At 40.0% G+C, this 118079-nt stretch overlaps 1 protein-coding gene and 1 long non-coding RNA gene across 5 annotated transcripts; both read right to left on the bottom strand.

The window, feature by feature from the left end:
- Positions 1-3792: 3792 nt before the first annotated feature.
- On the bottom strand, positions 3793-94348 carry CFTR (CF transmembrane conductance regulator). Of its 4 annotated transcripts, none has more exons than XM_061373052.1 (27): positions 94212-94348; positions 81044-81154; positions 79549-79660; positions 72654-72869; positions 71642-71731; positions 70108-70271; positions 69513-69638; positions 65628-65874; positions 64019-64111; positions 63325-63504; positions 60847-61038; positions 48736-48830; positions 45961-46047; positions 44351-45083; positions 43648-43776; positions 40706-40743; positions 39336-39589; positions 38181-38260; positions 33298-33448; positions 32025-32252; positions 29713-29813; positions 22096-22338; positions 18855-19010; positions 9788-9877; positions 6590-6762; positions 6132-6237; positions 3793-4802 (listed from the first exon to the last, which is right to left on the bottom strand). In XM_061373052.1, the coding sequence occupies exons 3-27, from the start codon at positions 79576-79578 to the stop codon at positions 4596-4598; spliced, it is 4209 nt and encodes a 1402-aa protein (XP_061229036.1). In that variant the 5' UTR covers positions 79579-79660; positions 81044-81154; positions 94212-94348; the 3' UTR covers positions 3793-4595. The 4 variants fall into 4 exon arrangements, with proteins under 4 accessions (XP_061229036.1, XP_061229037.1, XP_061229034.1 ...); XM_061373053.1 differs by lacking the exon at positions 94212-94348 and adding an exon at positions 93964-94088; XM_061373050.1 differs by lacking the exon at positions 94212-94348 and adding an exon at positions 93800-93955.
- A 4083-nt stretch (positions 94349-98431) lies between these two features.
- On the bottom strand, positions 98432-104857 carry LOC133222920 (uncharacterized). The gene is made up of 2 exons (XR_009728413.1): positions 104258-104857; positions 98432-98624 (listed from the first exon to the last, which is right to left on the bottom strand). It is a non-coding gene; the product is annotated as an uncharacterized LOC133222920 (long non-coding RNA).
- Positions 104858-118079: the final 13222 nt, after the last annotated feature.

Raw genomic sequence — 118079 nt, forward strand, 5'->3', positions numbered from 1 at the left:
TAGAAATTCAGTTTTACAATGTTTAAAAGGTTTGTGGAGAAGAAACAAAGAAAACCCATCCGTACATTAAACTTTGGTCCCATGAGAAACAACCTGTTGAGAAAGAAGAGAAAATAACAGGCAAGAAAGTTCGACGTCACTTGAAAACCTCCATCTACGTATACAGGGGTTGTGTTTTGAGACTGAAGTATGTCCTGGTGAATAAAATTAGTAGTAATATTGTTTATCGTTAGAATAGGAAATTGGTTTTGGAGAGCACAAGGGTTTGTAAAGGAAATGTGTTACTGTATTGCAATGCACATTGTTTAATTTGCAGGATTTTTAAGCAGCAGTTTATTGTCCATTAATGAACAATTGTTCAGTTATAAAGTGTTGGAGGTTTTTCCCCCAAACATTAAATCATAGCCAAGTGATGGTAGATCTAAAATACCGAATCTGTATCAGAAAGAGGAGACAAAAATTGCCACAATACTTTTTTAGATGAAGTAAATAAAATGCAGAACAAATTACATAGTTCTGACCTACAACAGCTATGCCAATTCAGAATGAAGGTGACATAACGTTTATAAGGCACCTTTTCAAGGAGCTGCCACATTTCAGAGAAATAACTCAAACCAGCTGCTTGGACAGGGCAGAATTCCAGAAGCGTGGAGACCATCAGGTGTTCGGCAGCTCCAATGCTGTGTAAGAGGCTGAGGCTTGTGGAAATGGAGGACACAGATCTTAGGAAAGATCTGGCAAACAGATATTAAATGAGTAAAATACTGAAATGGGTAAGATTACAGTCAAGCAACTGTGAAAGCAAAATTGGTTTTTAGAAGAGCGGACTTGTTTGCCCCCAGTGAGATCTGGAGCAGTTCCCACTAGTGCTTATAATCGAGCTGCTTTGTGCAGTTACCTTATATGTGAAGGCAACCAAGTATTTACGAAGACAACCAAGTGTGCACAGCTCAGGTGTGGCTCTTGGCCTTGCTGCCCAAAGAGCTTCTTAGTGCTGCTGCATTTGCCATTTGCACCCTTGTCCCGTCTCTGTACTGTAGGGGAGCTACAGATCCTCTGCAGAGTAATTTCACTCTACAGGTTTTTTCGGTTTCTTCCTAGCAGGCTGAAAATTAAATCATCATATGTAGTACTAGAGTCATCATGCTCTTCTCTTCAGCCATACATTGTACACACACACACCTTCTAATAATAGAAGTATGGGTTTTTTAATAACAAAGTCCTTTGGGAGAAGGAATTTTTTTTACATACAGGTTTTTTTTTCAATCAAATGTATTTGAAGTGAAGCTCATGAAAATATCTCTTGAGTAATGCTCATCCTGTGTTCATGAAGGTCTCTGTTTGTTCCTTCTACTGTGCCTGGGTTATAGCCTCATTTTCTTTTCGTTTTTCCCTTTTGTCCCTTCGTGCTCCATTTTCCACCATGAACAGCATGCGCAACATCCCAGTTAACTTCAGGCTAACAGCCCTGGGAGCTGTTATCCCACCAACAGCAAGTACAAGAACACTTGTTCTAAAAGGTAACATGCTCCTCTTGACCCTGGTTGGGAAGCAGATGCTCTCCTCCTCCTCGTTATGGAGGCTGGTACGAACTTGCCCCTGTTCCAGCCTGAATGCTGAAGTAGCTGAAGTGGCATTTCTGGCCTAAAAGAAACAGCATGTTCCTCTTCTGCCTTTTCCCACTTAGAGGGCAGAGAGAGGAATTCCTGCAGCCCTTGCCTTAGCCCTTTGGGACAGGCAGCAGGGTGTTGGCAGGAGGATGCTGACAGCAGGAGCCGCTGTGATGCACGCTGTGCTGCAGGGCACGGACCATGATCTCACTGACTTATTTTTGCCTTCAAAGCACTCCTTTGAGTGTTCGCATCGGCAGCTTCCACACATCCTGCCTATTGCGTGTTCCTGCTGTATTTACCTCTTCCCCCCTTGAAATGTCTCCTGGTCTGCTTGGTCCAAGTGGCCACCTCCTTGCTCTCTCTAACAAAGACCCCCCAAATTAAGGCTACTGACTATGCAAGCTTTGAAGTGCACACTGAGCCTCATGCCACCGTGGTTCTCTTCTGCTGATCTTTATGTATCACTTTGTTTATTTGGATAATAAACTCTCCCCTGTGGTATGTCTGCAGCTCTGAGTAATATCCTGAAAAAGGAGGGATCCTTGGCATTCCTCCTGGGGCTTGACCATGCCGCAGCTGCCTGGCCTCCCCGCCAGGCGTGGCCATGTGCGCTGTAAAGACCTGTACAAACGGAGAGCTGGCTTTGTGAGGAAAGCCATACACAGCATAAGATGAACTGTTGGGTGTAGGGAGAATGGAGGTGGGGTTCAAAAGTGATGCTACTTCAGTATACAGTTTGTTTTCAGTTGTTATAAAGGCCAAAGCATGCAGAGCTCAGTGGCAGAGAAACAGTGACATGGCAAAACTGAGACCCAAAGGTATGCAGAGCACCCTGTGAGCAAGAGGCATCACTTCACGGAAAATATAACAGCAAGATGTTCATGCAGACAGAAAGGAGAGAGCCAGGTAAGTGCTAGAAGATAGCAAGAACAGCACTATAGTACAAAGGACTGGAGGGGGGGGAAATAAGACAGAAAGAAAAATTGTATTTGCAGAGGAAATATGCAGAAACTATGTAATGTGGGACAGAACTAGAGGAAAATCCCGGTGGGACAGGGTGAGCATCTGCTCCAGAGTGAACTCTGGAGTGCCTGCAGGCTCAGCCCATGCCCTTGCAGCTCTTGCGCAGAGCCCAGCTGTAACGCTTGGTGCCCAGCCTCGTGGGACACTGTCACAGGCTGGGGCAGCGCTGCTGTTCCCACTTGATACCTAGAAACGTTTATTTATTTAAAAGCTTTCCATGAATTGCTCTTTGCAGGTTTAGGGCCCAAACACTGTGAGAGATAAAAAGCTCATCTGCGAGTGCTTCACCGTTGTAAAGCATTTGAGTTGGCGGTGCTGCTGACCAGCAGTGGTAGCGGTAGCGGTGCCTTAAAACGGCTCTTTCTGGAGCCCTTCCTTTGCGAAACCACCACCACGAGAATGCGGGAGGCCGAGGAACGCGGCTGCTCCTGCCTGCAGCGGCACGGTGCTCCGGCGGGAGGACATGGGCCGGCACAGCACGGCACTGCCAGCAGCAGCACGGCCGGCAGCGGCGGTCCGAGCGCCGCAGCACCACCTAGTGCCGCCTGCACCGCCCCGGCCCTGCCGCCGACCCCGCACAGGGTCAGGCGCGGCCGTGAGATCTTCCGTGGCAGTTTTGTAATCAACAGAATGTATTCGTTACACATCATGCACCCGCTTGGCTAGGCTGCAGTGGCTGAAGTGGAAGCAGCGAAATAGGTCTGCGAGTTCTGCACCATGAGGGGGGTGTAACATGTCATGTCAGACAGGCAGTTTATTTTTATTTTTATTTTTTTATTTAAAGAAAAAAATATAATCTATCTAAAATGTCTGTTTCACTAGAACAGTGCACAAACACAGCATCGGACAGTACTTCACCCTACTCCTGGGCTGTCCTCGTTTTTTAACAGCTCTATCATGATGTGACATCAAAGTAGTAGCAAAAACACCCCAACAATCCAAATATAAAACCTTTTGTACAAATATATTTTTCTTTATAGTACATAATCACTCTTAAAATACATCATTTCCTTAGTAAATGCTTGCAACAATATTGAAATAAATAAAATATCCTAGAGAAAGTTCAGTTTCATCATAAAACTGCAAACCAGAACAGTATAAAAATTAATTTCATTATTAAAGTCTACTTCTGAGAGGTTTCCCCTGTTTTGTTATGTTTAGGCCAGAGTAAAAAGCATGTCAAGGTGCCACACATAAGCAGACTGTCACGGTTCCTCTGCCAGGAGCCCTATCAGTCACTGGCTGCTTGTGTCAGCCTGCACTCACCCCACTGCGCAGGGCCAGGCTGGCAGTCTCCTAGGTTCTAAGAGAAAACATCAATTCTCCCTTACCCATGGAAGCGTGACAGATGTTGGCTGACTTGCAAGACAGTGTCTTCTCTTCCCTCATTCTCACCTATGCCCATGGAGCAGTGCACTCTTACGAAAGGGCATTTGGCCTCTTGGGCTAAGTTGGAATTGCAGTTGCTGCATGGAAAACAAAGAGGAGGAAGTTTTCTGTGCGCCTCATTGATATTGTCCTGTAATTTGTTTGAAGGAAATTAATCCAAAGAAGCTTTTCACATTCTGATTTTTCTGTTTTCCACTCAGGTTTGATTATTTTTCTCACATTCTGCCTGCTGTTACCCCAGCAAGAATATTTCTAAAAGTTGACTGAAATGATTATGTCAGGCTAGGTAGGTTAATTCTGCTTGCCATCTCTTTTGTACCGAATTAGAGCAGCTCTTCAAAGGAAGTCTGGTTTTACCATTACAAGTGGCAAAACTTCAAAGACTGTACTAACTCGCACACAATTAACTATGGAAGGGAAGCAATTCCCAAATGCACATTTAGTCACTGCAGTGAACACCTCCTGCAAGGTTTGATTTGTGCCCAGCTCTGCAGGTTCAGAAGCACTGGTCCTGTCCTCGTGGGGCACTGCTGGCGATTTGCTCCACTAAGAGGGTGCCCACACTGCACCTCACAGCCTTGTCTCCTGCACTTCTTCCTCCGTCTCCTCCTGCAAGGCAGTGATTTGGGGTCGAGGTTTGCGCTTGCTGGAGTTTCTGTGGTGTACTGGGAGTAGCTTCAGGCGGTCAGCGTGGCTGATGGCTTGCCTGAAGGAGCTCTTTTCGTTCAGCAGCTTCTGAATGGATTCATACTGACGTAACTTATTGTCCTCTATTACCTAGAGAAACATATCACTCTTAGATGGGCAATGGTGGTGCTCTGAGAATTCAGCTAACACGACTAACACAGCAGGGAAGAGACATGAATGCGTAACAGAAAACTTACTCTAACAGGAAAAGCCCGGTTTACAATGGCTATTTCTAATTTCTAGTTTGCAATTTCGAACTGCAACCATAAAAACAGACATTAAAATTTTAACACAGATAAGCTGCCTGTTGCTCAGGTTACAAGGTGCCACTGGGCTGGCTGGTTTCTCCTTGCAACTTGCTTTTTACATCTGAGATCATTTCTTGAAGCCTCTAGGTACTGTGGCATTTCCCCAGCACAGCTAAAGTTCCCTGTTAAGAAAGTGTTAACTGCAGAAAATAAAGTTGTATCACAAGCAGGGGAAGGCTGCCAGCACGGTGCCAGGCCTTCTTTGCTTTCCTCTTGCCAAACAAGGAAGTGCTGCTCACCTCCTTGAAGGAGACAACAGGTTTACCCTGTAAGGCTGTGCCAGCCTCGTCAGGCAGGAGACAGGTTAATATGAGGCTCCTGCGCTGGCACTGTGGTGGCACCGTGCCTCAGGTGAGGGCCCAGGTCTGACTGGAAAGAGCTGTTAGCAGCTCCGTTGCTCAAATGTTGTTTGGAGGGTGGCACCCCTGCTCCTGGCAGAGGCTGCCTGCTGCCTGCCTGTGCGGCCGACACAGCCCGGGCTCTGGGCTGGAGGCAATAAAATGAAGGTCCCCTCTTATGGAAGGGTCAAGAAAATACAGAGGAAGGAACCTCAATTTTAAGAACAATTACATAACTTGCCTTTTATTTCCTTTACTAATGATTTTTATATAACAAAGGAAATACCCCAGGACTTCAGTACTTTGTCACCTTGATTAAACAAGAAACGAATATTCAAGTGGCTTGATGAAAGAAATCAGTAATTCTGATCACTAGATGTTTTCTTAGGAAACCCTTCTTCCCCATGCAGCCTCCTACTGCAAGTGCAGCCGTCTCTGCATTTGCAATGGTAAAGCTCTGTGAGATGCTGGTATTTTTCAGGAGTTCCTGAGCCAATTGACAACATAAGGCACCTGGATCAGCAGCTGAATAGCCTACCCAGCTTTCCTCCTCGCTGAAAGAAGGAATCCAGCTCTTCCATAAAGCTCATCTGAACACAGGTGCCACAGCTCAGGTGAAAGAGCAAACAGGAGCATGCTGCTCTTCTGGTGACTAGGTTGCTCTGAATGACCCCCACCAACCCAGCCAATTTCATCATTTCTGCTTGGTGCGTGGCTGCACATTCGTCAGATGTAATTAAACGAGAGCATGTGAGACTATGAGAAACACTCACCAAGAATCGCTGGCACTCCAGCATCGCCTCCAGCCTGTGTTCAGAGAGTATCACCGTGCAGTTGGCAAATGCATGCTTCAGGGTCTTCCGGATCACTTGGGAAGTTCTGAAAGGCAAACAAGTGCTGGCGTTCAGGCTGCAGTGAACATGCTGGTGCTGCCAGTAACTTTACTGATGATATTTAAGTCTGGCTGCGTGCTGGAAGGCTCAGGTGCATGGACACCAACACCCTGCATCATCATCTCAGCTTGCTGCATTTGTGCTGTGAAAGTACATATCAGCCATAAAGCTAAGGCTGTAACTAGGCTTTCCTGACCCCCCAGCAGAACTGCTAATGGATTACTGAAATCAGGCTTAGTAACAGCCCAGACAAGTTACAGAGGGGCTTTTTTAGATGATGCTCCCTCACTAATTTTCCTATTTCCTATTAGAAGATAGAACAAATGAATGAAACATACACAGGGTCCAGGTGAGCACTTGGTTCATCGAGCAGCAAGATCTTAGCTTTGCTGAGAACGGACCGGGCAAGGCACACCAGCTGCCTGTGGCCGTGACTGAGGACGCAGCCGCCATCCACAAGAACGAAATCAAGCTGGCCTGGAAATTGCTCAATTACAGACTTCAGCCCAACCTGATGGCAAGAAAAAGGACAGGAAAAATCAGTGAGATACAGCTAATGCTGACTGAGGGTATGGCAACCAGAGCCTTTATTTCCTTGCCTTTCATTTCTGACAGCGAAAACATAAATTGATGAAAAGGAGAATCTGTTCTATAGGAGTCTGTTCTATAAAGACTACAAGCTAAGTAGCTGAATGATGTTAAAAGCACTGAAATATTTGAATCCTATGACATGCTAGGATTGATGTTTGGAAGCTGAATTAATGCTTTATTTTTTGTCACATACAATGAGTTTTGGCATTTTGACCAAAACATTGAGTTAGCAAGCTAGAGAAAGCAATATATTTGTAACTTCTTATTCAGTGGTGATGTACATCATTGCAAATACTGAGGAAAGTGATTTTTGAAAGGAAACCAACCCTCTTTGGCTATTAGGAGGGTAAAAAGAAATGATCAAAATTCATATGCGACATTATAGCAACAGAGAAGGCAACCCAGGTCGCTGTGGCCATTGTCTCTATAGCTCTGAGAGCATTTCCATTTGTTTCTTTTTCTGCCCTAAAGGTCTTGTGAGCTTTGTTCATACTAACGGCCCTCTGCACTGGTGATACAATGCTTAGAGGAGTGCCCATGCCAAATGAAGCTGCTTCCCTTGTGTCAGAAACTGGAATCCAGCCCAGGAGATGCTTTCTGACTGTTTCTTCCAGTACTCCCTTTTTGCTCTCACGGGGAGAAGTGTTTTGTACACCTTAAAGCAAAGCTTTGCATCTTCCACAGGTCCAGCCTGATGGTGCTCATTGCCTTAACCAGCAGTGTTTACAGAAAAATGTACGTAAAATAAAAGAACTAGGAAACACGTGAAATACATGGCTCCAAAAAACGTTAATGAAGAGCCCTCACTGGATTTTTTAAATGTTACCAATCTGCAATTTGTTTGCACTGGGGGGGGGAAGAGAGGGTGAAGGAGAGGAAATATTACTGGAATTCCTCCTTTGTGTTTCTGTTTTACATGGAACCATGCTAAACTGTGGTGTGTGGGTACGCACGTTGTGTTTCGGTAGTGTTCATGCTTTTATTTGTAAGTAAATTAAGGCCAGAGCTTTGTTTCTTGCTCCTCCTGTGAACTCACATTGTGTCCTTTAATAAAATTTGGTATCTAAGGGCTGGAAAGACTGCACAAGGTTTCTCCGGGTACCTGTAGGTCCAAGCAGCTGAGTGCAAGAGTAAAACTCAGCCCCAGAAGCTGACCCAAGTCTGACAGACTCAGATGCTGAAGTATGGGGGCAATAAAAAGTGAAACACCTGATGTGTTCAGCCAAAGCCTTGCTCTCTGCAGCTGGTTGCGAGGAGCATAAAAAGCTGGTGGTGATCTCATGATGATCTTCTAACCACTCAGCAGCAATTGTGGGTCAGGGCTATGCTGACAGTTAACTTTCTTGCTGCACCATGGTCCCAGTTAACTGCCTCACTGTCACTAACAAGCAAGATCTCAAGACCATGAACTTTGAAAACAATCAGATCACTCCTACTAAAAAGTATTACAGCTTTTTTTGTTCTCTGTTTGCTTTGCACTCTTGCCTGTGCAGTGAAAACCTCTATCACATTGGATTTGCCAAACTCCTTAATGATAAACACTTCAAAATACCTTTTCTCTTTCATGCTGTTGTAAATGAGGTTTGGCTCTTTTAAAATCCCAGGCTCAATTCACATGCACAGTCAACACAGTCCTTAAAAGCAGAAGGAGAGCTCGTCTTTCTCAAGAAAAGGGGTACTAATCCACACTCCATTTTTCCCCCAGCTTCAGAGAAGTGGAGCAGCACAGCACCTAGCACCCAACTGCCTCTTCTAGGACCAGCTGAAAAGCTTCTGTCACATCATTTAACCAAAAACATCATGATGTTTTTATTCAGCAGTAAATTACTCATCAGAAGTGTCTACTTTCCTATTTTCCGAACATGGGAGAGAAATAAACCCCAGACAGCAAGCAGAGATAGGGTTAAGCTGGATGGGAAAGGAGGAAGATTTCAGATTAAGTCCCACAGTTGTATGCATTTTCTGACCCTTGAAACTTAAAATCAACAATGAAAATGGCACCAGATCATTTCTGAGTCTGTATTAATTAGGACATCTGTACCTTGGGAAAAGGCATGTGCTCTAGGCTACAGCCCTTTCCCTTCCCTGCCTCTCATCTGCCTTTTCTCTGGGCCTTATGTTACCTGTGCCACCTACCAAGCACTACCAGAGCCAATAGGTGGCATCTGACAACCATAATGCATGGGCTTCAGCTCACTGTGGAACAGAATTGTAAACATTAGGCCCCTAAACCTTGGGAATTTTAAACCAAAAGATCTCAACATAAAATTGGAAGAAAACCTTTAGGTTCATAAAATCTAATATCCCGTGATTCTTGCTTTCCACGACAGAGCAGCTGCCCATGACAAAGCAGTGTGTAAACGTGATTGTGGTGTCAGGAAGTGCTCTTTCTCAGCTGACTTTATGCTGGCCTGAGAATTGCAATAACTGGAAAATATCTTGAGGAAAGATTTTTCTAAGCTGAGTATAAATATTTCCTATTGCAATAACACCAGTCTTATTTCTAGGGCAGGCCACAGACATGTTTCACTTTTTTCCTGGCCTCCAAAATGTTTACTATTCATCTTTACACATTTTGATAGAAAAATGCCTTGCATTTGGCAAAGCATTAAAATTAGAAAAGGCTAGAGGACTTTCTGCTGTACCAGCTTTTTCTTTCAGGGTCACCCAGCAGAGCCAAACATAAAACATCCCCTATGCTAAATCACTGCAGGAGCTACCCAGACTGTGCTGTGTGGAAGTTCATCTTGATGTTTTTTTCCTTAATCTCTGACAAAGGCACCTGTTTATTAGGAAATAAGGAAACCTGGTTTATAGCAGACACCTTTCCTCAGCACTTTATTTCCTAAGACTGTATAAATGCAACATATGACGATCACTTGACCTACACTGCAGTCTGCCGTAACTACTTCACCAGTGATACAAGTAACTTTGAACAGTTTTACCTCCTCTGCAACCTTCCATATTTCTTCATCACTCCACTGCCCATAAGGATCCAAATTCATCCGAAAAGTTCCAGAAAATATGAACACTTTCTGCAAGAAAAAAGGATATACAAACACAGGTAGGCAGATACCCTGAACATTGTGTAAACCATTGTAAATTGTAAAGCATACAGTTGAAAGGATAACCTTCTGCAATCACCAGACAGAGCTTCTTGCTGATTACTAAGATTTTTCAAAATTGTTCCAAAAAAAGTTACTTTAAAAATCCTTATGTTCATTTTTTTGGCAGTTGGCTTAATCAAGACTTAGCCAAATTTGTTTGAAAAATGTCAAAAAACAAATTCCAGCAGTTTTCAGAATCAGTTTTCCTATATTTCTGTTTTGAAATAAGCCTTTTAAAAACTATTTTTTATTTTTTAATTATGTGGAACATAATTAAATTATATTAAAAAAAATATCCCTAAACCAAACTGCATGTTTTCACAATTGTGTTTTGAGAGAGAAAATCTGTTAGGTATTTGTCAGCATTCAGGGACACTGTCCTAAATTGGTTTTCATCAATTAATTTCTCTTTTTTGCTAATTGATTATAGCCAAATATGTATCAGCATAATTCTGTTAACAGACATTTCATCATGTTCCAGTCCTAGATCAAAAGAACTTTTTTGTTTCCTCACTTCCTCACTGTCACATCATTGATAAATGACTCAGCAAGACCTGATTCATGACTGTAGCAGCCACAACCTGCTCTCATACGTGGCTCTCCTAATCAGTGCTGCAGACCCTGCTCTCTTCATGCTCTGTCCCGTGCCTTCCTTCCATTACACAAAATAAGAGGATGCACATTTCCTGGCACTGAGATGCATCCTTCTCACACTGAAGTTTACTACTCAGTTCTGCTTTTAGGCACTCAGATTTGAGCGAACATCCCTCAGAAACACCTTTTGTAGCTCAAAAAGCCGTGACTCAGACAAAACTAAATATTTGTTTAATCTCTTTTTACATGGGGTGGGTGTGTCAGGTTCTGGTGGAAATGAGGTTCTTCAAGGGACACTGGGGTTGCACAACGTTTCTTATGAGATACAACCGAACTGTTGTGTTCCATGCTGCAAGATACACCTGCTGTTTGTAGCAGGGAGAACTTTCTTTCAAAGAATGTAAGTGCCTTGTTGAGAAATACAACCACTTGCTTGCTCTTTCCTTGTACATAGAGAACAAATACCAAAAGCAAAGATTTGAGACAATTACTTTCTTCTTTTTTGTCTTCCTGAAGAAAATATGCATTTAAAGAAAATGTGCTGAAATGCCAGCAACTCACAGCCACAGAATTTCTTCTAGTCTTGGTAGTCAAACACTACAGAAAGCAGTAAAGGAGTAGCTGTACCAGAAAAATATCCTTAGCAACTGCTTGTCCAGAATTTGGTCAGTCTATCACAATTTTCATCTGACCTAACCTGGGAACACTGTGTTCTTTCATCAGATTTCAAAGTGATTTATACACACATTTACATTAATCCTTTAAATAGATTAATGAAAAGTCTAAACGTGGCAGTGGCAAATAAATTACATTAATTAATTTGCTTAATAAAGACACGTAGGCCATTGCCAATAACTTATCATCTGTTGTAAGAGAGAAGGAAGTATCTGATTCAGGAGACCAGAATCAAGAGACCAGAAGAAAAGCAGCTGCACCGTGGTGCCCTGCGGTCAGTGGAGTGGATTTGAGTGCGATGGTACCTTCGCTGCCCTGCCAGCAACACCCCAGTGGAGCTGCAGCAGAGGCAGCAGCGCACATAGCTAAAAATCATTGAAGTAGTACTTTTGGCAGAGACCAATGGGCAAGAGTAGACCCTTTCCTTTGTGATCGTTATTGTCAGTAACAATGAACGCTCCGGTGAAGTACAGCGAAGTCCTTTTCCCATGCCCTACACTGGTTAGGTGGCGTGAACAGGACAACATATTTGCAGCAGGATTATATTCTTCCAAGTAGTGGGTGTGGTGGAATAATAATGCTGCGGAAACAGCGTCAGACGTGGGTTTCTTCACACTTGGAGCACCATACATCTAACTAATGGAATAGGTATTTTCATTTCTCAGTGGTAAAGAATAGTTAACCAAACAAACCAGTTTTAAAGAAGATAGGGCTGAATAACATTCCTGCTGAAGTGCAGCAGGCAGAGAAATAAAGGAAACTACTTTCTTCAGAAACTGCTGTTATTCCTAATAACCATGCTTTCAAGAAGCAGGTCACTAAAAGCAAGCTATTCCCAAATGTACCTTTTTTTTTTCCCCCACAAGGTAAATATCTCATTGTCCTGAATTCTGGTACTTCTCTCTCCATTTCAAAACCACCTTCTTCCGAGCTCATTAGAAACCATACAGGGTTCACTTGAGTAAATATTGTGTGAGTCACATGGCCAGTTTAGAGTCCACTTAAAGATAATCAGGGGAAAAAAAAAAACCCTGACAAAATTCTTAAAAAGCTTGAACTCTAAAGTGAAAAAAGAAGCCAAACCCAAAAGTGAATGCCATGGACTTCTGTGTTGTTTATAAATATGGCAGAAGTAGAAATAAGGAAAGCACTGGAAGGGGAACCGCATAGCTGGGGAGACTGGCAGCAAATCTGGAACCATTTTTCCTTCTCGGTCACTTGTTCAGATTCACCCAGGATGTTAATGGGTGTGATCATGCAGCAAATGGTTTCTCAGACATGACATCCACCCACAAGCAAAACACTCGGGAATATAGATACGGTAATGTTTATGTTGTGGCCACCCCAAATATTGTAAAACAACCCCTTTGAAGTGCATTAGTCCCCTCAGCAGCTAGAGCTTCTTCATACTGGTTATGGTGTGGGATACACTGAGCTTGTGGCGACAGCCTTCCTAAGTGATTTGTTAGGTGAAGAACCAAGACCCTAGAGTCCCTAAGCAAGCCCATATAGAAGAGTAAAGGATCAGTTGACAAGAAGCTGCCAATGAGAGGGATTATCCTGGTTGTGAGTAGCTGCTGTTGCAATGGAAAGACAACCCATGTGCAGGTCCTCTGCAAGACCTATGGACCCTTGTCCCTATACACTCAAGGGCTGGAGAACAAATGTGACATCAGCTAGAACCAGACACCAGCTCCACACACAGAGAAGTTAGAGTAACAACAGTATGACCTCCATGTAGCCTCCTCTGCTTCATAATATTATGGCAAGAACATCAACATGAAAGACAATCAAATTGCTATGTGAATGCTTTAGTATTAAGAGCAAAGTTAAAGTGTTTGTTTTCATAAGTGTTCCTCTGGGGACTTCACATTGGCATTAAAAAGTTTCCAGACAAGAATAAGAACATGGGAGCAGTGAAGTCCTTCTGCAGATTTTTTGGGACCAGCTCTGTAAGCTTCTCCCCTGAAGATGCTAAAACCTCTGCCTCCCATAGAGCTTACTGGTGAACCCAAGTGCAGTGCTGCTGGCAACACTGCAACTGCAATGCAGAAAACAACCTATCTATGTACTGCTCTAAATGAGCATGTGGGGTTGTTAATGGATGTCCCCAGCTGCTCTGTGCATGGGTCTGGTGCAGCAGATGCTCCCTGGTATCTGGGCTCCCCTGCCCTGCAGGAGACCAGCCTCTGTGGGACTCCCTCTGGGGAGCAGCACTGCCCCATGCAGGAGTGCTCTGGCATGCTGCAGAACAGCCACCCCCCATGCAGCCTACGAAGTGAACAGCCCTGAAGGGTATGAGAAGTGATGAAACAGTGCCGGAGACAGACAGGCAGAGAGATAGGCAGCTACAATGAAGAAAATGAGATAACTACTGAAAAATTGGAACTATGAAGATAAAAGTTGTGAAATTCCACTTTTTAAGTAAAATAAAGGAGCAAAACTGATTTGATTATTCTTATTTGATAGCTGGCAGTCCCACAAATTGTAGCAACCTCATTCTCCATGCTAAGCTTGATGATAATTCTATATGGAGTATTTACTCATAAAAACAGCATGAGATCCCCTAGGATGCAGTGGAATAACACTCAAGAAAACTTCAGAAGTAATTTCTTTCCTCTAAGCTAGCAGCATTGATTTTAATGGAAAATTTGCTGCAGGTCTCCTCCATTTGAAGCCAAATTTCTGAAGGTATTTTCTCTATTTGACTCAGTTAAATACTTCAGGATGCAATCTTCATAAGGCCCAGTACACTAAAGAGCTTCAGTGTTGAAATCAGATGCAGCTGGATGTCCTCACCCTGGAAATGTGGTGGGGAAACTCTTGCAGAAGAAACATCAGAAAGGTCTGCCCAGAAAGAAGGGGTGATGGGCTGCAATTCTACTTCAAACAGCCTGTTATCACTGCAGTAATTCCTTTGCATGAGAATGACAAATATCCTGTAGGAGCTCCTCTAGGAGTCCTGTAGGACTGTGGTCCAGCTGTGCTTCAACAGTGCAGACGTGTGAGGAGCAACAGGAAGGACCTTCCTTGTGGGGTGCTCCAGGAAACATGTTTTATATGATTCACCCCTTCATGCCACTGTAATGCTGGATTTCAGATACTGAAAGACAGGGGGTTTGTCTTTGCTCTGGCTCAGCTGATCCCTGACCACACTGCAGGCTGATGCTGTGTGTGCTATGCAGGCATCATAGAATCATAGAATCATAGAATAGTTAGGGTTGGAAATGACCTTAAGATCATCAAGTTCCAACCCCCTGCCATGGGCAGGGACACCTCGCTCTAAATCATATCACCCAAGGCCTCGTCCAACCTGGCCTTGAACACCACCAGGGATGAAGCATTCACAACTTCCTTGGGCAACCCATTCCAGTGCCTCACCACCCTAACAGGAAAGAATTTCCTCCTTATATCCAATCTAAACTTCCCCTGTTTAAGTTTTAACCCATTACCCCTTGTCCTATCACTACAGTCCCTAATGAAGAGTCCCTCCCCAGCATCCCTAAATGCCCCCTTCAGATACTGGAAGGCTGCTATGAGGTCTCCACGCAGCCTTCCCTTCTCCAGGCTGAACAGCCCCAACTTTCTCAGCCTATCTTCATATGGGGGGTGCTCCAGTCCCCTGATCATTCTCGTGGCCCTCCTCTGGATTTGTTCCAACAGTTCCATGTCCTTTTTATGTTGAGGACACCAGAACTGCACACAATACTCCAAGTGAGGTCTCACGAGAGCAGAGTAGAGGGTCAGGATCACCTCCTTCGACCTGCTGGTCACACTCCTTTTGATGCAGCCCAGGACACGGTTGGCTTTCTGGGCTGCAAGCGCACACTGAAACCAGCTCATGTTCATTTTCTCATCGACCAGCACCCCCAAGTCCTTTTCCGCGGGGCTGCTCTGAATCTCCTCTCTGCCCAACCTGTCGCTGTGCCTGGGATTGCTCCGACCCAGGTGTAGGACCTTGCACTTGTCACGGTTAAACTTCATGAGGTTGGCATCAGTCCATGTCAGCAATGAAGATGTTAAACAAGACCGGTCCCAACACCGATCCCTGAGGGACAGCACTCGTTACTGGTCCCCAGCCAGACATTGAGCCATTGACCACAACTCTTTGTGTGCAGCCATCCAGCCAGTTCTTTATCCACCCAGTGGTCCATCCATCAAATTGATGTCTCTCCAATTTAGAGACAAGAATGTCGTGTGGGACAGTGTCAAACGCTTTGCACAAATCTGGATAGATGACATCAACTGCTCTACCCTGTCCATCAGTTCTGTAGCCCCATCATAAAAGGCCACCAAACTGGTCAGCAGTGAGGTCCTGGCAGAAGAAAAGAACTTCTTTTCTTCTAAACTGGGAGATTTAGGGATAAAGAAAGAGAAGGAGAGGTTTGGAAAGTTTTCACGAGGAAGCATGCCTCAAGTAGAGCTCTTTTCTCCTTTTGTTAGCAAAGCCGCTCCTGGAGACAGCGAATATCCAGGTGTTGATGTAGGCCAGATTCCGAGGAAAGGAGAGGTAACTATTTTTTCTCCTCCATTCTGAAGCCGTAGGTTAAGGTCAAAGAACAAAAGGCTCCCTTTGTTCTGCTGGGGAAAGCAGGGTGGCATATGCAATTTCTCTTCCCTGCTGGGAGAGTACTGGTGAAAACTTCATTTCATTCTGAATGTGGGAACTTTTGAGGTATAACGTCCATTTTCTTGGCAAGGCTTTGAGACAGGAGCTGTGAGCTGAAGCATGCAAACAGGCTGGCAACTCTCATGACCTTCCAGAGAATGAAGGGCCAGGATTTTTTTGGTGTTGATGCATTATCAGGGACTTCCAAACTGAACTAAATGTGTAATTTTAACAATGAACTAACAATGCGCCTCATTATCAGAAGGGCAAGTTACACTGCTCATGCAATAAATGTCTCTCATATTTTGCTGATGGCTGCAGAATGATGTTTTCTATACTATTAGTGACTCTATAGTGAGTACTCAGCTATGAGAATTATTAATCATATTTTTTCACTGGGACAAGAAGGCTACTTGTTACTAAGCATTCAGTTTTCTCCTCATTCCATGTGTTCCCAAGGACAACTGGACATGGAAAGCAGAAACACTGCTGGGCAACCACAGCTCAAAGGAAGAAATGGCTGAGAGCAGAAGGATGACCATGGGAAAGATAGGGAAGCCCCTTCCAACACAGGAAGTTATACTTGGCTGTATAGGAAAATTTCACAATGGAGACATAGTTTATACTGTGAAAGCATCCTTCATCTTATACATCCATCCTTTGGAGGTGATGTGGTTTAATCCCAGCCAGCAACCCAGAGCCGTGCAGCTCACTCCCCACTCACTCCTGCTCCAGCTCCTGGAGGAATGGGGAGGAGAATCAAAATAATGTAACTCCCGCAGGTTGAGATAAGAACAGACCACTAACTAAAATATAACACAAAACCGCTACTGCTGCCATAATAATGATAATGACAAGGGAAATAACAAGGGAAGAGAATACAACTGCTCACCAACTGCCGACCGATACCCACACAGACCCGAGCAGTGATCTAGCCCTTCTGGGTAACTGCCCCCAGTTTATATTGTGGGCATGACATGCTGTGGCTAGTTTGGATCAGGTGTCCTGTCTCTGCTTCCTCCCAGCTTCCCCTCGTCCCTGGCAGAGCATAAGATTCAGACAGTCCTTGATCAGAGTAAACATTACTGAGCAACAACTAAAAACATCAGTGTTATCAGCGCTGTTCCCAGGCTAAAGTCAAAATCACAGCACTGCACCAGCAACTAAGAAGTAGAAAAATGACTGCTACTGCTGAATCCAGGACAGGAGGACAGCTGTATAACATACTTGTCCTCCAAACTCATTAAATGTAGCTGCACTTGCAGTTCACTGCACAGCTGCCTCAACCTGAAGGGGTGACTTTTTTTCCTACTTGCAAACAACAATCATGCTGCAGAACTGAACCAGCAACAATAAAGAAAAAGAAATTTAAAGGATATATAGATGTGAAAATGTTGAAGAGAAGACAGAAAGAGTGATGGCATGTCAGCTATCAAAGGGCAGCTTGCCAAGCAAGCCTCAGCAAAGCAGGCAGCATATGACCAACCAGGCTGTCAGTAGAGTCCAGACAAGAAACCAATCCAACCAGTGTACTTACCGCTGCTCCCTTGGTTCTGTTTTTTTGAGTCTGTAACTTGGCAGTGAAGAAAGGGTCTGTTCTGGAAAGGTCAAAGTACTAAGAATTTGCTGCCTTTAAGGAAATTTCAGAGCATCTTTGTAGAAATGCAGAGAGAGGAAAGAGCTGCGTCTTCTTTGCATGCCCTACACTAAATAAATGTCATTCAGGCTGCTGTGGGAAAACAGTTTTGAAAGGGAGGCTATCACAACTCAAAGCTGATCATGAAGTAGAAAGAATAATTTTTGAGTTCCTCTTGTACTTGCAAACATTGTGTTTCCAGCACGAGCAATTCAACGTCTTTTAACAGGTACCAAAGCCAAAGCAGTGCCATAAGGAACACCTCAGTTAGAGTTAAATCCCACCTCCATGACACTGAAATAGATCAGAAGTGACTTTACTACAATTAGGCTGGTTTGTTGCATTATGGTAGAAAGCAGATTTTCGCCTACATACCCAAGGAAGGGTGAAAGTGATGACACACCTCTGCTCTGCTATGATGGCTGTAGAAAAGAAAACCACTGTTTTGAAAATGCAAACCTGACAGCATATTTTTTAGTTCAATCAGCTGGCTGCCCAAGAGTCTTTCCAACTATTTTAAAGCAACTCAAGCTGTCAGTGCACACAGCTTTGCACCACATTGCAGCTTACCAGCTTGCTCAGACGGTAACTGCCTTTTAATACAATAGACAGGGAAGTCCTAGGTTTAGTTCTTTGCTCCTCCTTAGACTATTTCTCTTGTTCCAGTTATTTGAAAAAACTAGGGTGCCTAAACCCATGTGAGGAGCTGTTTTCTCTTTCATCTCTGAAATGTCATTACTTTGCCAGCAGTGCTGCAAGCATAAATAACATGAAATGCTCCTTTATGCATGCATTATGACATGGTCATGAGAGGTGACAGCTAAAAAAAGTGATGCGTCCACGCTGTGAATCAGCTAGTGGTCTAGTAGAATATAAAAAAAGCAATAATTATGGTTCTAACCTGTCATGGAAAACAAGCAATGTATAGAATTTACACATTAACCACAATATGGGATGTAGTGCTTTAGGAAACAGTAGCTGAGAACACCACTGACTATATTTTCTATTTCAGGTGGCACTATCTTATTTTGAATCAACATGCAAACTGTTTCAGAGGTGCAGAGAAAAGCATTATGAACAGAGAAAAGGTTATGAACACTTCTGTTTGAGTGTGCTGTATCTTCTGATTTCTAGAATTCTTGTGTGAGTGGCACAGAAACCCTCAGAAAGTAGTTTGTTGTGAATGATTGCATCTATCCATCCGTCCGTCCGTCCATCCATCCATCCATCCATCCATCCATCCATCCCTCCACCCACCCATCCATCTCCCCTTTTAACAAAATTTTTGTGTCTTGTTTCTGTTCCTTAGCACAAAACAATTAACTTCCAGCTTGAAGCATACGTAGAACCAAAGAAAATAAAGACACACAAATATACAGTAATCTCATTACCTGAGGAATCACTCCAAATGCCTTTCTCCATTGCTGCACGCTGACCGTGTTCCAGGAGACTCCATCAATCTGGATATCCCCTTCTGTATTCAGCAGTCTTAAAAATGCAAAAAGTAAAGTGCTTTTTCCTGAACCAGTTCTTCCTAACAGGCCCACCTGCAATGCAAACCATAAAAGTATTCAGCACTGCTCACATTAACCACAGACAAAGGCAGAAACACTCAGAGATCTCAGCAGTGGAGAAAAATTTAAATGATTCTCAATGGGATAGTAAATGTCACTCATTTGAGGATGATAAAAGCCTATGGCAAGAGCTGAACAAAACACTAGGTCAGACTCTTCTTTATTTTATTATAATTAACTAAGATGAAGAAATCTGTTAGCTGAAGAAATTTGCTTCTATATTAGCTTGTACTGATTAGTCCAGCTGTTTGTGCCCTTCCCTTTCTTTTGCTATGAAGTCCTCTTAAACAAAACCCCATCCAGCAGACAAAAACCAAGTAGGAAGAGCACCTGAATCACACTACTAAGCTACTCCATTTCCATAAAATTGAAATCAGAGGGCCTAATTCTGATCAGACCATGACTGTAGTGGGGTAGCTTTGGTCTGAAGCAGTGGTCACAGCACACACCATGCTGTTGCCCTGCCCCAAGTAGCAGTGCAAGTCCTCAACCTGCCCAGCTAGTGCTGCCTTTCCCTACCTCTTAGGGTGTAAAGAAAAATCATACACAGGGTTTTTCTAAAATGTTCTGTTTCCCTTATGGCATTCCACTGACCAATTGCTGGAATGAGCAGTATCTGCAGAATCCACAAGCAAATGCCAAGATACTGCCTTTTCCACCAGCTGGATTTTACACAGCATGAGCTGCTTTTGTAGGGTGACAATATATATGGTGATGGTGAAAAAAGGGATTCTTCCTGCTGCGTGGCATCCTTTCTGTAAGAGTGCCTCAGGCCTCTGAGCTGGCAACCAGTCACCAGTGGGGTTCCTCAGGGTTCAATTCTAGGGCCAGTTCTGTTGAATACATTCATTGATGATGCAGGAGTTGAATGCACCAGCAGCAAATTTGCTCATGACACCAAACTGGGAGGTGCTGTTGACTCTCTTGAGGGCCAAGAGGCTTTGCAGATGGATCGAGATGGATTAGATCATTGGACAATGATTAATGGGATGAAATTTAACAAGCTGAAATGCCAGATTCTGCACCTGGCATGGAGTAATGCTGGGCACAGGTGCAGACTGGAGTGACTGGGAAGCAGCCCTGCAGAAAGGGATCTGGGGGTGCTGCTTGGCAGCAGGCTCAATAGCAGTCAGCAGCAGTGTGCCCTGGCAGCCAAAAGGCAAACTGCTTCCTGGGGTCCATCAAACACAGCATGACCAGCATGACCAGCCAGTTGAAAATTGTGATTATCCTCCTACATTTAGCATTGGCACAGCCTCACCTTGAACTGTGTACAGTTCTGGGCCCCACAATTTAAGAAAGATGTGAAGGTCTTTGAATGTGTCCAGAGGACGGCAGTGAAGCTGGTGAAAGGGCTGGAAGGAATGTCTTACGAGGAGAGGCTGAGGACTTTGGTTTGGAGAAAAGGAATCCAAAGGGCAACCTCATTGCTCTATACAGATTCCTGAGGAGGGGAAGTGGAGAGGAAAGTGCTGAGCTCTTCTTCCTGGCATCCAGTAACAGGACATGTGGGAAGGGTTGAACACTGCACCAGGGGAGGTTTAGACATTAGGAAACATTTCTTTATCAAGAGGGTAGCCCTGCCCTGTCTTGTCCTACCCTATCCTGTCCTATCAATCACATACTAATCTATTCTAGTTCATTCCATTCTATTCTATTCTACTTTATTTCATTCTTGTGCTGTGCTATTCTACCCCCTCAGCAGAGAAGGGCTCTCCCCTTCCCTGCTTATTTTACTTGTATTATCTCTGCTTCCCTATGGGGCAGAGACAAATCCTCTCCAGTTTAAGAAGCATGCTCCAGTTCTGGAAATACTTCCTCTGAGGCCGGGATTCATCACCAAAATTGTACTGAGGTCCTAAATCGTAGCCATTGAAAAAAAGATCTTTGTTTTAATTGCTTTGCCCACTCTCTGTACAGTACAAAAGCATCTTTCATTTTCCATTCTCCAAGGGATTTTCCAGGAAGTAAATCCTCTAGACTGCAGTGGCACCTGCACCTCCACGCTCCAGGAATCACAGGTGCTTCTCTTCCAAAGGCAGGCCAGTTTCGGGATAGCGTTACAGAGCTCAAACTCCCTGTTTCAAAATTTCGGTGCCCTCCAACTTTGTAGATGAAACATTCAGTTCATGTAAACCAAGGCAGATCTACCAAACCTAGCAGAGACTGGTGCTACCCAAACTAGGAGCAGAGCTTCATTCTGGTGAGCCAGGTTGCTATCACTGAACCTTTTTTTCTCATCTATGTGGAAGAGTTACAATCTGCTCTTCCTCTGTGTGGCTGCTACTCAGGAAATCACGTGAGCCTGTCTTCCCACCCCACCGAGGATGATCCTTCAGCATGAACTTAAAGCAGAGTATTAAACCTCTGCCTAACTGCTGTACTGAAACTAATGCTTTCTTGAATGCAACCCCAAACATACAGGAAGATTAATAGAGTTCTGTCAATTCTCTGAAGAATAGAGCTGTTTATGGTTTGCTATATAATAATTTGGGGTGGTGCAGAGCCCTCATTGAACAGGCGAGGCGGCACCTCCACCCTCTGGCCGCTGGAGCCAGCAGTGCATTACCCTTGGCACAGGAGCCAGTATTCTTTCATGTCCTGCTCCACCAGGGTCAGGCTGCCCCCGGCATCCACTCTCACCAGCAAGCTGCACTCTCCCAGGAGGAGGCGGAAGAGTTTAAGCACAGGAATACAGTTCGGGGAACTGCTGCATACGCATTTTATCGGTATATGCTGCTCCTCATGGCCAGCAACCATCCCCACTGTGCTCCACCGAGGTGTAAATAGCCTCAAGATTTCTAGGATAACTGAGGCAGATTTTCCTTGCCCTTTTTTGTTTGCAGCCAGTAATCCTACAGACAAGCTCTTTTTAAGAGGAGACACAAGACATTTCTGTTCTTCAAGTGCTTTAGACGGTTACTTTGTTTTGTGACAATTTAATTGACAAAACCTGACTGAACTGAACCTACTCTTTAGTCAATGAATAGGTTTATAATGACATTTCTACAGTTAAGCTTAATAGAAGTCAGATCAAACACACAAAGAAGTGTCTCACCCTCTGCCCTGAACTTATTGTAAAAGAAATGTTTTCTAACACAGCAGCTCCTCCTTCGCCGTATTTGGCCGTAAGGTCCTTCACAGTCATTTGTCCCCCAGATGGCCAGTTCTTCCCTTCCTTCGCATGCCTGTTTTCAATTACAAGGGCATCTGAAAGCTGGTGATTCTTCTGTGGCTTCATGTTTTTCATCTCTTCTGTTGGCATGTCAATGAATTTAAATATTCGTCCAACAGACCGCATCTATGAATCAAAACAGAGTATTCTAATTTTAATTAATACTTAGGTGTCAAAACAGTTATCCCTAATGTTATCCCTAATGCCTAGCCAGAACAGTAAGTCTTTCTTCTGTGTAAGTTATGCTATGACATAATTTTAAGAGGCAGGATACTTCCTGTATACAGCTCAAGATTCTCTTGCTTTTTTACTACTGACAGTAGTCCAACATGTGATTCCATTTGCTTCCTTTATAAATGGACACAGTAGGTCTTTCCAGCCCTAAAAATGTATTTTCAAAATTGCTGATGACCTGTATTTATAAAAACAAAGTATGATCATGAAAGCAATCTTGGAGCCTTCAACTCCTTCTATCTGAAAGAGTTGCCCAACCAAAAAGCTAAAGTTCCTTGAATAATGATTGATGTCCAAAGATCAGCAGATTATGTGGGAATGGAAAGATGTAAAGCCGTAGCATCAAACAAACATTAATGTCTGAGTTTCTATGAGAAATTATATATAGCTTTTAGCAAATAATTAGTAGTAAGTTCCATGACAACTAATTTTATATCTGTTATTATATGTATTTAGTAGAATAATCAAATCCTGTAGTTCATGAACTTCAGACAGAAGCCGTAGTAGCAGTCTTGCTGAATTTTCACAGGAGCATGGAACTTGAAGGGTTCCCCTTGACTGTCTTTTTAATGGGTCAAGGGTCATTTAATAAGTAGTTCATTTGCCTCCTTCACTAGAACTTCACTGCTCAGGTAGTCAGAAAACGTATTTTTGAGTCTATGGACCAGTTTATTCTTGTAAGTTTATTAATTTCAAATTGTAAATAGTTCGTTTTCCTAGCTGCTTTCCTCAATTTATAGAAAGCCACCTTAGATCAGTCACCTCTTGTTCTCCAGGACTAGAGAAAAGTCCAGGTTCAAGCTTCTTTCTTAACATATGTTCTCCTTCTCCGAACATCTCAGTTCAAATTACTCTTTCTTGTCTGACCAGAATGTACACAGCATTTTGGATGACACTTCACAAAGACATTGTACAAAGGCATTGATACTTTCCTATGTATATTAGGAATATCTTGATTAACACACCCTAAAATCATCTTCTTTTCTTCACAGCTACATCTTTGAGCCACCCTCTGACTGAGCAGTGGTCAGCCAAGCTTTCCTCCATCTTAGCCATTTCTAAGAAGATCCTGACTTACCTTAGAGGTTATTCTTAGTAGTCCCTAAATTCAAGTCTTTGAACTTCAGTTACTGAAATCTATTTTGTATCTGCCATTTGAGGTCACTTAATACTTTTCAATTCCCAGCATCCTTCATGCTAACATTGCCTTTTAGCTTTTGTGCCTTTGTCAGATTTCTTCAACACATTTTTTTCTTTGAGACCGTTAAAAAAAGATTAAAATGAGTTCAGTCACAAATCTAATCTTTGTTGAGTAGCCTCCCTACAGCTTAATGCCATTTCCTTTCTGTCCAACTCATTAACTAGTTTACAGTTCTTGTAATAATCCTGATCTCCTTCATGTATATAATTTCTGAAACAGAGCCATAACCAGTGCTTTCCTGAAGACAAATGAGATCTACTACATTACTTTTGTCTGGAAAATTTATCATCCAATACAGTTATCAGGTTAGTCTGATGCAACCTTAATGTCAGCAAATCTCAGTGAATTCACTCTGTAAACATTGCATCTTTTATTACAGTTTTGAAAATTGTTTCTAAAGACTCCTGTCATCAGACTAACAAACTGACGGGGGCACCAATGACTTTCTTTTCCCTTTCTTAATCAAAAGTGACAGCTGTTATTCTATCACATGCCACAACCACTGCCACCTTGGTGGGTTAATTTGATGTGGCCGTTATCAGGTCTCCAGCTTCTCAACCAGTTCTTCTTCAAATGTCAAGTCTCTCCTTTCTATCTGCTTCTTGATCTCTAGCAACAGTTTGTTTGGGTTAACTAGTCCATTCTGTAGAGGCTGTAATTTCTAATATGCTTTTATAGAATTTTTTTCATGCTCATAGTCCTAAGGTCCCCCAAAATTTCTGTTGTTTTTCTTCTGTATTCAGGAAACAAATTTCAGCTTCTTACTTGAAGAAAATGTGATTTGACTTTACATTCAGGTTCCTAAGTGCTAGTCCAACTAACTTAACTAGATTCCTCGTTTTATCAAAATTTGTCCTTGTAAACAACAAGAGTAAATTATAAGATAGTCTCCATGCTTATTGGTCAGACATTGCTTAGAAAACTAAATTAATAAATAGATAGATACTTGCTTAGCTACTGCATCCAGGAATATATGGGTCTTATTATTAGCATGTATTCTTTAATCTGTATTCCCAGTAGTATCTCTCTTTAGTGGCATTATGGAAAAGCCTTCGTATATCTTTGATCTTGTTTATTTGCTTATATATTCCTTCTGCAAAGTGATTCCACTTGATATATTACCATTCCCTCCCATTCTTTTATATAGATTGAAATATTGTTAGGTGGATTTTCCACGTGGAAGCAAATTTATATACAATGCAAGGAAATACTAGGATCATAGCTTACATTAAAATCTTGAAACACTATTGTGACAGAAAGTATGAAAAACCTGCTAACACCTGAGCATATCGATTACAATTTCCATCTCAACCACTGTGCAAGATAGAAAGGCATGTTCATCATCATGCTGGTATATGAATGTCATCTCATTTGGTGATACATACTGGAAGATCTTGGACAAGACTGACAATTTTACTTCCTGTTTGTCTCTAGTAAGTATAATACATGCATGGATGAGCACCATGCATTTGTTTAGTCAGTGTTTGATGGTACATTTGTTTTAGAAATCTTATCTATACAGAAAAATTCAGAAATGAAGGTCTTTCTTGGCTTCGTAAAGACCTGTGAACATTTGTACAAGCAGGGATTCCCTACATTTGCCCAAGAGATCCTACCATTACACAGTAGCTAAAATCTATCAGTTTATCAGCAGCTATGAAACCAGCTGCACAAAGAGCCTTCTCTTACAGCAGAAAATCTCACCTCCGTGCCCCAGCTCTCCTGACTAATTTATCAGTCACATCACATATGCAAATATTTTATACACCTTAATACTTTAAATAATTCAAAAGGATGCTTTCCTGGTTCTGTAATTTGAATTATGATTTAGATCTGGACAGAATACAGCATAGATGTCACTCACATTTTACAAAAATATCCATTCTTCCTTTCAGAGACAGAAATCTTCTGTCATTCATAATGACAGGTATAGTGTAGCTGACAGCAAGTTTTTTACCGATTACTTCCATCAACAATGTGCCTGCTATATTCGCATTCACTAGTTAATGCTTTAGAATAAAGGAGTATATTTACTACTTCAACTAAAAATGTCTAGAGCATAATGAACTATTTTTAGCCTTGCCTAATTGTATTTTACTGAGATTTTAATAACACTGCACATTCTTTAATTTACTTTCTCATTAATATCACTTAAATTCTTCTTAATGTTGAAGGAGAATACATAATATAATTATGTAATGTATATTTCCTGAAAGTGGTAGAAGTAATTCTTTTACAAGTAATCTAATACAATTAATTTCATCAGGTCCTATGTTCTCTTCTTGTAAAAGAGAGCAGTTACCCTCTTCAGACCAGACATGCATACTACTTAACGATCATGTTGCAAGACACCACCTCCTCAAAACCATGCTGGCTGGAAAGGGCAGTGTGCAACTCAGAGGTGCTATGAGAGGTTGGTCCAATTGGCTCATACTGTAAAAATCCCCAGTGCATTAAGACACTGCAAAAACAGGGTCAATGCAGACAGACCATAAGGTTTTACTGAGGTTTCACATCTTCTGCTGTTGCATTTTTGGGGCACTTACAGGGCATATACTCCTGTTCCATACTGCAAAAACGAAATAATTAGTTCATTTAAAACTTGTATTGAATTTTTTGTTCTTTCTCACACTGCTTTGCAGGAAGAAAAGGAAATGTTCCAACAGATCTTTCATGATTCTGCTTCCTTCCAGATGACCAATACCTCACTTTGAGAATTGTCATTCTGATGCAGATTTTACAGTCAAGTATTTAGTCTATGTAAAAGCTATAAATTAACAGTGGTCTCAGGTTTTATGCTGACAGTAGTAAAAACAAGCACCATCATTTTTTCTAAGTCCTAATTTTCCTTTGGTCCTCTACTTTAGTTCTTCAGCATCCCTGATACACAGATTGGACACTGTGAGGTTTAGCAAATGTGGTTTCAATATCTCTTTGGGGGATTCTTTTTATATCTCCTTGCCTAAGTAATCTTGGCAACAGTAAAAGCATGTCATTTTCTCTGTCCCTAATAAAATGAATTGTCCTTCCCAGTTAGGGAATACACACTCAGTATACTACAGAATACACATCAGTGAACAAGAAGGTTATAAAGCATTAAAACAGTCCACTGGGACAAGCCAATGCTTACCTGTGAAGGCAGCACTTACTGGAAAACCTATTTTCTAGTTCCTTATGAAGGAAAAAAATACCACAAGGCTGCCTGGAGGGATAAGAAAAAGACTGAAAACCAGCTAAAGGGATATTAGCAGAAACGATCAAAGTGAAAAGATAAAGCCAGCCTAACCGGTAGCTTGAAATGAAACAATGGAGAGCTGTCAGAGTGACCACATATGTTAAGAAAATTAAAAAAAAAAAAAAAAAGGCAGAGTAGATAAAAGTATCAGGGCTCAGGTTATAAAGAATGAAATGCCAAAACCATTATGGGGTATTAAAAGACAATGGGGATTTTTCAGTTAAAGCCAAACCAGCTCAACAGAAATTGCTTCAAAGAGGATATATGTGTATGTAAAAAAATCCAAAATAGAAACTTGGAATTCTTCAATATATATGTCAGTGTCGTGGAAAGCTCAGGAAGGAGACTGTCTGGAATAAAGTCAAATTTGCCACCTACCCATCTGTTTGGCCAGTATTTCTTCTGGTTCTTTTTTCCTTCTTCACATGATCCTGCTCCTCTGTTCTCCTGCCTTCCTGTCTGTCCTTTTGCATTTTTGCATTTATTTTACTGATGTCCCATCCCTTGCATATCTTGTAAAACAACTCAATACGAGCTTAATGTTATGCACTAATTAGAGGAGCTATGCCTTTGGACATGGGTTTCAAACACTTGCTTATCTGACAACCAAATACTGCTACCTACAAATGTGCTATACAATCAGATGTGCTTCTGTTCAGGCTTTTAAACATGGATGTCACAGCTGCTCAAGGAAGAGCAAGAATGATGCTATCTAGAGCGGTGTGTGCGTGTCTGTAACCAGAAACATACAGAGATGTCACTTCTAGTCAATCTGGTCCTGTGAGGAGCTTCAAAGTACCCCTTGAGAGAAAATAGAGTATAACCAAATAGACTACTAAGGCACACATGTAAGCCTTTGCAGGACATCTGTCACCAAATAAACATAAAAGACTTTAAAGAGGGAAGTGCTAAATGTAGAGAATACAGAATGGGAAATAATACATCTGCATCACTCAGTGAAGCAGTTCTAGTATCCTGAAACCATTAAGCTATTCTTATCTGCTTGTGTACAGGAGCAGCTTTTCAATGCCAGCAGTATCTATTAGTTTGGCATCTGGGATACCTAAACATCCATGGGATGAGGGTGGGCAGCTATCTACTGCCGAAAGAAGTCCAGAGGATCCACCTATACACTGATGAACCTTAGAAGGCTATCATTAATAGAATATGACCGATGCTCCAGTACAGTAGTTTGCCTTAATATAGAGAAAAGTACTCACAAACATCTAAAGCAACTTGAGATTTTCTTTTCAGGGAGAAGGGAGTTGCTTCCTTATTGCTACTAATAGATGACATTTTAACATTGATGTATTTTGAAAAAGGGTAAGTTCTTTATTGAAACACTGATGTGTCCAGCACCCTCTGAATCCTACAGTAAGACATTCTATTACTCTTGTGAAACACCTTCAGTTTGCATTAAGACATATAATTCTTATGCAGATTGTTATAATTAAATTGACCACATTATGCCTTACTGGGTTAAAATGGTGTTTACAAATGACAGCGGATTAAATGTTTCTGCCTCTGTTGTGCCTTACCAATGGCACATTTTACTTCATTATCAGTCACACAACTGCTGTTTGGTGTATCTTGCAGTTACGGCAAAGAAGGCCTTCTACAAAGTGCTTGGCCTTCAAGACAGGCTGCTCTAAGAAGTAAAGAAAGAGTCAGCACTCAACAACTTTTGAATAGGGAAAAAATGTGTCCCTGAATGGGAGTCAGCTTTCTGGACTATCACCAGTCACATGTGTAAACATGAGATTAGCTGTTGTAAGTGGGGCTCTTAAGGATTTCCTTCAGGATAAGACTGGTTAAATCACATTAAAAAAAAAAATAAAAAATACATTGAACTGGCAAATATTCCTGCACTGTCATTGTTTGCCCCAATTACTTTCTTTTTTTTTTTTACCAACAACCCTTTTAAGCTAATCAGGACTGCAGGACTGTCTCCAAGATCTGCTGTAAAAGCTGTTTGTTTTACAACACTGACATGGTTGTCTCAGAAAGATAATTTAGGGTTCAGAGAGGTTATGACTGGATGTGGGAGGTTTTAATTTCTCAGAATTCTCTTTTTGTTTATAAAGCTACTGTATTTTACAACAAGAATTCTGTCTAAAATGGATCCTAAAATGCCTGAAGTGTAAAGAGAAAACTAGCTATTATATTTAAAAATAACATCTAAAACTTTCACACATTCAAGCTAAGGTATGACAAAAACTGTAAGAACAAACATATCCTTTTATGAGTATTCTGCCTGCTTCTCATATCTCAACAGACAGGTGATGATGAGTTAACCTTGTGAAATATTCTGTTTTAAAGCCAATCCTAACTAACGGACTAGCTACACAAATTCAAGGGGTAAACATGGACCATTCCAGAGTCTTATGTCAGAGAAAAAGACCCTCAGGGAAGTCTACAACAGATTTTTAAATCATTGCTGATTTTGCATGGAGGGAGCTCAAAAACATGCATCGTGATCTGCTGTGCAAAGCCCTTAAGTAGACCGAGTAATGTATATTTTATACCTTGGTAAAGTATACAATCATAACAAAACAATTCCAACCCTTTTTGAAGTTTTCACATCTGCAATCTAATCCTCAAATTCAGTTATTTGGTTCTGCCTATCCTAGTCCAGGAAAATTATTGATCTTAAAAAAACTCAGTTTGTGCTGTGCCAAAGCCAGTAGGTTTGCTACGAAAGGTATGAGGGGAATTTTTATGACACATCTGCCTGTTATCCAGTTCAGAAAACAACTCACTGGACACCCATGATCAACAAAATAAGGCAATTCCTCAACAGAAAGTACAGTACAGTGCATTTTATGCTTACCAAACTATCCACATCTATGCTTGAATTTACCGCCCACTGCAAGGTTCCCATGATGTTCATAGCTAAAGTAAGAATAATGCCAACTCTACCTGGTCCTTCACCTGTGGAGAGAAAAACACACTCAATTTATATGCAAATAAATCAGAAAATTAGCATGTATATCTTAAAATACATATTCACGTTCTCTCTTCTTTTATTTCATGGATAAAACACAGATTTACTTATACAAAGGACTGAGAGCTTAATCATCAGCTAAACACCTGGCTTTGCTGTTGAGTTCACTAGAGACCCTGTTCTTGCTTTGGCAGAACAAAAAATTAAATCTTGGTACTTCAGCTGTAAAGAGAATCAGGCCTCTGCAAATCTTGGTTTCCATGTCCTTTCTACAAAGCATATAATCTATGAAATTACTTTTATCTAACTAAAACACCACAGCTGACAACTTCAAAATTCAAGATAGTTGTGCTGGTTTACTTTTTCATTTCTCAGACATATAGAGGACATGTTCTATTTACTGTTCCACAAAGACGCAGATACAAATTCTTTTGCTTTTATTGTCTGTTGTAAAAAGCAAGGGGTTTTCCAGGGATTTTCCTCTATGAGTTCATACAGTATAATATAAGCATTTAAACTTATATACCCCACTGCTGGTTTTAATCTCATTATGTGTTAAATGGAACTGGGAATTTAAGCCAAATGACTTTGTATGATTTCTCCATCTCTTCTATGGCTTTATTTGACAAACTTCCTCCTGTTTTGCTTATATACATCTTGTTATCAGAGCAATTATAGAAGTAAATAAGAAAAGCAAAATATTCCTCCTGAAAGCTGAAAGGAATTTAGTATTGCTCCAGGGACCTTTTATACAGTGGTGGCAAGATGACAAATTTTCAAGCTTTTTAAAAGTGCTTTGAATCCCTTTTCCTTTTTTCTCCCAGAAAACCAGTAACACAAGAAACAGTTTTCCTAAAAAAAAAGAAATACCAAAACTACTGAGCACATGAAATAAAAAAATGAGAAGGGCAGCAGGGGAAATGTTTCCCTATGAATTTTAGGGGAACTAAAAGTCTCCTTTGTGCCAAAGTACTGTAGGTGCGTATTTTATTACAGAAGTATTTGTGTTGTTGGATTTTTATTCTTTTTCCCCTAAGAATCAGGAGAGCTCCTTACAGAAAAACACATGATATCATTTCATACAATACTGGATAAAATGTACACTTCTCTTAGCTCCTTTTCTACACAGTATGAGGCCAGGTTGGACAAAGCCTTGAGTGACATTATTTAGTGTGAGGTGTCCCTGCCCATGGCAGGGGGCTGGAACTAGATGATCTTAAGGTCCTTTCCAACCCTAACTATTCAATGATTCTGTGACCAAATGGAATCTCGATATTGTTAGAACCAGAAACCTCCTCAACAAAATAAACAAATTCTTGTTCATCTGTGGCCACAGTATTGCAACTGCATCCAGATCCTGCACACAAAATTCAGTGTAAAACTTGGGGGAGAGAAAATAATGACTGAGAATCAAAATTAAAAAAAAGAATACTTAACAAAAGCGTAGTCAATTAAAAACTGTATTTGAAGTAATCTGTAGCTAAACCCGCTGAGGTTTTCCACAGAATTGACTTATTCCAACATTTGGGGGACATTATTCCCCTATTCTCTGCTTGTCAGAAACTGGCTACACCTGGCCAGCCATGGGCAGCATTTCAAATACAATTATGATAATAAGGCATACAGTGACTCTCATTCATATTCTGGGTTTACTAAGAGTGGTGAGCCATTTTTAAGTGGATTTTAGCTGGAATTTGCAAAACTTCACATCAGAAAATGCACCAGTGGGATGGAAATTAGTGAACTGCATGACTTTCTACTATTGGTTTGACCTTCAAAGATCATTAAAACTTTGCATGTCTTAGCCATTTGCAAATGAAAGGAACATTAACATCTATTTATTAAAAACATCTGAGCTGTACAGATGATAATCAACATCAGTACACTAACAGGGTTAGATTAATGTGGTTTCAAACACATTAAATTGTTTACAGCAATTATCATCACTAAAAGTTCTGTCCCTTCAGATATTGTTTTCAGACTAATCTCTTCAATGAGTCCTCTAAAACATCAGATTGCAGATAATAATGTGTAATTTCTATTTTAATTAAATCATGTTTACTATTATGACATACTAAAATCAGTGACTCCAATCTATGCTAAACATGTTTGCAATAGTTTATTTCCCTTGGAAGTTTCTAAAGCTGAGCTGTTAAATAGAAGACTTCCATTTCAGTACTGCAGTAAAATTACTGTACCTGTAGTTATGATAGAGATGAATGCCACAGCAACAAAAAAGACAACAAATATCATTTCTATCCTCATCTGGAACCAGCGCAGTGTTGACAGGTAGAGGAACCAGTTTGCCGTGTGTAGATTCAGGGCTTTGTGAAATAAGGTCTCAAAATACGGCTGCCGTCCAAAAGCTCTCAGTGTCCACAGGCCTTTTAAACTTGTAACAAGATGGGTGAATATTGGACTCCGAGCTGTAAAGTGTTTAAATTAGAAACATCATAAACACTCATAAGCAAATACCTTTGAAATAACACAAATACACAGATTTATGCTCTAACTCACAGAAGTATAATTGTTGTCAGTGTTTAATTTACATATGTTATTGGAATACATGACCAAAGTAACCCCAGACCAAGATATAAACAACAGACTTCGCATGAATGGGTTGAAATTCCATACAGTGTAGTGCCAGGAAGGGGTCACATTAATTCTTCATAGTTAGCATACTACTTGGGGAAGCTCCTGCAGAGAAAGGTGGCTCCTCCCCAGCCAAAATGAATTTCCATAATTCTGATAACTCCATCAAGTGAAGTTTTTTTAGCACAGAGTAATGCTCTGGATTCAACTGTACTAACATTGTAATTTTGAAAGTGGTGAGCCAGTGCTGGATCCCTGTGAACATCAAAGAAATTTAGATTTAGATTTGAGGAACTACAGAATTACACTGCAGTAAAGGAAAGATGGTCATCAGTGTTTAAGACTCAGGACTGGTTTTCTGAGGATATGCCAGTTGTAAAGCCAGATCATAGTGCCTGATCTGCAAACTCAGAATGAGGTTTTCCATTTTATTTGAAACATGTTAGTCTCTTAATGGGAGGAGAGGAAGGAAATTTAGTCAAATGACTTATTTAGAAATAAGAATTCTTTGGAATAAAAATATATCAATTCCAATTATTTCTTAAAAAGAAACAAACCCATAGGGCGCATAACAAGACTGACCACAATTTTTCAATTTACATTTACTCTCAAGAAAACTGTATGTCAGGACTTTTATTTGTTTTCAGCTGCAGTGGTGATAAAGCCCAGCTTTATAAAGATCTTCTCCATCACTCTTTGGCAGCAGAGCACTCAGTATTGGCTGGATCAGTAACAGCACTGGCTTTAAGGAGGTAAGTGTTCTGCTCCCAGAGACAACAGCATCTTGCAAGAGAAAAGGCAAAGAAGAGGTGAAAGGGTGAATCACTTCTCAATTGATTTGTTGTGGATTTAGAATTCTACCAATTTTGCTGCTCCTACCTTCAGACTCCAGTTGTTTCAGCTGCTGAGAAGTGTGGAGGAAGTATGCCCTTAACACAATAAAGGCTGCTATCACAGGCACTGATGCCAGGAAGATGTAGGGTTGTAATATTGAGACTACTGTTATAGCGCCAATCACAATCAGTATTAACTGTAGAATGAAAGAAAAATACTATTGATATAGTAAACTTATCATTTTATAGACTAGAGTTTGGTGATGAATCTCCTTCCCATGGCAACTATGTATTGCTTCAACAAACATAAAGTGCTAACCTAAGTAGGATTTGCAGCTGAGAACAAACCTCAATGAAAAGATCATGAATAATTCAGACCAGATCCATAACCTTTTCGAACATCTGCCATCTTTTTTAATAGATGGAAGAAACGTTTCCTATTGTACAACCAGAATTGCAGGCTTCTAAATCACAAAGCTAGGCATTCACTGTCTTGTTAAAACTGCAAAAACACCACTTGCAGTATCTGCAACCACCTCCCAAATGTAGTGGTGGTGTCCCTGTCTTGTCTGGACTAGGGATGCCAGACTGTCAGGAACTGACTACTACTTGTCCTGATCAGGACAAGATAGGAAATAAGTCGTAAGTCATAAGATGATTTGTGGTATGAAAAATTAGCAGTTTCAGGAGAAACAAAGATAGTTTAAGGAGACAGATGACTCAAAAGGAACAAATTCATTCTAGAGTTAACCCAATAAACCCACCATGGTCTCATAAAACCTCATCCTTGGTAGCTCCAGGCAGATTTAGTTAAATCAGGCTTTGATCTTTACTCTAGAAGCACCTTAAGCACTTAGACTGTTTTTGTCTCATACCTAAATCTGATGAAAAGCAAGTATACCAGCGTACACAGAACAGTAAAGTTCTGCTTTGCATCAGGGTATTACCTTTCACACTGAGCAACTACTTCAGACTGCAAAATTATCTGCTCAAAGCAGCTGCAAATGGACAATTTGGACAAAATTACGAACATCACATTGGAACAACATTTGAAATGACTACTCAGCAAAGAAATAGATGGAAAGCAAAGCTAATTTCACATTAGGAAGAAACCTGCTGGTGGTGCCTTTCCTGCTACATCTACATAAATTCCAGGAAGGATTGAAATTGCCAGTACTCGAAGTCAGAGTCTTTCAGGAACAGGTAAGCATGTTCCAGGTCTCTTACTTTTTTTTTATTTAAATCAGAAATCTGAGCAATGCAATAGAAAAGTAAGTGTAAAGGCAACCAGAAGATGACACCTTCTCTACAAAACAGTAGCAAAAATCAACATACAAGCCAGCGACGCTGGCATATGGTCAGGGAATGGCAGCAGAGGGCTCACGTAGCCCAGTTAAGAGCCACAGTGCTGCACTGCCATGCCCCAGGTGCTGAGCTTTCATGCCTGGGACAGAGGCCAGATGGGGAGACATGTTCTAATCCTTCCTCTGTGTCACTGGTTTGGAAATGCAGCTGGTGGTAGACATAGCGATTTAGTAAGGCTTCAGGGTGGTGATGACTGCAGCAACGGATCTGGTTAAACAATGGGGGTTTATTATTTAGGGAAAACCAGTCATGACCACAGGTATAAATGTCCAGTGAGTTCACCATGACTTTTTGAGTGTGACTATATTAAACGTTAAGGACAATCAGTATATGCTAGCAGCATCTCATGAAGGATCTCCAAGGAATGATGTCCCCACTGTAAGCACTGGTAGAAGACCAAGATAGATATTAAAACTAGTGGTAATGCTACTGCAGTTATAACCTGGTTACAGTTCATACCCAAGATGTATGGAGCAGGCCTGACGGCTGTCAGAGAAAGCATCATAGATGCCATCTCTTGTCACTGATATGAAGGCTGATACCACTGTTTCCTTTATGGGCAGCTGGGTACATCCCAGTGATTGGAGAGTAACCCTGGACTCTTTCAACCTTAAGTTTCATTCATCCTGGATGAAAAGCCCTTGTCCCTGAAAGGGAAGACTCACTGGTAAGTCTACTGCCCATAAAAGACCTAAGAAAAGCTAATCATCTTCATCTTGAAGATGATAAAGGGACTGGAACATCTCAGGTTGATAGAGCTGGGATTGTTTAGCCTTAAGAGAAGGCTTAGGGGATCTTACCTTATGGTATTTGTTATATATTATTTTGTGTATATGTGCAAATATTTTTATAAATTATGTATATTTAACAATTATATTCTGTTTATATAAATACCACTAAATAGTTGGTGCAGATAAAATGCATCAGTGGTACCCAGTGGGAAGATAAGAGGCAATGAGCACAAGATGAAATGCACAAAATTCCATTTAAATGTGAAAAATTTTATTTTGACCATCCCCACATCTTATTGTGGGGATGGTCAAACACTGGAATGGGTTATTCAGAGAACTTGTGGAGAGTCCACCCTTGGAGATATCCAAAATCCAATGGCCCTGAGCAACCTGCCCTAGCTGAACCTGCTGTAAGCAGAGGGGTTGGAGAGGTCCCAGGTCCTAAGTCCAGAGATCACTCCCACATTCTGCAATAACCAGCAGATTTCCTCTTTCAGAGCAATCTGAGTTTGTTTATAAGCAGGGTCCACGGAATTTTAAGGCTTCCAAACAAGACTGAATCTATAGAAGATCAGCAGGATTTTTTAGATGAATGGATGACCAGTGAAAAGCATTCAAGACAGCATTCAAGTAGGTTCGGTGATCTTCACCAGAAGAACCTGAAAAGAGAGGGCAGCTTATCATGTATGTTCAGAAGCCTCTGCAGTTGAGACTGAGGAGACACAGGTGAACCTATAGGACACCAGAGCATAGGTTAGCCTCTGAAAGGTATCACAACAGAAAAGCCAAATTTAGGGATTTTTCCTCACTGTTGAAAACACGAGAAACCAGTGTAGAGAGTCTGAAACAGAGAGACAGGCTAACTAAAATAATTTTGGAATAAAATCCTCATGGCAGATTCAAATACTAGAAACCAAATGCCCATATCAGAAAAGACAGTAGTGAATCCTCATCGTACCAAAGATAACACTAATGATTCAGAGAAGGTCTTAGTGTTCATGTTTACTCCTTCAGCAAATCTTCATGACATCAGCGGGATATGAAGTAGAGTGCAATGTCATTGAATCTCTTCATGTGAAGTTGCCTCTCTAAAGTCATGAGCCTAAGTTATCAGTTACTAACAAAAATACAGGGAAAGCAATTTGGCTTTGATCAGACCATCATATTGATAGGGGTGGTAAAGCAAAGCAAACTCACAGATGGAGAGAGGCAATCTGTGCAGCAGAGTATTTAGGTTGATTGCCAGGCCTGCCCATCTCCTAAATAAAGGTAGAGAGGAACACACGGGCCAGAGGAGATTTTATTTTATTTTTTAAATGTTTCTGGGAATCAGCTCTACCTGAAGAAAAGCTGGCATTGCAGCATTAGTGTTGGGACACTAATGAGGACTGCTGGGATCCACACAGCCACAAAGTCTCAGGATAGGCAGGACGGGAAGCAAACAAAGGCATCCTCCTTGAAAAACACTGGAATTGCCTCTATTTCTGTATTTCTTCAATGTACTCTTCAGTGTGGATGAATTGAAGGTCATTCAAAACTGAAGATTTTTCAACGCATGGAGTTTCCCAGGACATATGCTGGAAACAAGCCTTTCCATCCAAAACCCAAAAAGTTTGCAATTCTACAATTAAAAAGGGCTAGAGACAGACTGAGAAAACCGGGGCTGCTCAGCCTGGAAAAGAGAAGGCTGCTTGGAGACCTCATAGCAGCCTTCCAGTATCTGAAGGGGGCCTACAAGGGTGCTAGAGAGAGACTCTTCATCAGGTACTATAGCAATAGGACAAGAGGTAACAGGCTCCAACTTCAACAGGGGAGATTCAGGCTAGATATAAGGAAAAATTTCTTTACTGTGAGGGTGGTGAGGCACTGGAAAAGGTTGCCCAAAGAAATGACAAATGCTCCACCCCTGGCAGTGTTCAAGGCCAGGCTGGACAGAGTCTGGGTGACATGATTTAGTGTGAGGTGTCACTGCCCATGGCAGGGGGGTTGGAACTAGATGATCTTAAGGTCCTTTCCAACCCTAACTATTCTATGATTCTACAACCCAGGAATGTAAAATTCCTTCAAATAACAGAGTCATCTAAAGCTCTCCTCCACCATAAATAGTTCTCCAGTGCCTGACAGCTTAAATCCCAAAGACTCGGGGGAAGCCACAAAGATGCAAAGGCTAAAAAGACAAAATTATGCAGTCAAACTTGTTAAGGGCAAAAAAAGGGGGAGAAAAAAAAGCACAGAACTGAGACTGAACACAAAGCTGAGATCTGAACACAAAACATCATGGTTCAAACTGCCCAAAAAGGCAGTCCTGGAAGAGTTTCCCCGGGAGATAAAAGAACAGAAAACCAAAAATATAGTCAAGAAAAGGGAAGAAGTACATTAGGGGTGATGCTAGCAAACTGGTAACAGAAGAGGCTAAGGATGAATAGTAATGAAAATGAGTGAATGCAATCAAAGGATAGCATGAAAATAAATACTAATCTTGAGCCAAGTTAACCAAAACAAACTAATGAATGCCCTTTACACCTCTGAAGCTGAATGCAGGCAGAAGCAGGGATACTTGAACTGGAGGGGTATGCAGGGCAAAAATGTTTCTGAGCCTGAGTACTAAGTGGTTTGTACAAACGTACCCATATAGCCAAGTACTCAAAAAAGAAGCGATGAAGGCGACACACAACATAAGAACCTATGCAAATAGGTATACAGACTGAAAAAAAGGAAGAGGCATTTTCTTTCAATTGTTATTTCTTCTTAGTAAGATTTCTTTTGCGTGACGTACAACTGAAACTCTACAGTGCTATAAGACAGCAAAATTTAGAACTTTTATTCTACAAACCTGAATGAAGTCAAATACTGTGAGTGGAAGTAAGTCATCCAGGATTGCCGTATCTTTGGAAAATCTGTTAAGCATGCCACCTATGGATTGAGGAAGAAAAAAAAAGAAAAAGAAAGTCAAACATTTTAACACCCCAAGAATCCTACATTTATTACTTTAATAAAAAGAACAACTGTTTCTGAGTACAAAATATTGAGTATAAGATTTTTTCTATTACATGCAATTCCGCTACGCTACAGTTTAGTGGAGCTACAGCTTCCTTCCCCATGGAGGAATTTGGCTCCAAAACTTCTGTTTCAACTTTCAGAATTTAAAACAAAACAAAACAAAACAAAGCAACAAGAAAATGTAATAAAAACAAACAATTAAGCAGGACAGAGACAGAGACACAAAGCATAAGGTCTGTACCCCTTATGCAGCAGACTATGACGATACACAGGTAGTTTACACAGCAGCATTTGCATGAGTTTGCACAGCAGTTTCCTAGCTTCTGAGCAGAATTACTGTATTAATCACCAGGTAACAACAGAACTAAGAATTTAATGGAAAAATGAAGGAGAAACCGTATGCTGTATTGCTATTTACCAGCATTTCCTGTAATTTAGTAAGCAGCAGGAAGAAGGGTAGAGGGTAGGAATTTCATGTACAGCGGGAGATAGAACTTGTTGCACCAGTTATATAATGAACTCTGTATCAACTCCAGAGCGAAATTTGAACACGCATACCATTATTCACACTAGCTGATGTTTTATGCCATTTTAGTAGCACGACTCACGAAATTAAGCACTATCTATCATCCATATCTGACTCCTTGTCACTCACCACATAGCTGACTACAGCTTTTCTATTACAGTTTTAGACAAGGTCTATTCATTAGAAGCTATTCTAGTTTTATTGCCTCAAACAGTTAACAGTTCATTTTCTCTAACTCACAAGGTGATATTTCAGAATCGGAATTGATAACTGAAATATGTCACACTTAAAGTACAATCAAGATTCATCAAAAGATTCACAAATTACTTAATGTGGCAAACTTCTAACATTCAGCTTGATTGAAAATATAAATGGAAACCAACAGTATCCTTCAACAGAATGAAAACTGTTCAATTGAAATGAAATCCATACATGAGTCAATCAGTTCCCAGCAGCAGTTACCTGCTTTCCAAGAGTTGAATGTTGACATAGGTGCATGAAGAACTGCATGCACCATCTTTTGATGAAGAGTTTTAGACACTGTGATAAGCGTATGCACAAGGGGCAAACCTCTGAAGATTCCCATGGCAAGCAGGGTATCTGCCACTCCCACGTAGATATAAACGATGTAGTAGGTGCTAGTGTCAGTGACAATCACAGGAGGTTTGTCAGAGGTACTGTTTTCTGACTGTGTTGCATTTGCTTTCAAGGCTATCCTATTTGATGGAAATTAAAAAAAAAAAAATGCATTACTGGAAATAGCATTTTTTCTCTTATTTTCTCTACTGAAATGTTCATTTATTTTAAAACTATGTTAATGGTTAGTTATATGTACTTTCAGTCACTTTTAAATATTGTCCTATATGTCTGAAATGTAAATTATGAACTACCCCACAATCCACTGAGGCAAAGTAACCCTGTGTGTGTTCAGTGGTCAAGGCAATAAATGGCTTGTTCATCTACTCAGCTACCTTTGGTAATTCAGGAACCTATTGGCATTTGTAGCAATTTCTGAAATTAGTTGCAATTATGCAATGAAGGGGGGGTTGCCAAGATGGTATAACCACAACCCCTCCAATAATTTTCCTCAAACTACTATGAAAACGTCCTGCTTTGGTAGTCTCTTGCAAATGTACTGCCTGTTAAATCATTGACAAAACTAGCCTAATCATGGAAAACACATCTACCTCTTTTAATAGAAAAAACATTCAAGTGTTGAAAAGAATTATTCTGGAAGTAAAATGCTTTAGGTGTACTGTAAAAATCAAACAGCTTAGTGACCTACTGTAAGGGGACATCAACATAAATCCCTCCTCCTCCTCAGACCTATGTCACCATATGTTTTCAGGCTTAGCGCTTCAGGGCAAAAACAGGGATCAAAAGCATTAGCCCAGGAAAAGCCATACTGCTGCTCTTTATGTTTTAACCTTCATCTACCTGACCCTGTAACTTCTGGGAATTTTTCACAGGTGAGCAGAGGAAACAGTACAAATGAAAGAAAACTTCTCCCTTAAAATGTTCCTTAGCAAACGTCTCACCTGGTATGCTCTGAAAGTGATGAACCACAGTGTATTCAGGATAAGTCCATGCATCTCTAGTCAGCTGGGCCTGAAGTCTTGCATGCGTTGTTACATACTCAATAACAAGGCACAAACCGTTTGATTGTCAGTACTTAAAGAAGTACCAGCTTAAGATACCACCTACATGAGGGATTTAGACCATCCACCTCTGAACTATTTTATGGAATATAAGCTAGTGCCTAACCATATAGAATTCTGGCCGAATTCATAGCAAAAATCAATATAATGGGGACCATGGGTTCTCACACTTACTTTTTAAGAAACCACAATCCAGCAAGAGAAGCAGCTACCTGTGACCAAAGAAAACAAAGTCAATTTTTTTGTCTTGTCACATTATGCACTTTTTCTTACTTACCTTCTTCTACTGACTTTATAACTGTTTTTAGAGAGAGCATTATAAATGAATGGAAGTCAAACTTCCCTGAAGCAAAAACTTTGTCATAACTGCTCCTCTTTCCACAGAAATTATTAGTGCATCCCACCAGGAAAGCTACATTTAGACTTGTATTACAATCAGGCTCTCAAGTGCCTAAATATTCTTTTATTGTTTTTTACCCTAGTATTAACAAAGGCTTGCTAATGCATTCCTAATGACAAGGAATATTCACTGTACGCTTTAACATATTTTAAGTTTTAAAGACTAATATTTCTTCCTAAAAGAGACTCTCAATATCTTCAAAAGCAGCTATTCAAATACAAATGTCAAACCTTTAATACTGTTATTTTTGCGTTGTTGTTTTTGGTAGCTGATACCTACATTTGATATATCAACTCATCTGATATTTACATAATCTATTTTAATACTTTTAACATGTGGAATCGAACCATTCTTATTGTGAGATGCTTCAATGCTCAACAGAAGCTTACTCTGGAATACTATTTCTTGTCTGTTCAGGGAGGCACTGGAGATCTTTGTGCAGTCCACCACATTTCAGTCTACTATACTTCCGCCTATAATCTTTTTTCTAAAGGTTGAAATAGTTTCTACAGTACTCTTCCCATGTATTTTCATGGCACTGGTACAGGAATGTATTGTCATAATACCCCGCTTCCTAATTAATTCCTCTCCTTAGGAACCATTAACTTCTGGAGGTCTTACAGTAAATAACTCAAGATTGACCATGATTCCCTGAATTTAAACATTTGTGAGGATCAGGCTTCCTTTACAATATTTTCACATCTCTCACCATAATTCTTTTCTCATCCTCACAACAGAGGAGCTTTTCACCTGTGAAGATGAAGGTAGATAATACAGTGACAGAATAACTTCACAAAGCCTTTCTATACGTTTCCAATCGTAACTGCTCTTCTTCCAGTTCAGCAATCCTAGTCTCTGCAAATTACATCTAGGAAATACAGTTCTGAGCCACTTAAAAGAGCTACAAACACACACAACCCCACAAATCTACAAAGAATGTACAACTGATGCCCTATTTATGGTGATCTGTGTGGACTCACCCTGGAATCTACAATAGAAAGCAATCCATTCTAAATCTAAGGTAGTATCTCCAGCATTTCCACAACAGTCCCACCCAGCTCTGAATGTTGTCACAACTCCACTTTTGATTTATGTGTCACTACTCTCCCAGTTAAGCTCTCGGATGCTCATCCCTAACCTCTCTGCATTGTCTAGGGGTAGAAGGGTACAAACTGTTAGCACCGGCTACATAACCACTTGGCATGGTATTTCATCTCACGCACAAAGATCTGCTAAAGTTTATATAGTCTGTACTATGGGTGAGTATCTTCCAGCTCATTAATTTACCAATAGGCTTTTACTTAAGCAATAGTCATACTGGAAAGTTTAACTTAGATGGATACATTCTTTGTCATGGGATTTATTCTTCAATTAGGAGATAGGTCTTTTGAATTATTAAAAAGGTTTCAGTCAAATCTAAAAGAAAAAATTGGTAATCAAGATTAGACATGTATGCTGAATATACAGGGATAAATCTAATATACCTCAAAGTTAAAATTTCCCTTTTCCCTAAAATGCACATTTAGCTTTGCTATGGTAGGCATTTCCCACTAGCATGAAAACAAAAACTTATGTAAGAACAGCCATGCATCTAAATACTGTCTTGCTTCTGGAGTTGGTTTTAAAAACTGGGATCTCAAACTTGATCTAAGCTCCAGGCTTTATTCCTATCCAAAAGCACTAATTTAAATCACCTGCAACATAACATTAGTGCAGATTCAGGATTACATCAACCATATCTTTCTGCAGGTTTGATGGTACTAGAAGTTTGAATACCACCATAGAACTGTTACAAACCTTTCATTGACACAATCAGCCCACAATTATTTCTAATGGAACTCCTAATGGATTTTTCTCTTCTTTCATTTCATGTTGAAAAATGCCAAGAGAGGTTGGTACCATATTTTATAAGTTGACATATGAATACAGGTTCATTAATCTCCCAGTCTTCTCTCTGAAACACGTTTCTTCCCTCAGAAAAACACTTGATTTAGAATACCAGGTGTAAAAGAGGACACTGTGAGATACTGTACATATGCTAAATGTCTTTCCTAAATTGGGAGACAAGTCAAATGAAGGAAATTTCTGTGATAAGAAAAATAGTCAGACTTGCATCATCAGATAGGTTCTTCAGCACTTTCTCTGACAGCATTTCCCGCTGTACTTGGAAAAAGTCTTCCCTGCATGCTTCAGACCCACCCCATTCATCTTTAAACACTGCCACAGGCATTCAGCCCTCTGCCTTACCACTCTTCTTTCACTAGGAGCAAAGCTTCTAACTTCCTTTTTAAAGCAATTCTCCAAAATTTATGTATGTGCTCATAGGGGAAAAAAAAAAAAAAAGAAAAAGTAATTGCTGCTGTTAACCCCTCAAGGCTCTGGACAGTACCTCAGAATGGAAAATGGAAGATTATTCACATGTGAACAAGAGACCTGCATAGGACAACAATTCTTATCTATGGTACCACACAGCAGAAAGTAAGTGTGATGATTTGAGAAAGTGGGTCTTCTGCTGCCATGCATTAATCGCTATCTTTGGTGAGAAATGCTCATCTAAACAGTAGAAAAGTCATTGCAATATCACTCAAAGCAGTTGCCAATAAGTAAGACATACATGAGCTAATGCTAATAAGAAGCTGATGCTTTATTCCTTTTATCACAAAGTCTGAACAAAAATCCTTTGTAGTAACATGACATCAAGTGCAGATCTTCTTACCTCAATTAAGAAGACAGTCACACACAAAATTAGAACAAAAATCAAGTTTTTGTGGATGGTAACGTATCTGAAATAGGTATTCCATGTGGTAACAGTACCCATGCTTTCAGCATCATCAGTGAAGCATTCCTGTCAAAGAATTCACAAGACCATACTAAGAATGATATTATCTATGTATGAGAATTTATGACACATGAATGCTGTTCTGCTAACTCAGTCCAAATAATTAAACTGCATCGTTCAAACTGGCTGATAATGGCTACAGAGGAAGGTACTGTCAGGTTAAGTCATCTTTGATAGAACAAAACAGTTTAGAGATGATCTGAAATTTTCAGACAAATTTTTGTGAGCTTTAACATTTCAAATGTCAATTTTACATAATTGTTTTAAAACAATGCTTTCCCATATCATGGTTTCAAATTTCATTTTAGCATAATCTTAAAGGGAGATTAAAATTCTGCATTGATGCCCTCTACAAATAGCATTCAAAAACTGTGAAAAATCAGGCAAAATATTTTTTTGAGGATTTAAATGATTTCAAGATGATATTTGAGTTAAAATTTTCATGGATATTCCAAAAGGATATTCTACAGGGAAGAATTGCATTAGGAATGACATAGTCAAGTAGAAAAATAAGTAAGGAATATACTGCACGAAACTATCACCGTATCAAAACTCAGGATGAACATAAATCAACACATACCTTCAAATCCTCTTCGTTGATTTCATCAGTTATGTCTAAGACACTGTCTCGAGACAAGCGCCTGGTGTAGATATCTATCTCAGAAGACAGGTTCGTCTGAGGCACCACTGACATTTTCCTAAATGTTGCACTTCCCTTTTTGGAAAAGTTTGGTCCAAGGTTCACAGAGGTGCCTGTCATCAGATTTAACACAGACTGCCTCCTCCGACCTTGCAGCATATGGTCAGTGCTTAGCACATGACTCCGAAGCAGACCTACATCTCCCTGTTCCAAGTCAGGCACCAATGACAGCCTCCTTTCTGGTGGGTCGTTGTGGCCATCTTCTATCCCATTGACTTGCATTCCATTCTTTTGCACTACTGAGAACTTTCTACCTGCATTAAGAGGGTTAATAATTATGGAGTTCTTCCTTTTGTCATTAAAATCTGACGTCTGTTTAAAAGATTGCTTCTTGGTTTCATTTCGTGATCCCATGCCTTCTCCTTCAATGGAAAATCGTCGGAGAGTCTCGGTTAGTATTGAATTTCTTCTCTCTGCACTGAATTGATCAAAAGAATCAAATCCCATCAGCTCTGAACTGAAGTCAGGCCGTTGACCCTGAAGTTCAGAAAATGTTCCATAAAAATAGCAGCTCCCTTCATGTAAAATTAGTATTTTGTCAGCAATCTTTAAATGTTCCAGTTTTGAAGTAACTAAGATCCTAGTTTTATTTGCCATCAGCTTGCATACACAGCTACAAAAGATGAAAGTGTTAAAAGTAAGATTTTTTTCTTCATGATTAAATATTGCTTATATCCTTTTCACTTTCAATCTATTTCCTTTTATCTGCCTCCCTCCCAGGATGTGCAGCCTTGGGCACTCCCTCAAACTACAAAGGAAGCGGTAAAGCTGAGATGCGTAAAGGGTGAGTACTTTACCACAGGAACCAAAAAAAGAGGAGAAAATTTAATAATTTTCAATCCAAAAGACACAGTTCAACATGAAAATTAAATACTTCTTTTCACCTTATGGTTACTTAGACCTTTTGCTGCCAAAGTTAAAAGTATTAGCTTGATTTCAAAACATCAAACATATGATGACTGAAAAGCTCATGCATAACAGTGTGTATGCCCTTACTCTTTCAAGCTTCACCTCCAGAACAAGGTAAAATCTCTGTCTTTGGCCTGCCTGCTGCCAATTGCTTGGTCAATGGGCACTTTCAGGTGACCAGTTTTTCAGTCATTAGAAAAATAAGAGAAAATACAGCTTTTTGTAAAAATTTATACTTACAAAGCAGGCGTTTTAAAATTAAAGCCTTTCTGGTACACAGACACACCAGATATAAAGCCATGCTCTCTGGGAGGAACAGATTATAGCAGGCTCAATATGTTCAGATGGAAGAGGGAGCATTAATGCACACATCTGGCTCAGGCTTGTTCCCAGCACAGTATGCTGTGTCCTACTGCTAACACAAAATACTCAGTCACAAGAATGCCTTAAAATAAACAGCTCTAAAAGGTACAATTTTGATTATTTCAGTATTTTTTTACTTTTACTGAATTCCTGTTCTTGGTTTTACTTTATGCTGCTTGGTGGGATCCTTAAATACAATCTATCAAAATATACAGTACCTTTCAAATATCTCTTTTTCTGTAAAAATGTCTAAATGCCCAAAAGGAGAATCCATGAGATACAAATCAGCATCTTTGTACACTGCTCTGAACAGAGAAAACAGAAATTCCATTAACTTTCACGAGTCTTATAAATTTACATAAATATAACTTAAAGACAATGCCTTTGTCTCAGAAACTCGTAACTGGTAGACTTTTTGACAGCATCAGTGTGGAGCTGGAGATCAGTTTTAAATGCACTTGTAAGACACCTTTCAGTAAAGCCTTTCCTTGCTGCAGACCACATTACAAACCAACTGGGTTTTCTCTTAATTTCTGTGCAATCAAAGCAAGCTATACAGCTGCCTTTAAATAGGTTACTCTAAAAACCTGTTTATGGCCTGAATCTGAGAGGCCCCATCAGTGTATAATGACCATTTAAATGGGAATTTACTACCTACTGTAATGCCTAACAATACCTGAGAGAATACTACATAAATGTAATTGTGTGAAAAGACTAGGCCTTAGCACTTAGTTTTAAAAGTACTTCAAAGTAACTGTGAGCAAAGACAAGTGTATTAGTGAGCCATGATCTTGCAAACAATATCTGAAATGGAGCTGTACAATAGTTTGTGTTCAGGACATGAAAAACTATTTGTAACATTAGGACCTTAAGCTTTATGTGACTGGACATGGATCACTGAGATCTAAACCTGGGGTTAAAAGGGTTTTTTATTTCAAATCGATTCAAAAAGGCCCCTTATCTACCTCTGTAAGTATGAAAATCATGAAGTGATATGAATCAGGGTGTAATTAGCTAAGAAAATTTCGACAGCTGCATTTCGGTACTTTTTAAAGTACTCTAAAATGAGTTTTAAAATCATTATGTTAAACAATGTGAGAATATTTAACCACCAGGAGAAAAAGCCCTCAATAATAGTATATTATGTTAACAAACCAAGCAACTTTATTGAAAAATCCTCTGTCATGATGGACTTCACTGACCATACATTATGATGTAGTGGCTGCACAACATCAAAAGTTCATACTGTTCTTGGCACTTCTATCAGCAAAAAGTTTGGATTTTTTTTTTTCCTGGAATAATGGTAGCATTCAAATTATTTCTATAATTGGTATGTTGGGCTTAGTAGCTATACATGACCACCTTTAGGGTACCAGGGCAGTGAGGCAGCTCAAAGCCAGGGCAGGGGCTGGGTTTTTTCCCTTGATCGTTTCTTTCCCCCTGTTATAGCTGTAAGGTATCGACAAAGCTCTTAAAGAAAGATGGGCTTAGGCAATCTCTATCAGCTTCTCATGACGGGTGGTTGATGGCACTTCCAGCTGGAAATCTCATTTAACATGACTTTGCACAGAGTACACCAGAAACATGCATGAAGACAGTCCAAGCAAATAACATTCAGCTTATAAACAGAGCAGAGGGAGCTGTAATCCTAAATTTTCTCCTCTAGCTTTCTTAGAGCTTTATCTTCAGCCCAAACCTCAACGACCTGCACACCTTGCAGCATGCTGAGTTTAGACTGGAGCCCAAACAAAACGTACAGCAGATATATCCACTGACTTTGGGACATTTAATTTTTTTTTAAATAATAATTATGTAGCTGACGATAAGGATACTATAACAGTTATGTGACCATCCAGTAAATGAACTGTGACTATCTGAAAAGTGACATATGTGATTATGCACAGAATCTGGGAAATATTTCCTTAAATGTTGAATTTTAAATGAAAATCTAAGTGGGTTTCAGAATCATAGAATAGTTAAGGTTGGAAAGGACCTTAAGATCATCTAGTTCCAACCCCCCTGCCATGGGCAGGGACACATCACACTAAACCGTGCCACCCAGGGCTTTGTCCAACCCAGCCTTGAACACTGCCAGGGTTGGTCAGGGTTTTTTGCTCTGAAAGCTTTGCCAGCTCCTCCTGTTCTCTCTTGCTGCAGAAATCAGAACCATTCATATGTCTCTTCCCTCTCATAAATTTGCTAGAAAGATCCACACTAAAAGCCTCTCTGTGTTAATGAACCCATCTTTTAGCCTCACACAGACATGCGTATCTTTTTTGCCAGTTTCGATCATCATAATGTAATTTAACTTCTACCCAGAGTTTCTGTGCATGGGAACCACCACAATTTGTACTTGGCACAGAAACAAATGGGGCCATTTACACATCAGAGCTGTCATTACTGAACCTCTCATGACAGCTAAGTTATTCCACTGAAACACACTGCAAATTCATTAGACAAACACCTACGTTATTGTTCTGTAGATCTTCAACATTACTAACGTGGGAAGGTCAAACAGACAAGGCCAGATCGTTATTCATAGGTACTGGCTAGCATTGCTTTCTTAACCATTCTATGATTCCACCTTTTTTTTTTTTTTTTCTTTAACAGAAAAACCAAAACTATTAGTAACATTTTTTGAAACATGGAATTTTTTCATCTGGAATCTTTTGTATGCATTTCTTTGGTACTTAGAGAGCTACACTTACAGGACTAAATCTCCACAGACATCTTGCATCAGGGAGTGAAAGATTTATCTTCAGCTAAGCCATGGCATGCATCTAACATCAAACTTTCAAAATCAAATAAAGAAATATGCAGGTGTATCACAAATACAGTTGCATAGCAAAACTCAGATTTCTGAGAGCAAAATGAAGTTCCTGATATACCTGATGGATATTTATTTAGCAGGACCTGGTCCACATATATTTAAGTGCTCAGTCATAATAATTTCCTTATACAAGAAACTGTACATGACTTAGAGAGTAAAATACCTTGCTAGTGAGATTCGTGCTCGCTGGCCTCCACTCAGAATGATTCCACCTTCACCCAGCACTGTATAATCTTTGTCTGGGAACTTGGAAATATCCTGTTAACATTTTTTAAAAGAATTAGACATGTATTCTCCATATCTGAGAAACTCAAGTTACAGACTGGATAGAATCACAATGCACAACAGTGTGCAGACAGGTTAGACAGAAGTGGTAAAAAAACCCTTCTTTAAGTTGTTTATGTAATCAGAAATGGTGATAAAAGAAAATGTGTAATTCTACTGCAGAGAGCAATCACAAGCTGCAAGATCTCAAGAATAAATATTTGTCTTGATTTCCAGATCTCTATAAAAGCAGGGAATGTACCTTCATACAATATCAATCCAAGATGTTAACTGGGTGTGTTTTCTGTCAAGTAACAATGGCAAATGCATTTGTCACTGAAGTTAGGGAGAGCGAGAAGCTAACTCTGGATCTGAGCTCTTCAGAGCCCAGAAAAATTAATACTTCAGGTATGTTCATTAAAAAAGGCTTGCACAAAATTCCTAGCCAGGCATGCCAAGGATACTCAAGGTTTGCAAAATGTTTCGGAGCCAAGCTCTACTGCTTGGGCTGTATATTACTTACAGCTCATGACCGTGCTAAAAATGAATCTTTAGCCAGTGAAAAAAAAATAGAAAATTCCATTTCTTTCTCATGTGAGACAGAGAAAGGAGTAAAGGACATCCTTGTGCCCCACTGGCAGAGGTGGCCAGAAATTTTCTTGAGGGGAGTATTTAGCACCAAAACTGACAATCCTTGCAAACCACAATAATGCATGGAAGTTGGGACATGGAAAATGGCTTGTGTGCCTGAAGGCTGTCTAGTTTTAATACTCCTACAGTTGCTCTAAATTCTACCTTCAAGTCTTCCCTGGTCTACGTCTTTAAGCTACTACAGTGACACCACTGTAACTGTGGTAGATTCAGGGCACTCCTCCCAGAAATATGGGCGATGACTCCCTTGTGCCCCAGGGCACCAAGGTTTCCAGCAGGTGTAACACCAGGGTAGTTTGCCTTGTGCAAAGCTGGGAGTCCTGAGAGTCCTAGAAGCTCCCAGTGCCTGTGCTCCTCACTTAGCAGCACAGGACTGCTGCTCTTGCTGCCTATGCATGACCTCCCACTACAAAGACAGGGATCCCCCACAGCCAAGGAAGCTGTCCAAGGCATCTGATACCAGACAAAATCAGCTCCAGCATTCTCATGCCTTACAAAGATGTGCAACTTCTGGAGGAAAAAAAGTGGTATGCAAAATCCCCCGGAAAGTGAGCTGCTGAGAGCAGGCTTTAAGGAATGGTGTGGAAAATGCAGCCTGATTTGTGGTCTTTCTTCCCCCAGGCAGCTGAGAGACATACAGGAACTCTGCTGTTTGCATGCACTCCACAGCACCCACAGAAACCCTACGACATCTGGGAAAAATACCGGAAGACATGTGAAGCACTTCCAGTGCAATCTGACCTTCGGATTGTAAAGTGAACTGCTCTCTAGAAGTTTGCATTTCATACAAAGTCAGATATAGCCCAGTTTTGACCACCCCTGCTGTGCTGCTGATGGTTAATCACTCTCTGTTGGGCAGCCTTTTGGCAATCCACGCCTCTGAGGTTTTGCAGAGTAAATAAATAAATAAAACCCCTTCCAGATAAATGTTTCCTTCTTCCTCCCCTGCAAATTGCCCTGACCTCAGGAACAGAGTGAACAATGCTGTTCACCCCTGGATCAGTGACAGACAAAAGGTCCAGCCACTCAAGGGCTAGAAATTGACTGCCTGGTCTGCCAGGAAATGGGAGATTCTCCCATCTCTTTAATTTGATAATAGCGTTTACTTCCTGACTTAAAGGGTTCTGACCTTAAGATCAAGATGCTCTTATGCATGGAAAATCTATTGCAGGTGATTTTTTAATTCTTCTCATGTTAACTAGTTATTTCCCTCTTGTAAAAGGAGAGCCACGCAAGCAAATCCCTGATACTAACAGAACAGCTTAGGTATTTGAAGAAAGCGGGATGTGACAAAGAGAATTTTCTAACAATATCATCATGCTATAATAGGTCATCAAGTATTTCAAGAGAACATGTGAAATTCTGGCACAAAAGCTTTTCTGGCATCTATTTGAGACAACCTGCTCAGATACCTGTGGTTTCACAATGCATGCAGGAGCCATGTTATTCATGTTACTTTGACATTTACCCTGAACACTGGGATTTGCGTGGTTGAGTATCTAGGTATCTAAGCTGATTTCCACTGTTTCCCATTTCTACCAGTACTGCTGCCAGTAATGGTGCTGGTGCCAATGCTGTTTCCTAATTCTGCTTCTTCCAGAAAAGCCCAGGTGAAGAACTGGGCCCAGTGTGTCCTCCCCTGCAAACAGGGTAAAATCCTAGCCCTGCTGAAATTAATGCCAGGGCTCCTATTGTTTTAAATGGTGGTGGTATTTCGTCAGATATATTTCTTTGCAGGTGCGTCAACACGGAATTTTAATCAGACTTCTAATGAGTTCCCCTTCTGCTCTCTTCTACCCTTCACCTCAGGATAATATATGGCATGGAACAGACAAAGAACTTTTCAGGCTGTAATCATCATAATTAAAAAAATGTTTAGTAATTTCTTTCAAAGGCGTAAACAGAGTGATGAAGTTCAATAGACACACAATGCTATTTGTTGGAACATGCATTACCTATTGTAAAAAAGTACATAGGGCTGGTCCAAATACATCCTTGCTGTCATTTTATGCAGGAAGTGAAATCAAGCCAGGGACAAAACCCATGTAATGATGCTGAACGGCACAAAACCCAGCACATTAATGAAGTAGCCGCTGGATTTTCTTTAACATTTCTATTTCTAAAAGCTTAAATTGAGAAACCTGTTGGTAAATATTCAGAGAAGAAACCCCCCACAGTTCTCACAAACATTAATTACTTTTGTGGGTGCTTCTAATATCAGGAGCTAATGAATCTCAAGTTGCACACTCAAGAAGAAAGCGCCCCTCTTAACATCTCTTTGATTTTTTAACAGTGTAAATGTCACATTCATCTACCTCAGCAGCAAAGGGATGACTGTTACAATACCTTTATGCTTTGTATGGAAGAAAACAGACAAGAGGGTTTAAGGTAATATCTCTTTTCAGGGTAAAGAGGAAATATGGTCTGGTTAAAAAAAAAAGGGAAACCTCAAAATGTACTTCATACTCCAAGTCTTTTCTGTAGAGACTGTTTGTTAACAAAAAGGTTGCTATTCAAGGATCACCTGCTACAAGCTCAGGAGTGTTGCATCCCAACTAGAAGGAAGTGCAGCAGGAGGGCCAGGAGACCTCCTTGGATGGATAAGGAGCTGCTGAGGAAACTTTGAGGGAAAAATGAGGCTTATAAAAAGTGGAAGAAAGGACAGGCAGCCTGGGAACAGTACAGGGATGTTGTCTGGGAAGCTAGGGAGCAGGTTAGGAAAGCTAAGGCCCAGTTAGAATTAAACTTGGCTAGGGATATTAAGGATAACAGGAAAGGATTCTGTAGTACTTGGCAAATAAAAAACTAGGGACTAGGGACAATGTAGGCCCCCTCAGGAAGCTCTCAGGAGAACTAGCTACACAGGATTTGGAGAAGGCTGAGGTTCTGAATGACTTCTTGCCTCGGTCTTCTCTGGCAAATGCTCTGACCGCACCACCCAGGTCTTGGAAGGCAGACACAGGGACTGTGAGAATGAAGACCTTGGGCTCACTGTAGGAGAGGAATTTGTTTGACACCATCTTAAAAATCTGAACGAGCACAAGTCCATGGGTCCTGATGAAATCCATCCATGGGTCCTGAAGGAGCTGGCAAATGAAGTTGCTAAACCGCTGGCCATCATATTTGAAAAATCATGGCAGTCAGGTGAAGTTCCCGACGACTGGAAAAAGGGAAATATAAACCCCATTTTCAAGAAGGGGAAAATGAATGACCCAGGGAACTACAGACCAGTCAGTCTCACCTCTGTGCCTGGCAAAATCTTGGAGCAGATTCTCCTGGAAGGCATGCTAAGGCACATGAAAATCAACAAGGTGCTTGGTGACAGCCAGCGTGGCTTCACTAAGGGGAAATCCTGACCGACCAATTTGGTGGCCTTCTATGATGGGGCTACAGAACTGATGGACAGGGGTAGAGCAGTTGATGTCATCTACCCGGACTTGTGTAAAGCGTTCGACACTGTCCCACACAACATCCTTGTCTCTAAATTGGAGCAACATCAATTTGATGGATGGACCACTCAGTGGATAAAGAACTGGCTGGAGGCTGCACACAAAGAGTTGTGATCAATGGCTCAATGTCCAGCCAGAGACCAGTAACGAGTGGTGCCCCTCAGGGATCGGTGTTGGGACTGGTCTTATTTAACATCTTCGTCACTGACATAGACAGTGGGATTGAGTGCGCCCTCAGCAAGTTTGCAGATGACACCAAGCTGTGTGGTTCAATTGATACACTGGAGGGAAGGAATGCCATCCAGAGGGAACTTGACACGCTTGTGAGGTGGGCTGATGCCAACCTCATGAAGTTTAACCATGACAAGTGCAAGGTCTTACACCTGGGTTGAAGCAATCCCAGGCACAGCTACAGGTTGGGCAGAGAAAAGATTCAGAGCAGCCCTGTGGAGAAGGACCTGGGGGTGCTAGTCGATGAGAAAATGAACATGAGCCTGTTTCAGTGTGTGCTCACAGCCCAGAAAGCCAACCGTGTTCTGGCCTGCATCAAAAGGAGTGTGACCAGCAGGTAAAAGGAGGTGATCCTGCCCCTCTGCTCTCGTGAGACCTCATCTGGAGTATTGTGTGCAGTTCTGGTGTCTTCAACATAAAAAGGACATGGAACTGTTGGAACAAGTCCAGAGGAGGGCCCCGAGGATGATCAGGGGACTGGAGCACCTCCTGTATGAAGAGAGGCTGAGAAAGTTGGGACTGTTCAGCCTGGAGAAGAGAAGGCTGAGAGTGGAGACCTCATAGCAGCCTTCCAGTATCTGAAGGGGGCCTATAGGGATGCTGGGGAGTTACTCTTCATTAGGGACTGTAGTGACAGGACAAGGGATAATGGGTTAAAACTTAAACAGGGGAAGTTTAGATTGGATATAAGGAGCAAATTCTTTCTGTAAAGGTGGTGAGGCACTGGAATGGGTTGCTCAGGGAGGTTGGGAATGCTCCATCCCTGGTGGTGTTCAAGGCCAGGTTGGACGAAGCCTTGGGTGATATGGTTTAGAGCGAGGTGTCCCTGCCCATAGCAGGGGGGTTGGAACTTGATGATCTTAAGGTCCTTTCCAACCCTAACTGTTCTATGATTCTAAAATAATTTAACAAATTATGAGCAACAATTAAGATAATAAAGAATGATAAGAAATAATTTTCTAAAAAACATGCCTTTCAGCAAGCACTTGCTTTATATATCCAAGGCTATTCAAACTACTCAAGCACTTCTAATGATAGAACATATATATTTTATTTATGAGGCTCCTCTTCCTTAAATATGTCCTTAATAATGTAGCCGTTGATCTTCCCTCTCCTGCCTTCCCTCTCCAGTCTTCCCTCCAAAAAGATAAAACAGTCCTGAAACTAAATGGAACAGAGTAGCAGTCTTGACTCTCCTCATTTCATCTTCACTGACTCTTTCCCTTGTTTCAGTTCTGCTTTTTCTACAGTCACAGTTTCTTTACCATCTCTATCCCCTTCCCTTTCTTCATTGTCATTAACATTACCCATGTTTATTTTCTTAGGTCCCAGAAAAGTCTCCGCATTCACATTGCTACCTCCTTTCTAACCTACCAAAGTACTCACTTTTTCATCTTCTTTCCCTCTTTGCTTTAAAGAAGCTGCCTCTGTACACACTTTGCGATTCCCCTTCTGTAGTATTGACTAGTTGTAATAAATTAGAAGAAACATAATGAATCCTTTCTTGTATAAAATGCCGAGTAAAGCTCAACAGAACTTAAACAGAAGCAGCACCAAGGGTTTCAAGCAGCAGCTGCAATACTCTTACACTCTGATAATTTTTCTTTAGTTATAAGACAAAAATTTACTGTCACCTGCTTTGACACTAACATATTAACATAATTATTGCTGCACTTCCAAGCGATCATATCCAATTCTAATATACCCATGAGGAGAAAGAGAACTGAAACAAACCTCCAGATTTCAATTCAGTGATTATTAAAAATCTTTAGATAAAGAATTTGAAATTTTGTTTTGTACAAAGTGTAACTTTCAGTTTGTCCTGATTTTCACGAAAAAAAAAAAATCTTGGAAGTAAGACAGATAAACCACACTGCAAAATTTGAAGAAGAATATTCAGTATTTTTTTATATGATGGCTTTTAGGTAACCAGCTTGAACATACCTGGGTCTTCAATTTCATGGTCCAGAAGTCATAAAACCAGATCTCTTTAAGGTATTTCAAATCAGAAATTACTTTAAAAAATTTACTTTATTTAGGAAAGTCTCCTCTCTCTGCCTGTGATTCCTGAAGCTGAGGCTTTTGTTAGATTTCAGCTGAACCATTTATGAAGGATTCATGACACAAAAGCACACACTTTGTTTTTGTAAGAGTTTGTGACCTTGAGCAGAGTTTCAGGTTCACCCAAACCTCACACGAATGCTGGCAAAACTTGCTTTCTCTATGATGAAACATTCTCATGGAAGAGATTTCTGAAACATGAAGTAGTCAGTATGCTCTTTGTGGGTAGATTAAACACAGGGTAAAGGAATTAAATACAATTCTGGAAGTGACACAAAACATAGGACAACATCCAAGGTAATCGGTCCAGAGCCCTGTACTTAAGACAGAGAAAGGGGTGGGGGAATTGTTTCAATTTAAACAGGTTTTTAACTAAATGATACCAAAACAGAACATTGCAGAGGGGCTCTGTTAAACACATTTACTTGACTATTGATAAACTTCTTAAAATCAGTGTATTTGGGAGTTTGAGTCCACTTTTTTCTCTCCTTGAGATGTTCTGCTGCTATAGAGAAACTGTGCTGGCTTATTTACTTCTAGTTCCCCAGGGAACTCACTGTGTCAGCAGTTTCCCTGCTGACCTGACCATGATTTTGGGCCACAGACAAGAATTTCAGTTAGAGGAGTTTGCTCATGCCAGTGGATCATACCAGTGCAAGGTGGAAAAAGTATAAAGGGCTTTTGGGCCCACGTGTCTGAGATGCAGTGGCTGTAGTGAGAGACTTGAAATATTATGTGGACTTTCTGCCTGCAAGAGGCATTTATACTATTTTAGCTGTTTACATTAGGATGAGATGAACTTCACCTTGACATGCCTGTTGCTCTCCTCAGCTAAGAGAGGCCAAGTAACTTTCTCTCACTTAGTTTACACTGTAGACATGCACATGATTAGGTAACCAAGCTACCTCTTAATATCCTCTTGGAGAGAATTACCTACTAAAGACCACTCAGTTCCAGACTTGAACCCTTATTATTCCCCTCTTCTTCACACTTTGTAATCTGCAGTTTGCAATACCTTGTCAAAAACAGGCACGAGATCAGGGCACAAAGTATTTCATTCACAGACATCATAACCTCTCAACTCCTACTGATTTAGTTATCTGCAAAAAAAACCCACCCACCCACCCAACCAACCAAAATCAGACAACAGCCAAGCCAGCACATATAAAAAGGGGTGGAGCAGTACAGTGGGATTAAAGGATATGTGTTCTTATTTCAGAGCATCCTTGACATTGCAGTGAACACATCGAATATGTAGGAACACAAACCAGGGCTTGGCATATTGACTGTCTCTCTCTCTATTTTCTCTATAACTTAAGTTCTTAGATGAAAATGAATCTCCTGCACTTCCTGTAAAACCATCTCAAGAAAACATAGGGTCTGGCCCAAAATTTCTTTAGTACTATTATATGATGTGATTTCATAAGGAAAAACTTCCTCTATTTGCATGCCATGTTAAACATTATATTTACGAGCAGCTGGTGGCTCTCAAATCAGAACATGTGTTTACTTTAAGAGTGGTAATCTCTTAAGGGTAGTTTGCCATTACACATTTATGGCCTCTTAGGTAACTATTGAAGGATCAAATGAACTAACAAGGTGGAAAAATATCTATCTTACATTGCAAAAAGGTAAAAACGGAAGTCATGGAAGTATGGCTTCAAAACTGATGAATAAATAAATCAAATAGGATAGGATGTGATGCTTGTTGATTTTTTTAACAGGAATAACTATAACAGACCTGTTCCTGCAGTCTTGACTGGAGGAATGCATTTTCAAAGGATGATTTTGTTCAATGTTAACAGCATTTAGACACAGTTTCAACTGCCCAAAGGTTTTGCCTTTTTTAACTTAGCAAGTGCTAAAACCAAACAAAAATCTCACACCCTGTATATAGTAGTCTTATTAATACTGATTTTGCACTGTGAAATTCTGAAAATCAAGCCACATTCCTTTGTCATTTTTAATTACATCAGTAATAAGGATTTTGCAAGCCCAAATGGCTACTCCTACAGTTCCTCATTTCTATTCTTGTTATCCCTTTCATGACATTAATACAATCCTTCACTCTCCAGGGAAGTTACACCTGTGGAATTACTTCAAATTTAATAGCAAGTTTCCATAGACATATAAACTCATCCAGTTCACGTCTCCCCATGGCTTCTGCTATTGAGCAATGAGAATAAAAATCAATCAATTATGCAGGATGTTTTTTGGGTGTTCAATTTGTTCATACTTGGTCCTTAATTTAAAGTGGTAGCAAAAATTTATCTTCACTTGCTAACAGCTTTTTATCATAAATGTGATGAAAAGTACTTGATAAAAAGGGTAAAACACCTTATCAAAAACAACAACAAAAAGAAGGTAGCAAAAGCTACCAATTCATTTTATCTTACTTTTTGACTACCTTAATGTTTGCATATGGGGACTGTGTATAGGAAATGAGTTCAGAACCTGTGCCAATTATACCTTGGCTTCTATCACAGCATCCCAATATAAGATTTTAAAGGTAATACCCCTGTGGTAATACCTACATACTCAAAATTAAACCCATTGAAACAATTTATTTCAAAAAAGATTCTGGATAAAGGACAAATGGTAAGGACTACTGATCACTGCTGGAATGGTTTGATCTAGAAGTTGAATTCCTTCACCTCCGTAAGGGCTAACTGCGATCTTCATTTTAGAAGACATGTTAAATCAGGTGCTCGCCCTGCCTGCTTGGTAAAACACACACTATTTCCGAAGGAAAGGAAAAAAGCAGAAGAAGGCAGTGGAAAAGGAACAAGCAGCCCTTTTCTATGCCTTTTTGTAAAACTTTTAGCACTATAATGTTTCACAGAATGTATCATGTCATTGAAATGTACCAGCCTTCTCTTGAGTTCATCATCACACAAGAATAAGGGCAGTGTCTATGCACCACTTATATCTTACTGCAGTCATGTTTAGTTTGTGATGAGTTTTCAGAAATTTTGCCAGTAATGCTATTTCTATTGGATATCAAGAATGTCAAAGTAGCTTTTAATCACAGTCCCTTTATCTTAACTCCAAAGCAGTCTCTCTTTTGTTCTATTACCATCCACTGCTCTTAACCGCTGCCCATTTCCAAATTCCAGTAACTAGACCAACGCTGTAAAACGTTTTACCTCCCGTGATGCCCTACTTACTCCCAAAGGCAAAATATCCGGGAATCATAGAATAGTTTGGGTTGGAAAGGACATTCAAAGCTCATCTAATCCAAACTCCCTGTAACTAGATCAGGTTTCCTAGAGCCACATCCAGCTTCACCTTGAAAGTATATAATCAAGAAATGGAATTATAATTAAATTCTGAATCGTTTTACATAAATACAGCAGGCTACACTACCACAAAGATACACATGCAAGCTGTACAAACAATCAGTCATTTGAGTAATCTCTTCAGAGAAGTGGTGGACACCCAACTAGGTTTCCCACGGTTGCTGGAACATCTAGTCTAGGTCATGCTTTGCCAAGAAAGGTTGGACCAGATGATCCTTGATGTCCTTTCCAACCTAGTAATCTATGAAGTTTAAGAAGTACCTGATGCACATAGATATGTATTTGAGAACCCTTCTCATGCTTCTTCAGTATTATATGCCTACATAGTAACCTCCTGCAATAGTGACAAACAGTGGTACTTAGACCTGACAAACTTCCCTCACTGAACCTTTGACACACAACTGTCTTCCATTTGGATCCTTTCAACAACTCAGATCTCATACACTTGTACAGGGTTGCACTGTGGTATCCCTTACCCTTGGTATCCCCATGTGCCACAGAAAGCTATAGAGCAGAGCTGTGAGGACCAAGGACCATGAATTAAACCTATGGCACGATACTGCTGCTGCAAGCATGCCATCAAGTGGGATGACTCCTTGAAGTGTCTGTATAATAACTAGATTCAGCAACAGACCTATATTCAGGTGGGATATATAACTAGTGGAATATGTAACTAATATCTAGGAAAGTTGCAGGGAAGGGGGCAAAGTGAACTCCCTTAGGCAAAAACCTTCTGGTAACTCTCTGACGAATGAGGACACACACAACCCCAATCCACCAAAGCACTAACCCTTGCCATAATAAACCTTTAAAAGGTCACACTGGTGAATAAGCAGAGAATTAATACCGGAAATCTGTCCTTCAATCTGCTGTAGTAAGTCCTGTTTGGTAACTAAGATGTTAAATCTAACAAGATTAGAAAGCATAATAATAGCAATAAGGTAATACACTTGGCTTCCTTCCAGACCATTCTGCCTTCTCTTCAGGCAAGCCCAATTTATTCAGCTTCAGTCCAGAAGAAAACATCCTTATAAGTATCAAGCTTGATCACATATAATAAGCCCTGCTAGGAGGTGAAGCATATCATTCCACACCAACATAGATCAAAGCTGGCCTGATTAAACCTCTTTGGAGAACAAAGGAGCCACAGCCTACTGAGACACCAAGCCATGCCACCAACACCATGACACCAAGCCGTCCCACCAACACCAGGACACCAAGCTGTCTTGAACTGCTGAAGCCAGTTGCTTCTGAGAGCTTTGGCACAAACTACAACTTTTATGATGGGGGTTAAGGACTACTCTCTTCAGAAAGCCTGACACAGAAGTTGTTAATTCTCCTGTCTTCAGAAGCCTTCAAAGATTTCCAGCAAACCACAATCTAAACACAAGCTCAAATGGCCATAAACATATAAGAAAAGATTAATTTATTGCTTAAATATAGCCTGCTCTGAGATAAAGCACAGTAAGCTCATCTCATTTTTAAACAGACTTACTATTGTTTTTCTGATTAACTGGCACTAAAAAAAATATGATTTACTGTGTGACCTAAAGGCAGATCCTATTCAGCACAGTTAAATATTTATTATTTTCATCTACGTGTTACAAAATGCCTGATCTTAAGGCACAGCAATAAGGGTGCAAAGGTCTAAAAAGCTGGCTCCTTTTGTATCTTACAATGTCAAAAGGTATCTTTTCCCATCCTGGCAACATCAAACACACACAAGGACATTTCCACATCACTGTACTAATTGTGGACTACATATCACATAAAGATCAATCCTGCACTAATTTCTAGTGTGAAAATTTTCAATGCTCACACAGAAACCCCCAGTTTTAGTGAAGGTTTTCCTCTAAATAATGCAGGTTTCTGACACAGAGTTTTAATTACCCCGGGGCTATTTATGAATTGCAAAAGAAAAGATGGAAACAGGTTAATTTCCAAGATTGTAAGGAAAAGTTTCTTTATGGAGAAGAACGTGAAAAGTTTTGTAGGAGTACTTTTTACATCGTTTCGTCCACGTTAATATGTTTACCCAGGTTTTTAACTATCAAGGAAGACTGAGAAGGCAGACACCTTATAACATCTGAGCCAGCTTATTTAGCTCCTGTTGCATAAACTACCAGAACAGGCATGGTCAATCTATCTCCCAAGGAGCTGGCAACAGGTTCACCTGTGATTCCAAAAATCTGAGCTGCAAGGCTGAGTTCCTTAAATCTCAGAAAGGTCTCGCTTACTTAAAGCTCTACTCTCTGACTTTTTCTTTGGGGTTTTTCACTTTGGTTGGGCCACAGGTCTTAAGAGTCCTAGATGACTGACCTCTTCCAGTTGGCAAGCTTTGATGACACTCTTGTATCGGTATTCATCGTAGGATACACCAAAAATTATGTTTTCTTTTATTGTTCCAGGCATGATCCAGGAGACTTGAGGCGAAAAGGATATCCTTCCACTGTGTTTAATTTTACCCTGTGAAGGCTCCAATTCTCCCATTATCAGCATCAGAAGAGAAGTCTGAAAATTTATTAACACTTGGTTAATAGATCTGTACAACCAGAAGAAATGTTAAACAAAGTGAGAATCACTCTTGCTAAGTTACTTAAATGGTATGTTTGTCTTGTAAATAGTGTCCCTGTAGGTACTGATGTAGTGCAGGCTGCAATTAGTGGAGATTTTCATATGTATGGTTCTAAAAGGCCTCTGATGTGAGAGAAACTTCATTCAGTAAACAATAACAACTGTGTAATATCTTGAAAAAAAGGCATGCTGCTGCAAAAGTATGCATTATTATATGTAATAATATATATATTTATTAACCTTCCAGTAATTTTACATGGTAAAAATGTGAGACATATACAGACATAAGTTATTAGTATTTATGGGGAATATTATTTGATTTTTAATGTTATCAGTAACTGCTTGGTTTTGTACAAGATAATTAACATTTACAATTTTGCTAGTGTTCATAAGCCTTTTATCTGTATTGCCTTGAAAAATACAATTTCTTTGTGTATGTCTATGCAATTACTCACAAACTACTCAGTGTGATCTGAATTTTCCTCTGTATCTTTTAACTCATTTACGTGAATACATGACCTAAGTGTATTTACTATTTCCCTTCATAAAAGAATTGATTGCAATTTCAGCACTGACATGTTATAATTTCAAAGTTAATCAGTAGCTTGTAGTAACCTTGTCACACATAACTGGCTACTAGATCAAAGAATAGAATTGAGAAATACAAGGAAAAATATGTTACAGAGCCATTACAGTGGTGTTCTTATCACTAATAAACAGTCAGCAAAGCTGGGACGTAACAGCCAAAGATCTAAATATCTGTCTAAGTCATAGTTTAATGCTGTCAAGCCCGAAGATCCTTTGACAAGTTATACAATATGCGGGGGGAGTCTCACAAGATTCTTTCCATTCATATCAGAATCTAACTTTTACAAAATGCTGAGTAAGAAGTTTCTGATCTTGCAAAGGACAGACACTTAGTGTGTGTTTAACACTGAATGTTAAACTACTGTATCTGATGCCATATAGCATAAATGGAAAAAAACCAACCCAAAGCAAAACCACCAAACCCAACCCTATCTGATACTGAAGCAGTATTAGAAAGCTGATGTCAGTCTTCACACCCGTTATAGATAAAGTATGCAGTCTGTTTCACAGGTCTGACAGTTCCTGGAATATACAGTAACAGCCTTAAGCAACACGAAGGAAGCCATAAACTAAGAGGATGCAAGGGAAGGAGGATTTTATTTATTTTTTGGGTGGGGGGATCCAGTTTGGGGTTTTCAAAAACCTTTCAGATAATATTACAAGTCTTTTGTCTTGATTGCCTTGAAAAGTGCAAATTTGTTGTATGTATATACTCAAACTGCTCCCTGTAACCTGATTTTTCCTCAATTTCCTAAGTAGCTGAATAAAGGAGATATACATAGGTCCTTCAGCACTTTCTAGTTGATATTTTTGTATTACAAGTATCACCTTTAGCAGCAAGACCAAACTGATTTTTGGTGATATCTTAGCAAAATATCAGCAACGTAGCAAAATTAGTCTGTAAATTTAGAAGTATCACAGTACAATGCACCTCAACATATTGGCTTGAGGGTAACCTCATGTGCTGTGCCCCTTGCTCTTTCCTACTGGTATCATCACTGAAAAACAATATAGAAGCCTTGATCATGCTGTATTGAAATTGATGGGTCCTTTACCATTGACTACAACAGAAGAAATATTTTACTCCATGCAAGGAAATCAGAATATGTTCACCAATAATTTGTTCAACCCAGAAAGTTGCCAAACACATATTGAATGCTTGTTTTGACTTTCACATCTCCTCAGAAAATGCAGTGAAGATGACATTCATCTAATTACTTGCTTTTTGAAGTTAATAAGAGTATCACAGTTCAACTCATTTTATATTAATGAGGTTATCAGATGTGTTATCTGCAAACTAAATGTATTGCTAAAATTATCTGCAAACTAAATGTATTGTTAACATTTTGGGATCCTAAAGAGATGACTAATCTAAACTACAACTTTTCCTGGAAAACCACCAGTTTCCACAGCACCTCCCCCAGGCTTCACATGGAACTCAGGGAGCCTGTCTGAGTGAAACACTGGGGGAATATACTTTTTGTACTTTTTCCTACAGCCATCATGTTTACAGTGAGCAGAAGACAGCAAGAATACAGTACCGATACAGTTATCATTACAGCTAACAACACAGTATTATTTCTTGAAATTATTAGGACTTTTGTTAAAAAAAAAAAAAAACAGAAATAGAAATACCTTGCCTGCTCCAGTAGATCCAGAAACAGCTAATAACTGTCCCTTCTCAATCTTGAAATTTATATCCTGAAGAACAGGGGATGCATGAAGTGGAAAATTACTGAAGAAGAGATTGTTGTCAGTGCTAAGAGCTTTGCTGTTGTTTTCCTGGCTTGCTTTTAAAAACAGTTCTCCAATTCCCTGCAACATACACAGATGTGTATTGGTATTTACATAAAAATAAAACATACGCAGACATGTATATCATACTACATACTTAGGAAAACTTATGAACTTACTTTATTGATGTTACTTTGCCTATCCATACCATATTTATTATATTCTTAAATATATACATATATTCATGGACTTGCTCCTAAATTTGTGGACACAAACAGAATTTGCCTTTTACAGAACTAGTTTCCAATGTTTATACATGCCACAGCCTGATTCTGTTTTCAGGCTGGTTAAAATCAGAAATAAGTACTTATTATAGACCTTAACACTTATTAAAAGGTCTCTTATGAAGTTTCTCAATCATAGATAATTTGATATTATACATTAATTACTTGCCATATATTCCTTGCCTGCTGACAGCTGAACCTAAAGTGAAGTTAAAATGAAGGAGCATAGGTTGCCTATTTTAGAGAACACCATGGCAAGTATCAGTGAAAAAAAATACATTCTGTGTTTTTATTTAGTAAAAAGTACTAACCTCATCCCAAAAAGCTGTTACTTTGTCCAGCTCAACGCCAGTGGTGGTTAGATTATACTCCAGAGCTTTATATTCCTTTTTCAGCAAGAAATCCTAGAAACACCATGAAAGCAGATGAGAGGAAACAGTAAGAAAGGGTGGCCGTATAACACAAAGGAGTACATACTTGCCAACACTGAGCACAAATATTTTTTACAGTGCTGGTGCATTGTAGTGTCTTAGAGGGTGGCATAAATATAGCTCATCAACATCTTTTGGATGCAGAAGGAAATGCTTTTGAAGCTACCAATTCTTTCACTGCTAGTGAAAACACAACCATAAAGATATTTAGTTCTGATTTAGAAAGAATATCAAAATTTGGCATTTCCTTTGCTTTCAGGACTTGTATCAGGCAACATCACCCCCTCTGACCTTAATCGTTTTCAAATAAAGCTTTGGTTTTGGAGTAGGATGTGGAAAGTTGCACACTGGTATCTTCCTACTCCAAAACTGCAAGACTTTAAAAGCGTTACAATGATGTCTCTACCAACAAAACAAAAAATGGCAGATAACGATCCCCGCCAGTACAGCACTGAAGTAGTGTAATTTCAAATAGCACAAGTCAGCAACTTGACACTCGTGTTACCTTCTCGGATAATGACAGAATACCATTAATGCCTAGAGAATCTGAGAGCAAATGGACTGCCTAAATTGGGACTCAATAAGGCCTTCTAATGTTTAACAGAAAAGTTTATGATTTGACTTCTCAAAATTTCTGCCCAGCTGAAAATCATAAAAATACAATACCTGCCTCTTATTCTATACTGACATTTCTGATTAGGATCTTTAAATTCCATATTAGGTATTTTTATTAAGCTAAAAAAAAAACAACTGTATGTTTTACAAAAAAAAAAACAAAACAAAACAAAACAATTATTTGCAAATATATAAAAAAAGCCCAAATTTCATCCTGAAATAGAACAAAAATTCTTTTCCTGAGGTGTGATTTCAAAACAGCAGATAAAATAGTGTTAATGAGAATTCATCCTGATTTGAGTCTGCAAATAAGCCTCTCATCCTGGTATATGAGCAATTCATCTCAGTAGGCAAGGTAGATAATAATTATTTGACTGGTACCTTAATTATGTTTACTACTCATAATAAATGAGATGCGTATTTGCATAAGATGCACAATTTCCTGCTGTTCTTGCCACTAATAGCTAGGAAAAAAGCAGATCTGTGACTGCAACTACTGGAAGCTGTGCTATATAAAACATTTCCTAATTTTCTACTTCCTTTTCTGAAGGAAAAACATCTCTTAAGGATCACAACTCATGAAATATCTTTTATTAAGTTCCTTATTCTGTAATGAGAAGAAATACGTAAATGCCACAGTTTCAAAAAAGGCAGCATGCAGGTAGCATGAGAGTCCTGTGGTTATGCTGCCTGGGGAACCATATAACAATATCAAGATTTATAATGACATTTCATGGTATGTAGTCAAAGCAACACACAGTATATTTGGAAAGTCTGCATAAATGCTGTGCGCTTTTGTTGATCAACTGACAAGATAATGTGCTATGAAGAATGAGCTTACGTACTTGGGAAGATTTTAGTGCATATAACCTACCTGTATTTTGTTTATTGCTCCAATGGAGTCATACCAGGTCTGTACAGACCCAGGAAACTGCCTGGTCACTGTCATTCGAAGAACAATGCAGAAGGAAATGGTGGTAAATATTTTTCGGAGAATAATTCCTTTAATCACAGCATACGGAAGCACAGCTAAAAACACCACAAAAAAGCCTGAAAAGAAGAAGGCTGAGCTGTTCAAATATCTCACATAAGCAGCTTTTCGGGTAAGCTTCAGTTCAGTTCTGTTAAAAAAAACAAACGCAAATAATTAGTATAGGATTCTACAGTTAACATCTTACAAAAATTTTGGATAGACCTGGCAGTAAACAATTAACCCAAAAGCTCATTCATTCTTCTTATTTTCTAGCATTGCAGTTAAAAAGCAAGATTCCAAACAATTTTTGGACCTAAGCAATAATTAGGCACCAATGTCCAGAGATGTCAAACGAAATAATAATTTATGTTATAATTTAGATACCTCATAAACCACAAGCCTCTACAATTCCTAGCACAACCACCCTTAAGCATCTAATGCTGTGGTATCTGATACACTCCCAGAAACATCATCCCATATTCATCCAGCCATGTAGCTATGCCATTCCCCTGGAAGTAACATACTTGGAGATGCCAGATTTGCTATACAAGACCATAAAAAAACTAAGAACAATCCACCGTCTGATTATAATGGCTTTTTGCAGACCACCCTACTAACAGCTTCACCCATGAAGTAAGGTATCACTTAACCTCAGCTTGAAGAGGTGGAAAGCAGCGAGTCTGCTCTCCACCCTCCTTTTTCTGCAGAAGCTCAGCCTTCAGAGTAGCTTACTGACTGCTGTAGAGACAGGAACGCAACTGGTGATTATCTTGACTGCTTCCAAAATGTCTATGCATCTCACTGCAAGCTATTAAATAAGAGAACTAATCCAGGAGAGTAATTCATTTTCTGAGCTGATAGCCCTACCTCACAGTGCTGAAGCTATCAACTGCTCTCATTTTGACCCTGTTCACATTCCCCAGGTGCTTCACAGCACAGCTTTGCCTGAACAAAAGCACCACTGCTGCAGTGAAAGAGCAATTGCTCTGCTGCAGAGAGCAACTGGGGCTAGAGATGCAGCTAGACCTCAAGGTGCCCATTCACTGGGGGAGTGCTCTAGCCACTGGGTTCACAGTCACACTGGTCCTGGTAATACCTGCTGATGCAAAGTTGAGCACCATAACCTCTATTTGTCTTCTGGTGTTGAACTAGTTTCTGCATGCAAAGTCCATCCAGGATTTTGGAGCTGTGAGGAACCCACTTTCAGCCCCACACTATGCATGCATGAGACTTCCACATGCATCTAACACCTTACAAACTTTTGTCAGCCAAAGTGTCCCAAAAACTCGCTGACAGAAAATCTGAGCTCAGCCAGTTTTGAAGCAGAGCGCCTAGCTCTACTTGTTAAGTCTTTATTTCACAAGAGAGGCCTGAAGAAAGTAGACAGGCATGCAGGTCACCACCGCAGCAGTAGACACTGCACTGGAGAAAGGGCCTTGTAAGCCCCTCCAGAGCTTGTATGAGACTGTGGGTGGCAGCGCTGAACAACGATAACAGATACTTTTGCACTCGGTTCTTGTCCAGTCCCACACAAATGCCTGGGTAGAAGCTATCAAAAAGCCCCCCAGTGCTGAAGCACACAGCTGGCACTCCAAAGAGGGAGAATCAAAGCACTAACCCTTTTCAGTATGCTCCCACGTACCAGACACAAGCTAGTTGGCCCACAAAACTTTTCCACGGGTAGATCTGCCTGTGATGTAGGCTTGAGAGCTCTCTAAATTAGGCATGTATTTGGGACAGGTCTTGCTGATGCAACACATGCATTTGGAGAAAAATGGAAGGGACGCTATGAGTCTTGTGCATATAGAGAGCACAGTTCAGTGTATGCCTGTTTTTTAACTGATGCTTTGTTTTACATAAAGTTGTATCTTCTGCTGACAAAGTATGACACTTCCAGCCTTGGACTTCACCTTCTCCAGTGCTATGCTTATGGTTCAGGGGAACAGTTAGGTGTGATTTTTTATTTCTCTGAATACCTTGTATAGCCCATCGAAGTGCAGGTATGTATATTCAGACACCAGTTACAAACAGTTATTATCAGTATAGACTTAAGAGGACACACAGGAGACAGCCTATATTGGTGCCTCTGAAGTGTCGCAGTTCCCCAGGGAGCTAACCTGCAGCAGTGTTACACTTGCAGGGTGGCCAGCTCCATCTGGTAGCTCAGGTCTACCCAAATAAGGGCACAGGTCCATTCTTTAGTTGATTAAACTAGGTTGCACCAGAAAATGGCATCATGCAGAAAAGCAGTTTGGTAATGACAAAGTTATAATGCACTGCTGCTAAAATGCAATCATGGCTTCAAGTACAAGGCCTCGTTTCCTACCAGCTTAACAAGACTGGGAGACCCTGCAAAGCTAGCTGAGCAAGCAAACTTCAGCCTAAACTCTGACATTCCTGGGTTGATCTGCTCTGGTGATGTTTTCACCAAGTGACCTGTTGGATCACTCAGAAAACTACAGTATTTTGGTGCAGAGATGTAGAAAAGAGATACTTTGACCTTGTAATATTGCTAGCATCCCTAACTTTTAAAAAATTCATGCATAAGGTAATAAAAACTGAATTCCAGCATTACAAAATTTGCTACAGATTACTGTAGAATATACAGATCATATAATGACAGTCCTTTCTGCAGGTTCCCTTAACCACTTTGTGGACTAAGATTTTAAAATTCATTTCAACAGGATTTGTTCACAAGATGTGGTCCCAAATTTCCTAAAAGCAATGCATGTGACAAAGTGACACCGGGCGAATCCTAACCCAGTCCCATCTTCAAGCTAGACTTCCCAGCATGGATTCAGACTTAGTTTTCTCTGATCATTAAATCATTACAAATTTTAAGACCTTCCTTATTCTAAAGGTAAAGAACATCACTTCCCCTGGACTGTCTTTCAGAAAGCAGCTGAACAAGAAGGTGTTTGTGTAAAAATATAATTTCATCTCTTTTATTTACATGATAATATGAGACTTATATCTCTTTTATTTTCTTTTATTTTCCCACTCACACACCTGGCACAGAATTCTAATTCTCTGTAAAGGACTAAACAAACACATAGGACAGCTTTAGTGAAGCATCATACATCAATCAATGTGTCACCTCTCCTCCCTTCCCCCAGGACTCCCTGGCAGTAACAAAGACCTCCTCATAGCTCTCAGCTAACTAGGTTAGCTCCTTTACTTCCTTTCTGTTTCAGGTCTGGTAGTTCCAGTTCAACCTTGGTATTAATTGAAGAGATAAGCATTATACAAGGCTATCTACTGACAATAACAGCTAATGCAAATGTGCAGGATCAATACATGAATCTGCACTGCTTTAATCCTCTCACAGACTGCATGCACCATTTAAAACCAGCTTTATTGCATTTCTCAGAAAACTGGCTGCAGAGGACTCATACTGTTTCCTTCACCGCAGAATAGGAAGGTCTGTAAAGCCTTAGGTAACCACCACAAAAGAGCTTTTTATTGTAAGATGAAGCTGGGGTTGGCCAGAAACAAACACAGATGCCACAATTGTTTTACGTCCGCAAACTAATCACTGAAATATCATTATAACAAACGAGGAAGTAAACAAAACAAAAAAAAATAATAAAATTCTCACCTCCATAGTGAACTTGACGAATTGTGAAAAAACCCCAGGCTGCAGTGTGGGAATTCACAGTTAGTTTATGGAGGATTAATGTTTGTGTGCTTTCCTTCTTAACTAACAAGACCACAGATGATGTTCATAGCCACCTTTTTTTTTTTCCAAGCACGTAAAAAATTTGACTAACAGCTGAGAACACTTACTCACGGATACTTTCAATCATTTTTTCCATTGCATCTTCCCAACAATAGGCTTTAACCGATTGTATGTTTTCAATTATTTCTGAGGTGATGACAAGTCTCTCATTGATCTTTCCTGCTCTCTTATTCCTACAATGTAAAAAGGCAGTAAGTTAATCTTCATCTTTTTCATGCTGTATACCTAGTTCATATCCCATTATATCTTATGGAAACACTTTCCCTATATGCCTATGCTTAAAATATTCATTTTAACAGAATTATTATGAAGAATGTGAAAGGAATTATTAGAAATCTAGTAATTGTTTTACTAAGGAGAAAACAAAAGCTCTGAAAAAGAATAAATCAAATCACTAGCAAGGAGTTTTAATTCTACAAAGCATTATCACTATTTATTGCATGTTAGACCTTTCATTTTGCTAAGTTTAGACAACTACAGCTAAATAAGTAAAGGTTTGTCCATGACTTTCCCAACACAGCAAACATTCTTTGGACAACACTTTTGGAATAATGGCATACTTAGAGACTTAAGTGGTAGAAACTTCTTAAACCAAAGTGGTTCAGAAGAATATACTGAAATATGTTAAAACAGTCTTGTCACCTGTATTTCATCATCATTTGTCCCAGCCAGGCTTGGAAAAAGGCCACAACTATTAGAAAAGCAAGTCCAGAAAATGCAGAAGCTTCTAACATGTCCCAGAGCAGTCCCATCAGCAGTGCCACTTGTAAAGGTGCAATCCATACAAAATGAGCTAGAGCAAGACCCTGTGGAAGCCCACAGCAGAAAATAATAACAATACAAGTTACAGATGCACCCTAAAAACTAGATGAAAAGGAAGAAGTCATTAAGGTGACACTTAAAAAAATGTAACAAAGAATGGTACAAATATTTCCAGTAGTAAAACAAGTTTATAAAGGCAGATTTGTGATCCTGAGCACATAGCATTCTGGGTGTTAATTATGATGACAGTGCAGCAATACATACACATGCCACACCTAAACTTTGATTTTTGTAAGGCAAAGTTCAGTCTGCAATTGTCTCTGAGCTATGCATATGCGCAAGGAAAAATCCCAGCTTTGTAAAAGTAAACAGAATTTGCCGTCGATGCTGCCTTTTTCAACCACTGAACGATGAGAAAAATACACAGAAGAATCTTCTGAAAGTTATTTCATCTGATATAGGAGGCGAATATTACTTTGGTGAAGAGACAACTGTCATGTGAACACAACTAATCCAAAATAGATTGCTGCCCACTTCAGTCATATTCCTTCACACTGGGGAAATTTTGAACTGAATCCTGTGACCAGGCTGCAGAGGGGTCTGTGTTACTGCAGCTACACTGCTGTCCTAGCTTGTTCAGTGCTAGCTGACATTGCTCTATATAGGAATACGGTGCCTAAAGTAAATGCACCTTGCATTTCCAGCAATGAGTCTACAGTCTCTCTGATCTTGCTTCTTTCATAGGAAACAAACCTTGTACTACCAATGGGCCAATCAAACCCATGTGCCGAACGAGAGTTTCCAGTCCCCAAAGCCATTACCCAGGATCTACCTCTGTGTCTTTTAACAAAAGAGAACTTCTACAGGAAGCTCTTGGAGTATTGTCTAACTTGGATGTGTTGGGAATGATTCCTAATAAGGTTCTTACATCAATGGTTAATCACTTTTAGAAGAGTGAGTAATAGTAGCAACAGGATGCTGAACATCATCACTTGTTCAACAGCAGAAATGGACTGGATCACCTTCGTAAAAAGGTACAGTCATCAAGAAAAGAGGATGGAAGGACTGAACCAGCAAGTTATGACCTCTATGAAATCAAATGCATAACCAAGGGTTTCCCTATGAGGTTCCCACTGAACTGTAGAACAAGCATTTTTTATGGTATATCTGGTTTTTAGGTTTCCTCTACTAATCAGCATAAGAGGTAAAGGACATTATGAGAACAAGCATTTCCAGGACCACATGCCAACATATTTTTTTAAGGTAGTGATTCATTTTATATCTACAATAAGCACTCAGTGCAGTTTGTCATTTATGCTCCTTCCTTCCTTAATATTTGCCATGAACAACTTGAAGGATTGAATTTGTATTTATTTGATGGCTCACCAAGTGGATTAAACAACCAGTGACGTACCTCATCAAATTTATTCAAATTGTTGGAAAGAAGACTGACCAATTGTCCAGTACTTATTTTATCTAGAACTCTGCTTGACAGTTTTAAGATCTGTAAAAGAAAACAAAACCACAGAAAAATGGCCATGTAGCTTGTCCCCATAAAACAGAATACAGATAAAAATGATAAGCAGTGGTACAGTAGTATAAATAACAATTCACTTATTTACTTATGCTATAAAGAAAGTCTCATTAAACTTGTTATTTATGTCACTTAGATTTAATATAGCTATTAAATTCTTTTACAAATATTGATCTATCGACTTAGTCCTTGCTTTCTGTTGAATATTTTATGTATACAGATATATATGCAAATGCAAGTTTTAATTAAGCATGCATGCTGTGTGCTGCTGTGCATCCTCAAAAATCTCCTACTGTGCCTATCTTGACAATTACTTTTGAAAGATGTTTTCATAGTGAGCTTTCTACTAGAGTAACTAACATGTTTGTCTAAATTATCTGCTTTTGGTATTGATAAAACCAAATACGTTTTTAAATATTTGTATTTGTGACATGCAATCCATCAATACCTGTTGATTCTTCACGCTATAGAGATCTCACACAGTATCATTCAAACCCAATTCCTTCTATGTTATATTTACTGTTTAAATCTTCACCTCTAATCCTCTTTTGAAAATATTATTTGGCCACCACAATGTATGTTATTCTTCCTTTGCAATACACGTGCATAACAGGAGCACAGTGGTATAACAATTAAGGCACCTTATCACATATCCAGCAAGTCTGAACTCACACAGAGGCTGACTTCAGTCAAACCAGCTGTAGACAAGTATTTAATTCTTTGGACTTAGGAAATGGAGAGCTGTCAGAAACTGCTGTTAGCCACATTATTCTTTTGTGTACTTTGTGTACCTCGACTAGCAAACCTATCAATCTTTCTTTCAACAAACTGGCCTAAAAGTTACGTAGGCTACAGTCAGAGGTTTGGCTTTGAGTGCAAATGAAACAATTACCTTCTTATAAATCAAGCTAAACATAGCTATCCTCATTTGCATTCCTATATGATGAAGGCCAAATATAGCAGGGTGCATGAGTAGTGTTCTCACAAGGAAGAGAAGGCACAAGCCAATGCCCAGGTAGTATGCTATGGATCTTTCACTGGAGTTATCCGGATCATAGGAAGCTATTATTCGTCCCAGCAGAAGGGGTTGCACAGATTTGGTGACTTCCTGCAGATGGAAATGAGAAAGATGATTTTGGTCAGTGGTTTGTTCACTTTTTCAAAACGGTTAACATTTTTATTTCAGCCAACTGAGATTTACAGCTTAAAGGTTGAAGCCAGGTCTGTTTGCTGTGCATACTATGAAAAGCTGCAGTAGTTACACAGAAGAACAGACAACTCACTGCTCTTATCTAGGATGCTCCTGCAACTCCATCAGAGCAAATCAAGTTTGTAAATTTTGTTTGAACATTTTCTATTAAAAGTGACAACTGAGATCAGCTTCCACATTTACTTTCCGGAGTTCTGATGGATTAGACACACAACTGAATCCAGTTTAAAAGGCTGGATCTCTGTTTTGGCCCTTAGGGAACAGTTCTCACTGCACTTTACCAGACTTATAGGACACAGGAAGACCCAGAGCTCCTGAAATGAACACCAGCAGAACACAATGAGGATGCAGCTAAACCAGAAAGTAAATAGAAATGGCAACAGAAAACACAACAACAAAAAACAAACAAACAAAAAAACCCCACCAAACCAAACAATTTGTATCATTCTACTCAGTTCTAGATACTGTATTCAGGATTGTAGCAAAAGCAGGATGAGAGGGTCTAAAGGGTAGAGGAGGCAAGTTCAATAGAAGTTGCACAGAGAAACCACCCTTTCTGCATATTAAGCCCCAGCACTTCCCATCCTGGGATGAGCAACCTAGTAGAGAACCAGAGCAGGAGAGGAAAAAGAGGCAGTATCAAACTACTAAACGGCAAGGCATCCAAGTTATCTGCTATAGCCCTGACTTTACCTCAGCCCAATATTACATTTGTCCTCAGCCTCCTGTGCTGTTGCAATTAAACCCCATACAGAGATGCAGAGAGAACTAGTGAAGTTCAGCTGTAATTAATGCTTTACAGTGATAAATAGATGGAAAAATCTCCTTTATTTTATTTCCTTCTCCTTCTGGTTCCTTTTAGTCTCTTATACAAGAGCAACAGTCTTTACTGTAACCCCTTTTGAACAACACTGTTAGTGGAACGGATATTCACCACTCACTTCTTCCACAGAAGAGATGAAGTTTTACATCTCAAATAGCATACCTGTTATACTCACTGCATTTTCCAAATTAAAACACCACTCTGCCCCAACACAAATACTGTAAATCTGGAGCCAGTTTTGTCAAAGACTCAGTGTTATTAGCAGGCAAAGGGAGGAGTGTTTATTAAAACACACATGACCCAAGGCAGCTGTGCTTAGACCATATGCATCCCGAAGAGGCAAACCAAAACTCCCCAAAACTCACAAAATACAAACAGTCACCTCTCGAGGACAATGAGGCACATTCATACTCTGAGAGATTCCAAGATAAGCTTTTACATATAGGCTTAAAATAGCAAGATTTATTTTTTCTGTATTTACTCTTATTCTAATGAAAATGCCATGCTCTGCTGCTGTGTTTGTTGTGACTATAAAGGTATTGCATACATGCCTAGCTCACAGGGGAAAAACAGTGATTTACAGACTAAGGGTAGAATAATAGCTGGCAATAAGCCAAATCATTTGCTATCTCATGGGGCATAAAAATCCACTGGTTTACAGTGGAGATTTATCATCTTACTTACCAAAGATATTATTATTTTGTCTATATACAAATGAAAGCAGAACTACCTGGGTTTTATTTTTCCTCTTCTAACCTCAAAATTAAGCACAGATATAAATATGTATAAATAAACTGATTAGAATGACCTGCCTAAAAAAAGCAGTGAGATCTGGATACCTAGCATAAAATCCAGTTTTCAAGAGTCATGTTTTTCCTTCTGTCCTTGCTCTTCCCTCTGCATTTGCCACAGGCCATTAAGAAACTCAGAAACATCTCTCTCACAGAAATCTTAATTAAAAGAGCAAAGATCCAAAGTGAAATGAGAGTTTGACACAGGATATGGTGCTAATCTGACCTGGTATGGCTACTCTTACGCAATGAGAACTTTCACATTACGTGTATCCCCCATATGCTCTATCACTCTGCATTTGAAGACAATAATGCACATCTCTGGTTTGGCATGTGTCCAAGAAGTGCTTCAGGACTTTTGTATCCCTCCCTGCCTCCTCACTTACACCCGTGACCTATATGGAAGAACTTCAGGAAATCCTCATTAGGGATATGACACTAAAACTACTTCTAAGTTAATGTTAGCAGCAGCTGTGCCTGAGTGGAAATATATATTTCACAGAGATGAATATAAGAGAAAAATATAGGTAGAATCAAACTGATCCTCACAGCAAGGCACCCAGTTTGGTAGCCAGTATCATGCTAAGAAGCAAGATCTTTGTTTTACCACCATACCATCTTTGCTTTAAATTGCAAGACAGGTCTGCTGATGAGATGAAGTGTGGAAGCTGTTTCAAACAGCAGGGGAGCAGATACATTAAATGCAGTAACTCAACGTGCTTAACACAACACTGTTTATGAGGGGGAATTGTAGTACTCTAGGGGGCCAGAGCGCAAGTGTCCACCCTGCAACAACATCATTACCTACAGTGTGTGAGGGGAAAGGGAGAAATGGAAAAACTACTAGACCTAATGAAAGCAAAGCTGTGATGCCAGTTGCAATGACAACTACACAGACAGCAGGAACGTCAGCAGAGATTAAACCACACTTCAAGAAAGGTGCTGTAAAAACAGCTCAGGGATTAGACAAGAGAAGACCTGAAAGGAAAGCGAAGTTCAAAAGCACACGCAACATGATTGCACCTATGCCAATACGGCACAACATCCTGTCCCCATTCAAATTAATGGCAAAGCTCCCATTAATTTCCGTGAGCAGGGCCTGAAAAGAACACCAGCAGCTTAGGCAGTGATTTCTTCCTCTTACAGCTTTCAACAAAATAAAGATGAATAATAATTGAATCATTAAACAAATTTAAACTGAGACTTATTCTTTCCATATTCATTGCGAAAGGCGCAGGTTTTGTTTCCTATGTGCTGAATTGCACATGTCTGAGATTTCTTAAAGAAATGGGAAAAAACCACAAACAAACAAAGAATATGACTCAAAAATCCTGCAGTCCCTCTCTGTCCTCACCTGGTCTAAAACTGTGCTCCATTTAAAAAGTCCTCACACAGAAATCAACCCATCACAGTTCCACACGTGCATGCCCACACAGACATCAGTGCTTGCCTGTAGTCTTGGAAAGGAAGTTATCCTCAAAACTGCCTGCAAGAGCCCTCAGACACTGCTTAACTTTTAGCAAGAGTGAATTACTGAGAAAGTTTCAGCTGGCAGACTCTACAGGAACACCTGTTACAGTGTATAGTAGGCTAAATTTGTAGAACTGCTGGTAAGGGTAGGGGGTGTTAAATGCAAACCTGACATGAATAAGGAGTTGCTGGCTTGGTGAGGAAGAAGGCTAAAAACATAAAGGCAGGAATAAGATGGCAGGAGCACATAAGAGACAGAGCTGGGTAGCAGGTCACAATAAAAGGGTCTCATCCCAGAAAAGAGTCACCAAACAAGGTGAAAGAGTAGACTAATAGAATCATAGAACAGTTAGGGTTGGAAAGGACCTTAAGATCATCAAGTTCCAACCCCCCTGCCATGGGCAGGGACACCTCGCCCTAAACCATATTACCCAAGGCCTTGTCCAACCTAGCCTTGAACACTGCCAGGGATGAAGCAGTCACAACCTCCCTGGACAACCTATTCCAGTGCCTCACCACCCTAACAGGAAAGAATTTCCTCCTTATATCCAATCTAAACTTTCCCTGTTTAAGTTTTAACCCATTACCCCTTGTCCTACCACTACAGTCCCTAATGAAGAGTCTCTCCCCAGCATCCCTATGTACAGAGAGAAGGATTATTACAGCCCCTTAGACAGCAAGAGGCCCTGTCCTGTATGGTTAACTGCCATTCCTGCACAAAGACAAAAAATTGACTCATCAACTTCCATTCCAGCCCTGTTGCCTCCTGCCAGCCCTGCACAACAGCCAGAAGGCAACCCAGGGTTTGACGCGGAAAAGCCCTTCAAATGAGCACAGACGTGACTGTAACCATCATCTCCTCCCCCTTCTCCATTCACAGCCCTTGTGTGTGGAGAAGGCAAGCACATCATGTCTCTTCGAAACAGATCTGCAGCAGTGGTGACTTCATACTGAGGTGAATGGCGGTGAGAGGAGACCTGAGGGTCTTCACTAGTGACAAAAGTCCAGCAAGTCGGAGAGATAAACACTGGGAGAGAATAAACTTGGCTTGGGAGCTAATTTCTTAATTTTTTTTATTTTTAATCAGAATTTGTGTGCACACACATGGCTGTAGCTATCCATGAGAATGAAGCAAAAAGATAAAATGTAAAAAACTTTTTCGCTCTTAAGTTTTATTTCCAAAATCAAACCTTGCTGCTGAGAAATTGTGAAATTGCTCTTTATGAGCCACATCTGGGGGGCAGTCTAAACGTGATTGCAAAAGATTAAGGCCTACAAAGATCTTTTTATTCTAAATCCATAAAGCAGCTGGATGGTACATGCTGAGGTACATCCTAATTTTTTTAAAGACTAAAAAGAATGTGAATGCTGCACTTTAAAGGGAAGCAATTTCCAATTATTTAAGATAATTTCTTCCTTTTTCTTTAGACTGTTTTACTTTGTGACTTTCTGATTTTATTACTGACACTCATTTTCCCTGGACATGGTGTTAGAAGAGAAATCAGTAGTCAGCTTTTTCATAATACTTATGGGAAAGTCCAATCTGAAGTGAAATGGTATTTCATTATTAACTAAGCAAATCAAACCCACAGTGATCCAAACCAGAAGATTTGCATCACTAGCAGTCCTAATTAATACACTTACAAATATTTTACAGGACTTTCATCCCAGGACCCTAGATAAATTTACCTATTTTGTAACGTGCAAGATCAGCCTGTCTTTCACACAGCCATGTAAACAGGAGCAACTCCATGAATGAAGTTTATTGGGGTGGAACCATTCCAGCACAAAACTGATGTCAGTCTCCAAATTCGATGTTTAGCCCAAAAAATGCTCTTTCACCTGAAACACTGCTTGATGCGCTAAAACTTTTCACCCTTAAAAAGTTTCTTTTGAACGCTGAAAAGTTGGCATCTGGTTAAGGACTTGCATTTTAGTTCTCAGAATATTCTTATTTATGTTTGAAGCGTTGTATACAAAATTATTAAAACTTGAGGATACAGGTGCTGGTGTGCTTTCATGTAGCATATATCTGTCATGGCTGACATAGAGCAGATTACGATCTTTCTTCATCTACCTGCTAGATCTATCCAGCTTGACATTCCCCTTCTACAGAGGAGTCAGTAACAAGTTCATGGGCATGATAAGAACTCTCGACACTATTCTCCCCTCCCTACTTGGGAGAGGGGAGTCATTCTAATGGGCATGAAGGCTTGGCTTTTTATAATGTTCCTATTCTCTTAGACTAGTTCCTTGGATACTCAATAAAAAGCCAGCAGAGAAGTCTGGTTTTATAGCAAACAATATGAACTTCATAGACATCTGTGGGCTATTTGCCATAAAATCCCCTTATGCTCTTCCACTGCCCAATCCATGGTCTTGAAAGTACAGCTACACTCACATTTAACACTAATGCCAGTGGAATTAGCTCCTTTCTGCAACAACCTTCTGAAAATAAAAATCTGGCCTAGAGATCTGTCTCACATCTGAAAACACTGAGTGCATCAGATCACTTCAGGCCATTTTAAGGAAATTGCTTCCCTTAAAATGCAGCATTCACGTTCTTTTTACTCTATAAAAATTTTAGGATAAATCTCAGTATGTCATGCTGCTTCATGGATTCAAAATAAAAAGACTGCAGCATTTTGAACAAAGAAGCACAGAGGGTAATCTTCCACTTTTAATACTAAATTGCAGAAACTTGAAAATAACACCGATACTTAGTGTGCATATTATCAAACAGTAATTTTCAGATTTACAGGCTGGCTATCCAACACACCTAGTGAGACACCATTAATAATAAACTATTTTCACAGCTCCTAAGCCTAGAGCTAGGATTGTCAAATTGGTGGCATTTTCAAGTCAGGGTAATCCTAGCTCATATGTTGGAAGGGTGATTATACAATCAGTTCAGACTTCCACATCAAGTTTCTGATCATAAACATTGCAGCACTAACAGCAGCAAGATCACATATTTCACATGGTTATTTATGCAGAATTGTTACCACTGATGAAGACAATTTGTTTATTGCATACATCTGAATAAATCATTTAGCTATGAAGTTGCCGATAGTCACTTTGACAAAATGGACCTAATAGTGTGAAACTGCACTGTCATTTTTTTAATGTAAGTGTAGAAAAAGATTTAGAAACTTCTTAACCCATAACATAAGAAAATAATTACTTCAGCAGTGATAAAAAAATTCAAGTGCTCTTATCTGTATTTGGAGAGGCATATGCCAGGACCTGGCACTACGTATATTTCAGAATCATTAATATATATGTTTTAAAGATGCTAAGACATTAGCAGAACATACTTCTTGTTTTTTTAATGAAGGTCCCTGAATATCTCTGTATTTATTATCTTTATAACCAATACCTAGAGCAATATTTGTAGCTATTCACAGGATTCTGTAATTAATTCAGCAGTCCCTAAGACTTGGATCTATTTACAGAACACTAAAAGTTTACTGAATAGAAGATCAAATCTTACCCCTAAATATAACATAATTCCATAGAACATAAATTTCCAGAAAAAGCATCGTCGAAGAGCATTAATAAGTTTGGGTTTTTTCTTTGAAGTTGCTAGTTCTCTGTCCCACTCTCTGAAAAGGAACCAGAAAACAAGACCATTAAGTTGCATGAGCAAATACATGGGGCTATGGCTCTGACATACTTCAATTCACTCAAGTATATCCAAGGAGATTTAGCTAAGGTGACTAATGAAAGAAAGCTTTGCAGAGACCTCAAAGACCTGGCCTTCATTGACTTGGTAGATCAATAGAAGTTCAAACCTAGTTCAGTCACATATTTGGCAGTTTTAAATACACAGCCATACATCACCCTGCAGGGAATTAATTCAGGAAAAGGCCACATTGTATGTTTTAAAGAAACCTGCTGTACTTAAGACCAAAGCACAAATAAATGTTTTGGAGCTCTTCCAGTCTGTAAAAAAGAAAACACTAACAAAGCATCAAATATGTGCCTCTTCTACTGCACAGCATTATTTTTAATCTGTGTTGCTGTGACAATAATTTTCTATTCAATAATAAGTTGGTGATCAGCAGCAGTGTTTCATACAGCTCTCTTCTTCATTTTTCAACAGAATGTTAAATCATCAGAATATTCTATTTATAAACTATCAAAATACATGAAGCATACCATCCTGGGTTTAGCAGTAGCAGTCATTTTTCTCCTTAGTAGCTGGTGCGGTGCTGTGGTTTTGACTTTCAGCCTGGGAACAGCACTGATAACACTGATGGTTTTAGTTACTGGTCAGAATGTTTACTCTGACCAAGGACTTTGTGAGCTTCGTGCTCTGCCAGGGAGGAGGGGAAGCCGGGAGGAAGCAGAGACAGGACACTGACCCAAACTGACCAAAGAGGTATTCCATACCACAGCACGTCATGCCCAGGATAGAAACTGGGGGCAGTTACCGGGAAGGGCAAGATCACTGCTCAGGTTGGACTGGGTATCAGTCAGCGGGTGGTGAGCAGTTGTATTCTCTTCCCTTGTTATTTCCCTTATCATTATTATTATTGGTGACAGCAGCAGTGGTTTTGTGTTATACCTTAGTTACTGGATTGTTCTTGTCTCAACCTGTGGGAGTTACATTCTTTTGATTCTCCTCCCCATCCCTCTGGGAGCAGAAGGAAGGGGGGGCAGAAGGGACTGGCACAGCAGTGCAGACATGAGCTGACCCAGCACACCAGGGAAAGCTACACCAGTGGCTAGGGAGAGGGACTGGATTTAGTCACCTGTGTCTGGAAGAGACAGGTACCAGTATATAGCAATTTAGAGAATCTAGGTGTTACATCTACACCAGTGATCCCAATCAGCTCCAAATGACGACCACGTGCTGAATGAGAACATATTTAAGCTGCTCAGTGCATGCACCCAGTGCTATTTAAACCTTTTATCCAACATCTTTTTAATGAAAATTGCAGTGTGATTCCTGAAACAAAGTTACTTCACTAAAGCTGTCATACCTTTCTAGTTTTTCAGAAAGATTATCAGCAGAGTCCGCAGATGGGATTTGGTAAATATCCGACAGCTCTAACCGGCGTCTGTAACCCTTTTTCAAAATCGGTTTTGTCCATCTAAGGGGGGAAAGAAAAAAAATCACCATTTTTTGAGGTTAATTCTGGAGTTCCATTGTCTCAGCCTGAATATTTTGTCCACAGCGCCCAAGTATGCCTATGTGCACACACACACATACACATAGAATATGTCATAATACACTGCAGCTCTGCATTACATTTACAAAACTATATTGACAAACATAACATTAAAGCAGTCATTGCAAAACTGTTGCATTTCATCAGTTTTGGAGCGGGATCATGCCCCAAACTTTCTGTTCAGTCAGCAGCAGACAAATGAACAGGGGATTGAAACCTTTGTACTGTATTTCTGAATAGGTGCTATGTCCATATAAATGAATAATATATCAAAACTATAGTAAATTTCATGTAGAAGTTTCATTCCTGTAAGACAGAAAATCTTAATATAGCTTGAGTGTTCCTTTGACAGCTTAAATTGCAGTACACACTTAACAACACAACAGGACTTTCACAGGACTCCTCGCAAGATCTTCATTTCATCCATCATATGCACATTTCACATTTCTTTTTTCAAATCTCATGTTTGAAAAATTAATGCAAATTTAAAGAGCATGCTGAACTAAACCAGAGCAGGAAAAAACCTCTAGAATGGCTACTCTGTAGAGAAAATATTTATAAGCTATTACTAATGTTCATGGAATCATAGAACAACTTGGGTTGGAAGAGACCTTAGAGATCATCTAATTCCACTCGCAGTGCCACAGGCAGGGACAATTTCCCGTTGTGTTGGGTGCCCCAGGGCTAAAAGCAGTACTCCAGGTGGGGTCTCTCAAGAGTAGAGTAGAGGGGCAGGATCACCTCCTTCGACCTGCTGGTCCCACTCCTTTTGATGCAGCCCAGCACACAGCTGGCTTTCTGGGCTACAAGCGCACACTGCTGGGTCACGTTGAGCTTCTCAGCAACCAACACTCCCAAGTCTTCCTCCTCAATTTTATCAAACAATTCAGCTCCTGAAAGCCCTATGAATCCCCAGCTGCCAACCTGTACGAAGTTTTGCAAGCAGCTTCTGTTTTAAAATCATTTTGAAAGCACAGGAATAAAACAAAACACAAATAAGCAACCATAAGAAATAATGGAATATTTTAAAACTATTGAAGTTTCTGTTTCACTGCCATTGCCAAAAATATTTCCTTAAAAGAATGAAATACCTGCAAATGAAGTAGCCTGTGGTTGATTGCTGTCATGCTTCCATATGTAAACAGTTTGTAAAAGAACCCAAACACATTATTTATGTTTATGATAAAAGTTATGATCTGCAAAACCTCAATCATTTCAGAATTTATTGTTTTAAAGTGTCAACATAGACAAAAGTTAACAAAATTGAAAGAGAAGTGCAATAATGTTTCACATGGTCACTAAAAAATGCAAACGTCTAATTGGAGATGCTTACCCATACACCTAGAAGAACATGTATCTCACACAAAGTAATCCATATCCTCAGTTGCTCAATTGCCTCTGAAATTAGACACTACATGAGCGCAAAAAGACCTTAGCACAACAGTCAAAGCCTATCTGTGTGCAACTGTGCACACATACACACATGCTAACACTTACTTTAATGAAGTTATGAATCATACGATACATCAGTCTATAATCCCTGTAATTCAGTAAAGCACAAGGATATTTCCCAAATGAGCAGTTACATCACACCTACTGCAAACAGACCATGGTCTAAGAAATTAGACTATTATCCTTCATTTCTGCAACCATACCACAGCTTCAGATGAACCATATGGGCTTTAGCACAGTCTTTGACACTCCAGTGGCTGAGAAGTAATACATGTTCACAGTATGCTACAACAAGGCAAACAACAAGGTAAGAGACTCTACTCTGGAGAGTCATTGGCAAAGTATCCATAAACTTTACTGGAAGGAAGGGCCAATGTTTTCAGGTCTGCAACAAGATGGATTAGGAGAAAACTGTTTAAGATAATACTGTTACATGGAAGTTTTTCATGGCCACTGCAAATGATAGAACACTGATTTCTATTTTGGCAGCTCCTGACAGCAGAAAGGACCAATTGCTATTGGATTTGTGCACATCTTGTGGAGAAATAGCTAATCCTTGTCTTTCAGAAACAGAAACTTTCATGGACTGACTTCATCAAAAGTTCTGTACACAGATATTTTGGCAATGATAAAATGAATACAAGTTATGGGACACTAAATAACTGCTGCAGCAAATGCAAATAAGTAACAGGACTTCCTAAGCAACCTCTTTAATCCCCAATACCATAGCTAAGTAATAATCTTGCTGAGCCCCTTAATAATGCTTTGAGAGTGCAACAAGTAATTCCCAACTTGTCTTGACAAAAGAGAAATGCTTTACAGTTTCAGACTTCGTATGTTTTTTGAAAACATGTTCCCACTACACATTTGATTTTATTTATACTTATGATTAGCACCTACCCTGGCATTTTGCCACTGTTAGAAGTAACAAAACATGACTGCATTTAGAAAGTAAGCAGTGTAGCTCTTTTATTATTTGGGAAGGCATCATGCTTAGCAGATGTACTCCTACTCCTAGATGTACTGTACTCCTAGAAATGTCTCTTGTTCTACTTGGTGCTTAACCAGGTGCACTCCTTAGTGCCACCGAAATTATGTGGTCCCTAAGCTATTGTCCTCTCCCAAATCTCAACAAATCTGACACAAAGATAGTGCAGCCCTTGTCCTCATCTCTGCTCAGCAAGTAGCTGCAACTATGCTAGATGACTCCTCCAGCCAGCTCAGGAGCGGTGCTGACACCTTCCCCCAGGGTCCTCCTGTTCTGCAGTCAGGTTCCTACCACAGGATGCTGGCAGGGCTTGCACAAAGATGGTCACCTCCCAGCTGCCCTGGCCTTGCTCAGAAGTTGCACCCTAACTAGGTCTGGCCAATTTGCGAGCTGTGCCAAGTGGCTTTGGGTTGGAGTGGTAATGGTAGGAGGAGCTGGCCTGTCACATGCTGCTTGTCTCAAGGGACATTTTCAACAGCTGCTTGGGTTGTGTTGTCAAGAACTGCGGGAGATAGTATGTGTTTTATTAAAAGGAATGTGTTAGACCTAGAAGACATAAATATCTCCTAAAATTAACCTTTTGCCAGATTCCAATAGCATCCAGTTTAGCATTATGCTCTGGATTACTTTGCAAAGTTTTGAAGTGCAAAATGGTTATACATTAATTTTAACTGGCAAGATCATCTATAGTTATGGATGTTTCTTTACCACCAGGTAGCATAGCTCAGTCAGAGTTTGTCAGTGAATATGTCTCTTCTATTTTTTGGCTTAATAGAAACAATTTGTCAGCATTAATTCTGATATTTTTATTCTTGTGGTTGCTGAAAACAAGAAATTTGTTTTGAAAGAAAGAGAGCAAGAAGGAAAGGAAACAGATTGGCTTTACAGCATTATCTTAGCAAATGCCACCGGATTACTGGCTGGCATTTAATGAACTCTTTCACAGAGAAACCTGTAGTGCTGTCAGTTTCGCCACTAACTAGGAATGTTATTATGGGTACACACACATGAAACCCAGCAGGAGACAAGTTTCAAGGGTATACAGTAGGAAAGAAAAGAAGGAAAACAAGTTGCACCTCTATTATTGATTGTCTGTAGCAAAAAATGCCTTATGAGCTTAGTGTGTAAATATCATTTCCATAACATACTGTTTTAACTTCTCTTTTGGCAGATTTATAATGACCATTTCTTTGTCATTCACTTTAGCAGTATGTAATAGATTTCTTACTACAGCTATTTCTTTCTCCAGCATGTTCAATTTCATTTCTCTCAAACAAATTATACCGATAAAGACAGGTGTCTTTGCCTTTCCAGGGAGTATTAACACAAACTGTTAGATTGTCAGCGGGATTTGACTCTCCCTTAAGGCTACTTTGCATGCCACTGAAGACAGAAGGAGCCTCTGTGTTGCTAAGCCAACCGCTCAGATCTTCCTCCTGGGCACAGGGATTCCCCAGCTCAAATAGGCCCGTCAGGTCTAGAAGCACGGGGTGCTGGGACCATGACAGAGCAGCAAGGCTGGACTATCCAAGACCTGCAAAGCAGAGCAGCTCTCCCAACAACACAGCAATATATACTGAGAGGTGTGAAGGTGACCATTGACTTACATTGACTTCTCTTACAAAGCATTGATACCTGTGTGCAATATAGTTAGGCATAGTGCCTGCAGCAACTAAGGAGATAGACCTGAATCTTGAAGGAGGCAGAGCAAGAAAGATGCCTCTGGCTGTATCATATCACTTCTTTTAACAGTCTGGGGGAACATAATCAACCCATGATTTGCCTGTTTTACAAGGTGTTGTAGAGCCACAAAAGCCTACTGACTGCAGGCAAAGACTGAGGTACTAAGTAGACTCCCAAGGGGTCAAACCAGCTTCTGTCAGAGGCTCTGCTTTCCCATGCTCTCCCAAAAGATACCCATCACTCTGCTGGCAGAACAAATTGTAAATTGTTGCTTACTTTGCAGTGGCAGTGGCAGCTCTACTACACTCAGAACTGTACCTCCAGGAGACCCTCTGCACTACCAGCCCTCTGAGCATCCTGCAATGCAGCTGTAACGGGTGACACTAACTCTCCATGTTCCTTGCTAATAGGCGGGACAAGCCATCGCACCCACAGAGCACAACTGCCACACACTACAGCCTAATTCCTGCACCTTGTTTACCCTTGAGTAGTATTGGAGGTACTGTGTTTCAAATTGTAACCTGCTGAAATAGCATGTTCTGTATTCTGAAAACTATATCAAACCCTTAGCATTTTCCCCTTTAAAAGCAAATGCAACACTCTGAGATTATATTTTACACATAATTATTACAGGTCTTCAACAATGGAAGGTAAATGCAGACCCTACTACTGTCTGCTTGTTTGTTGCTTTTTCTCAGATGACAAAAATTAAAATGTAAATTTCTTCACTAATAAACAATTCTTCCACATGAGCTGTTATTTAACATGGAAAATATTTAGCTGCAATATCATCGACTCTGCCACTAGCTGTGAGCAGCACCATTTTAAGAACAATCAATGTTCTGCTGAAACCCCAGGATTTCAATTGCGAATCTTAATTAGGATTACTCCATAGCAATTCTTCAGGAAGGCTTGCCTTTTTATGTCTAGTTTTTGCAAAGATTATTATCTAATCTCTAACTGCTTTTTGAGATTAGATTTTTAGCAGAAATTCAATACTTTCTCCTTACAGTTAGTGAGATCGTCAAAGTATTTTGGTTTGCAGAAGTACCAAGAGCTATTTTTGAGAGAAAACAAAACACATTAGGGGTACAAAGATATTTGGGTAAGGTACAAAGACAGAATACATTCAATGTATTAAAATCTGTCAGTTGTTTAGATACCCAAGTCAAGTGTAATATATGCTTCAAATATTTCTTTAACAAAGCTATCAAAATAACATAGTAGTGATGATGTGCTATGAACAGGGTTTGCAAGGCTGTTCCAGCACATACCTACAGTGACACTGGCTATGAGAGGATGTTTCTTCATCTTCACTTTTTTTCTCAGTTATATATCCTATAGCAAGAATAAGAGAGATTTCTTTTTCCCAGTCCTTTGCAAGACCAAGGAACGTTGCAGAAAGTCTGCATCAGCAACACAATTGCAGAGCTGTGCTATTCATGATTAAACTGAATTTTAAAATCTTCCAGATTGTCACTAAAGTGACAGCAACAAATTTCACCCAATTTAGTACTCCACTGACTTAGCCATCCATTTATAGCTACATTTCATAACAGGTTAGCATACAGTTGCACATCAGGTGCAATGGCCCTCTCCAAATCTGTAATTTGTTCCATCCCCAGTGACTGATATGTTGGGGTTTCTTTTGATTGTTTGTTCTCTTTTCTTTGTATTTGTTACCTCTAGAGAAATAAAAGCATTACAGGTTATAGATTAACCTTAAACTGACTTAAGACAAAACAAGATAAAGTGAAATATCAGATTGACTCCAATACAATAAAGGTTAATGTCCTTTATTTTAAAAGTTAAATTAAAAATAAATAAATAAAGAAAACAGGGTATAAAGAGAAAAGTGCCAACATTAAAACATGGGGATGTACCAGAAATCAAAGGCCTTTCCAAGCTGTCACTTAAGATTTTCTCCTAAGGCACGCCCTTGCCCATGGAGTCAAGGCATTAATATTGTAGCAGGCCATGCCAAGCACTGCCTTTCTAGGATCAATCCCCTCTCCTGCCTACCCTCTCCTGAAGGAAGGATGTTTACCCATATCTGACAACCAGGAGGGTTCTGGTTCCAGGGGGAAACCAATGCTGCTTCAAAATATGTCCTAAAAGCCTACTTATTCTTTCCTCCTTTTGGGAGTTTCATGAAAATGCAGCCTTTCTTTAGCTACTTGCCAACTGTGAAAATGCTTATGCAGACCCTTTCGCTTATATGAAAGGGAGTGATACACAAACACAGCCTGTGAGTTCTTACTAATCTCGCCCAGGTGTACCCCCTCTCTCCTGGAAGGCAGTTGAATTGCATCTGAAAGTTTATATAGCAAAATTTTGCAACATGTATCACTGAAGTCTTCTTATATGCTACAGCTTAATTTGACTTTTGACACTTATTTTAGAGGACATAATGGGACATGTTATTACCTAGATGTCAGGTATCATCCTGCCCCCACAACCAATATACCTACACATACATGATGCAAAACAGAAGGGGGGAAAGGGGGTGTGAATTGAAAACAAACAAACAAGACAGCAACCTGCAGAACTCCTCTTCAGTAGCTCATGCTATTCTCACCAGTTTGACAATTAGCATATTAAAAACATTCAGATATTCAGAAACTGAGACTCTTCTGTATGGAAGAGGTGATAATTGTTCACTGTAGAAACGAAGTAATGTCGTCACACCAGAAATACCCGTACTATTAGTGTCCTAGACAGTAGATCTCAGGCAGTCTGCACTGAGCCCACCACATGCCTCCAGGATCCTTGTACCACCCCACTTTGTTCCCTACACAATTAGTAAACTTCTTTTTAGCCCATCCTTTGAGCTATCTACTTAGACTTTAACATCTTCAAAACAGACTTCCTTCTCAAATGTTTTCCAGTGCTTAGTACAATAGACTTCAGGTTTCTGCTAGGGCATTTAGAAGGCTCTATAATACAGATAATACTACTTTCCCTGTTGTTGCTTACAGTATCTAGAAAATAATTCAAGAATGGGACAGATTATTTTCTATCCCACCAAAATCAAATAAGCATGGAGGAGAATAAAAAGGTCTACAAATATTTTAAATGTCAATCATTTAATTTTGAATATCAAGATGGTAAGTCTTCCTCCTGCATCAGGAAAAGCAGCTTTACATGTATTTCAGAAACTCAAATGTAACATAATACAGGCAACTGTGCTTTAGAGATACAAAGTAGACAGAGAAGATCATTGTGCTATGCAGGGTTTACACTTCTGCTCATTAGACCAAAGATGCAGTATCAGGCTGAACCAAGGAGACCATTAGGCCTTACTATTAGAGTGGCTGTGGCTAAAATTATTTCAGAGTAGGAGACTCAGCATCTTTTCTCTGGCTCACTTCAAGTTTCATATTTTACTTTGAAAATATTAATAGAAGTCAAATTTCAAAAGGAGTCTGAAACTTGCACACACATCTTTGAACCGTCTGGGGCTGACTTGCAAAAGTACGGAAAGCTTGCTGCTTCAAACATGTCTGAAGTGCTGGTAGACCAGCAGATCTCCAAGGACCATCTGTGGCAACAGATAAATTGACCAGGCAGTCTAATGAGGACATAATCTGTGCTGCAGCTGGAACTGTGCTTGGGTATCACTAACAGCCAGGATTTATCATTACCTGGGATCACAGGAAGACAGGTCCTCAGGACTAGACCCATAAAGGGCCTTAAGAATATACTGTGAGAAATTTGCCTTATGTAAGTGTCTAAGCCAGCTGTCCCAGCAACTGAGCCATCACATTGTGCAATTAAATGTACCTGCTCATCACTGGCAATATACACAGAGTCCCCCTACTCAGCTAGGAAAGATAAGCAAGATGCTACAGCTAGGTATTGACAGGGGATGCTCCAAATACGTGTTGGATATGATAATTTCCAGACACCTGCCCTCTGGAGTGAAATGTATAGACATGATTTAGGTCTTTAAGATTCCTATACAATACCCAGGATTTCTAGGAACTTGAGACAGTTTCACAGGAAGTTCTGAGTACAAATGTACACATTAAATCCCAAAGTTCTCTAGGAAAATAGACACATAAGAACTTCTTTATTCAGGAATCAAAATACTAAGTACCTTCTTGGTATTAGGCTTTTAGATGCATAGTTCAAGGACAGAGCAGGGACTGGCTAGGGCAGGTCTGGCTTTAGTTTCTTTCTCTGAAGAGATTCAAACTAATTATCGTGAGAATGCCTTTTCAGACCAGGAACTGTCCTGGTCAAGGCACTCTCAAACCTACAATCATGACTGAATTCATTTAGAAAAAGATAAAGAATGGCCATGACTGTAGCTCATGGGCTAGGTACCTCCAAAACTTAAGTCCTGAATTCTGTTATCTACCCTGAAGACTATTAACAGATTTCGCAACAAGTGCACGCAGAGCAGAAAACAAGTTGGGCTTGCAAACAGGTTTCTTACCCACTGGACTACATTGTCACTCTTATGAGTTAAAAACAATAGATGAGCCAGAGATAGATAGAGAATTAAAACACCTTCACTACCATACACTGGTAACACTGGTCCTACTTCCCAGAAGAGGTGAGGTGAGGAATTGAATTCCTTTTCCTACCCCTCCCAGCACACACATAGCAAAGGAAGGAATCCAACATTTATCCCCTACATGCTAAGTTGTTCTTGGAACCACTGGACAGCTGCATAAAAAGGTGGCAGGTTACTATTTTTCTGGTTTGTAAAAACAGAAGCAACTAGAGCAAGTCAGATTGACTGAGCCCATAAAAAACATGACACAAAAGCTGGCTTAGTTTGTATTTTTCATTTGAATTTAATACCGAATCAGGCACTAAACTACTCAGTCCTGCCAAAACAAATGTCACATTTGGTATATACCAAAGCAAAAGCATATGCCCAGAGAAGCTGTGGCTGTCCCATCCCTGGCAGCGTTCAAGGTCAGGCTGGATGGGGTTTTGAGCAACCTGGTCTAGTGGAAGGTGTCTCTGCCCATGGCAGGGGAGTTGGAACTGGATGATCTTTAAGGTCCCTTCTAACTTAAACCATTCTATGATTCCGTATGCTTAGAGAGTTGGACAGGAGCACAAGGATTGCCTTTTCTGAACTTGTATTAAATATCTAAATTTGCACATTACAAAACCAAAAAAACAATGACATAAAAAAAACCCAAACAAACAAAAACCAACTAAACAAAAAAAAAAAATCAGGATGTTCATGAAGTTGCAGCTGTTTCTGAAACTCCAGCACTAACTCTGTGTTCTGGTACCCAGTTAAAAATTGATTAATTAATGATACTTTCTTATCTCAGTTAATCTACAATAAAAAACTAGCTGATTGTAAAGCACTCTGATGTTGTTTGTCGCAAAAGGTATGGCCTTGACCCTACAAAACTCCAAGAACGTAAGTAACTGCTGTAAAGACAAAAGTGAAGTTTCACAATGAAGACAAAGTTAAGCAAATTACCACCTGACTGCTTCTGCATAAAACTCTGTTTCCTTTAAATGAGACAGAAAGTTGCCAGTGCACAGCTTAATGCCTTGCTTGTGGTTTGGAACAAAAGAGATCAACTCTGAAAATACAATAAGGAAATTACAACAAAACACAGAAGAAACCCTGAAACCCCAAACACTTAGTAACTAGTGTTTTCCAATTGGCATTCTAATCAAAGATCTCACACCACTTGTGTCCACACCTCATTTCATAACCACCAAAACTCCATTTCTAAGAAGAAATTGTTGATATTTTAGGATGACAGTTGGTATCAGCAAAGGTTCCTGAATAATAACAACTAATACTTCAGTATCACTTCTGCTAACCTGACCTTCAGCTTATTGAACTATATTCAGATAGGCACTTGACACATAATTGCACAGGAGCCTTCTATAAAAGTTACTTCATTACAGCATTCTGCAATGTTGCATTTGAAAGCAACTATTTCATCATCACTGGAAAAAAACCCACCTTTTTCCATACACACCTTTTGGGGCTTTTGTTTTTTTTTTTGTTTTGATTTGGTTTTTTTAAGAAAGAATTGACTACTTATTTCAGATATAATGCCCTTGAGTTCTGCCTCACACTATTTCATAGAACTAAATGTAGGCATGTCCTGGAGTACCTTACTGAAAACAATCAGTATCAGAAACCAATGATGTGTATAGATTCAGTTAAAACACTAACAGAATACTCTGACATCTTAGAAAACCTTGTTCCAATCTCAGTCATTAATCACTACTTTGTGGATGTTTCCAGTTGAGCGGACAGATCTCTTGCTACTGATACATAGCAAGTGCTTCTGGCTTTGTAAAACTCATCACAAATAATATACTTTAGTGTTATGAAAAACTTATACCTTGAAGAATATTTGCAATGTGATAATGTACCTTTTAATAATCTTTAGCACTGATCCTGACCTACTTTTATGAGACAGAAACTGATGGAGTCCTTGAAGACTGAAGAGATATTTTAAAACAAGATAACATGTTTCATCACTGTAATGTATGTTTTCCAAATGCTTATTTCTTTATTTGTTTGTTTATAAGAGAAAGACATCTTTGCTGCCAAACTGGATGTAATTCATGTTATTCTTTGGGGGCTTTCACTTTTGTAACCTTTTTATTTCATACAATATTTGTGAAGAAACAAAGACATTCATAGTGTATGTGGTAGTACGCATGTAAACAGAGACTTTGTCATTCACAGAAATATCATCGCAAAGGTATTAGAACCACATTAGATACTTCACAAATGTACACATGTAATCTTGGCTGTTCTTACCCTGTGAGCTGAAGGTTTACTTTAACAGCCTGATTCTTCTATAAAACAATGTTACTGTAAAGTTTTGTAGAGAAATTTCTCTGCTCTAGTCAATATTCATCATAAACCTCTCTTTATATACACTCAGATACCTGGTAAAATATAATGTACCATGCATGATAAGCATGATTCAAACATTAATGAATTGACCTAAAGACTATGATTTTAAAAGACCAGGTTAGTCAGGCCCAAGAATGGTTAATTATGCACTTAACGAGCACGAACCACATCTGGTTTCAACCACAGGAAGTTTAAGTAAGGCAGGAATCAGAAGTATATTTGCTTTATCTTATAGGGGTGTTTTTCTTGACACCTTCAGCATCACAGGTTCTAAGAGAGCACTACTCTGATAGAAGCTTTACAAATAAATAAAATTAAATAGAACAAGGGGCTAATATACAGCCTTATATAATATTAAGGGGCTAATATACAGACATTTTCTACAGATTTGTATCTTGTACTTGAGAGAAGCACTGACTGAAACTTCTTCTATGGAGAATTTGTGAAAGCTTGCACTCCCATCATCCACACTCCCTGGCTCTAGCAGCATTTGAGAGCAGTTGCGGCTTCTTTCCCACTGCAGCACCACTGGGGGATACCTCTAGGAACCTCACCTTTACCTGGATGTTTGTAAACCTTTAGGAACAGGTTACATTTGGGATCATTCTCCACTATCACATCTGGCTAAAATGAGCCCAAGTGGGAGAGGCAGGCAGAGTGTGATCCATGCAGACCCACTTCCTTAAGAAGCTTTAAAAAAGGGTCCAGGCCAACCTGGAAAGGGAAGCTATGCCAAAAGGACTGAAAAGTTAGCTAAAAGCCCCCAGTTGTTCAGGCAGAGACCTCGTGCCAATGTTACGGTTTTGCATCACATGCTCCCATTTCGGTCACTATATTCATGACTTACAGATTTCCTCCCTTCCCTCCCTGCAATGCAAAAGACCCTCCAGCAACAAAAAGGGGAACCAGCACCCAGGAAAAACCTGTGGCATGTGAGTCAAAGCCAGAAAGATTATTTGCTCTTTCCAGGTGGCAGTGTTATGTCTAGCATTGTCACATAAAACATGTTCAGGCTTCTATATTGTCTAATAGAGCACACTGTGCCCAGGCGTTGGTATTGGCTCCTTCTTCCCTTTTTATTTGAAGTTGTGAGAAAGAAAAAGAGACTTTGCTTGTTAGGAAAGGCTTACAAGGACCTGTTTCCAGTACACTCACACACTGAGCAAATGCTGAACACCCAAAAAGTCAAACAGAAGGAATCCTTGCTCCGAGAGCATTTCTCCTCAGCTCCCCACCACCCCGCTGTGTTTTCACAGTTTACAGTGAAATAACAGATTAACTACTTGAGCAATTTACCAAAGGTTGCTCAAATCATGTCATAAATACATCTGTCCAGGTCCAGCGAGGGTTTATGACACCTGACACACAGAGCCCAATCCGGGTGCTGAAAAGCCAGCAACAACAACAACAAAAGAAGTGAGATCTCCTCATTCGGCACCGCGCTCCCCTCGGACCTTCCCAGAGCTGACTGGCGCCCAGCGCCCGGCCCCCAAAGCCCGACTGAACCCCCTGCCCCGCCGCTGCCCGCCCTGCCCGCTGCCCCAGGCAGCACGTGTCCCGCCGTGGCCGGGGCTCCCACCTGAAGAAAAGTTTGGAGAAGATGTTCGCCTTCTCCAGGGGGGACCTCTGCATGGTGCCCGGTGCGGAGCGGTGCGGAGCGGTGCGGAGCGCGGGGCACCAGCGGCAGCCGCTAGTCGCTGACACCTCTCTCGTTCACCCGCTCCGCTCCCGCGGCTCTCCCACCTTATCCGCTCGGCCCGCTCCTCTGTCCCCGCCTGCCGCTGCCCCTGCCCCTCTCCACGCCTCTGCGGTGCCCAGGTTCAAAAGCGGGAGGGCTGGGGCCCCGGTAGCGCGCTGCCGCCGCCGCCTCCGCCGTTGCCCCCCCCCGGCACCGCGCCCCGGGCGCGCCCCGCGGCTCCCCCCGCTTCCCCTCGCTGCCGCCCTCTCCGCCCTAGCTCCCCGCCGGCTCCCGGCCAGCCCGTTAACTCCACCTGCCGACTCCGCTCAGCGAGGCACCTCACGGCGGGTCCCCAGTCTGCCCCCAGCACTGAGCCCCTCGCCAGAACGGGGGCCGTGGGGCAGAAGCCGCCGCTCCAGACGCACCACCCGCCGCCGCTGCGGGGCAAGGGGACAGCGCAGAGCCGAGAGCCGAGGAGCCCCGCTGGGGGACGGAGCACCCTCGGCCCCTCGAGCGAGCAGTTCCCTGCGGCCGAGCCCGCCCCAGTTCACCGACAGCCAGCTGGCAACCTCCGGGGCCCGGAGCAAGGTTTAACGGGCACCTAGGACCAAGCCAGGAGTCCCCGGACCCCCACGTGCTCCCCGGCTGCCCCTACACCTTTGCGCACCCCCTCGGGGCAGGGGCGGGCGGTAAGCCCGGGGGAGAGCACCTGTGCACGGCAAGGGCCGTCATACTCCCTGCAAAATACACCTATCTCAGTTTTGTGAGTTTTCTGTCAGACACCCTACCTGGGCCGAGGGAAATGGGGACTGGAGGTGCATCCTTAAGAAGTTTAGCCCAAACACCCAGGTTTAACACTAAAGCTGTTTCTGAAGCATTATACACACGCTGCACAAACAAAATCACTGCTTTCGGAGTGCACAGCAGAAAGCATGCTGAAGACAAGGATGACAATAAGCCGGAAAAAAAAAAAAAAAAGAAAAAAAAACCTTGTGATTTAATTCTGTATAAGACAATTTTATTTAATGCTTTATTATGATATTTACAGACTCCAGTTTCCTTTCACTTTTGCAACCTAAAAAAACACGGATGGAAAAGTTCACGATCTTCTGGGCACGCAGCCGTCCCCTCTCAGCTGGTCTGTAAAGGGGCAAACGCGCTTCTCTACGGACTTAGAGACCACGCTACAGTTTAACCAGCTGGTCCTCTGCAAACTTCGCAGACGTTTTTGTATTTCTCCGCCTCCCGCTACACCCCGCTGTGTTTTCCTCAAGAATTTCTCTGCCTTGGCAATCCTCCCTCGCTGACTGTGGATAGCCAACAAGTGCCGTCTTACCCTGTCACCGCACCGGCTCCTTTGTGTCTCAGACCTCCCTCGGATCCTTCCCGATTCTGCTTTATTAATGACAAAACCAGCAAGAGACGGGGGCAGGGAGGACTCCAGGAAACTGTCCGCGCTCTACCGTGCCCTCAGACAATACAGCGCGGAGAGGCAGGGCCGAGTCCGGCCGCGCTCCACCGCAGCGGTGTGCAGCCCTTCCGCATCCGCCACCTAGCGGAGCCCGGCCTGGAGCACCCGCACCGCACCGCACCGCACCGCACCGCACCGCGCACCGTACGCTGGCCTTCAGGAGAAGCTGGGAGCATTCCCTTCGGGCGTTTGGTGCCGGTCCCGCCAAGAAGGCACCTGCCGCCGTTCCCTGACACGGCTGGTTGGTGCCGAGGATGCTCAAGTAGGAACTCGGATCAGGATTCTGACCCCTCTTTCTGCTAGAGCTGGGGCAAGGTCGTGATCCCACATGCTCTATCCGCCTCTGAAAGAAGCTCTCTGGCAGTAGGCTGTGGCATACAAATCATGGAATCACAGAACCACAGAACCACAGAGTGGTTAGGGTTGGAAGGGACCTTGAAGATCGGCTAGTTCCAACCCCCTGGCACAGGCAGGGACACCTTCCACAAGACCAGGCTGCTCAAAGTCCCATCCAACCTGACCTTGAACACTTCCAGGGGTGGGGAACCCACAACTCCTCTTACATCACCTAAGTCTCCAAAATTCTTTCACACCATTAGGAAATGGTGAAACACTAATTTAAAGACAGACTGGAAACTGACTCTTCTGAGCAATAAATACCCCCACACACAGCCCCCCACACCCCCCGTACTATGGGCTTTTTCTCTTTCTGGCCTTTGGACCTCTGGTGCAGGTGAATAAAGCAGGAGCTGAGCACAGGATTAGACTTTTTAGTAGTTTACATTAGAAAGTGAAGTATGTTAGTCATTTAAAACCTTCTGTGGATCTGGTCCAAACTGCTTCAAATGTCAATGTCTAATGGAGCATTTTTCATATCAGTATCTCCCTGAGCTGACTTACAAGCATTTTTAGCAGATTTGGGACTAACAAAGACATCCCATCAGTCACTGCTGATTATGTAATTTTTTCCCTGAAAATTCCACCACCTTTAATACGCCAAGTTCTCCAGATCTGTAATTTTTAACATTTCTTCTCTACACTTAGCATATTTCTTTGCCAACTTCCTTAAGTACCAGCTATGGCTAAGCTCAGCACCACCAGAACCCAGGGAGTGATTTTTCTCCTGCTCTGTGATCCAATAGTTTTGCAAATAACTCAGCTACTTTCACATGAACACACACACACACGCACCCCCCAGTCACAAACTCCTAATTAGTTGCATTTTACATAATTATTTCTTGTCATTTTTCTCAACTGTTTCCACTCGTACATCTCCTTGCCCCGGTTTCTTAAACTGAACATTTTGTCGTTTCAGAGATACTGTTCTTCCTAATCTTCTCGGAGATCGTGAACATACTCAGCTGACATGAATGCAAAACCTATCGTTAGCATTACTGTGAGTAGGAATAAACCGTAATATTTCTGTTCTCTCCAGAGACTGGACCTCCAATTTCAGAATTACCTATGAATTTCATTTACATTATTTTCTTTCACTTCCACAGACATGCAGCCTGCTATGACAACAGCCACATTATCCTTTAACTGTGCCCACACTTACCATCTATCTAACTTTCTGAGGAAAATGTGGTGAGGCTGAGTTAGAGCCAACGGCATGAGAGCAGAACAAGTACAGACTGGTTACCCGTGTCCTCACTGCAGGAACTCTGACTACTGCACTTGCATGAGGGTACTTCAACCCGGTGAGATCCAGCATGCTGCGCTCAGCCTGAAGCCGCACGTGTGGGAAACAGGCTGGCTGGTTAGATGCTTTCATGTTCACAGCATCTCTAAGTCATTCTTACCCTGGCCTCCCTCATGCCCTTGGGGACACATTCACATTCCCCTCCAGGACCACCAGATTGCATGAAAATCTCCTTAAAGTCTAGCTGAAATCAGTGTGGTATATGAACTTGGAGAAAGGAAACTCACTTAGTGATGGTGCTACAGGAGCTAAGGATACGCACCGTATGGTATGGGGCAGGGCAGGAGAAAGGGCAGGGGGAAGACTGGCTTTACCTGTCATGGAGTCACCAGTGAAATTCTGCAATCCTTTTTCTAGGTACAGCAACACAATAGGTCTCTGGGGATTTTTTGTTTGTTTATTTTATCCAGCTACTGATTTTCAAGAAGGGTAGAAAAAATTAATTACATTTGAATCTTTGATTAGCTAATTTCAATGGACAAAGGGGTAGAAATTATTAGTAGAAAGAGAAAGCATGATCATTTTAAATACCATCTCCTTAGAAAATGAAGCTAAGTAGCTGCCAAAGTTAACACTTCAAGTCACTGGTGGTTTTTTTTTGTTGTTGTTGTTATTGTTGTTTTGGGTTAAAAACTCACTGTTTTGTTCAGTCTCACAATCCCCATCTTCTGAAAACTTCATTCTTTAAAATAGCCCTGACAAAAAACAAGCAAACATACAAATGGTCCTTTGCTTGCAGGGACATGGAGAGAGAAAACAGGTATCAAGATGAAGTTCATTTTCTTTGTTATGAAGTTGAAGCAACCAGACCTGTCAATCAAATTACTAACCAAATCCTCATTTTTTTTCCCCTAATCTTTTAATTGACTGTAAACTACTTCGGTTGCAACGTTTTATTCAACCCAAAAGCAGAATGGTCTATTCTCCACATTTCTTTTTAGTAAAAGCAGAGAAGTTGCTCCACAAACCTGACAATGGCCTTTCCCCAAAGGTTCCCTGTGACCAACAGGACTCCAGTACACCTGGGCTTCACTTCCTCATACCAAGTGATTTAAATAATGGTGGGAGGTCTTGCTTCAAATCCTTTTAGATGAATAACCTTAAGAAGTGGGTAAGGTATAGCTCCTCAATATCACATGTGAGATGGTGTAACTTCATCTAACTATTCATCCAGCTATTCTTGGGAGCAGCAAAAGCTGGCTGGCCAGCTTTCCATATGGTAGGGCTTTACCCTACAGCTTTCATTTACAAAAAAATGATTACCCTGACTAAAGGCTGCTCACACTCCAAGACAGAGACAACCTTAATAAAGGGCTCAAAAGAGTAAAGCATAACAGTGAAAGAAATTTGCCAATTAGAATTACCAGTATATGTATAATTTAATAATCAACAAAGCATCCTATTTGATGGCTTACAAATATCTAGTTTTAGATGTTGAAGATCCCACAGTACTCTCTAGTTGTGGATAAATTTGCAATACTTGCTTTTCATATATTTTGTCAGTTTGGACTGGTACTACTAGGAACTCCAAAGAGCTTCTCTATTCCCACAAACTATAATGAAAACTGAATCATAACCAAGAAAAAAGCTACAGCAGCATTCATTTTAAAAAAGTAAACTATTCACAGATATTACCAGGTGAACAGATTTTGAGATGGCATTCATAATACTTTTAGAATTTGGATGGGCAGAATATTTTATTTTCAGATGCAGAAGATGCCAGCCTGACAGCCACTGGATCAGTTGCTTCCATAAGCAAAATCTGTACCAAAATGCATTGTCTTTATAGTGCCAGAATTGCTTCAGCCAATGCTTTCAGTATTTGCAGGTTATAATTCTTAATTCCATGGGCAGCAGAGATGTTTTTTAAGCAGAGCCATGTATGCTTTCCCACGCTACATCATCAGTATTTGACTATGTCAATCCAACACATGGTCTTAATAAGTCCTGAAGGCAGTTTGATAATCCAGGGAAACTAAGCAAATCTTCTACCAGGTGTGTATTTCTGTGATACAAGATACAGAGCTAGGAGGTGAAGTACTGTTAAAGTACCAGGCCTTTCATTCTGGACAGGCAAAATGGGCAGAAGACCACATTTTGATAAGCACTTACATGGAGATCATGAAAAGGAAAACAGCAATGAATACATCACAGGCCTGATGTAAGAACAGAATGTTTGTGTGTTGGCATTTAGTGCAGCTCATACTGAATTTGCAGAGGTTGATTCTACAGACTCTCCAGACCAACTTCTTCAAAGCACTTCTAATTGTATATAATTTTCAACAAGAATTATAACATCACACTAGAAGCAACTATCAGACAAAAGTCAGACATGTTCACACGCTGCCATGTGGTTTGTGAAATCAGTGACAACTGCAAGAACATCTTTATAAACTGGAAGGAATTTTTAAGCTTTTTGAAATTGTTGATGCACAGTGAGGGAAATGAAAATGTGTCCCAGGATTCTGTGGCAACCCATTTCTATTTGCATTGATGGATGAACCCCAGTGTGTCAAAACCAGTAAGAACCTTTACATCTGCTGAAGTGTCACCTTGATCTGCCTTACTATCAAAGTACTCACTGAGATTTTGCTGTCTAAGCTTTCATAGAATAAAGCTCTCAAGGAACTAGAATCTGAGAAGAAGTTTAGACTGTGGCCCTGATTACTTAAAAAAGCCATACTACTCATTTTTAAGCATGAGTTCTAAAAGGTTTGTTAAAATGGTGAAAGTCCTGCTGGTAGTAACCTTCATAATACCAAGATGTGTGTAGGGTTTCGTCAGCTTGGACACAGCTTAATCAGAAATGAGAACTGTCTTGACAGATAGGGCATCTGCCTTAAAACAAAAAAGCCAAAACCAAAATAAAAGCACATTCAAATTATAAAAAACAAAAAAAGAAGAAGAAGAAAAAAAAAGAGTAGACACTGTTGACAAATACTGCAGCTAATAAAAAAAATAACTTTGAATCAAGATGATGCAGCAATATAATAGAACAGTTATTGGATGTAGGAGCACACTCTTGCACTTTACACTTGGTAGGACATATTTGGTTCTTTGGAAGCTGTAGGAGAAAATAAGCTGAACAGAAAGTTTTCTGAAGACTTCAGGGTTTGTTTGCTTTCAGTCTAGAATAAACGTGAGAGGAGTTAAGAGCCTGAGAATCCAAGTCTGACAAGCTCGCAAGGTTTATGTTTCCAAAGATAGCTTTAACTTCTTCCTCTTCCTACTGTCATGTAATAATCCTAGAACAATGATATTATTGAGGTTAAGGGGGCAAACATCCAAGACTGATACCTTCTATGACTCAATAAAAGGCACATGCCGGCAGTCTTGAGCAGTTGAGCAACAGAGATTATTGAATCACCTAGAGCATAACAAAAAGTGCTTACTTATTTACAACCATTTAAAAGAGAAAGAGCTTGAGTTCCTGACAAAGCACTGAGACTGATATCTTCTTTACTGGAATCTTACTGCAAAGATCATGCAGCATTAACTCTGCCCTGTGACTCTATGCAGTGCAATGAAACCTTAGCCCACCGCTTTTTAAAAGTGTGTTTAGTATGGTGTATTTTAGGCTATTCTTCCCTGAAATAATTCCACATGTATCCAAAAATTTTCTAATCTTAATAGAAAAAAATTGAGGCAAACACCACTTTCACTCAAGTTACAAAAGAACTATAAAACTTGGTGTTTTTTTCTAGTCTTGAAATAGCCCAAAATTGCTTGTGCTATTGCCTCAGGAAGTTGCCTCAATCTTCAGAGTTGCCTCAATCTTCAGATTAAACATTAAAAAAAAAGTTAAACAAAATGAGAAAATAGAGAGGGATGACCACCCACTAACAATACCCAAGGACGCTGAGCAGACTGTGGGAGTAAAAGGGCAGACAGTGCTGCACATGAAGACAAAGGGTCAGGCAGCATAAAATCTGCGTTCTCCATAAAGTTTTCTCAGCATTCTCAGTCCACATTCATCCCACTTCCAGAGGACATGGTGACATTCAGGGTAGCAGGTTAAAGCCCTGTGTTTAGTCAGGCTTCAGAAACCCTATAATGTTTTCAAGTACAAAAGAAGGACTGGGCTTGCTGACTGACATTTTCACACAGGTTTTTCTCCCAGAGAAAAGAAAACTGATGTCTTTTTTTCCTAAATGTCAGCTGACACCAAAATATGATGAGTTACTGAGTTTAATGAAAAACCTCTCACATTGGGCACAATGGAAAATTTATATTAGGTGAAAGTGTTTCTCCCCATACGAACTTGCAGCTACTTGTGCTAAACCAAACAGGTGCAGGGGTATTTTAAATAGTTAAGATTTTCTGAGGCTAAAAGCAAGACTTTTGGATTTGCGTAAACTTATTTAAAGCTGCAATTCAGAGAATTAACAGTAAGAGAAATCGACATTCCATTGCTATGGCAGCCTAATGCCTTTTTTTTCCTTTACAAAAGACTTTGTGACTTTTCTGCTAGAAAAAGGTTTACATTACAGGAAGGTAAGAATCGCTCTAGCCAATCACAGCACAGTGGTGTCAGTAACAAAGAAGTTATCAGCCTTTAAAAAGTTGCCCACAGAACTGGTTATAAGAAACATTCCTCCACTTAAGAAGGAACCTCTCAGATTTAAGAATTCTGATTACGCTTGTTAATAAAAGTTGCTAAACCACTGGAACATGAAGCTTGATCATCACGCCCAGCCTGCCACTGTTGCAAGTAAACCTACCGATGTTGCAGGCCAAGAAACGCTTCCCAGTGCTCTAAGAAAATTAAGGCTTATTTTAAAATACTGGCTAACACCAGAAAAAGTAGGGAGGAAGGGATGTTAAGGGCATATAAAGCAACTCAGACCCTTGACTTTTCACTCAGTTATTTACTAAAGAAAAAAACTTCACATACTGAGGATATAACGCTGATCTGAAAAGGAATAAGAAGCTGCTCAACCAATGATTAAGGAGCTTTGCAAACACTTAAAAAGGTGATGAAATTCATGCTCCACTAAACTTCTGACCATTGACTTGAACTACAGTCTCTCACACTGTAAGAGACCTAGCTGGGTGATCATTCTGAGATGTCTTCTGAGTTTGCCCTCCTAAGCTGTTCCACTTGAGGACAGCAAAGTACCCAGTCATAAGCTGGTCAGTGGAACCCAAGTTCCAATCTTTTATTTGAAGTCTATCTTTCAAATGAGGAATGACGGGTTTTTCTCCTGAAAGGAAAAGTACACTTTGACAGAAAAAAAAAAGAAAAAAAAACAAACAAAAAACCCTAAAAACAAAACACCAAATCAAACCAACAAACAACAGACTCGTCAGGTATCTCAGTTTCTTCCCACAGCAGAATAGGAGAGTGGAGAATTTCTTTGGTAGGAGACTGGACAGAGCTGGTAACAATGGGTTTTGATAGAAAATAAGAAAGAAAGATTAATTTAACAGCATTGAGCATTCGAATGACAGATTCAAACAGTTGTAGGCGCTTATGGGAGAAAGTATTTTCATATTAGACTCTAAAATCTACAGAGGCTCTTTTTAAATTTATTTTTGTGTTCCTACCCAGGGGTTTGTATCATCAAATAGCTACAACAAGGACTATTACGTTGCTTAATGTCAGCTTTAAGTGGACAAACATTATCCACATATAATTACCTCTCAAAGCAGCCAATATTCACAATATTATTTAAGTAGAGATATACACAAAATAATTATAAATCAAAAATTAATTTTATTCTTTAAGAAACTGAAAACATTTGCAGATACAACACTTCTATTTCCAACTTCATTTATTGCAGAAATTAAAAATAGGAAGCTAACTCTACCCTTGGATAGACTTCTCCCTTGCTGGCATACAAAAACTTAATTTACACTTCCTTGTGCCAGTATGAAAGGAACAATATGATCTATTCATACGCTTTAATGGGTTATAAATTAGTACATCCATTGAAGGAAAGAACCAGCTGTGGGTCTAATTGTAGACAGCACAATGAAACAGGAGGGGACAACACAAAGCATAAGTCTAAGTTATGAGATAGAAACTAACAATTAAAATATTTCACTCTATTGTACAGAAATGTAACAATTTCTCATCAAATACTTGTTTCAGTCTCAGATACAAGGCAACAATAGAATTTAGAGAACAATTTAAAAAATATATATATTGGACATACTATATAGAAAAGCAAAGACTTTCAAGCACTTCTGTTTACAGTTTTGCATAATACATAAGAAAGAGGAAATGCTTTTATTATTCAACACAGAATTAAGCTGTGAAAGTCAACGACCCACGACTTTGTTAAGCTTACAAGGACTCAGTACAAAACCAGGTATTTACACAGAAAAGGAAATATTTAATGCATTTACACTGGTCATTTATCGAAATCTGAAATGCCTTTGTCTTCAGACAATCTCTGTTTATATGAATTTAGAAGCCAACATCTGGTACATGCAGTCTATCACAAGACCTTCTGCCACTGCAGCTTTACTCTTTTTGCTGTGGCATCCTGTACAGGATCCTGGCTGGGGTTGGCAAGCACAGTAGACTGGTCTGTTGTATGCATTTGCCTGCATGTTACTAAACAAGTTTTTATTGACACAGATTAAAACAATCTTATTCTGACAGAAATACAGTACTGCTCTAGACTCTCCTTTTAGAGCTAGAAAATAAAAAACTGTTTGATTAACAGCAAGAAAACTAAATAAACAGGAACACTCATGCATACATTGGCCATATTAATAATTTCATTTTTGAAATCAGAAATAAGAGATATTTTCAGTTTATTTACCCTATTACCTTCTAAGTTATTTTCCCTATTATTGTGGTGCTACAATCAGGTAAACCAGGATTCTTCTGAACACAAACACATAAAAAAATTGTACTCTCTTTCCTCAAACTACTTCCAGTTTGAAGTTAAGATACAACAAATAAGTGAGACAAGCTTTCAGACGGTGAGAAAACCTGCAACAAGAAGGGGCAGCAGTATGCATATTAAAGACCTCTCTTTGAGCTCACCCTTTTCCCAGCCTCAGCCAGCTTTCTACTTCTCGGAGAAAAGCAGACCAAACATGCTAAGTCCTTCCACACCTGAGAGGGCAGGAGGATGCCTGGGATGCATAAAAAGGAAGAAGTCATAAAGAGAAGTAGACATTTGTGGTTTTTAGAAAGAAAAGGTTAAACAGGTGTAGTGTGATTTCTTACCTCCTTCCTTAAGAGATGAGATAGTTAAGAACACCAGTAAAAAGACCAAAGCTCTGAGAAACAGCTGAAGGTTGTGTTCCCTGAGCTCCCCAGGTGCTGAGGGGAGAGCAGAAACACTGAACATTAGAAGGAAGGGAGTAACAGAAATAACTAATTTTCATTCTTCAAAGGTTAAATCAGGAATAGAAATTAAAAAAGAATTTTTAAATGGATACCATGCTGAAAGATACAGCTAAAACTCTACTGGTATGGCTGACACACCTCATTTCATGCATATATTGATGGAAAAAAACTCACTACAAAACAGCAAAAAAAAAACCCAGCAAAACCAAAGCTGAAACCAACATATCTGTCTTGGAAACATCATAAGAATTCTGAATACTGAACATATAAGGAGGCTTTCCTAAGCCATGAGGCATTTCTTTACGACTCAAGCACCTTCTTGTCTAACTACAACTGTCTGTATTCTACTACAAATGCCTGAGGGGAAATTCAGATGCTAGAACGTCAAGTGCCTACACCCAGTCTAACATGTTCTCTATATCCAATGAACTTGAGTTGGTAGCTTGTCATAAACACTGCTTCAGCAGACAGGAACAGCAAACAGATTCCATTACCGAAAGAAGTCAGCCCTTTAAAAGCAAACACAGAAAGTGTAACTTACCACTTCTCAGACATAGCTGGCCCTCAGCAAAAAGCTTGTTGATCTAAAAATCAAAGAAATATCCTCTGTACCTCATGAGAAGGGAATGATGGAATTTTCAGGTCTATCAGTTGTAAATGCATAGAGACTGATTCCCACCTGGGATATCTCTTGGGAATATATCCATGAGATACTAAATTAAAACTGGTGTGGGTCAGTGCTGCCCAACAGGCCAGCAGCTACTGAGTGAGATTTCCCTGCCCGATCCATGATTTTCAGGAACTGAGTTTCTATTTAGAAAAATATCCTTTGTGTTCTTCTAGGAGGTTGACATTTTTTTCTGAATCATTCAGTCTAACTGGAGCCAGGATCCACACCCATCAGAGGCTTGCAAAACCCAGAAGACACCAGATATAATTTATCTAATAGGGGCCCTCAGATCCTACTTCCTGCAATTTTACATATTTTTTTAGTACTGAAAGAATGAAGGCACAGAAAGGTAAACAATAGCCTATGTAGCCAAACCAAATGGGATGTCTCCTAAGGTTCCTACCACTGGAATTCAGTAACAGATAAGCACATGATGCAAACACCAGGCTAATCAATCACAAATCTCTTTTTTTGCCTTTTAATCATCTCTGGATCAATTAGATCTACTACTCCCACATACCATGCCTTTGATTTAAATTTATTCTAAACCAGCAGTTTCAACACTGTTAACTGAACACTGCATTACCAAATGGAAAACACTGCCTTTCTTTATGCTTAATCTGCTGTTCTCATTACACTTTTGTCATTGTTTTGATCATTAACTGTATCACTAGAAGAGGCTTAATAATTATTCATTGCTTCTAGAAGCCTTAGTAGAAAATTCTTCCTTATTCCTCAGGTATACTGGAAAAAAATACAAATCTTTTTATACCATTACCTGTTGAAAGCTTTTAATATAAGAGATACTTGCAGTTTTAATGAAGCCTCCCAAAAAGCACTGCAACAAGTACAGCAGTGAGATTAACAACTTAATAGAGCAACTGGATGTTTAGGTTGATTGATCATAGCATGAGAACCCATTCATACTGGAAATCAGCCTCTTGCCAGAGCTCGTCTCTAACAAAATGCAACAAGAGATATGCTACTGTTTTGCAGAAAAACTCCCCAAAGCAAGATCTGTATTTACCATATTGTGCTCAAATTTAACACAGTTCCTCACTGCATCTGCTGGTAACTTATTAGACATTAAATACTTCTGGTGATTCGTATTATGCATTCAAGTATGAAAATATTCCTTCTGTCCCTTTATAAAAAGTTTTTAAATGTCAGGAAGACCTTTCTAAGCTTTTTTTTATATATAGGAAGTCAGGTATTTTAAAGTCTATTTTAATGTTGTGGTTGAAATGGGGTTTTTTGCACTTGTATGGGTATATTGGTAAAATGAAATTAGTGTAATAAATTGGGAATCTAAATCTTCTATTAGCAAACAAAGAGTAACTGTTTGACAGTACTGAGTTACATGCTTCCTCCACATTTACAAAACAATCATTGCTGCAGCAAAACTTGAATGTCTAACAATTTCATCCACAAAATGTTACACATAATATATTACATTTGAACTTACATCACCCATTGCCATTGAAATTGGCAGATACAGGTTCAAATTTGCAAGATCATGAATACCTATTTTCTTCAATTCTTTCCAGGTGAGACATCTTTGTGACTAGATATGAAAAAAAAAATATCAAAACCTTTCAGATATAAGAAAAGGAATAGACAGCAAAGGTCTGTTTGTTCACTACTACAAACAGGAACAGTATTTTATAGGAAGGTAAACTTAAGAGTCATGCCCAAAGTTTCAGAACCAATAAATCTGTAATGCAAGCAAAATGATCTTCATAAAGAGGAGAAAGTGTGTGAAATTATACATAAAAAATACACAAAAGACATAATATAAGTGATGTGAAATACAATGTGAAATAAGGCAAGATTGAAACACCAAGTTTCCAAGAAGGAAAAAGAGACAGATAACCAAGGGCACAAATAGGAAGCATGAATAATCCAGTAGTTCTGTGGAAAATACTCTGGCAATTCAGACTGTATAATTCAACAAGTGTGGGTAAAATGCAAATGGAGTTGTGAAATGTATTGAAAGAAGTGGGGTATATAGACCATGTAAGGTAGTTACCCTGTGGGTTTAGCACCAGGGTTATAATTTATTGGGTGGTACAATACATGAAAGACATGGCCTAGAAGACCTAAAAAGTGATGCACTTCTTTTCTTTAACCTATGAGAAATAAATCTTCAAATACATGTAAAAATGACAGTCAATTAACCCCAGTTAATACCAAAGACAAAAACTACAGTAACTTGTAATAGAGGATGAGAAAAGCACTCCTAAGGGTAAGGAAGTGCTGCAGGTCTTCCTCTCAAGAAAAGTTACTCAAAACACCTGTCAATAAAGTTACAGGTGTATTGCATTTTGTTTCAGTGCAAGGGTTGGGCTAGATGGCTTCTTGAGGTCTATTACGCAGAGTTAATATCACATTTTGAGAATTACTCTTCCCTTCAATGTCAGTTATGATGTTGTGTCAAGTGTATGAACCCATCCTCACATAGTCTTGTTAACAAGCTTCAAGAAATACTGACAAAATGATGTGATGCCATTCTTACCCCAGCACAAATCCAGAAATTGCATATATGCATCCATCAGAGCACAAATTTAGTCCATCACATCTCAATTTACTGCCTTCATGTATCCCATTTATCGAACTAATGACACGATGCACTCTCAACAGGAAATCCTTTGTTCTTATCCTGACACTGGATTCACTACGCCACCTTTTGTTCCACAGATCTGGAGAAGAGCTGGAAGCAAAGTACCTTGGTACCAATCCAGGACAGATGAAAGTCACGTTGACTGGTCTGAATAAGCATGCAAAAGGGGAGTTGTATGGCATATTCTGTGAATACATACATACTCAATATCTATTCTTAAGCATTATGGTCCCTGTGTTATCTGGGCTCTGCTTTTCTGAAATTGTCAGTTAACAGCCACCACAGAGAATTAACTAGGCTGGAAAAGACCTTTAGAAATGAAATGCCTCTTTGCTGCTCACTGTGATGCAGTCTTTTCCACACCATGACTGGCAGCTTTTAACCTCAAAGCTGTAACACTAGAATGTGTTATTAAATTATCATCAGATGTCAAGATCAAGTAAAACAAAAGACTAGTTTGTTAACACATAAAATAAAAAGGCCTGAATAACAAGTAGATGTTAAACAGAAGTCATATTTACACACCAAAGTAGGAACAATGCAAGCAGGAAAAAAAGATAAATTAATTCTAAATTATTTGAAAGCATAAACATGTTTAAAACTATTTCCAGATGTAACAGAGAAATCAAATTCCTTTTTTCTAGGCTCTCTTCAACCCTAAAGGCTTAAAGGGTGTCATGGTTTAAAGCCACAAAGCTTGTTCACTCACTCCCCCACCCTCCTCCTTCTTTCTTCCCCCCCCCCACCCCCGGCTCCCAGAGAGATGGAGAGGAGAGTCGAAAGAATGTAACTCCCACAGGCTGCGATAAGAACAGTCCAGTAACTAAGGTATAACACAAACCACTACTGCTACCACCAATAAGAGAAAAATAACAAGGAAAGAGAATATGATACCACTCGCCAAAACGAGCCTGACCCCCAAAAGCGCCCCTGCTCTTCCAGGTAACTCCCAGTTACTTCCCTGGGCATGATGTGCTGTGATATGGAATACCTCTTTGGCTAGCTTATGTCAGGTGTCCTGTCTCTGCTTCCTCCAGGCCTCCCCTCTTCCCTGGCAGAGCATGAGACTCACAAAGTCCTTGGTCAGAGTAAACATGACTTAGCAACAACTAAAAACACCAGTGTCACCAGCGCTGTTCCCAAGCTGAAAGTCAAAACACAATGCTACACCAGCTACTAAGAAGGAGAAAAACTGACTGCTCCTGCTAAACCCAGGACAAAGGGTCATGTTAATTCCTTCCATACAAAATTGGTTTATTTCAGCAAATATTGCTGTTTGCTTTTGTAAATACTCTCCCTATGCTGTTTAGGTGATGCAGATGGGCTTAGATGAGGTCTGAATGTCATATTTTACACTATTCTGAAAATGTTTTTTCCAGCATGTATTCTTGCTATAGGATGTCAAATATCCACATAGAAAATTACAAACTCGAACTTTATAGGACCAAAAAGAGTCTGAAAGTATATTTAATAGTCCCGAATGCAGTCAAGGTTTATAGAACAGCACTTTCCTGTACTAGCCACCTAAACCTACACATACTGCGTAATTTCAAGAGTTAGTTTTAGCACTAGCCCAAGAACATAATGAGGTCCAATGACATTTTCTTTCCTGGTATGTCTTCCCCTATCTCTGAACAGGTATAGTGATGGGTTTAGACCACTGTACAGAGGAACACACATTTAGGAACATTTAACAGACTACCATCCTCCACTGTTTTTTTAAACAAACATCTGGCAGGATAAAAAAAAAAAAACAGCAGAAATCTCATAAGATGCTCTAAATGAATGAGTGTAATATACTGATGATAAGAAAATGGCATATATTACAAATATGGAAACTAAATTTTGTTATCTCTTGGAATTGGAGTTCTCACTACAGCTGTGCCAACTACTGCCATCTCCTGTGGCTGACAACCAGACTTCCACTGACATCAGGTAGTGGCCTTTTTTGTACTAAGGGCTAAAGAAATAGTGTAATTCTTTTGACTGTTGTACTACAACACAAAGCTACATCATACAACCTAATGCCTCTTGCACTAAAATTAATAATAATCATGCTTTTCCTGCAAGCAGGCCTACGACCAAATTATCTTATTAAGAAGGAAGCAATAAAATTTCAAATTAGATCACCTTTATCAAAGCCAATTTTCAAAGCAGTACAGTTGAGTTTTGTCAAAACACTGTAACAGGAATGGTTCCAATATGAAAAAGACCCATTAAATTAAATAGCACAGTATTGGCAAACATTGTAAAAAACAACAACAAAATTATTAAAACATTTTAAAAAATTTTACCAGAACTGGATGCATTGATGTTTATTAGCCTGGCACAATATGCTTCAGGAGAAGTCTTTGTGACTCGCAGGTTTTTTTTGTCTACTTGTTATAAAACTCAGTGCATTTAATTTAGTATCTCATAATTATATAATTGCTTTAATTTGAGGATCTAAAGGTGCTTTGCAGAAGTTAACAGATTAAATAAAGTCCACACAAGTAGCACATTGAATACCACTGGCAAAAAAAGCAATCTATTGAATATATAGTATTAAATACTCCGATGTCCAAGCATCCCCTAGAAATCAACAGAAACCTGAATATTTCTATACATCAAACTCAAAACTCTCAATAACATGTCTAGCTGGGAAGAGAATTCCTAGTGTAAAAGATCAGCAGCCAGTCATCAGTGTTTACACAGGGCACAAGTAATCACCTTACACAGCAATAACTGCTACTCAATGCTTTTGAGTCATCCCAGACTAGAACGCTGATGTTTCTGGCATACGGCATCAACTGAGCAGCCTACAAGTGCTACCTTGGAGGTATACGCTAGGTCCAAGTCAGGTGATGCATTTAGTGAAGCAGGTTTAAGAGCTAAGCTGTTCAGCAGATAATAACTCTTAGCACACAGCTGACAGCACTTCCTGTCCCTATATGTCACTTCATCTGTGTCCTTTGTCTGCAACTTTGCTAAGCATGTAACACTACAGCTTCATCATGAACTATATGTATTTTCTAGAAAAAGCTATTGTGGAATGATGGAAACATCATTTTTCATTACATTTAACCACCATGCAACCAGCTTTCTGTAAATATTTCTAGCACTATAAGCATTTGAAATGGAAAATAATTGTCTACTGTGGCAGTCTCAGTTCCTCTTTTTTTCTACTCCAGACTGCCTGCTACTATTCCCACCATCAAAACCTACTGAACATTTTTTAAATAGTATTTTCAATACATTTACTCCTGGTTCTTTGTAAAGTTCCAGTCTGTAAAGGTATCCTCAGTTCAGTATAAATACAGCTTAGTAAAAAATACTAATTCTGTTCTTAATGTACTGAACTGGCCTTATTTTAGCCATAGCAATGCCTAGAGATGCATGTTGTGGTTTTAATGTTAACTTGTAGGGAAAAAAGTCTGTAAATTTAACTCCTTTTTTGTTTCCAAAAGCCCTATAAAAACTGGTTTGCAGCAGTCTCATCACAAGAAATTAAGTGACGGGGGGGGGGGGGGCAAAGTGAATTAAAAAAAGAACAATCAAGAAAAGGAAACATTTTAGAAGTTGTTTACATGAATTTATCTCTCTTCAAATTTGTTAGTTATTGATGTAACAGAGAGCTCAAGGAAACTTACTACAAGATGGAAAAAATCTCATAAGGTCTTCCGAATAGCCAGTACTACTGAGCTGCACAGGAGTCTGCCTTGTCCACTGGCCTCCCCTTCTCTTCCTGTTACAGGGAACCTCCTCTGCCCTCAGCTTAGTAGAAATCAAACATTACCTCTGCTCTAAGTACAAAGACCGTGCCTCTTTTCTCCTTTGGATGAGTTTACATGGAAACTTAACTGGTATGGTATAATTAATAGCTTTCTTTCTTGCTGTGATACTTTTAAAAATTAAGAAAGATCAACTGGAGAGGCAACAGACTCCCCCATGTAAAGAAGGGAATGAAATAAACTGCCTTGTTCTTCAGAGCTGCAATGGAAAGGATGGTCAAAATATGAATAAACGGGGAAGCAAGCTAGGTAAAAGCAAGGTGAAAGAGCAATGTATTTGGATCTTCAGTGAATAATCTTTAAACTTAATTTTACTGCTTGGATACACAGCATTTAACTCTGCAAAATTCCAAACCTACTAAGAACTAGAACACATAGTTGTGCTTGGTTCTATTTAAAGGAATGGGTATCACAAGGAGGAACATAGGAAAGAACCATATTGGACAGCAGGAAGTATGTTAATTGCAGAGCCTTATACTCAGGCAATTGGGATTCCACAAGTTCAGTGTAAGGTAAGTTTTGTAGAAAACTATTATGAGAAGGAAAACTAGAGCAAACAGCTGTCTCAGCAGTTTATACATCTGCATTTACAGAGAAGAAACCACATCTTCAATATCTGAATAGTTCCTGTATATAGGATGACTAAGACACAGGGCATTTTCACAGCATCAGAGTAGATAGGAACCGATGAAGATTTTATGCAGTTTAGACAGAAGGCATGGTTTTTAATATACTACTGCCTGATGATAATTCTGGGATTTCACACACTGAAAATAATGGGACTAATAAAAGGTTTTTGTAACAAGAGAGCCATTATATCTATGGCAACAGCAACTTGAATGAAGGAGCTGTTATAGGTGGTTAGAGACTTGGGGAGAAAAAGATACAGATACATATACAGGCTCTTAAGTAACAACGTGATCCAGTATGGGTACACAGGAGGCTGTACAAAAGTTTGAAGAGAAGCATAAAAGCGTTAAGTATAAGACAACTGAAAACAGTGCAATGTATTTGGATGGTTTTCCCACATAGTATGTTTTCACATTCCAAATGTTGGCATTTGTAGCAGTTTAAGTTTATACCACATACTGGGGATGTGCATGGTATCACAATTATCCTCAAAGAGAAGATTTTAAGGCAGATGTAAATGAGACACTGACTTTGCTAGAGGAGACGAATAAGATAGAAGGAATCAGTAGCAAAATTCAGTTGGCATGTTAGGAATTCAGTGAGGGGCTGAGCAGTTCCTCTCTGTCCTGGTTTAAGCTGGGATAGTTAATTTCCTTCCTAGTAGCTGGTGCAGTGCTGTGTTTTGGCTTCAGCCTGAGAACAATGCTGATAACACACCAGTGTTTTAGTTGTTGCCAAGCAGCACTTATCCTGATCAAGGACTTTTCAGTCTCTCATGCTCTGCCAGTGAGGAGGGGCATAAGAAGCTGGAAGGGTGCAAAGAGGGGACACCTGACACAAACTAGCGAAAAAAGTATTCCATGCCATACACTTGGTATATAAACTGGGGGGGGGGGGGGGAAGGTTGGCCAGGAGATGCTCGTTGCTGCTCAGCAATGGATTGGACATTGGTCAGAAAATGGTGAGCAATTGCATTGTGTATCACTGGTTTGGTTTGTTGGTTGTTTTTTCATTTTTTCTCTCTCTTTTTAGTTATCTCCCTTTTTATTATTTTTATTAGTATTATATTGTACTTTGATTATTAAACTATTCTTATCTCATCCCACAGGTTTCACCTTTTTTTCCCAATTCTCCTCATCATCCACTGGGGGGGCGGGGCAAGCAAGTGGCTGATAGTACTTTGCTGCCAGCTGGGATTAAACCACGACAGTCCTTTTTGGCACCTGAACAGGGACATGATGGGTTGAGATAACAACAGATCGGACCAGTATGTGTTGAAGCAAATTTGTTCTAAGCATTCGTTTTTTTTTGTTTAGTAGTTGCTGGTCACAGTGTTGATTTATTTGCTCTTGGAGTTGTTGCGTGTATTCTCAGAACTGCATTGTGTCACACCTTACTTGCAGCCTGCATTCACTGTTTTGGTGTTTACCATCCAGGGGGTCTGGGTTAAGGTTCTCGTTTTGTTGTACTTTAATTGGCTTGTGATATGATAGACTTGCTGGTCATGAAACTAATCGGATACATGTACTCAGCATTGCTGTCTCCTCTATACTTTGGGAGCCATGTAATGGGAATTATTATTAATTATACATCATGCCTTTTCTCCTTGGAGGGCCAACCCACAGAAGAGACATCCTGCTACACTTTCCCCTTTCCCACCAGGCTACTTACAGCAGCCTTTGAGAATTTTGAATATTCTGAATAATCTTGGGATGTTGAAACCAGCATGGTCCTACTGCCAAGAATCAGCATGTTGCTGAATGTGTTTCAGGTCTTGTTTAAGGTTAAACAACTACTTAAAATTACCACCCAGAGATCAGTCCCAGGGCTGGACAGTTCTGAGTGGCAGGGTGAGTGGGATAGTATAGGTAAGTACCTAGGCCAGTGGGCACCTCCAGTATTTTGTAACTTCACCCCTGAACAAGCGCAGTCAGTTGTAGAAAAACTGAACTGGTGTTAAAAAACTGTTGCAAGAGTTCCAACAACAAAAACATCTGTATAGACCAGCATCTCAGCTATTAACAGTAAGCATTCTTCTGCTCAAGGGAGAGGATATAGGGTACCCTGTGGTTTTATCTGAGGAGCACGGAAAGGACATGAAGAAGTGGCATGGAAAATCCACTTCATCCCTAGAGGCAGAGGTACATGAATTCCAAAGAAAAACAATCACAAAACTGATGTTCTCTAAGGAAAATTGCTGTTCCAGTTTCCAAAGGGCAGTTTCCCAGTCAGAGTGAGAGGGCTGGTCTTACCCCTGACCCTGTCGTAAATAATTCTAATCTGCTTTTACAAGAAGCAATTGGAGAATCCTCTGACCAGCACTAAAAGGGGCCCTGTCCCCAGAGAGGTGAAGGAGAGGGACAACTGGGTTTACTGGACTGCGTGGATCAGACGGCCTGGCACGTCACAGCCACAGAAGTACAAGGCTCTAGTAGACACCAGTGCATGATGTACGCTGATGTCATCAAGCTGTCAAGTGGCAGAACCCATTTGTACTTCTGGAGTGACAGGAGGATCCCAAGACCTGACTGTACTGGTAATAGCAGGAATCATTCTGCCATGGACTTGCTATACAGAGCAAAACTTCTAGGTTATGTAAAAAGCAGCTAAAAATGTGCCTGACACTAAAAAAAAAAAAAATAAATTATCATCTTCAACTTCCTAATTCCTGTTCTGGGGTGGGGGGTGGGGGTTTATATACTACTATGGTGAGAAGAGATGTTTTCATGGCACTGGCATCTAGGAGTCCCTGAATAGGATTCAGGTGTACACCATGCCCATGAATTCCACACTAGTAAGTTCATGTGGTCTATTTTGACAATGGCTTCTAGCAGAAAACAAATTTTATGAACAAGAAATCGGTTGTTATACAATTTATACTCAAGCTTTAGGCAGCAGATTGAAAGTTTAGCATCATATGCTATCCAGAGAGATTTGGCAAAGTGGACAGGACAAATACAGCTGTAAAAAACCAAAACACATTATCAGAAGCAAACCAGCTGAAATTAAATGTTTTCCATCTATTTTAAGTCCATTAGAACGACTGAAATAACTCAATAAATAAATTTGCTGTAGTGCAGCAGCTCCTAATAAAATTTCAGGATGGCAAAACTAAAACTATTTAACATAAAGGGTGATTTCACAGAGCACAGAAAGGACACAGATCAGTGCTTCTTCAAGAATAGACAACTTACAGTCTGGAATGAAAGGCTATAATATTATCCCTTCCTTATACTTGTATAAGGAAGTATATATATCCTTACATATATACTTATATAAGTATATATATTTTTATATATATATACTTATATATATGTAAGTATATATATCCTTATATATACTTCCTTATACCTTAAAAATAAGAGTTGAAATACCTTAAAAATAAGAGATGTTACAGACATATACAAGTCAATCGAAAATTTATCTAGGACAACCATTATCAATTAACAACAACTACTGTCAAGTACTTTGTTTCTCATTTGTTTCATGAATGTGACCTATGAAATTGTAATCATTTGTGCTATGTTATGGATTTCTTGCAAATTATGCAAACTCCTGCACGATGTCCTGCCCTTAACCATGGAATTCGTACAGCTGGTACCATTCCCCAGCTGAAAATGTACTGGTAATTTGTCAATTCAGTAGACCCAGAGCTACTAAGCCTCTCTGGTAATGAGACTCTCTTACAATTACTAAATCTCTTCTTTATGGAGTGCACACTGGTTGTACAAGGACTTGTTTCCTCCTCCACACAAATTAGGAAAACACAAAAGAAATGGGCTCAAAAGGCCTTGTATCAGTTGTCTTGCAGTTTGGTGAAGTTTTGTCAATTGACATTAGGACAAAGAATCACTCGGTTTTTACTCTTAAGTAATGTTACCACACAAGAAAATTACATGAGAGTAATACTGAAAGGGTGTAGACTGTTACTCAAACTAGCAGCTGTAATAGAGAACTATGCAGAATTCCACAAAAATGCTATTATTGCTCTTAAATCTCTCAAGTACTAGCTGCTGTGCTGTTAGCAGAACTTTATTGCAGCAGTTAAGGTTTACAGAATCATTATCTTTAAACATTTACCAATTCAGATTCTCCTTCCAAGAACATTACTTTCCCAGCGTCAAAGCCTGTACATATTTGCTGATTCATCCTTTTGGTCTGAAACAGAGGAAACTGAACAAGTTAAAACATTCTGGAATATTCCAGCAACCACGTCTGAATAAAAATGTTTAGCTATGCATATATCAGTCTCACATGAGACACAACATGAGATATAGATAAAAATACTGAAGAAATTCAGACAACTAATGAAATCTATCTAATACCAGAAGTAATGAGAGAAGATTAAAAGTCAGCTGATGAATGCGAACAAGCTGATGTCTAAATGCAGGTATGGCTGGCAAGAAGGGTGCCTGAAGACACATGGAAAGTGTTTTAAGGAAGTTACATCATTCAGAGCAAAACAGGTTCTTACATGAATACTGTTACTTCATGCAGTGACTTCTACCTTTACTATTCACTGTATTTTTAATAGGTATGTTGAATATAGGCTGACATGTAAGTACCCAGAGTTAGGCTATGCACAGATTTGGTATTTATTTCAGGGTTGGCTTTCAGTGCTTGTTCTGATGCTCCTTGTGATACATGAAATTACTCTGAGATGTTTTCCCAACTTGAGCCATTCTGTAATTGTTTCCTGCATGTAAAACAAGTACTGCATAGCAATGTGGAAAGGATGTTGGGAACTGCTTCTACCAGACTAAGAAAAAACATACTGATATTTGGCAAGTATGGATGACAGCCAGGAATTACCACACTGTCAACTGAAATGAAGAGTCTGATTAGCTAAAAAATGAAGAAAGACTTCAAGGTCATAAATGAACTGATCACAGAATGTGAAAACGAAGAGGGTGCGCCCACACCAACAATAACATTTGATTTACAGTTCTAACAAAACACAGAAGTAGAAATCACCTGCTATCAACTTCTGCATGATTGGCATGTTTACATTTGAAACGGCTATGATGCACACTGGCTGCAAGGCTCTTCTGCATCATAAGCTTGTGAAAGAGGTGTTTTGTTTTTTTTTAGTACTAGGACTATCAGACCTATTACTGAAAGTGACCATTTTAAAGAGGTGGCCTTTCAGCAAAGCAGCAACACACAGGTTGTATTTGAAGTGTCTGTTGTGACATTTAAAATTGTACATGAGATGGTGCAGAGAAAAGGGCACAAAAAAAAACAAACATAACCAATCCCCAACTTTGATATCTGAATCAGAATAAATAAATCACAATTATTAAATACTAAACAATTGGTAGTGTATTAAAAGTAACAAATCTGTAGATAGTGTCACCACCGGTTAGAAACAACTCTCTTACACTGCATTGGGTCAATTGTAAGAAGTCACACTCCACTGTCATTAGAGTTCAGCAGCTGGAGACAGAAATTTTCCTAGTAAGCCCATGCTCTGTAACACAGCTGAGGCAAACAAAGAGCACTGTGGAAGCTTGATCCTGGACATGGAGACCATAATGTCAAAGACTGATAGACTCATAGATACAAAGAAGCTAGGTGACAATGCCATATATTCTACTTTTCCTTTGCAGGTGGAAAGTGACACCACAGACCTTCAGGGTAGTAATCAGAAAGCCGAAAACTCTGAGAACAACGATTTTATAAAAACTCACATGGGTACAAAAATGTTTCATTATTATACCCAGTAGATGTTCTATCTTCATTACTAATTTAAACAGACTTTTAGTATATGCAGGTAAATCCCAAATAAGCACATGAAGCTACGCCTTTATATAGAGGTACGTATTACAGTTGACCTGATTTTAGCATCTTTTGTTCTCTCCAAGGAGGCTGTGTGAAAAGAAACGTTTTTTGCATTTCTATCATGTTTCCATAACTGGAAGTTTCTTTCATGGGAGTTCATTTAAAATGTTCAGCTAGCTATATACCAGAGTTTCTCATTGTTAATAACCTGACTTGCATTATACTTTT

The sequence above is a fragment of the Neopsephotus bourkii genome, unplaced genomic scaffold (genome assembly GCF_033783945.1).
Source record: "Neopsephotus bourkii isolate Nb327-2 ecotype Australia unplaced genomic scaffold, CSIRO-AGI_Nbou_v1 NB_1624, whole genome shotgun sequence".
Taxonomy (NCBI): Eukaryota; Metazoa; Chordata; class Aves; order Psittaciformes; family Psittacidae; genus Neopsephotus; species Neopsephotus bourkii.

Bases quoted from the DNA above. Each gene is read 5' to 3' on its own strand.
- CFTR (XM_061373050.1), bottom strand. From the start codon at position 93,852: ATGCAGAGGTCCCCCCTGGAGAAGGCGAACATCTTCTCCAAACTTTTC. The intron at 65,875-69,512 runs GTAAGTGTTCTC...TTTTTTTAACAG, and splicing joins ATGATTGAAAGTATCCGTGA to AACTGAACTGAAGCTTACCC. The intron at 39,590-40,705 runs GTAAGTGTGAGA...TCCATCAAATAG, and splicing joins GGATTGTGGTTTCTTAAAAA to GATAGCCTTGAAAGCAAATG.